The sequence below is a fragment of the Xenopus laevis genome, chromosome 6S (genome assembly GCF_017654675.1).
Source record: "Xenopus laevis strain J_2021 chromosome 6S, Xenopus_laevis_v10.1, whole genome shotgun sequence".
Classification (NCBI taxonomy): domain Eukaryota; kingdom Metazoa; phylum Chordata; class Amphibia; order Anura; family Pipidae; genus Xenopus; species Xenopus laevis.
In genome coordinates this window covers 45,025,172-45,147,067 of record NC_054382.1, presented here as the reverse complement: position 1 = coordinate 45,147,067, position 121,896 = coordinate 45,025,172, and the positions used below count along the sequence as shown (strand labels likewise).

At 39.4% G+C, this 121,896-nt stretch overlaps 1 protein-coding gene across 2 annotated transcripts; it reads left to right on the top strand.

Annotated features, from left to right (window-relative positions):
- Positions 1-11,195: 11,195 nt before the first annotated feature.
- On the top strand, positions 11,196-62,480 carry mrpl3.S (mitochondrial ribosomal protein L3 S homeolog). Of its 2 annotated transcripts, none has more exons than XM_018268753.2 (10): positions 11,196-11,433; positions 14,448-14,629; positions 16,016-16,107; positions 18,021-18,119; positions 27,417-27,516; positions 33,396-33,456; positions 48,737-48,845; positions 49,123-49,200; positions 50,760-50,837; positions 52,745-52,874. In XM_018268753.2, the coding sequence occupies exons 1-10, from the start codon at positions 11,351-11,353 to the stop codon at positions 52,757-52,759; spliced, it is 897 nt and encodes a 298-aa protein (XP_018124242.1). In that variant the 5' UTR covers positions 11,196-11,350; the 3' UTR covers positions 52,760-52,874.
- The last annotated feature ends 59,416 nt before the right edge of the window (positions 62,481-121,896 follow it).

Genomic DNA, 121,896 nt, shown 5'->3' with positions numbered 1-121,896 from the left:
ATATGTATATTTTTGAGTTCTTTCAGTGGCTTTACATCAGAGATCAGACTCAGTAGCATTATGTAGCATCATATCCACAATCCTATAGCATTCATTTGGTTAGGTTAGGTTTCAGCAAACGTTTTGCCCCAGTTGGTAGTGAAAATTAAGTAACAACTGTTTTTAGGGAATTGCCATTGTAGTTTTTTTAACACATGTAGGGTTAGACAGCAACAGTCTGTCGGTCTATCAACAGAGGGCTGCATGTTTGATCAAGGGGAAAAAAGATAAAAGATAAAAGAGGATTTTTTTTTTAAAATTTTATTAACCGACTGACACAGCTTTAAGCATCTTATAGTAGTGATAATGAAAAGATTGAAGGCTGCAGCCTGGACACTATTTGTAAAATGACTAACCATGTAAACAGGCTTTTTCCTATTTTCATATTATAGTAGTTCTTATAAAATATGTCCTTGGAGTGGTTGCAACCAGCTCTAAAGGGGTTGTTCACCTTCAAACACTTTCAGTTCAGTTGTTTTCAGATTGTTCACCAAAATAAAGATGTTTCCAATTAATTTCTATTTTTTATGGGTGGAAATAAGAATAGGAGGTGGCCTGGATTGAAATATTAAGTAATAAAATGTAGCAATAAATATTAATGTGTAGCCTTACAGAGCATATGATTTCTTGAATGGGATGACAGTGATCCCATTTGAAGCTGTAAAGAGGAAGAAGGCAAATAATTCCAAAACTATAAAAAATAAAGATCAGTTGAAAAGTTGCTTAGAATTAGCTATTCTATAAGATACTAAAAGTTAACTAAGCTGAATCGTTCCTTTAATGTGTGTCTGCAATATAATAAATACTAACCCAAGAAAGATAGAAGGGGAACTAAGATCATCAAGATATTTGAAACCAGACATTATCATTTTCTGAACTACAAAAAAAAGGATATAGAAGGATATACAAAGCAGGGAATGGTGTGATCTCTGTGCAGCACATCTGCAAATACAACAATAATTTTGTGCAATAGCTTCTATTTATTTCCCGATGGCTGCACCACTACCAACAATATATTATGCAATGAGTAATGCGCTGTAGTATTCTTTATTCATAAGTTCTGGTTTGCTTAAATGTGTATAAATGAAGGCATAGTTTATCCTGGCTTACAACTGTTTGGATATAGGTAGCTGATTTGTGTAGGGCCCATATATATTCTACTCAACCAGTATGGCATTAACAGGAACTGCAAACGCATTGCTGGGAACTTCAGCATTCTCCCTTACTGACAGTTGCAGGAAACTGAATGGTCTTGAGCTTTGAATCTCAGCATCAACAAATTTAATTGTAAGTCTGCTTGTGACCCAACCTAGAAAAAGAAGCACATAACTGTAATTTGTCTTTGTCTGGTTTATATAAAGCACCAAGAATAAGCACAATCAGCTTATTGACATGATTAAACACGATATTAACAGGGAGACATTTTGTGAACTGGAATGTATTTTTAACTAAAAATGACATACTTTTGCCAAACGGACTTCAAATACAATAAAAATAGTGTAATTGTAATATGCGGATATCGTGTGGTATAAACTCCTAATAACAAGGCTTATGGAACCAGTTCAAGTTTCACTTTATTGGCCAATTCCATGTTGCATCACTACAAGAAATGCATTACAGGCCCTGCATGCAAAACATTATATTTATATATATATAAATTAATACAGTTTGATCATTTTGCATGTTTAATAATTACAGAGATTAAACAGAGATATGTAAAAGTTCTTTAAACATACCTTATAGCTTCTCTATTGCACCTTACTAAAGCTGCCCCGAAACTGGACCAGCAAGTTTACAATTCTTCCCGGGTATAAACTGGTCCTCAAAGCCTCTGAATGAGTTCACCCTCGTTGTTGGATTTCTGAATGTACCTCCGTCTCTTGTCAAGTTCAGTGAGTGACACTTTGTATCCCTTTTTTGTGTTTTTTGATCCGATTCAATTTTGCATGAAACATATATTTCATGAACTTTAGCATGATTTATTTTTGTGAGTTTCTTAAACTGGCTATGCTTTTCTTGTAAATAAGAATAAACAAAAAGAAATGTAATAACACATACTTATTAGAGAGACCAATGTTTGGCTGAGCCTTTTTGTCTCAAGCAGATGTGGATTTTTGTCCTTTCTTTTTTTAATTTAGGGATTACTGTTATGAGTTCTGGTATCACTGGATGCTGCCACTTTCTCTGCACATGCACCAGAGGCAATAGAACAGATCTGGGAGATGATATAAACTGTGACAAAAAGATTTAAAATAATAATAATATGTTTACATTGTTGGATTTTATTAATAAACTAAGAGCCTGTTCATGTATTTGTGTGGTGTCTGCTTTTTTTATGTTAAGCGTAAAGTTGTTATCAGGAGCAGGCTGGAGATTCTGTAGATTCTGTTATCACTTAAAGGAGAAGGAAAGGTCTTTTAACTTGGGGTGCCAAAAGTTAGGCACCCCCAAGTGATCGCATTTATTTATCTGAACCCCCGGGTTCTTCCAGTGAGCACCACGGAGCGATCCTCTTCCGGCTTCTTCTATCTTCAAATTTCCTAACTTTTGTCACCCCCAAGTTAAAAGACCTTTCCTTCTCCTTTAATTATGGAACTATATGGTGGGTCTCGTTGCTCAAGCCACAGACTTTCAGCTAAGGGAGCCATACCAGGATACCACTAAAGGATACAGGCTGGTACTGTTCTTGACCACCAATATATGACCCTCAAAAACAGCTTAGTTTAAATAAACTAGGAATGCTTTAATTTAAACTAAACTGCTTTTGACGTCATATTTCATTGGTCTGGAAATTGTCAGCCTGTATCCTGTGTGTTTAATCTGTAGATTCTGGCCAATGAAAGTGCCCATAGCCAGTCACTATTTTATTGGGCCTGGATGGGGGGGGCTGTTTGGCCTCTTTACACTTGAAATGCCAGGACCTAGTTTGAATCTCAGGTTTGTAGGCTAGCATGCTGATACAGTATAATGTCGTTCCAGCTCTACTGCTGGTTTGCGATTAATCACAACCAATGACATCACGGGATCCAAGCTGCAGTTTTTCATGTGCTATTATGCGACATTACGCAACTTATATTGACTTGAATTGTTATGTCTGGGTACAGCTCATATGAGTACCTGCATGTGATAAATGTTGAACATTTCAGTACCAGCTGAACAAGCAGATATTTTTTTACAAGTTGCATTGTGTAGAAAAACATATGGGCATATTTATCAAAAAGTGAAGTCAGAGATCACCACAGTCCACTAGAGTGAAATTCTGCCACTCTCCATTCATTTCTATGGCATTTTAAAGGCATATTTATCAAAGATTGTACTCAGCCATTGATAAATATGCCTTTCGAAATTCTATAGAAATTAATGGAGAGTGGCGGAATTTCACTCTAGTGGACTGTGGCGATCTCTAATTTCACTTTTTTTGATAAATATGCCCCATAGATTCTACAGCTCTGGCAATCTCAGTGTAACAGCAGGAATAGATTCTTTTATCTATAAGCAGTTATAAGCAGTGCCCCAACCACTGGGCCGTGGACCGGTGCTAAGCTGTGCTGGACTGGTCCTCCTCTGGTCCTGGCTGCAGTCTATAAAAGCTGCAAAAACAATGTAAAAGGCCCCAGTTACCTTCAGTCTCAGCTCCCTGATGCGCCATGTCCATGACAACTAGGGATGTAGCGAACTGTTCGCGGCGAATTTGTTCGCGCAAACTTCGACCATTCGCGTCCGCCGAATGTTCGCGAACGTCGCGCGACGTTCGCATTTTGAGTTCGCGTTCGATTCGAATACAAATCGTTCGACCATTCGACCATTCGAATTCCTTCGACCGCTAAAAATCGAACGATTTCCATTCGTTCGAACGATTGTAAGCATTTGAATGAATGAAAAGCATTCGATCGAATGCTTCGATCGTTCGATTCGAATGAAAATCGTTCGATCGAACGATTAAAATCCTTCGATCGTTCGATTCGAACGATTTTAGCGGGTGTTCGAAGTTTGCGAACTGTTCGCGAACGTTCGCATTTTTTGCCGGTGTTCGCGAACACCAAATCGGCAGTTCACTACATCCCTAATGACAACAGCTATGCAATGCCCAGGAAAATTTCTACTGATCGTGACAAGGAAAAAAATACTGTTTTTGGTAAGCCTGAATTTTACCCATGCATCAGCCTATCCGGTTCTCTGAAAAATTGTCTTGCTTTAAACTGGTCTGTGGTGCAAAAAAGTTTGGGAACCTCTGGTATAGAGGACAATGGAGCTATGTTTGCACATTTTAAAACTCAAAATATACTTTGTAAGCTCAAAGCGTAAGCATTATATTGAACACAGTTACTTCTGTGGTCACAAAGCACAAGGCATTCTGCAAACATAAAGGTGACAAAATAAATTTTGTCCACAAAAATGAACACAAAATAAATTAGCTGGTTGCAAAAATAATTTTGCAAACATAAAACCTGAATTGTTATCAAGAATATTCACACAATGTATTTGCTACAATTATTTTCTATTCATTGAATATTTTGTTTTATATTTTATCACTTCCCGGTCTGAGCATTCTCTGTGGAATTTTCTACCTGTGCTGGAACATATTTATAGGCTTTTATCCATATGAAAACCTCAGGTTTTGTTGATGCCATGCAAGGTTAAGGCTAATAGCACATAGTCATTTCTCCCAGGGCCGATCCTGGCCCCTCCGCTGTCTGAGGCAGCTTGCAGTTGCTGCTTCCCCCCTGTGCGCTCACCTTTTTGCACCGGAGGGAGCCCGGGGAGGGGGGGTCCACAAAGGGTGGCAGAGAGGGCAGGACGCTAGTGCAGAGAGCATAATTGCGCTCTCTGTATTAGAAGAGCCGAATCTACAGCAATATAACTTTTGAAACAACATGCTGAGACCAGCAACTTGCCTTACCCAAAAATAACAACTGTTTTCACCATACCAGTACAGTAATGAAAAAGTCCCGATTATTAAGTTAGCAATGTATAGCAACTGTTAATCTCCTTGTGTGACATATACGGGGGAATGTGTATGTTCACAAAGACCATTGTGAATGTTAGTGACCATGTTTCGTCCTTAAAGATTGATTACAGAACTCAATGAATTCCTTGCAAAGTTTGTGAACCAAATGGCTTTTGCAAACATTCACAGTGTATGTAATAAAGTCGCAAAGTGTATTTTGTGACAAAATATTTAATGAAACTCCAGAGCAGGTCTTATTGCTGACTATTGCTTAGCTACTTAATATTTGCAAGCAAATGCAATATTTGCAAGCAGCGCTAAACATTCAAAAACATTGTTTGCAATTTTTAATTACATTCCCCCTATATTATTTTTAAATACTTGGAAAAAAATGGATTTTGTTAAATAAGATCCCCCATGTCAATGCCTTTTCCAAATGCTTAATTTTTAGTGCCATGATTTCCATGTATCTGTTATGTGAAATGTTGCTGTAAAAAAAATCAAATCATGTGAATAAAATGCCAATGATTTTCCTAGAAGTGTCGGTTTGAATTTGTACTAAATTGACTCAAAGACATCACCTTTAATGTCATACACACACACCTTTCATAATTTTGTCTTGATTTCTAAATCAGATTTTCTAGAAAGAAAGGGAATTCTTGAAAATTTGCCTAGCTAGCAGGAGGAAAGTCTGTGCAGCCCTCTAGCAAACAAGATATGTTTCATTCTATCCTCTGGGCCTTCTAAATGTAAGACTGGCTTCTTATCTATAGCAGCCACACTAATAAACATGGGATAAACATTGCTTTTAATATATTCATTTAACAAGACATAAATAATTACACAATCATTTCTTTGGCGGAAGAAGGCAAATCATTTAAAAAAAACTATAAAAAATAAAAAATGAAGGTCTATTGAAAAGTTGCTTAGAATTAGCAATTCTATAACATACTAAAAATCAACTTAATCCCCAGAGATGGTCTCAGGGTGAATTCTTCCCTGCCATTTGCTGCATTTCATTCAGAGCACTGTGGTCTGGAAAACACCAACGGGCCCACTTACTAACAATCGAATAGCCAATTGTTCCACAAAAAAATGTGGTTTTCCTGTATTTCTAAAAAGGTCTAAGAATGAGGAATTTGAAAGTGTAAGAACCACAAAAACGTCTAATGCCAAACCTCCCCAAGTAAAAGTTGTTGAGGTCCTGTAGAAGTCAACTGGAGCTGTGCTGAACTTATTGGAATGCTTTAAATCAATTCAGACTTTTAGGGGCTGATTCAATAACTTCGAGTGAAGGATTCGAAGGTAAAAAACTTCGAATTTCGAAGGTTTTTTTGGGCTACTTCGACCATCGAATGGGCTACTTCGACTACGACTTAGAATCGAACTATTCGAAGTAAAAATCGTTCGACTATTCGACCATTCGATAGTCGAAGTACTGTCTCTTTAAAAAAAACTTCGACCCCCTAGTTCGTCATCTAAAAGCTACCGAAGTCAATGTTAGCCTATGGGGAAGGTCCCCATAGGCTTGGCTATCTTTTTTTGATTGAAGGATATTCCTTCGATCGTTGGATTAAAATCCTTCGAATCGATTCCCCTAATCGATTCAAAGGATTTTATCATTCGATCGAAGGAATTATCCTTCGATCGTTCGATCGAACTATCTGCGCTAAATCCTTCGACTTCGATATTCGAAGGATTTTAATTTCTTGTCGAATATCGAGGGTTAATTAACCCTCGATATTCGACCCATAGTGAATCGGCCCCTTAGAGATTTTCAGTTTTTGTTTTCCACTAGATATTGTCTGAAAATCTCAAAATTTTAGAGATTTTTGAGGTATTTTTTAGCACATTGTTCAGCACTTTTTTTCATCCACACTTTTTATTTTTGGATCCTTTAATAAAATCATGGTTTTAAAGTTCGTGAGTTTAGTCACGGTTTGAAAAACCTCTAAAGTTCTAAAAATCACTAAAATCTGACCTTATATGCAATAGGTCTTAATGGCAGTTGGAAAACAAAACACTGTAGCTCTCTTTGCTGAAACCAAATTTTTTGCCTCAGTGCCATGGCCAGGTCTCACACTTCTACCTAGGAAATAGGGATGTTCTGCAGTTCTCCATTTTTGTATTTACATTGCTATGTTTTTGCTAGGAAGAAAGGGGAATAGGAAAAGGGCAGAATAGAAGAATCAGTAAGAAAGTTGTGTGAAAATCTGATTTCACAACCAAATCTTAAGATCATGTCTTTCTTACAACACTGAAGGAAACAGAAAAAAGAACATTGGTTGGAAATTGAATTACCCCTTAAGGGTGTTACAATTTTCTTCTGTGTTCTTTTGGACCTTAGAAATTTTCCAACCTCTAAAGTTTATTTCTGTAGAACTGAATGCAATCAACGCCTCTTTTTACTGCTCCTTTTGGAGAAAATGTAAAATCTAGTAATATATAGCAACCAAGACATATTAGAGCAAATGGAGAGGGGAACAGGGGGCCCGGCTGCAGGGTCTGCTTTCTCTGTACTCTTTCTCTGTACTTACTCTTTCACTGAGTTTTTGCACAGTGCACAAAGTACCCTAAATGTGGCCCTCACATGGGAGGGTAAACTCACTCAGACTGACATTCACTCATACATTTTTATCTGAAGTTAGCAATATGGCACCAGTGGTCACATGGCTTCGTAGAGTAAGTAATTTGAGAAATATGGGTTTATCTAATTAAAATTTGCATGAAAAAAATAGTTTTTAGAATATTATATTGATTCAAAACATACTAACACAATATGAAATAAAAATAAATGGAGGAAGAGTTGTATTAATATATTTACAACCTTCTACACCCCCACAACCATCTCTTGTAACTGCTGAGATATAATATAATATACAAAGTTTGCACCAGGCCTACTAATTGATAGTGTAGCGCTATATTAAACTGACTTGTGCTAGGACAGTTTAGCTACTTTCCTTGGTGGGCTGAGACCACCGATGAGCTCTCTTTCTCAGGGGTAAGCTCTCGCAGCGGGGTGGAGGCAAGGGTGTAGTGTAACTGTAACCTGATTGCGATAGCACAATGATGGGCGCCAGTAGTTCTTTAACAGTTGAACAAAGAACAGTATTTATTTAACAATAGCACAGAGATCATTTAGCACATTGATCCACAATGGAGTATAGAACATACACAGCAGCATAAAGGAAGCATATACTCACAGCACGTATAGGCTGAATCCCCACAGGCTAGGGAATATACAGCAGAGAGTAAGTTGACAGCATGCGATGGGTATTGCCCGGTTTTCAGGATATCTTCCAGTGGCAGACTAGGGGAACTCCTGACATCCCTATCTCAACACTTGGTTCCTTACTCTGGGTCAGTAATACCCTGGGATCTTAATCCCTCTAATCTCCTCGGCGGAGCCTTGAGCTGCTCAACTAATTAACCTCTCTATCACTCCTAGAGCGATCTATAAAACGAGTATAGCTGTCTAATTACTAGGGCCAAGGCGCCTAGGGTCAGCACTACCCATTCCCTTCCAGCCTGCTTGGTTGGGCTAAAGCAATGGACCCAGAGCACATGGTTCCTAAACCTTTTATACTCTGGCACAGTGCCTCTAGAGTACACTGTGTGAACTGCAGGGGTTACATAAGCACAAGGTCCCCATAAGGACCCACTGAGCTGTCCATATTACTAGGGATGTGCCTGACTGTAAAGTGTAAGGGTGTCTAAGATTTTCACATCCCTACAATAGCAACCAGCTAAAAATTGCTGGTCACCTGTTTAAGACCAAACATTTAACAACTGGTAGGTTGCTATTGCTTATACCCAAAAGCTTAGCCACTATTATTACATTACTCTAATGGGGTTGTCAGGCATACTTTTAGGTATTGTAATATATGTACAAATTGGAAATTCTGGGAAGAAATGCTGCACTGTGAGTAAAAAAACAAAGACAATTGCACTGTTGCACTTTACAAGCAGCACCTTTTAACCCATGCTCTATTTGCTTTCATAATTCCACCTTTACTAAACCAGGCAAGGAATACTTCAAGTTTCAATGGATCACTAGTATAGGACAAATGTTGTCCATTTCTACTTTTTACACAAAGTTCACACATCAATTAGAAAGTACCTTAACAAAGTTAGGACTAATTATGATCCCCCCTACCAAAAAAAAATGAAAAATCTTTTCATAATACAGTAATATTATTTTTTAAATACTGTACCAGAAAATATAAATGTGTAGTTAATGCCTCTACTGTTACACATTAGATTATCTAGATTATCAAGCAAGTGAAATGCATAAGATGCAAACATTTCATCCACACTGTTGTAATGTAACATTTTTGGTTCATGAATGTGCAACACACAATGTAAAATTTTAATTTCAGACCTTCCTTGTAAATGTCTGTACTGTACTTTGCACCTTATTTGGCAATACAGATAAAACCACCAATTTGGTGCATGAGGCCAATATAGAGGAGTGTGTATTGACTGCAAAAACCATTGTTGAATAGAATTTAGTTGAAATCACTTTTCTCCTTAGCACTTTATTACCTCTCTTTGATCACCTTCCGTTCAGGGCCTTCCCAAAAGTTAAATTACCCTGGCCCTGTCCAAAGCAATGGCTAATGTAATAGTATCCTCAGCACCTGATAAAAAGGGAGACAAATTCAAATAGCATTTCCAGCACACTGCAATGAGACAAATAGGTAATGCCATCACGATTTCATTACATGATGAAAGCACGGGTACCCCAAGCAAATGGTAAAAATATGTGGGCATTGAACCCTAAGCATTGGCGTAACTTCAGGGGTGCGGGAGGTGTGATCGGACCTGAGCCTGCAACCCTTTCGGGGCTATCGGAGCCGCAATAACAGTTATCGTGGACGACTGGGCAGGTGGAGATTTTACAGCGCGCATGTACGGTTGCCACCTGGCCAGTATTTGATGGTTGATTAATATGGAAAAAAGATAAATATATAGGAAGGCCGGTATTTTTTTTCCAGAAAAGGTGGCAACCCTATGTGCATGCCAGCAGCACTTTGACACACGATTCATAGATAGGCGGGTCCAGGTTAGGGTTGCCACCTGGCCAGTAAAAATTATGGTTGATACCAATGTTATTAATAGGAAAAAAAGATAAATATATAGGAAGGCCGGTATTTTTTTCTGGAAAAGGTGGCAACCCTAGTCCAGATGCCCATCCTTTACCCACCGGCGAGTACTTATAATGCTGGCACCTCGAGAACAAGGAAGCCCAAGCATATTATATAACATAAAAACATTATACCATCATAGCTCCCAACTGTCCCTTTTTCGGAGGGACAGTCCCTCTTTTGACAGCTCAACCCGCAGTCCCTCATTTGTACTGGAAAGTCCCTATTTTCTCTGCACTGAACAGCCAGAAAAAGAAACAGTTTTTCACTTAATTGGCTTTTAGCAGAAAGCCCAGAACAGCTAACAGGTGCAAATAAGATACTTTGTAACAATTTTGAGACACAAAAACACAGTTTAGATAAGGAGAAATATTTTCAAACTTTCATAACCTGACAAATTTTGTAAAACAAACATGGTAATTATTGGGTGTGGCCACAGAAAGAGGTGTGGTCAAAAAAATTGCTGCGCTATGTGCGGAAAAAAAATTTTTGTCCCTCTTTTTACTTCCAAAATGTTGGGAGGTATGATGATCCTACTACCACGTTGTAAGTTCTTTAGGACAAGGACCTCATTCCAACTTTGATTAAAAACACATAGCATTTATTACATACTTGTTTTTAATGTGTAAATATATCGGTTGTCTTTGTAAAGTAGTGCATACACCGCTATACTGACAACCCAGACAGTACAACATGGATTATAATATGGGCAATTATTCAAGTGATCGTCAGGGGAATACTGACACCGACACAGTATTAACTGGAAAGAAAGAGAAGTCGCTTTGTAGTAAATTGTTTGTCCGGTGTATTCCCTTCAAGAAATGCACAATATTAGTTATTTATAATAAAGCTGTAGCAGCTGTCACATTGCGCAGTGAACGACAACGGTGTCAAAAAAGTCAATACCTGCATTCCCCTATTCATTGGTTTTGTATATAGCGAGTATTAATGTCAAGCATATGTAACTATACTCATTAATGCGATCGAAGAACATATAAAGGAGAGTGATAGATATAATTATTTCCTGGAACTATTTCTGTCGACTTGCAAGGAGCCGGAACTGTTCCTCACTAGTCTACTGTTTCCGGAACTGCACGTTATGGAACGGACCAGGAAGCGGCTAGTGACATTCCCATGCTTGAGCAGAGGACGAGCAGAGTACTAAATAGTGGCACTACTCTGAGAGGAGGTTATCGGGGTTAACACCCTCCGGGTGATGATGGCGGTGGGCTTGAGTTGGAGGTTACTGTGCAGTGCGCGGAAGCAGCTGCTGAGCCGTATCACAGCAGGCACAGAGAGGTGAGTGAGAGGGGCACTATGATCTGCTGCTATGTCTTAAAATCGAAGGATGCTCGTTTTATTTTTGTATAACATTATTACAATTGAGTGATACTGCGTTGTCTAATAGCAGCAAACTTATGTGTAAATATTATCAAAAGATGTTTATAATGAACTGGAAATTGGATTGAAAGACAGGGCCAAACAATGACAACTATGGGAATGAAAAGGAAACATCAAAGTTTAGATTCCTGTGTCTACATATGATGTGCATTTTCTCTGGGTGTGCTTTCACTCTGCAGCTTTCAACCCTGTGTGTTTTTACAGTTTTCATTCTAATCAGTGACTTGTCAGATATGTCACATTTATGTATGTAGACCTATAAAACAAAAGAGTCTATTTTGAAAAGCACACAAATATTAACATTTAACATTTTCTGAAAAGAATATTACACTATTCAGGGCAAAAACAAATTGCACTGACCAAAGTGATGAATTTTTTAATGATTTTGTAATACATAAAGATCTTGAAATATGTATTTTTAAGATTGCTTTCCTTGTAAATGTGCCCTAAGTCACCATAGACTATATTACATATGCTTGTGTGTATAAATAGACCTATGTGTGTATGCATATATAAATATATGCAGTGGTGCTTGAAAGTTTGTGAACCCTTTAACATTTTCTACATTTTTATATGAATGTGACCAAAACATCATCTGATTTTCAAACAAGTTCTAAAAGTAGATGAAGAAAACCTAGTTAAACAAATGAAATAAAAATTCTTATATTTGGTCATGTGTTTATTGAAAAAAAAAAAGATCCAATAACATATCTACATGTGGTAAAAGTTAATACTTAAGATTATCATATAATTTGAAGGTAAATTATTGATGAGTTTTATTTAAACATCAGGGATTCGGCAAAACCAGATCACACATATATCACATTTGTGGATGTGTATCGTGTCGCAAACAAAGGAGGTGTCTGAGGACCTCCAAAAAAGAGTTGTTGATGCCCATAAAGTTGGAAAAGATTACAAGACTATCCCTAAAGAGTTTGGACTCCACAATCAACAGTCAGACAGATTGTGTACAAATGGAAGAAATTTAAGACCATTGTTACCCTACCCAGAAGTGGTCAACCATCAAAGATAACTCCAACTGCAAGGCGTCTAATAGTCCGAGAGGTTACAAATGAACCCGAGGCAACTTCTGAGCAGCTGAAGACCTGTCTCACATTGGCGAATATTGATGTTCATGAGTCCACCATCAGCAATGGTGTGTATGGCAGGGTAGCAAGGAGAAAGCTACTGCTCTCCCCCAAAATAATGCTGATCGTCTACAGTTTGCTATAGATCATGTGGACAAGCCAGAAAGGTACCGGTAGAATGTTTTGTGGACGGATGAAGCCATAATAGAACTTTTTGGATTAAACGAGGAGTGTTACATTTCGAGAAAGAAAAACACTGCATTCCAGCATAAAACCCTATCCCATCTGTGAAACATGGTGGTGGGAGTGTTCTGTATTGTGCCCATTATGCGGGGCCTGGACAACTTGCCATCATTGATGGAATAACGAATTCTGAACTTTACCGGAAAATTTTAAAGGAACATGTTAAGACATCTGTCTGTGAACTGACTCTCGAGACAGTGGCTCCTGTAGCAAGACAACACTCCTAAACACACAAGTCGTCCTAGAAGAAGAATAAAGTCATTGTTGTGGAATGGCCAAGTCAAAGTCATGGTTAATGTGAGGAAACCACCAGCATGACAAGAACTCAAATTGTTATGTATGGAGGAATGGGCTAAAATGTCTCAGTTGATGTGCAGGACTGTTCAACATTTACTGCAAAGTTCAGTTGCAGTTATTGCTGCTCAAGGGAGTCACACCAAATACTGATTGAAAATAAGTGAAAACTGATTCACTAACTTTTGCCACTCACAGAAATTTTATTGTCATTTTTTTCAATAAATACATGGCCAAATATAATAATCTGTTTCATTTGTATTCATAGGTTTTCTTAATCTACTCTTTAGACTTGTTTGACTTGTTCACATTCTTATAAAAATGTAGCAAATTTTAAAGGGTTCACAAATTTTCGAACACCACTGTATGTTCGGGGACAAAATTAGATCCAAAGAACAAGGAGGTCTAGGCAGACTGAAGTTTTATCTGTTAGGTCTTGCTTCTCCTGTGCCATTAAATAGGCATTATGATGTACAAATTATTGTAATTATAAGTATTGTGGGGCTCGTTAATAAACCCTGGCCAAATTTGCAGCTTGGCAGTAACCTATGGCAACCAATCAAATGTTTTCTTTCATTGTTCCACCTACAGCTGACTGAAAAAAAATAGTCACTTATTGGTCACAGGGTTACTGCCTTGGTACAAATGTTCCCAGTGTTTATAAATAAGCCCCTGTGACTTTATATAATTGTAAAATGGATATTTTATGTACAACTAAAGTATTAAGTATTAAAGTATAAGAAAATATAAATTCACTCAATGGTTCCAAGTTGTTAAGAACCCTTCAGATATCCTAGCTAGGCCATTACAAGGTACACCGGGCTGGTTCTTCTCTTCTTCAAACAACACACTAGGGCACTGTTTGCTGAGCACTGCACCACCAACTTTTCAGGCTTTTCAGTCTTGGACTGGAGTTAGTGTGTGTGCAGTGTGGAATATTTCTCTACTGTGCATGCTCCCTAGTACAACTGGCCCTTGGAAAATCTAGTATGACAAAAGATAATGTGCTATCGAACAGTACCCCTTCTGGCCCTTTGTTTTGATAGAAGAGTTTTCCTGGTGTAGTAGGAAAGCAAATAGTATCACAAGGGGTGCCTAAAAACGTGACACCCCCCCAAGAGTTTACCTTTCCTTCTATTTTAATAAGTTAGTATTCAGTCACACACAAACTCCAGATCAGAATTTACTGCACATGCACTGTACTGTAACATCTGATGCTTGCTTTTTTAGTGATAATGTTCTGTGCCTTAGTAATCTAATAACTTGCTTCTGTGCTTTTCATTACAGAAATATCCCCTGTGTGTTTATAGCTAGAGGTATCCAGAGCAGCACCTGGTGGGATGAACACCTCTCTGAAGAAAACAAACAATTTCTAAAGCACTTGACTGCAGAAGAGTATAACGCTCAAACAGCAAGCAAGCTATGCCCTCTAAAAGATGAACCTTGGCCCATAAAGTCATGGGAACCTGGTAGGTGGTAAAGATTTTCAGAAATATGCAACTGTTTAGAAGAGTCCGATAAAATATTAGTGCTTGTTTGATCCACACAGAACTCCTAAATCCGTGGACTGTATCTTTTTACACTGTAAAAACAGAACAAAAAGACACCAGAGAAAAAGTCTTCCAAAATCCTCTTAGTACATGTATGGGATCTATTATTCGGAAACCTGTTATCCAGAAAGCTCTGAATTATGGAAAGACTCCCATAGACTCCATTTTATGCATGTAATCCAAATTTTTAAAAATGTTTTCCCTTTTCTCTGTAATAATAAAACAGTGCCTTGTACTTGATCCAAACTAAGATATAATTAATCCTTATTAGAGGCAAACCCAGCCTATTGGTCTTATTTAACGTTTACATGATTTTCTAGTAGACTTAAGGTATAAAGATCCAAATTACGGAAAGATCCATTATCTGGAAAATCCCAGGTCCTGCGCATTGTGGATAACAGGTCCCATACCTGTATTCTATATGTTTATTTCAGTATATGATGTTATGTAATTTCTGTTGTGTGGAATCTGTTTACAGAGGGTTTATATATTCTTGTGAAACTGCTCCCAAAACCCTACATATTTTATGTTGTGTTCCATTGTAAAGACAAGCTTTTTAATAAAGTAGACACTGTATAAATGCTGTGTGTGTATTAGTGCTGTTACGTATAAAGAAAAGCATTTATCCATTATCCAGAAAGCTTCAAATTATGGGAAGGCCATCTCTCAAACACTGTTTTAATCAAATAATTTGAAATTATTTTTTTTTTCTCTGTAATAATAGAAAAGTACTTTGTACTTGACCCCAAGTCATGAATCTTTTTTGGAGACAAAACAAACCTATTGGTTTTGTTTAATTTTTATTATTTTTAGCAGACTTTGTCTTATGGAAAGACACCTTATCTAGAAAACCCCAGGTCCCAAGACTGTGAATGGCTTGTATAACCTCTGGGGGCATTCCTATTTCCAGTTTGGAATTTAAACAGCTATCTGGTTGCTTGGGGCAAATAACCCTAGTGGTTCGATTGAGAAACTGGAATAGAAAGATAATTAATGTAACAATATCAATATTATTGTAGCCTTGTAGAGCAGTTCTTTTTTAGCTGCCAGGGTTAGTGACCCCCCTATTTCAAATCTATAAAGAAGCAGATAATTCAAAACAAAATACATAATTCAGGAACTATGCAAAATAGAAAATGAAAACCAATTTAAAAATAGTATATTTTATAACTGATGATAGGTTAACTTAAAGGTGACTTAACCCTTTAAACTGTGGACCTCTGGACTGAAATGATAGGAAGCATGATAGAAGAGTATTTCAGGAGGCTTTTTGTTCTCATCTTGCTCTTTATATTCATCCACCAGGTTCCAACAGGGTTGGTTTGATTGCAGTGAAGTTAGGGATGATGCCGATATGGACTAAATCTGGTGAGAAACATGCAGTTACCATGCTACAGGTAAGGAATTATTTTGATCTTTGAGTTTGTCTAAATAATTTTGCTGAGCATGAACAGCCTGTATGGGCAGCCTGTATGGGCAGCCTGCGTAAAATAGATTTTCGATGATATTCAAGTCAGGGGACTGTGACAGCCATTCCAGAATATTTTACTTCCCCCTCTGCATAAATGCCTTTGTAGATTTGTGTGTTTAGGGTCATTGTCTTGTTGGAAAATATCCAACCCCTGCATAACTTCAAGTTTGTGACTGATGCTTGAACATTATCCTGAAGAATTTGTTGATATTGGGTTGAATTTATCCGATACTCAACTTTAACAAGACAAAATTCGACAGTAGGTAGCAGGTGTTTTTCTTGGAATACGGTGTTCCTCTTCCGCCATGCAAAGCACTTTTTGTTATGACCAAATAACTAAATTTTTGTCTCATTAGTCCAAAGCACTTTGTTCCAAAATGACTGTGGCTTGTCTAAATGAGCTTTTGCCAACAGGCAACTCTGTTTGTGGTGTGAGTGCAGAAAGGGCTTCTTTCTCATCACCCTGCCATACAGATGTACTTTGTGCAAATTGCACTGAATTGTGGAACGATGTACAGATACACCATCTGCAGCAAGATGTTCTTGCAGGTCTTTGGAGGTGATCTTTGGGTTGTCTGTAACCATTTTCACAATCCTCCGCATATGCCGCTCCTGTATTTTTCTTGTCTTACCAGACCTGGGTTTTACAGCAACTATGCCTGTGGCCTTCTATATCCTGATTACATTCCTTGAAACTGACAGTTTAAACCTTTGAGATATCTTTTTGTAGCCTTCCCCTAAACCATGATACCAGTAGAACAATTTTTGTTTTCAGATCTTTTCAGAGTTGCTTTGAGGGTCCCATGCTGTCATCTACAGAGGAGAGTCAAACAGAAGCACAACTTGCAATTGGCCACCTTAAATATCTTTTCTCATGATTGGACACGCCTGCCTAAATTCAATGCTCAACGAGCTAATCCAACCAATTTGGTTTTGCCATTAATCAGTATTGACATGCATTCAAATTAGCAAAATTACAAGGGTACCCACATTTTTGCACAGCCAGATTTTACATTTGATTTAATTTCATACAAATGAATACTACTTCACTAAAAATCTTTGTTTTCAAAACACCCCAGATGTTCCAGTGAAATGAAAGACATAAAGACATAGTTATCTTTTTTGTTGAAAGTGGAGTAAATTATTATGCAGGCTGCAAGGGGTACCCAAACTTTTTCTTATATATATATATATATATATATATAGTACAAGAAAGACCAGCAACACCGAGATAATTTGTGAAAAAATAATTCAAGTGTATTAAAAATGCATGGCTGTTCATGCATTTTTAATACATTTGAATTATTTTTTCACAAAGTATCTCGGTGTTGCTGTAAGTTTTTTACCTTGCACCCGAGTTTAAACAGATATAAATAAATAAATAAATAAATATATATATATATATATATATATTCAATGCAGGGATCAGCACACTCTAGTAAAGGTGAATTAAAGTGTTTTTATCTGTAACACAGCATTGTCCAACGTTTCGGTCCCACTTGGGGACCTTTATCAAGGATAATGGTGGGTCCGAAACACACATACACACTAGGAAGTGTCCGCACTCTTACTACTTGCTTCCTGGGTGCATGGTTAATATTTGTATATAATCAAAAAGAGGAACCAGCACTCCAGGTTTGTGTTTCAATGTGCTTTATCTGTATTTCACTTCATGCTGCATCCAACGTTTCAGTTCCGCTTGGGAACTTTATCAAGGATATACCTGTATGTGTTTTTGGTTGCTACAGTTCTTTAAAAGACCATAAATGTATACCTTTCTATGCTTTTCTATGCTTTTTCTATCTGTAAATTTAAAAAAGTTTTTTTTTCCCTTTTAAGGTTCGTGATTGTCATGTTATCAAATATACACCTAAGGAAGAATTTGATGGAAAAACGTCATCTCTTACTGTAGGAGGAAAAAATGTATCACCTTTTTATGTGAGTGCCAATTAAATTCTTCCTTTTACACTAGTATGCTTTTTGTATTCAAGCAGAGTGGTTGATTTTGCTATTTTGTGCTCATGTAGAAGAGGAATACTATACAGCAATTGCACCCTTTTTTGCATATCTTATTTCTCCATTATCTTTGATGTAAAATATGAGAACACAAGTTAAACATATTTGTTTTTTTCCCACATGTTACTTTTAATATATGTGTGCCATTTATTTTACCGTGTGGATGTAATTGTTGTGTAATATTTGCTTAGTGTTTTAGCCTAAAATGTTTGTGCAAAAATGTGTGCAGTTTATGATCAAAGATGAATGGGATTTCTAGTTTGCTCTCTCTGCTCCTTAGATGTTTTATTAGATGTTGAATTCTTAACATTTTTTTATTATAATGATGTAAAACTGTAAATAGTCTCTGAAGTTTTTCAATTATCACTCAAAAGTATTTTTCTCTTAGTCATCTTGGGGGACACAGGGACAATGGGGCATAGCTAGTACCACTAGGAGGCAGGACACAACAGAAGAAAGAGAAACTGGCTCCTCCCCTACTGGCTATACCCCCAGCAGGCAGAGCTTAGCTCAGTATTAATTTTGTCCTCAGGAGGATAGGACATAATGTCTACCTGTTTATTATTTTTATTCTCAGTCAGCTATTGACACCAGGGGATGACCAGGACCTCTACACTGAGTAGAGGAACCCCTTTGGCATCCTCCAGCGTGGGACTGTCTCCGGGGTCTCAAGTGCTATAGCACAGACCATCCAGCCTGACTACCTTCTCCTTTATTGCAGGTGAAGAGGAAGCTGGCCGGAAGACAGAGGAGGTATACCCCAGAGTACTCACTCCCCTTCCCTCTTTGGGGTATACCTCCCTTCCCCTACTCGGGGATGGGTCTGGGCTCTGTCACTATTCTCCAACCCTGCTCCCAGCAGAAGTGCAGAGAATACGCGTCCCCTAGGATAGAGGCGCCATTTTGGAAACACCAAAAATCTCTCCTTAGGGAAACTGCCTCACGGCAGCGTGGAGTCAGTGGGGCACTAGCGGGCAGTCTAGCCGCATGGAGGAAGGGAGCGACGTTGCGCAATCCATGGAGCATACGCCAAGCATACTTCCTCGTTCTCTGGTACCACACCGCGCGCTCAGAGTTCGCACTCTCTGACATACAGGTGCCATTTTGGAAGTGCTGAGAATGCCATGGCAGGTATCCCGACTGCTCCTCTCTCTCACGGAGGTAGTATCCGAGCAAAAGCGGGCAGGGTGATTCTGACGGGTGCTGCTGGTAGTGACAGCCACTCCGAAGCAGATTGCTTCTCCTCCCATGTCCTGTAAGTCTGAAGTCCAGTGTCAAGCTGAGACGGTACCTCATTAGAGACCTGTCTGATACTAGGTCTCCCCTCACTGCCAATACTATGTCTGAGGCACCTAGTGACAGCCCCTTTGTTCCAGCTAAAATTAAAACAAGGGGAAGAGTTTCCTAGACATGTGCTGCAAACATTTAGGGGCACAATGACCCCCTATGTCTCAAGTAAAAAAAAACAAAAAAACTTACATCTCATAGCTATGTATCCCCAGAGGCTATTGCCTCTCAGGTAAACCAGGCTTATCAAAGGGAAAACCTCAATCTCCGACAGGGATACTCCAGAGAGAAGTTTTCAAGCAATCCGTCGCTTCCAGAAGCTTTACCATTTTCCTCCGAGCTCACTGACAAATGGTCACCCCCACTCTCAGTGGACGCACCAGTCTCCCGGCTTTCCAAGAATACAGCCCTCCCAGTCCCTTATACCTCCTCCTTCAGAGACTCCATGGACAAGAAATTGGAGAGCCTTCTATGATCCGTGTTCTCAGCCTGGGGCTTTTCTCTACGTCCTGTCTTAGCCATAGCAGGGGTCAGCAGCTCTATGCAGTCCTGGTCTGATTCATCACTGCCATCGCCTCCGGGGAACCTTTCGCGAGCTCTCCCAATGGGCTTCCCAGATCAAGGAAGCAAAAGTTTTTTCTTGTGTAGAGTTTCGCTAGGAGATGCCCAGGTCACCAGGTCAACACTTGCATTCGCGGCCCGCAGATCCCCCTGGATGGAATTATAGTCAGCTGGGGTTTTTCTGCCATTCCCATCAAGGGCAAGTGTCTCTTTGGGTGTAACTCGGATAAGATCATTTGCCAAGTAATGGGGCAAGAGTATCTTGCTACCACAACCCAAAACACATTCCTCTTTTCGTAGGGGGAAGTTTTTTCGTGGCCAAGAGTACAAGATCCTCTCCTTTAAGGCTTTGCAGGCTGGGGACGCTTTGGAAGTAAGCAGGGATCACTCTGGCAGAACCATAAGCACCCTACTAAGACAAGTCCACCTCCGCATGACCGTGTCCTGTCTCTAGCAGACACTAAACTATTAGGGAGGAGATTAAGATCTTTTACCAAGCAGGGTTTTCTTTTGTTCAAGACACTTGGTCTACTCCCTCCCGTCACATCGCCTTTCATGTCCAGACTGCCACAACAGCCGGACAAATGATCAGCATTCCTAGACATCATTCCAGCCTCCTCCTCGCAGAGGTGATCATAACCGTACCCGCCGGAGAATGTTTCAACAGCAATTACTCCAACCTTTTGTAGTACCCAAAAAGGATGGGTCAATCCGCCCCATCTTGGATCTAAAAGAGTTAAAACAAATTAATTCTGCCGCGAAGTTTCTAGATGGAATCATTCAGATCGGTCATCGCAGTGATGTCCCCAGGACAATCTCTAATTTCTCCCGACATAAAGGAAGCATAACCATATACATAAGACGCGTACTTACATGTACCCATTTTCCCTCCGCATCAGAAATACATGAGATTGCTTTCCAAAATTGCCACTATCAATTCACAAGCCTTCCCTTCGGCCTTACATTGGCCCCTCGAGTTTCACAAACATCATAGCCGCAACTACTGTGGCGATCCGAAACTTTATCTGGACGATCTCCTGATCAAGGTACCCTCCTTCTCGGAGGCTCAGCAATCCCTCAACATAACCATGGACCTACTATAGAAATTCGGCTAGGTTTTAAACATAAAGAAGTCATCCTTGATGCCCAGCCAATTCATGTTATTCCTTGGGATGCAGTTCAACACTCGGATGAAGCAGATCTCCCTCAGGAGAAGATACTTCATCTCCAGTCGCTAGTGAAGTCGCTTCTTCAAAAGCCACTCCACACAGCAAAGTTCTGCATGAAGGTACTGGGGGACATTGTCTCCACCATAGAGGCAGTACCATTCGCTCAATACCACCTCAGGGGTCTCCAGGAATATTCTCACCAACTGGAGAAGGAAATCCCTACTCCAAGAGTAGTTACAGACCACCCATGTACACATGTACAATGTACACAGCTGAAAACCAGTTTCAGCCAAGACCTACCACAGGGTCTGGTCTACCTACCGTCAATATTTTGGACTTCCTTCAAGAGGGTCTCTCCATGGGATTGAGTTTTAGTTCCCTCAAGTCACAAGTATCGGTGCTATCAGTACTTTTCCAGCGACGCAGTGCTACTACCTGATATAAAGACATTCATGCAGGGGGTTACTCATATAGCTCCCCCAGTACGAGCACCTGTTCCCATCTGGGACTTCACTTTAGTGTTACGCACACTACAGCATCCTCATTTTGAGCCACTGGGATCCGTTTCTCTTCCATGGCTCACCTGGGAAACCGTTTTCTCCTTACGATTTGCCTCAACGAGGCGGGTCTCAGAGTTAAGTGCACCTTCATGCAAATCTCCCTACCTTGTCTTCCATCACTACAGGGCAGTCCTTCGCATGGTCCCATCCTTTTGCCGAAGGTCGTTTCTGATTGTCACCAGGAATTGACTTTCACACTTAAGACCCAGTCCGGGCTCTTAAGTCTAATTCTACTTACACAGAGTGTGTGACATCTGCAAGTCAGATTCACTATTGATTCTTCCATCTAGACCACACCAGAGAGCTCCAGCCACCAAGGCGACCATCTCCTGCTCAATAAAATTAGCTATTCAAAGAGCCTATACAGCACACCTCCAAACAAGCCAGGGGTGTGAGTACATCCTGGGCTTTCCGAAACCAAGCATCAGCGGAACAGCTTTGAAAAGCAGCTACATTGACCTTGGTTCACTCATTTTCTAATTGTACCATTTTGATACCTTTGCCGCTCCTGACACTCGCCTTGACAGAAATGTGATTCAAGCTGCTTTGGTTACTTCCACATAGGCCTCTTTTCCCACCCACCGCTTTGGTATGTCCCCATTGTCCCTGTGTCCTGTATGCTAGCCCAATTTATCTGTTTTGTTGGTGGTGTCTATAAGGCCATAAACATCTCCCCTATCGTAGTTTGACAGCTGGGAGGCTACTTCCAGCCACTGTTGACCCTAGCCATAAATACCTGAAGCAAAAAACAATCCTTCTCACTCCAAAACTTTCAACAAAAGATCCCCCTCTTTTGTAAATTTAAATAGTTTAGGGATCATTTACTTTGACCCCATGCCCCATGCCCAATTGTAAAAGCACTTGCATCCAGGGTCTGGCTGACTGGAAATTATGGCCTTCATGGTGCAGGGCCAATAATGGAAGCCAGTGTTGGCCACTCCGTTTTTAAACCACACCCACTTTAAACCACACCCATGCTACAACAAGACCATACCCACATTAATTGTGGTATCACACCAAAAAACTAAATGGTTGGTGCTCACTGCAGGTATATCACTCATCACTCACCCTCCAATGTGGATAACACAGCACCCCCCAGCACTTGATTACACAATGCACACAAATCCCCAGAACAAACCCAACCATGCTTATTTTCCACAGGCAGCCCAAGGCACACAGGCAGAGTATGGCGCGCGCACACACAGGGAGCATAGGGCAGACAGAGTATGGCACACACAGGGAGTATAGGGAAGGCAGAGTAGAGCAGCAGACAGGGAAGCCTATCAGGACCACTCTAATATGAGCTAAATACAGTGACACAGTGCTGGTGCCCCTTTAGCAGTTTGTATGAAGTGTGAACAGGTGAACAATGTGGGCAGTTTCAGTCTGGGTCTCATCTGTGAACAGTACAAGGCTTTGAGGTGTGAACAATAGAGGTGTTACAAGTGTGAACTATGCAGGAGGATTATATGTGTGAACAATGCAGGGGATTACAGATTGAATTTGAGGTTTAAACAGTTCAGGGGCCAATTAATCTCTGTAGTGACACCTTGTAAATTTTACACATGGTAAACAGACACAGCAGGCAGACTTTCATGTGGAGGGGGGGGGCCTCGGGCCGCCAGTTGGAAAGCCCTGTCCTAGGGCATCAAATATTTATCTGACCTCACCAGGATTCCAACATCATCTTTTATAGGACTTTTTTGGCAATGGTCAGCAGTCAGAACCAATAATTCTAATAAAGGTGCTGTATATCCATTGTTAATCACAAGTGTGAGCAAAGAGGGCTGGCGCAAAACATAATTTTGCCAGTTTTCAATGAAAACAATCTATGGTTTTTTTTATAAACAGACAACAGAGAAATTGGAGATATTTTCAAATCAGACAAATCTTCAAAACAAAGACTGTAATGTTCTCCCTTGGCTTTACTTTTAGTCATATGGAACATTTCAACAGAACCTACCCAAGCCAGAGCTACCCAAAAGACATTTCACAAAATATGGACCCATTTATCAAAGGTCGAATTTCGAATTCATGCGATTTTATTTATTTACTCGAACATACTCAAAATTCGACTGGGAGGTTATTTAAGAAAAAAATTAAATGTCTAATATTCAATCTAATAGTTCCAACCCGAAAATTCGAATCCCATTTAGTTTCATACAAATAACGTTTTTCTCAGAAAGAAAACTTAAATGTCAGGAAGGCATATTGGAATTAGGACTGTTTCCATGGCCAAGTGTAATAAATCTAACATTTGAATAGGGGGATTCAAATTCCAATGTTTGAATTTTGAAACTCAAAAATTTTAATTCAAATGTACTATTCGACCCTTGCTAAATCTGCGCCTTGAAGTATTTCAAGAATTTAATACGTTTTTTTTTCGATTGTTATATAGTTTTAGTTTTGAGTGAGCTTTGAAATCATGTTTAATGCTGAAGTGCACTATCACATTTTATGGGACAATTTGCAGTTGGTTTTAATTTTTTTGAGGTTTTTCCCATTTAGCTTTTTTGTATAGCCGCTCTCCAGTTTGGTATTGTAATTTTTGGTAATAAAACCAATTGGTCAATTGCTAGGAATATGGTATTTTTATAACATACAGTAGAACCCTGATTTTATGCCCCCTTATTTTAAGTTTTGATGCCAAAATGAACGTCATTGTATCACTGTCCCATACAGGCAAGTGGTGTTTTTTTTTTAATTTACCGGTATTTTATGGTTTCCTGGAATTTACATTGTTTGACACTGTCCCCTGAGAAGCATAAGAATGGGGTTTAATGTACTAAATGTTAACTAAAATGTATTTCTCTTTGAGCATTTCTTTGTTGCCAAAATGAATTTAAAATCTCCATGCAAGCAAACCATGCAATTTCTAACCATATATTCTTTATCTTAAGAAATAAAAAAGTAAAAACCTATTTAAATATTTAGTTACAGGTTTTGATCCTAACATAAGGCGTTTTATGCTATTTTTGCAAACGTGTGACGACATATTTTCCCTTTAGCATGTAGTAGAATTTTTTTTTATGAGACCTCTCCTAATAAATGGGATTATCCAAGTGTGACACCACAGGCAGTTTTCTAAATTGCTTCCTCAGAAATAGGAATTGGACTGTTAAAGTGGCTTGATAACCAGCTGCAGAACACTAAGATAAGATATCAGTAATGATTTGGTCCTTACCCTAGTTTTACAGAGGGATTTTTTAACAACTTTAGAACTTTTTTAAGTATAACATTATAAAAGTATTAAGGCAGATAAGATTTTATTAACATGTATTTATAGCGCCAACATATTGCATAGCACTGTGATTTGTACTGAAAGTTTGTGATAAGAGCAAATAAATACATTTGTTAAGCATAATTTAACAGGAATCTAATAAAAGCTATGAACTGAATTGGGAATAAGATAAATTAAGTTGGCCAGGCATACAAAGATATGCTTGTTTAACCTAGTGAAATATTTGACATGTTCAGTTGCAAGTATTGATAAAATCCAAGCAATTCTGCTCTTGGGCGACAACCAGATTTTAAATTGGAACAGACCACAACTACTCCATTGTTCTATTTAGCCTACTAGATATGCACCCAACTCAATTCAATTGTAACAGATATTAGTTTGGAAAAATATATGTATACATGGCCCCAAATAAAAAAAGATGTCTGTCTGTTTGGTCAAAATATCTGCTTATTTATAAGGCCGGTTATTAAACACATTATACATATGTGTATATGTATAAGTTGCCCAATAACTAGCCTTATAAATAAGCAGATATTTTGACCAAACTGACAGACATTAGACAATATTTTACATACATTACCACATTTCACCCATTACTTGGGACACATCCCATTTGTAAATACAGGTATGGAACCTGTTATCAAAAATGCTATGGACCTGGGGTTTTCAGAATAACTGATCTTTCTGTAATCTGGATCTTCATACTGAAAGTCATGTAAACATTAAATAAACCAAATAAACTGGTTTTGCTTCCAATAAGGATTAATTATTCCTATGTGTGGCTCAAGTACAACATACTGTTTTATCATTACAGAGAAAAAGGAAATAATATTTAAAAATTTGGATTATTTTATTATAATGGAGTCTATAGGAGATGTCCTTTCCAATTCCAATTCAGAGCTTTCTAGATAACCTGTTTTCGGATAACGGATCCCATTCCTGTAGCAGTTTAAATTGGCCCTGTATGCACACTTTCGCAGATATTAATCATACCAGCAATGCAGGATATGTTAGCGCTTTATAAATACATGATAAAAATGCCAACTAATCAACTGGACATGTATGCCAGTTTAGGGTTCAGTTTCAGCTGACCAATGTGCAAGCCTGTCTGATGGCAGAGGTACTTTCCAAGCTTAAAGTTTCATCTAGTAATACCCAGTGATAGCAAGTGCATGGGGGATCAACAAAAGGAAAAACTTATGTAGTTCTGGCTGTCTTTCCAAACAAACAGAGCAAAAAAATGTGGTTGTACATGTAGAGACTAGAACATGGTAAGATAAATAAAGGTCTGGGACTAAATGTGATTCATCTTAGGGTACTAGTTCTGTAATTGCCAAACCTCAATCTGTGATTTTTCAGTAGCTCTGGCACGGTGCAGAGAGACTGGTGAATTGCTAATATGGTGCTGCTATTCAAAAAGGGATCCTATTCTCAGCCTCAAAACTAGTTAATCTGACATCCGCGGTAGTAAAGCTTTTCGAAAGAGTATTAAGGGATAAGATACTTGACCGAAAATGAATACAGAAGATAGTTTCAACATAACATATGAGACACAAGAAGTAATGACAAAAACACACATACACAATAAGCTACACTTTGGTTTCCTTGTTCTGCCTTTTAGGAGATCATTCCTGTCGCTCCCTAATATTGTCTCTAGTTCATCACTAGAAAAATGTTAAATATCTGACATAAATCTGTAATCTTTCCTCAGTGGTATACTCTTTCCTATGCAGCAGATACTGTAGTTTTCAGCTGGACAGCAAACAATTCACAATACTTTGTACTTCATATTTACATTGACACAAATCTATCCATGAGACTTATACCCTTTATAAACCAGTGAACTCTATGCAGCTTTAAATATTTTTGTTTCCTATGGGCTGATGTAAATAGAATACAGGTATAGGATCTCTTATCCGGAAACCCAATATCCAGAATGCTCTGAATTACGGAATGGACTCCATTTTATCCAAATAATCCAAATTTTTAAAAATGATTTCCTTTTTCTCTGTTATAATAAAACAGTAACTTGTACTTGATCCCAACTAAGATATAATTAATCCTTATTGGAAGAAAAACCAGCCTATTGGGTTTATTTAATGTTTAAATGAATTTCTAGTAGATTTAAGGCATAAAGACCCAAATGACATAAAGATCCGTTATCTGGAAAACCCCGGGTCCCGAGCATTCCGGATAACAGGTCCCATACCTGTACAAGTAAAATTTTATCACAGTCCGGTTTAAGCGAATCACAGTCTTTAGCCAGAAATGCAAAATCAACAACCTGCTAATGTGTTGTATATTGGCTTATACATATACTGTTTGTTTGTTTTTTAAATAATACAGTAATTCAGTGTAAAAGTATTATTAATAGTATGTTACTTTTTTTTTTTTTTAACAGAAATCAGAATCTGTAATGGAAATGTATCGAGAAGCTGGAGTGCCTCCAAAGCAAAAAATCAGCATATTTAAAGTGTCCGATAATGCTATAATCAAGCCAGGTAATTAGACCATAGCTATCTATTATAAGGTGTTGAAGAAGGCATCCTCATTAACAGACTTTCAGTCGCAGAAATTCAGCTTTCAGATATTACTTGTATTGTTGATGCTTATGCATACTGCTGTGCACCCATGGGTTAGCATTCATTTTGTCACAGGTGCTACATCTTCTTTTCTGTGAATATTCACATTCCCCAGGGTGCTTGGGTTTGTATTTATGGTATACATTTCTGACACAGAGTTTTGCATGCTCAACAAAAATGATATTATATGCATCCCAACTAAGCATAATCCATCTATAGCTTGTATTTGTTAATGTGAGTGGGCAGCAATGCTGCCTGGAAGCAAGACTGGATGCCTTCCTGCTGCTTTTTATCCTAGTCCAGGTGCATCTTGCCAGATGGGATGTGGCAATTTTGGATAATGGACCATTATTTTGTACTAATGTCTCATTTATTTTATTTTTAAGTCCAACTCTCCATCATTCGAAGTTTGATTTTGATCACATGCTCTGCCTACTGATATTGTAGATACAGAGGTATAAGGCACAGGCAGTGAAAAATAGCAGGGAGATGTGCTGTGTCATGAAGTGCTTGGACGTCTGTTAGTCAGTTGTACTTCATATATTGCTGGGGCCACTGTGTATAATACAGTATATTGCTGGGCTGAGCTTCTTGTGACATATAATTCTGGGGCCACCCTTTTGTGTCTTTACTGTGCCAACAGAAGTTTTTGCACTGTTCTGGTTTGTTGGAGGGGGGCTCAGTGGTGTGGGTTATTAGGGGTCACTGTGACCTTTTTTATGGGAGCCGCTTATTGTAATTTACAGTCGGTAGAAACTAGTCAGTAGAAAGAAATGTAATTGTATGTAGCTGCATTTTTCCCTTGTATGGGGTCTGCCTGCTTTAAATATTTCTTAAGAAGAGTTGAATAAAATATGTTGGTGTTTAGACCAGGTACTATAGGTTTAATAGAGCAATGTCAGAGCAGTGATAATATACGTACAATGCTAGGACTTTGGGCATTTTAAGTGGCACATTTCTTTAGTAACATGGTAACAAAGCACCCAAAACAGCCCCCCATAGATTTTAATGGTAATCACCTGACAAGTGACATGGATTCTTTTATAGAGTACTGTAAAAAATGAATGCTAACAAAAACACAGTTTAACTAATGCACCCAAAGTAGTCTTGTGTTGTCCTTAAGGTAAAAGTGCGTGCATTTCTGCCATTTGTTATGTACTGTAATGAGGCTTTAAACTTATATTTATACAGTTTTGATATTTTTATAAAGCATTCTTGCTGCTCTACTTCATTTTTACTGGTCTTCTGTGACTGTACAAAAGCTAAATAATTCTAGACTTTTTGTAAGAGTAGAGCTCTTGGAACCTCAAAGGTTTTTCCCCCAGAGCTGACTGCATTGAAGTAGCTTGATTTGTTCTTTGCTGCTGATGAAACAGATACCTTTCTTTGAGTGAGAATAATTCACACTACCAAAGCTGGTAGAAAGACCGTTGTTACATTTCATAAAGATGTGTTGTAATGTGGTTTGATGTAATGTAATGTGGGGACTTTTTCACTAAAACATATAACCATGCTGTAAAGGAACGCTTGGATGATCCAAGCTATGTGCTATTTTATTGCCATATCTTCTTGAAATTTTAATTTTCATAAACCTTTACGCAGTTATGGGAGCTGTTATCCAGAATGCTCGGGACCTGGTGTTTTCCAGATGAGGGATCTTTCCATAATTTGGATGACCATACCTTAAGAAATCATTTAAAAACTTTAAATAAACCCAATAGGATTGTTTTGTATCCAATAAGGATTATTCTATCACAGTTTAGATAAAGAACAAGGACAAGGTAAAGAGAAATGGGAAATCATTTCTAAAAATATGGATTATTTATTCAAGATGGATTCTATTCGAAATGACCTTCCCGTAATTCGGATTTATCTGGATAACAAGTTTCCGGATAACGAATCCCATATTTGTACATGTACAGGACCTGTTATCCAGAATGCTCGGGAGTTAGGGTTTTCCGGGTAATGGATCTTCATATCTTAAGTCTACTAGAAATTCACTTAAATATAAAATAAACCCAATAGGTTGGTTTTGCTTCCATGAAGGGTTAATGATATCTTAGTTTGGATCAATGACAAGTTTCCGTTTTATTATTACAGAGAAAAAGGTATTTCATTTTTTTTTTAAATGTGGATTATTTGGATGAAATGGAGTATGGGAGACAGCCTTTCCGTAATTCAGAACCTTCTGATAACTGATCCAATACCTATACTTGATACTAGTCTCGAAAACATATACCTGAATGAGATATCTACACAAACCTTTTCTTCTATGCAGTTTAATAAAACCTAGAGATTCCAAGTTCATAGGCTAAAATTGTATTTCGATTAGGCTGGTTCCTCATTCTTTTCTGCTACGTTTGTAACAAATAATGCCAGATTAAAGCTAAATTGCAATTTCTGAGGACTGTTTGGTAAATTAGATTTGGAGTTTTCTCTAATGTATTCTCTCAAAGTCGTGCTTCCCATATACAGTCTAATTTTAATTCAGTATGTCTGGGATTAATTGATGAAGTATATGTACAGATCACAAAGCAAAGCAGATGAGCAAGCAAATAAACTGTTATACGTATGAGGCATTAGAAACAAAAATAGTTTTAGAATTGCTGGTCAGGAACAACTGTTATGAAAATAAAATTCAAGAATAGTGGTGGGAGAAATGTTGCTTTGTTCTGTTGTTGCAATTTGAATGGATGGTTTCATTGGGAAATGTAAATTTAGGAAAAAAACTTGACTAAAGTACACATAACACTACATTCACTGCATAAGATAATAACCTAACCCAATGCTGCCGGCTGCTTTGTATTTTTTTGTTGTGTGCTTTTTTTCATGTTTTTTAAAAAAAGAAAAACAGAATCAATAGGAACATTACAAAAAAGGCATACAAAAACAGTATACCAAGTTCCACATTGTTGAATTTTATTATAGCTGGCAACATAAAACATTTCAAGTCCAGACAGCTTTTGCTCATGTCAGGGAGCACATGTTTGAGGAGAACACCCTGCTAACGCCAATATCATTCTAAATTGGAGGGAGATTGGTGTGCTGTGGTTTTGTTATACAAGTTGGGATTGTAAGTGGCAGATGATTAGAGCACAAGTGTAGGCAGTAAGACTTTTGCATGGCCGTTTTGCTTACTATTAATGGATTTGGAGCTAATGTAATAGGCTCAAGGTCTGCTAACCCATTCAAACCTTTGTCAGGTCCTGATAAGATATGTGGTAATCTTCAGAAATACTGCAGCAGGGACCTTGGCAAAATAATTTCATCAGAGAAAGAAGTTTATTTTTATTTTATTTTGTTTTATCAAGCACTGAATACAGAATGCATTCAGCAGCTAGGAGATATCTTTCTAGCTTACAGTTACATAGAGTTTTTATAATGCAGAGTAAACATTATCATACTATCATTTCTGTAATTTGATTGGTTAAAAATTGCTTTACCGTTATTCATTATTTGCATTTTTAACAAATGTTATACAATTACGTATATCATTTTCATCGGTCTCCAGGTTAACTTAACCACAAACTTTTGAAGTTTTATCCAACTTCCCTTTTTATACTTTTTTCATTGCTTTATATTAAACTTGCTTTATCGTAACATTAAAAAAGATTTATATATAATTATTTATATATAATTATTGTAAGCAGTCATTTAATCACAGATACGCGATTATTGATTTACAGTAATTTAATCACAAATAAGCTATTTATTGATATAATGCTTATATTTTCATATGTCATCGAAAGATTTTAATGCCCAGCGCTAACACCTTGTACTTTCAGGATTACAAATAAATGTTATTTATATTAACTTTGCTCCTCTAATGCTCCTGTAATGCACTTGCAATGATGGACATATGTGGGGCAGTCCCACACAAGAGTTCCCATTGGCAGAAGAGGAAGAGAAAAGAAGCTTCATCTCTCTTCCTCTTCTCCTGATGCAATCAGTACTTGGTGACAAAGACAAATAAGTTTAAAACCTGCCCAGTTGATGAACCATCTCATATCCTTCGTATATAAAAATCAGTCAGAATTGCTTAGTGTTCAATACACAGTGTTCAATCATTTGAAGTTTTGTTCGATCTAATTGGCACTTGTGCGACCAGCTTTACTCCTTTAACCTATAAAATTCCTGTATGGCTGTTTTTCTCAGAAAAACAAGGCAGCAAGTAAAGCTAATTGTTCTCAGTTGTTTACTTATTTACAGTGGGCAGCCATGAGCCTAGTGCATCACCTAAACTTCTTCTGAACTTGATGCTAGTTTTTCTGATGCCCTTCTTCTCAAACCTTTCTGTGTGCACTAACATTTTGAACATAGTATTTATAATAATTTGGTGCTGATCGAGGACATAGTAACCTTCAAAAGACCTGGCTATAAAATTACAGTTTTGACTTCAGGTCAAGATCCAAAAGCTGGCCATAGACGCAAAGGTCCGATCATACGAATCAACGTACGATCGGACTTTCCCATCTCCCGACCCTCCACTAACCATTCAGATCAAAGTCTTACCATTCAGATCAAATAAAATAGTAAAAGAACAGATCGGCCGATGTTCTGCCTCTGACAGCAATCGTACGATATGAAGGGTTGACATGCCTACGTGCCAATCCTTGCAGACCTCTGTACTTGTTTTTCTGTACGACCCTGTACTGTCTCTTCTTAGACAACCTTGCAAAAGCAGCATCATGTACCATAAACAATGTTATCAGCTTGCCTTAGCCAAAATATCTTAGCTAATATGCACGCACATATTTGTCTGTTATTTCTCTCTTTCCAATCCTGAATGCTGAACCTATTACAAGACATATACTTTGCTAATACATCACTATATTAGGATGTCTTTGCTTATACCCTATATAAGCCTATGTTTGGACTACTTGTTATTCTGATCCACTTGTTGGTGTTTCTTGGTGCAAGTTCCCCGGATCCGGAATATGAGGCATTGTTGGCCAGACGAAATCCATAGGCTCCAGTAGCAGTCAGTTCTGTTTCCCCAACACGATAGTTGCCTGCTATGAAAATCATACAGAAGCATCTGTGCTCCAGTACACTTTTTTTGGTGATTGTCACTTGGAAATATGGCAGTCCATAAAGATCACCATTAGTTAACTAATCCTTCTTGTCATTTGAGCCTTACCAGATGAAAAATGGTTTACACAATCCTTTCTTTACTCGTAATATGCCAGTGTCTTTCCCTAACCTTTATGTAGACTCGGATCCCAATGATGCTATTCAACTGATGAAGCTATTAAAAAGATCTAGAATCTAGTCAATATTATAAAGGCAAGCACTGCCAATCTGTATCAATATTAAAATATATTTTGGTGGCAAACTTATACAGCAGTAATCTATTTTTCCACCCTTTAAAAGGCTTGTTCATAATTTAGAGAGTAGTATTCTGAGACAATTTTTAATTGGTTTTTATTATTGGCAGTTTTTTCAGTATTTAGTTTTTTGTTTAGCAGCTCTCCAGTTAGGGGTTTCAGCAGCTATCTTGTTGCTAGGGCCTTATTTAACCTAGCAACCAGGCAGAGGAAATGAAACTTGAATAGAGGAAGTTCTAAATAGAAAGATAAGTAATAAAAAGTAATAATGACAATAAATTGTTGCTTCACAGAGGAATAGTTTTTTGGCTGCTAGGGTAAGTGGCCCCCATTTTAAAGATGGATAAAAAAAAGCTGAGATTAGGCTATTTTCTAGCATACTAAAAGTTAACCTGAAGGTGAATCATCCCTTTAAACAAGAAAACACCTGAAACTGTGACTTTGTTGATCTATTTTTTTTTTTTGTCCTAGGGACCCCACTTTATGCTGCACACTTCCGTCCTGGACAGTTTGTGGACGTTACAGCGAAAACGTAAGTTGCTCCTTTAACTTGGTTACCAATTTTTATTTATGTATTCAGTGTCACTGTAAAAGGTTAGGTTTTCATGCGTTCTTTTTTCTCTTTTATTTACATCAACTTTTATCAATATATATATATATATATATATATATATATATATATATATATATATATATATATATATATATATATATATATATATATATTGCAATTCAACTCTCATATTAATATTTACAAATGCATGGTAATTGCGATGGTATATAATATAATTATATAAATATAATATATAATATATATTTGCTTTTAATTTTAAATAAAGATTACAATATACCTTAACGCTTATCACTTATCATAGTGTTGCTTTACATTATCTGTCTTTCTAATATGTTTTTTCCTTTAATTTTAAATGTAACCTGCTCTCTAGTTGCTAGTCAAGATACAATTAAAGATCAGCGCCACAGGCTATGGAAAAAAACAAATAACAGAACCTAGTGCAATATTGTGTGCTATAGTGATTTCTACAAGGTGCTATCTCCAAAATAAAATTATAATTAAGTCAAACAAAGTGCTTTCAGTGCTTGCTTCAAAAGGTAAAATGAATTAAAATACGGTGTTTTCTTCAATCAGTAAAAATCAGCTTCTCCACTCTCTGCTGGGATTGGCAATTTACAAGATTCCTGATTTCAAAACAGCATATTAATATCAACTCCAGGGTATTCTTTTTTTCTGTAAAGACATTAAAAATCAGGGACAGCGCCCATAGTGTAATTTGCCTATATTTTTTAAAAGGTTTTAAAATGTATTGCACTTACATAAGTCAAACTTCTGAGTGCATCAAACAAGCCAGTCTTATAGTGCAGATCATGGAGGTGAACTTTTGCAATACAAAGAGATGGGTTCTGCCGGCGTCTCCCTCTCCCGTATGTTCCACCTGTACATCCACTCACTGCTGAGACCAGAAGTGATGTCACACCTGACGCGTTTCGCTGAGGTCCTGGAGTTGATATTGATATGCTGTTTTGAAACAACTTGAAAAGGAGAAAGCCATCAATCAAGTTTTAAACCGCCACCAGAGAAGCCATACCATGCTTATACAGACTCCCCAAGATACACAAAGAAGGAGCCCCACTAAGGCTCATTGTCAGCAGCATAAATTCAGTGACATACAAATGCTGTGCTCATTGTCTGTTTTGCTTTAGGTGAAAATAACTTTGGTTTGTGACAATTTCTCCAGCATGCACTACATTCCAATTTAGCTGCTGTTTGGAGCTGGAATCGGTTTCCAGCACTGTGGAGAATAATGTGACCTCAATATGCTACCCTAAGCTACTCGGACATTGTTACGAACAGCAAAAATTTTTTTTTCCAGATTTCTACCAGTGGGCACAATAGGACTATATGAATTTAGTACCTATCATGTATTGGTGGTAAAGGGAGAGCAAGAACTTATGTGCTTGTATTCCTTTTGCCTCTTGGGTAGTGATGTATTCATCAGGGAAATGCAGGTCTGTTTGTGTTTATTCCATTATGGAGCACAGAAGCTTATGATAATTCTTCTATGTATGCTATATGTGGGGTACTAAGTATATAACACATGGCAAATCGCACCCATTTTTTTTTTTTTTTTGCACTTTGTACCCTATCTTGCATGTAGTTAATGACACCCTATGTTACTTCACATCCAATGCTCTTTCCACTGGAATAGTTATCGCATGAAAAAACTAGCTTCTAGCTGAGAGTCATGGGATGTGTAGTTTAGCAAAGGCTGAACCTTCTCATACCAATGTAACTAATTTTATATTACCAGTACATTTCATCTTCCCATCTTTAGTCAATTAAAATTACATGTTAGATCTCTTCAGTTGTATTTGTGAGTTATAGCTTTTACTGTAGACATGAATAAGAAAGAAATAAATAGACAGGTATTACTAACATAAGTGGAGACCAAAATGCTCTTTCTTTATTGTATTTGAAGCATTTTGCTTGCTCTCTCAGAATATTCTTAACCCCATGCTGTTTCCTTGATTATTATCACAGGAGAACAAGAGCAGCATTAACAGGGGTTGTTTGATTGATTAAATCTGGCAGATGATTTCTTTTTAATGAAGGTTTTTCTTACAGATCTGCATTCCCAGTCTTTTATAAAGGCATGCAGTTTGCACTGCAAAGATGTCACAGTGCACAGTGGACTCCTAGGAATTACATTGGCCTGGAAAATGAATATTCCTACACATCCAGTGTGAAATATTTAGGACATAAAAATACACATTCATTTATTAAATAGACAAAAAGGGAACATTCATTTTGCACTTAAACAGAATGTAAGTGGAATATAGCTATTGGTTTGATTATACAGAAACCCGCAATCATGCAGTCAGGGTTGGAACTAGGGGTAGGCAAAAGAGGTACTTGTCTAGGGAACTGCCTTCTTCTCCTAGTTCCTGCTGACTAAGGATGACCATGATGCAGTGTGCCCCGCTTTTGTATCACATTGCACACCTCCCATCATCTATGCTCCATCCCACTCCTTGCCTCACTCTGGGTAGGGGGTGGCAAATGAGGGAGGCCTGGTACTGAAGGCCCATGGCCCTCTAAAAAGTGGCTTTAAAGTTTGAAAGCCCTGCATTAAGTAGCTATTACATTTTCAAGTAATATTAAAGCCATTTAAAATATGTAACTAATATATATTTGAATGTCGCTTAGAATTACATTTTCTTTCATTATTCAACTCACAAACATGTTTGATTTACTATACAGGTCTTAATAAATCTATATTGTGCTCTAGTCTAATGGCTGGAGGGACTGTAATATGAAGTATTTAGGGCTTCAAATTGTGTAGGTCTTTAACGTGGTGCTGAGTTAAAGCCCCCAACATATCTACAATTGGCAAGGAAGGAATACATGTGACATATCGCAGCTTATAGACTGCACAGTTTGTGGGAATGATAATTTTTGTACTTCCCAATTTCAAATCTGCACTTTATTTTGAAAGGGTCAGTCACTTAAATACTTGTTTTATGTAGTATCTGTACACAAAGCTTCTTGTGCTTTACAGCTGTTCCTCGTCGGTATGTTAATATGTACAAATGCTTCCTGTAAAGCACCACAAGGCTTTCTGTAATAGCCAACACTGATTTGGTCTGAATTTTAAACAAAACAAGTAAATTACTGAATGGTCCACCATCTTTACGTTCTTGCTTCAGGCTGTAGTAATTTTCACTATATTAGTGGTGGTTTGAAAGCTGAAACACTTAGGGATACTGTCATGGGAAAAAATTTTTTTTTTCAAAATGAATCGGTTAATAGTGAGATTTCTGCACTGAAATCCATTTCTCAAAAGAGCAAACAGATTTTTTTTTTATATTCAATTTTGAAATCTGACATGGGGCTAGACATATTGTCAATTTCCCAGCTGCCCCAAGTCATGTGACTTGTGCTCTGTTAAACTTCAATCACTCTTTACTGCTGTACTGCAAGTTGGAGTGATATCACCCCCCTCCCTTCCCCCCCCCCAGCAGCCAAACAAAATAACAATGGGAAGGTAACCAGATTGCAGCTCCCTAACTCAAGATAACAACTGCCTAGTAGATCTAAGAACAACACTCAATAGTAAAAATCCATGTCCCACTGAGATACATTGTTACATTGAGAAGGAAAAACAGCAGCCTGCCAGAAAGCATTTCTCTCCTAAAGTGGAGGCACAAGTCACATGACCAGGGGCAGCTGGGAAATTGACAAAATGTCTAGCCCCATGTCAGATTTTAAAATTGAATATAAAAAAATCTGTTTGCTCTTTTGAGAAATGGATTTCAGTGCAGAATTCTGCTGGAGTAGCACTATTAACTGATGCGTTTTGAAAAAAAACTTGTTTTCCGATGACAGGATCCCTTTAATAACAAAACCGGGACCAAGGAGACCCTGACCGCTCAAGTTAATAACATGTTGTGGTTTTGAAACTTGCATTAATAAATAATTGTTTTGTGACATCTGCTATAGATAAGGTGTAAAAGGATATGTTATTTTTTTTTCTCATTAGTAATCTCTCCTTTTCTGTAATAGTATTCGCAGATACTGCTGAATGTTGATGCAGCTGGTAGCCCTGAAAAGCTGAGTGCTTCTAGCAAAGCAAATTTTACCTCCTTCTTCACAAACCGTTTAAGAATATCTTTATCTTTGTTTGATCACATATTAGGAAAGTATTTGATGATAATTTTCATAATAGGAAGATTGCAGCCTGTAACACAAATAGAATTAATATTTATGGTTTTGTATGTTGTAGGACATGGTACTGTGAATCCCCTTTTTTGTTTTTGCACTTTGTACACTGCATAAGTAGCCACACTCATGTCCCTTTAAGGTATCCTATGATGATTTTTATGATGTCGTTTTTATTTCTAAATTACACTGTTTACACTGCAAATAATTCATTCTACAATATAAAATTTCATTCCTGAATCAGCAAGTGTTGTAATATTGGTGTGTAGGCAGCCATCTCAGGTCATTTTGCCTGGTCATGTGCTTTCAGAAAGAGCCAGCACTTTAGGATGGAACTGCTCTGGCAAGCTGTTGTTTCTCCTACTCAATGCATCTGAATGTGTTGCAGTGGGACCTGGATTTTACTATTGAGTGCTGTTCTTAGGGTTGGATTATAAGATTTTCTAGATCTGAGTATTGGCGGTGGAGTCTCGGAATTGATTTGAACATAGATGTGTTATCTTTATGTATCTGAATTCAGACAGGTTGGGTCTAGAGAGGGCTTGTTGCAAAAGTGGGCGTGTATGTAGGTTACCATTTGTATATAGATGTTCTATACATTTTACTCCCAATTTAGCCCATGTTTCTGCCTCTGTAAAGTTTGCAAAGCGTGATAAATTGCTGATTCCCCTATACGGCGTGCAGGGCCAGAACTAGGGGTAGGCAGAGCAGGCACGTGCCTAGGGCGCAAAGCTGGAGGGTCGCCGGGCATGTACCTTCTTTCTCTTTCTTCTACCCCTAGTCCGGTCGCACCTCTCTGCTATGAAGCCGGCTGAGAGCTAGTGCGTGTACGTGTCTATATACACGCCCGTGCTTATCCCCCATATGCACGCTCGCAAATATCTGCTCCTACGCATGGACACGCGAGACGGCTTGGCCTGCCAGGTAGCCAAGGGCACATGGCTGGTTTGGGCCGGCGTGTCTGGGGTTATGTCTCCTGTCTTGTTAGTTAGTTGCATCATAGTGTCCCAGGCTGGCTTAGTAGCATCTAGCACCAGTGGTAGCGGGCTTACATCTTTTCTGCTCCTATATAAGGCGTTATGTTGACTTTCTATTGGGGTAAAGTAAAGTGTCTCCAGTTGATGCTGGATTCTCTGTGTCAAATGCTTTGGGGTGCTAAATAATACAGTTCATAGTTAGGTGATGCTAGTCCTAACTGCTCTGGTAATGCATTAAGGGTTGGTCTGGAAAGTGTAGGGATCTTGTTACCCCATATAAAAGAAGATTGGGTACGATCAATGTCTAAGAGGGTTTTCTTGGGGGATATGGCATGGCGTATTACTTAGAATGTACAAAAATGTTAAATCAATTTGCATATGTTAATTCTACCTATAAGTAGGAGAGGCAACTTTGTACAGTGGTCTAGGGTCATCTTAAATTTAGTTAGTAGTGGGTGAAGGTTGTGTAGGAGAAATTGTGCTGGGTCTTTATGAATATTTATACCTAAGTATTTAAAAGTATTCGCAAATTTGAGTGTGCACAGCGGGCCCATCATTACTGGAATCTTACCATCTAGGGGAAAAATTATGTATTTTTCCCAATTGATTTGGAGAACCCCCGAAATTGTTTAATTAAATGAAGGGCCGACTGGAATGAGGTACGGTGGTGCAAGATAGAGTATTAAAATTTTTTCTAGTAATGGGTTTTAAAGGAATGACAATATAGAATCTTGTTTATTAAAGGTCGGATTTTAGAGTTTGAGAGTTTAGTGGTGGTTTCAAAAACCTCTGAAACCAGTAAAATCTGACCTTTACTTAAAAAGTCTCCATATGTTTAATGGTTGGAAATGTACAGTAGTTCACCAAAAACCAGAACACATGTTGATCTTCTATAATCCTTTTATCCAGTTAATCCTTTGACAATTGTTTTGGATCTGTATGGCCATCCTATGTAGAAGCATCAGCATTGTGCAGTTGCTGGGTATATGCAGTGTATTACCTTCAGGGCACCCTTAAATATGTGTGTTTATAATGTTGTATTCAGGTGTCTTATTTTCTTCCTCTTTTTATGCTTTACAATTGAGAATACAATTTTCCTTTGAGCTGAAATATTAGTAAGATATGTCAGGTTCCTCTTACTCTGCAGTCCTTAGTTTCTGCTTTCAAAAAACATTATAGCTGTAGTTTAATTAAGCACACATTTATCATTATCTTTGTGTAATTGCAAAGGTGCAAAGAATAGATTTGGGATGTTTGTGAAAAAGAAATGGAAAGGTCACTTCCCTGTGGTGCTTCTGTCTTTCTGGAATACCATGATTGTGCTGGCATCATGCAGCGTTTTGGAAACATTTGGGTGACATTTACGTGGAAGGATCTTCCTTCCAATATAGCAGCAGGGTTGATCTCTTACCTTCTGTATGATTACTGGAGTTGTTTACTTGGTAATAACATGAAACGATTGTATATTATTTCATAACTGAAGGCTGAAAGCTTGTGTTGCATAATTTTGTAGTTTTTGTATGTGCAAACTTGTGTCTAGCTAAAGTGTTAGACTAGAGTGCAAAGGATAAACAGCTTTGTCCCAAAATGGTTTCCCAGACACTACCATGGGACCACATGGGTCTCTTTTGTTTCACTTAAGTGCACTGGGCACGGTCTTCCACACTCCAAAAATATATACAGGCAGGTTAATTTCCTCCTGATAAAATAAACCATAGTGTGCGTAAATGATAGGGGACATGCATTATCAGTTTCATTGAGGCAGGGACTGATGTTTTTTTTACTACATATCAAATCAGTGGTGCTGCCATGTTCCATACCTTGGTTGAAACTAACTTTTGCTGTTTCTTGTTATATATCTCCCCCCTCCCCCAAAACTTGTAGCATTGTATGATGTTATACAAAGAAGGACTGAGGTTTGCACACAAATTAATATTTTTATTTAGAGTACATAATGATTACCCCTCCAAAATAGAGCATTTTTCTAAGCTAAATAGTAACACTTGCTATAAATAAGACCTGAGACCGACCCCAAACCTGAATCTGTACCTGCAGCCAAAAGTCATACCTGCAACCCATAGGCTACCCACTTTTTTGTAGGTAACGCATGGATACCCAACCCACTGCAGGACTCTAGTCCCAGGGGCTCACCATCTTGGATTTTGTTAGGAAGCTAAGTTTAGGCATACCTCCCACCTGCCCCGTGTTTCTTTTTGATCTCCTGCACTGACGCCAGAAAAACTTTCATAATTTGCAAAATTTTGTAAACTGGACATGGTAATTAAGGGATGTGGCCATAAAATGGGAGTGGTCAAAAAATTTTGCCTCACTACACACACCAGATCTTTTTGACCCTCTTTCTTTTTCAAATGTTGGGAGGTATGGTTTAGGTGTCGTCACAAATCATCAAGCAAAAAATTGGTCTTAGAAGCTGATGCTAACAGGCTGGTTATGAAACTATGATGCTAATTGTACTGGTTTCTGAGCTGCCATGTAACGAGAATGTGAATTAATTACCAATCAACCTTTTATTTTGACATTTATAATATATATATATATATATATATATATATATATATATATATATATATATATATTGAAGATGTATACAGAAGAATTACATTTTTTTAAGTATTAACATGCCATTCATTGTAGCACCGGAATAAAAAAAATCTGTTTTTGTTTGCAGTAGGTATTAGAGTAAAATACTGTAGAGTCTTATAGTTTCCCAGTGTGGCTCTAGGCAGCTGATCGTGATAATGTGCAAATCTGTCTTCAAGGAATTGAAACTAAGGGTAAAGGTTACTAAGAAAATGATTAGGTTGGAGATAGAACGGACCGTTATTTCACAGCACTTTCTTGCAGAAATATCATAAGTTGTCTTTGTGAAATGCTTTACAATTTTAAAGGCATACTCCACAACAGTGATCTTTGCTTTATTACTACTAATCCAGAGAATATACGGCAATGTAATAACAAGCACAAAGTTTTCTGTTGTCTAGTTCCCAATAGCAGCTAATGATGTTTACCTGTCGACAAATCAGTATATGCTACCTGCTGATTGGTTGCTTTGGGTTATTATAACATCATTTCAAGTGTTTAATGCAATATAAGTTTACTCTGAGGCCAGTAACTCTTTGCGGATAGTAAGCAGGTAGCACTTACACCTGTCTCAAAGCAAACCTCTGATTCGCAGGCTATGCATTATAATAGCACATTTTGGGTTTTATTTCTTAACATTAGAGACAAACATCATCCGTGATGTTGCTTGCCCATTGCAACCAATCAGCAATTAGATTTGAATACCTTCAACTTTTAAAACAAAGATCTGATTGATTGCTGTGGGCAACATCACTGGCTGATTTGCGCATGGAGTCATGCTTATTGCCACATGCCCCATTATGAAACATGGGATATGGTATATGGGTTCTTAATATTAGTGCATTGGCACTAACAGTTCACTGTTGACTCTCAGCAAATCTTGTCATTTTTATTATGAAAACAGATAAACTGAAAGATGGTCATGCCTGTTGAAACCCACAAAGCCAAAAAGGCTGGGACTTTATTCAAAATTTGATATAAAATGGATTTAAATAGGCAGTTAGTTATCCAGATAATTTTAAATATTTGGTAAATTTACATACATTTTTTTTGCAGGATACATAGGCTTGTAGCTTGCATGATATTTGCATGCAATCTTCTAATCATCTCTGCAGCTTGCTCTTAGTGATGGCTGTCACTACTGTCATTGCTGTAACTCATCTTCAGCAGTGTTTCCAACCCTGTACCATTTACACTTGCTTTTTTTTTTCTTGTACCAAGTTAAAACTACATTCTTCAAGTAAAATGAAGGTTCTCCATGCCCATCAGAAAAGAGTATTCAGCAGTTTGTGACTTTCTGTTGCACAGTTACATAGGCATATTTATTCACACAAACCAAAGAATACATTAGCAATGTGAATTTTCAGTTGTAAGTAGTATGTTAATATAAGGGCAAATGCAGGTGTTATAAGTTATTACAATGTAGATTGCATAAAAAATACAGGTACTCCAGAGATACTACTAGAGAGTAGAAATTCCTAATGTACCCGCGGGAGCAAGTGCGTAAAATGCATACTAGAAGCTGCCTATACGCGTTCGGCAGAGAGGCGGGGCAAGCAATTACTTTCACTTTTCAGCACTCCTTAGATGTCACTGCTCTTCCCACAATCCCCCAGTTCTCTTAATCATTTAATTGTGTAGCCAATGCATGGGGATGGACATCAGGTCCCCCATTCTGGTGCACAAACAAGATTCTGAGATGATGGAAGGATTACCTTAATAACAGTGTTCACAAAATGGCTCCTGCCTGCTTGCTATAATTATGAATTTCCAGACTGATGGAAACAAGATTCAGATAATTTATATAGTATAATTAAAGTTAATTTTGATTGACTACCATGATAAAATAGGATTTGGAATCATTTTTTTGGGTGATGGGTCCCCTTTAAGTAGTCATTGCTGTCAAAGAATATTTGTAGACGCACATACACCATACACACTTATTTGAGAAGGGTATTTTAACAGCAGTAGTAATTGTTTAATCTCTCTGGTAGTTTATGTATTTGTATTTTTTATCTGACTAATTTTGAATATTATTTAAAGGGGAAATGTCAACCAGACATAAAAACCTGTTTAATAAAAGTTCTTTGAAATTAAACATAAAACCATCCATAAAGCATCCATACCTATTATGAACATGTTTACAAGTCTTAGCTGTCAATCATGTATTGCCTGCTCCACCCTGCCTTAGGGATTGGGACAGCTTCACGTTCGCTTTCACATTCCATTCTGTGCTTTCTAGATGTCACTGCACTCCTCACCACTTAATTGTGTAGCCAGTGCTGTGATTTTGAATTCCAAAACTTAAAGAAAGCAGGTCCCCTTTAATGTGTTTAGTGAGATTTTTAAGTCTGCATAGTTTTCCTAATTGTTACTAATTATATATTTACAGGTTGGGTAGAATGGAGAGTCATTTATTTAAAACAAATGCTGTTTTGCGTAGTGACCCATACAAGAGAGCTTTGAAGGCAGAGAAGTAAACTGCATAGATAGTGGTTGCTTAGCAGGCCCGGATTTGTGGAAAGGCCACCTAGGCCGGGCCTAGGGCGGCAGGTTTTTAGGGGGGCGGCATGCTGCCCAGCCACACCCACATTGGTTCAAAAACACTGGGGATGCGTTGGAGATGCAATCATTTTTTAAATTTCCCATGCGCCAATCCCCATTGCTCAGGTCCAGATGATAAAAATTTGCATGAATAAAGGGGAGGGGACGGCAGTGGGCCTATGGGCGCTCACTATGTAAATCCGGTCCTGTTGCTTAGACAAGATGTAACAATGACTTGAAATACCAGTGGCATTCCTAGGTCAGTCTTTCTTAATCTTCTTTTCCCTCGAATTAGGTCTGGGAATCTTCATGACCCAAATCACTGTTTACAATGCACAAATTATATCAAAAAGATATATGTCCCAAGGCTTTTTTTTTTTTTTTTTAGTAAAAATCAATTATTTATTAATAGTCACATTAAAAAAAGTTTTGGTACATACTGACCCCACATGGCCCACCTTACGCGTTTCTTACCCTCCGGCACTTAGTCATAACTGTTCACTGTTTATCAATTAATTCTATACTTTAATTACTATTACTTATTGTAGCATGCCATTTCACTTTGTTAATGGGGTATCATGATGACCCACCCTAAACAGCATGGATTTCTAATTTTGGGTAGTGCTATCCTAGATGATACAAACATCTATGCAATACATATATTGTTCTCTTTGAGCCCCCTTTAATTCTTGCCAAAAATTTGCCTAAAACAATAAAAATTAATGACTTTTTATTTCATTCACATGCCCATGTATTGAAGCAATAAGCAATGAATCCATACTTTCTTTTAGCAGTTACCACAAATCAGAATGGGTAATGAGCTGGTAATGGTATCATCATGTTCCTCAAACCTAGATGAAACCCACCTGGCTACAGCATGTAAGAAATGTGGCACATTTATTAGCATTGCTACCTTACATATGCTTGGATCAACTCCTTCGTTTTTGCTTGGGTTTTTCTGGATTCTCCAGTTTTACCTCAGAACAAAACAAAAAAAACATGCTGATATAACATTTGGGCCCTAATAAAATGTGTGTGTGTGCATGTGTACATATGTGTAAGTTCCTGGTAAGGAAAATAGATTGTAAATTCTGCTGGGAAATGGAAATTTCTGCTTAATGGGATAATAAATAATAAATATCTATCTGCAGTGTTTGTGCCGTTGAATGCACCTGGTCACATAGAATAAGAACATTGTGATGGGATTTCATTATACAAAGTGATTATTAAACCAAGCTGCTATGAAACAATCAGGATTATTGGCTTATCAAGGCATTTTCTAGACTTAAACAGCAATTAACCCAACAGCCTTGCTTCTTGTTGGCAATCACTGGGACTGTTGATGGTATTGCCAAACATGAAGGGAGGCAGGTACGTAGGTGGGGAAAGTTGACCCTTCACTTTCTGGCTGTAGGGGAGGGGTCGGTTGGCTGGCTGTTTAGGAGTTAAGTGGTTAAAATACCAAGGTGGTGGGGTTAGTGCCACTGTACACCTTGCTTGATGTTTGCAGAAGTATGACTCCCCTCAAGCTGACTTTTTTTCTTCGGGACAACCGCGAGCTTCGATCAACTGGTAGCCAGGTGAAAATCTATTAGTAGGCCATGATCTACATTCTGATTTTATAAGAATACATAAGGGGTCACATTTATTTATTGTGGGCTTTTGCTGCTTTATTTTGTTTTCTGTGCTCATGAAAATCTGGCTAAATCAGTGTCTTAAAATGGCCTTTTGTGCCAAATGAGATTTGCTATTATTAAACAGTCTCTTAGCCTGTATATGGTATATTATAGTGATGACAACATAACATTTTGGAATTTGTAACTAATGCAGCGCTGCCATGTCTATGGGCGATAGCTTTTGTTCAAAGTGCTATTATTTACATTTTCGTGTATAACAGGGAAATGGGGCATGTTTAAAAGGGTACGGGCAGCCATTTAGAGGTACTGGTAGCTTAGTTTTTTTTAAAAAAAAAAAAAGCAAAAGCATCTCAATGTATCCTTTACACAAGAAAGGGTATTGCATGCCTCACTAAAATATCCATGATGTTCATAATGCAGTGTGTGGTATTGTATGTTCCTTAATTTATGAAGGCTGCACATTTTTGATCAAAGTATTTACAATCCCTGTTGCTTTTTTTAAAGCATTATAATCCATTCACTTTGTTGTTTTCATCACTTGGGAAAAAGCTCAGTGACTGTTCTGCTTGACATCTCCATATGACGACAATCCATCCTTGAGAACCCACTATTTATGCTGACCCTTGTCCAACAATGAACCATTCTCTGCATATTAAAATCAAAATGGCTTGTTTCAAAACCCCACTGACTGAGTGGAGACTTGGCCCTACAGAATATGTTGTCAGGCAAGCAATCCCGTGGATAGTAAAACATTGCTCAGATACTTGTAGGAAAAAATATGGTTATATTTTCAGCTTAGTTTCTCACAATGCAGTATAAACCTGATTGTTCCCTGGAAAAAAGATACGTTTGGGCTGATACACACTGTGTCATTGTACCTTTGTTCTGCCTTCTGTTTTTATGCCTGTGTTATAGTTGGTTATTAAATATAATGTTGCTCTACCCGCCCGTAGAGAATAATATATCCTCAGGTTTACATCTTGTTATTCCACATTTCACTATTTTGGGATTTATAGCCGTCTGAAAACCCTAACCTAACTAACAAAGGATTTCATAGAGAGTCGGACTGCTGTGCGATTCCATGGAGAAAAGAAGGCAGCAGCTTGACTTATGGTAAAATATATATATATATATATATATATATATATATATATACACATTCAAAGTCCTAGCGCACACCATCCATGAGAGATTCCAATGATAAGTCACATACCTGGGTGCTACGCTGAAAATAGCTGCATTATCCAATTTCCACTGACAAAGGTGCACACCAGGATTTTTCAATTTAAAACTCCATGTTTATTAAATAGATTTAAAACAGGAACCGGCCAACGTTTCGGTCATTTTCTAAGACCTTTATCAAGACCTATATATATATGTGTGTGTGTGTGTGTGCAGGTCTGTCCTAACTAACAACACAGAGGGCCATACCCCATGTGAATATCTGCTACAACTTTTGGAACTCATACTCACATGTAACTACTTCTGTTTTCAGAACTCTTTCTATTTACAAATTTCTGGCACAGCTATGAGCAGTGCACTTGCACCCTCATATGCTAATCTGTATATGTTAGCATTTGAAACTACACATATAACACCACGGGTGCCACTAAGGGCCACGGACTGCCTACCTTTAAATGCATGGCCATTGACCATTGGGGTGGTGACAGCGACACTGCACTTCTACGGAGAGAATCCCGGTGGATTCACAGATTGAACACTTTGTCCCCTCATCAGGCATCAGTTGCAAACTCACTGAACAGTTATGTCCTATGTGGACCCCCATAAAGTTGCTGACTAACTCAGAGTTGAAAAGCAGGTAGTTGTGGAAGGAAGTCTGTTATGTTAGACATCCACTCACTCCAGCCTTTGTAGAATACATGTGTGGCTAACTAACTATATTAGAAACATTATTTTATTTTGCACAGTCTATCTATTTACCCAGTTTTTATTTTTACAATGAACGGTTCCTTTCAACAAATAATCAAAGCATGTTCTCTTTGCTACATATAGGAGAACACATCTTTATTTTTCTGACATCTGCTTCTATCCTGACAATCAGTGTTCCCTCCCAATTCTTTTTGGTTGTTTGCACACTTTAAAAAAAAAAATGTTTCTCTGCGGGGGAGAGGGGGATGCCCAAAATGCTAAACTATGTGTTTTCTCACAAGATTCTTTCTGTGCTAGCTTCAGAATTTTTGTGTGCGTGCACATGAGCACAAAGCTTAAAGTGAACATTGCTTGCACTCCAGTATTAGTCGGGTCACAATTTTTAAGACAAATCTCTTCACTACTAATGGAGAGTTGGAGGGCAGAAAAAGGGGGGAAAGATTACAAACAGCCACCCTTTCAACAAGCAACTTACTAAAAGATAAAAGATAGAATATAAAGATAGAAAGATGTTTTGTCTTCTATAATGTCAGTCTACTCTATGGGCTTCCTGACAGTTTAATCTCTAGAACCATTTATTTCCTGTTCTATTCATGGATTTCATCTGTTAGTTTTCTGCTCACAACAGTGTCTTGGTCAGGTTTTTTTTTTTTTTTTTTTTTGAGGTTTATTAGACCTTTGTAACTCTCTAAGATAATTAAGGGGGCATTTAGGAACAATAGCTTCAGAGAACTTTAAGGGCATTAAATGGCACACTGGATGTTTTGTCGCCCATGTTAAATCTGTGCTACTGCGAACGATATAACCTCCATAGTTTTCTTCCTACAAGCAGTAATGGGAAAACCCTGTGGGAAAAAATACACTTTGCTACTGCTTCCTAACATAGCCCAAAGTTTCCTTGTGAGATTTGTATGTTTTCCCACCGGCAGTAATGTGCTGATGGCAAATCATACATAAAGAAACTATTGACATTTTTCACCCTCAGTAGCGCATATTTACCGTGGGTGATAAAATTTCCCATGCGCCAATGTCCTAAAACCCAAATTTCACAAATCTATGTAACTTTCCATTCAACCTTTCCACTACTATTCTCTCCCTGCACCTGACTTTGTTCTTACCTTGATGCACATGGGGCTGATTCTCGGCCTTCATATAGGTGCAGTCTGAGAATTCACAAATCAGTGGGCATCAGCTCAGGTGTATGGCACCTGGAGCCACAGTGTCAGCCCACCTATACACGCTGGGCAAGAAACAGCCCCATGTGGCATTAGCCTTAGTTTCAGCAGTTTGTCAGTTGGATAAACTTATACACACTGTAAACAGTCCTCAGCATTGAGAAGAAAACTGTACTACTTTATTATTCAATAATAATACAATTATTATCATGTTTGAATATATTTACATTCTATATTTTCATTGTGCTTTCAGAATTGGCAAAGGATTTCAAGGTGTGATGAAAAGGTGGGGGTATAAAGGTCAGCCAGCCTCTCATGGGCAGACCAAAACACACCGGAGACCTGGAGCAATTTCTTCTGGAGTAAGTTAATTTAATCATATGTTTCACTTAAATCTTTAATAATTGGCTTAGTGGGTGTCCGTCATTATTCACTAGTCCCATTTATATTTACAACCTTTCTTTTAGACTGTTGCAAGTTTTCGCTACTTTTCTCTCTGTGCTTGTACAACTTCAACATTATATATCTTTCTGTCCTACTGCCCAGAGCTTTAAAATAGGCAACATTTAGTTAAAAGTACTGGGAGATGTTTTTTTCTGTAAATTGTATGATTAATTTAGTGGTATTTCTTTGTGAAAGGATCCAGCTCGTGTTTTCCCTGGAACAAAAATGCCTGGAAGAATGGGTAATATTTACAGGACATCATATGCCCTCAAGGTATGTTTTCCCTTGTTCACGGAAAATCTTTGTAAATGAAATTGTAGTTAATTCATAGAGTCCTCTTCTTTAACATCACAAAGGCCATCAAAATGGATCATTTTAGCATTCATGGCTGTGCCTGAGGGTCAGCATTCCTTCTAATTTTTTATTGCCTGCATACGCATTTGGTAGGACATTATCTTAGAACACAGACATAAAGAAATAGTGAAATGCTTACCACAAACAGATCAATATTGAAAGCTTTTCCTCACTTTAAAGGGCTCCTGTTCCAATAAAACCAAAGGTACATGCAAATACAGCCCGCACTCTAGTTGGGGGGGGTGACTTTTTTTTTTTTTTTAAATTTCCTTCTGCCAGCACAAGGACACCTGCAACGTGACGGAGCTCCTGGTTTGAGCGGCCATGTTGGGGCACATATATTCGCATTATGAATGCATGTTGCAGCTTGCATACACGTGATGTCAGAAGTTCATTATGCGCATGCACTCTTCACACCAGGATCTCCCTTGGTGCCAGCATCCGAGAGTGAACGGGCCAATTTAAACAAAAAAAAAACTACTATTACCCCTAAATGGAATGCGGGGTCTATTGGCGGTGGAAATAAAATATTTTCAGGCAAAAGATGCCCTTTAAAGGAGAGGGAAAAGAAACAATCACTGGTGAGTGCCAAAAGTTAGGCACCTCCTAGTGATTGTATACACGTACCTAATGCCCAGCACTCGGCTGAAAATAGCCCTGGCCCAGTGTTTCTTCAGTGAGCACCACAGAGCATCCTCTCCCTGCTTCGCCTTTCTTGGTGCAGGTGCACATGCGCAGTAGAGTGAAAACCCGAACTTTAACAAAATACCAGCTTTTTCACTCTACTGAGTGTTCATGAGCCTTGGGATTTTGGAAAGAGAAGAAGTAGAAGAGGATGGGTCATTGAGAAGAACCCTGGGTTGTAGGAATTTTCTGGAGCACCAATCCATGGTATCCGGTAAATGATTACAAACACTTGGGGGTGCCTAACTCTTGGCACCCCCCCCAAGTGATTGTGACTTTTGTTCTCTTTTAAGTATAATTTTTCGTACGCTTATGTTATTCATATTAATGTTGGGATTAGGGATGCACTGAATACAAGATTCAGCCAGGATTCGGCCTTTTTCAGCAGGATTCGGATTTGGCTGAATCCTTTTGCCCGACTGAACCCGAATCCTAATTTGCGTACGCAAATTAGGGGTGGGGATGGAAATCGTGTGACTTTTTGTCACAAAACAAGGAAGTGAAAAATGTTTCCCCTTCCCACCCCTAATTTGCATATACAAATTAGAATGCAGTCCAGATCTGAAGCTTCTATCTGAATCAAATCGAAACTCCAAATCCAATCCAAAGTTATTTGCCTTAAAGCTCTGAACAACATATATCGTCAAGGGATACTTTTTATTTTCATATTTGAATTTGCAGATTAAGCTTTAAGTATAGGTACTGTATTCAGCTTAATCTTTAAGGGCAATTAGGTTCATACCTAATTGAATGTTTCTGCCCATAATATGATTTTGTTTATTTTTGTTTCTTAGGTTTGGAGAGTAAATACAAAGCATAATATTATTTATGTCAATGGTTCTGTTCCAGGACATACCAACTGTTTAGTAAAGGTAAGAAACTTTGGCATTATGACAAAATGCTATCTCTGCAACACTTAGGGAGTTATTTACGAAAACTCAAATTTTCTCATTTTTTTATTAAAACTAATTCGACCATACACAATTTAACCTTATTTCTCAATAAAATAACAAAAAAATTTGCTGCTGGAAAAAGCCTCAATAAAATTGTGAAAAAATTCAAATCAGACTGATTTGACATCTGAAAACTCCAATTGTAAAAGGGACGTCTGCCATTGACTTCTACGTGACGTTGACAAGTTTGCGATGTTGAGAATTTTTAGATTTGGACTTTTAGCAGCCTCGGGGTATAATAAATCTAGAAAAAATTGAGTTTTCTTTTCCAATGAAAACATGTTTGTTGTTATATTTATAAATGTAATTTCTATTGACAAGGGTATCTGTTTAACTGTTTATATTATCTGTAATGCTCTGCAGTGGTTCTGAGCCCTGAGGCAGTGTAGCAAAAGCCAACTGATTCACAGATCTGGAGCAGAACAGACCTGCTACATTGTTTCAAGAGTCAGAACTTGACAAACCACATGTACGACTCCTACAATTTACAAATAACTTTAAAACCAAAGGGTTTCACTTTTAAATTAACTTTCAGAATGTTGTAGACAATTTGCAATTAGACTTCTTTTTTATTTTTTTGTAATTCTTAAATTATTTAGTTATTTGTTCAGTAGCTCTTCAGTCTGGAACATGAGCAGGATTCGGTTGTTAGGTTCCAATTTACCCTAGCAACTAGGCATTGGTTTGGATAGCAGACTGGAAGATTAATAGGAGAGAGTCTAAGTAACTTAAGTTAAAAATAAGTAATGGCTATTTTTTTGCCACTCTTCCATAAAGCCCAGCTCTATGGAGTGTACGGCTTATTGTGGTCCTATGGACAGATACTCCAGTCTCTGCTGTGGAACTCTGCAACTCATTCAGGGTTACCTTTGGTCCCTGTACTGCCACTCTGATTAATGCTTTCCTTGCCTGGTCTGTGGGTTTTGGTGGGCGGCCCTCTCTTGGCAGGTTTGTGGTGGTACCATGTCAGAAAAGCTGTGTTTATACTGACAGATCATGTGACACTTAGAATGCAAACAGGAGGACTTCATTTCACTAATTCTGTGACTTTTGAAGGTAATTGGTTGCACCAGAATTTTTTAGGGGCTTCATGGCAAAGGGGGTGAATACATATGCACATCGCAATTTTCAGTTTTTTAAATTCTATTTTATATATATTTTTCTCATTTCACTTCACCAACTTAGACTATTTTGTGCAAATCCATCACATATAATAAGATTAAGAATCATTTAAATTACAGGTTGGAATGTAACAAAAATAGGTAAAAAGCCAAGGCAGTGTAGAATGGGTCCCAAAGACCTTTACTTTAAGGGCAACTCGAGATACTGGGCTCCCAGATGTCCAGTATTATACAGTACATGAGTTTAGCCAATCCAGGGTCCTTTTGTATAGGTTGTCAACCTTCGAAAAGAACTTCTTGTATCCTGATATTTTAAGGTTGGGCGTGTAACTCGCACACAGTAGAACTTTGATGTTACGTCCCAGAGTTAACGCCATTTTGTAACCACTCCATTCAGTCAAGCTGTGGATTTTTTTCCTAAATTTAACCGTTTTCCAGAATTTAAGCTGATTTGATGCGGTCATAAGGGTTTCTATTGTAGTTCATATAGGTTGAAAAAGTGAACGGTCTATTAAGTTTACCCCTTCAGTGTTCTTTCCAACCATCAATCAGTTGTGTGCCTCTCTTCCTCTGTAAATATTTACATACAAATGCGCACAAATATACATAAGTTGGGTGAGGGTGGCACTTTTGTTTCTATAGTATACAGTGAGTTATGTGTATTATTAATAGTAACAGCGTATTGATCCTTATTTTGCATTTCAGGAAAACGTAGAGTAGCTGATACCATACCTGAGAAAAAGATAAGTCCAAAAGCTCATGTTCTACCAAACTACCCAAAATAGGTATCACTCTACGTCAGTGATATCATTAAGCACCAATTATATGTATTTAAATTAAAAAATTTTTGTGACACCTATATTAAGAAATGTGTTTTCCTTCTTTCTGTCCTTCTTTGCGAATAAAAATTTGCCTGTCGCAATGTAATTTTCTTTACTAGGCTTTTATTGCATTGTGACTCTTAGGGGGTTATTTACTAAACTCCGAATGCAAAAATCACGAAAAAGTTTTTGATTTTTTTGTTATAAAATCAGACTTTAAAAAAAAAAAAAAAATCACAAATTTTTCCAAATTTATTAAACCCTGAGGATGGAAAAGTCTGAATCTGAAAATCCGGCATTTCAGACCTGTCGAGGTTGCATATAAGTCAATGGGAGATGTCCCAATGATTTTTTGATGTGCGCTGGGTTTCATGCAATACCTTGTGAAATTCGTGAAAATCTGATGAAAGAATCGTGAAAATTTGTACCCGCAAAGCAAATTTTTGGGAAAATGTAATAATAAATAAGCGTTAAAAACCTGAGTGGATTTGATCGGAGTTTGTAGCAGAAAATATTGAGGTAAATTCGGACTTTGATAAATAACCCCCTTAATGTGCATTGCGAACCTTTGACACCTACTTTAAAGTTTAGTAAAATATTTTATTTAAATGGTTTGCAATTGAGAAATTTACATTTGCAAACTTTGCGAGGAAGTTGTTGGAGTCTTTAATCAGTTTGCGAACATTGTGCGCTAATGAAACATTACATTGCCCCATTTGCATCTTAACTTGTGGGCTGTAGAGTCTGCTGCAGTTATTTGTTTCTTTTCCAATGTTTTTTCCATCCATGGCAGATCTTGTCAACAGAAGCAGCAGGTACATTGCTCAGCGTGTCACGTTGGAGGCAGGTTTACTGTGGGCTGGGTTCAGATTTAGATGACAAAAAGGAATATATATCACATTTTCCTCTTTTTTTTTTTTATATAAACTTTATTTATGAGTAGAGTAAACATATTTTCTATGGAAAAAAAAGGAAAATGTACAGACTGCAAGATTAAAATATATTCCTTTTGTCAGCTCACACTGAGTCTTAAATGTTTTATGCTGTGCATGCCAGGGTTCTCTTTCATTTGCCCTGTTGCTGAAGTCCTTCCTCTGTGTTTTGGAGCTCATTCTGTTTATCTAGTATAAAAGTGGTGTGAACACATTTGGCATTCTGCAAGCTTTCTAAGCTCTCTTTTCAGAGACAGGCTATTTTGTATTGGCATTAGGGATCCTTTCTAGTAATCCATAAAATACATTCAACGGGCTGCTACACTACATTCAGCACTTTATAGCTGTCCTTTCTGTGATTCTGCACAGCTTTATCTTATTTCCTTTATACGGGACTGTGTATTGCAGCAAAGTCTCCAGTTTGAAATTGGTTGCTTTGTGTGAGTTTGCAATTTCTATTAAGATACGCCGCAAGAATTTAAAATTTCCAATCTTCTGTCAACGTTTCTCTTCTTTATTATAAGGCTTCTTGGCAGTATAAGATGCATGCTTTGAGAAACATCTTTCGTTTTGACATCTAGGTTAGACTTTTTCCTTTTACCACTTTTTTTTCAGTTCTTTCATACCTCTGCGTATTTTCAAAATGACAGCCCCACCCTGTACCTTTCCCTTTCATATAATGACCTGTTAACACCAGAGTGTCTGGCAGATCCTTTAAAGCTATTTTAGAGAAACTGCTACTTAAAGGAGAACTAAACCCTAAAAATGAAAATGGTTAAAAATGCCATATTTTATAAACTGAACTTATGGCACCAGCCTAAAGTTTCAGCTTCTCAATAGCAGCAATGATCCAGGACTTGTCACAGGGGGTCACCATCTTGGAAAGTGTCTGTGTTACTCACATGCTCAGTGGGCTCTAAACAGCTGGGCTCTAAAGAAGCTAAGTTTCGGGGTCATTGCAAATGATCAAGCAGAAAATGAGGTTGGCCTGTAATATACGCTGATGCTACAAGGCTGATTATTAAATTCTGATGCCAATTGCACTGACTTCTGAGCTGACATTATCTGTATTCATAATTAATCATAGTGTATATACAGAATGGAAATGTCCCAATATCAGGCCATTATGAGTTAGTCCCTAAGCTCAGTAAGTGTGCAGTGAATCAGTAGAAAAGTAGATGTGGAGCTACTGGGGCATAATTGGAGACACAGATCTTCCCTGCTTACAGGGCCAGATTTACATAGCGGGCACCCCTAGGCCCGCTGTCGTTCATCGTCCTTGTCCCCTCCCTTTTATTCACTCAAATTTTAATCAATGGGGAAATTTAGAAAAAACTATAGTATTTCTTCGCATCCCCAGTGTTTCTGAACCAATGTGCGTGTGGTTGGCAGCATGCCGCCCCCTAGAATCCTGCCACCTAGGCCCGGTTCTTAGTGGCCTCTCCACAAATCCGGACCTGCCTGCTTAAGGGCTATGGTTGGAAAATCGCAAAAAAGAGAGCACTCGCCCACTTTTTGAGGAAGTGGTGTGAGGCCATGAAACGCGTCAAGCGTGGGGTTTTGATGCACTGTTTGCTAAGCTTTGATTCTTTTTATGTAACCAATTCATTAATACACTTCAGCTTTTAAGACCCGATACTACCTGGTGCTCCGTGGAAAAGTTACTAATTAAGGACTATGGTTAGTTACCTTGGGCTGGTACAGAAGCCGAAAACATACAACATTTCTAGCTACTTCATTAATTAAGCTTTAGTTCTCCTTTAATCCTTTAGTGACCATGGCAAGGTTAAATATTAATTGGATATCAATATATTTCTTTGTTTTGAATGGCTTTATAATTTAGTAATGCCATAATCTGACATCCTTGTTTATAGGCTAATTCTATATTTATATATTAACTGAACAAATATTAAGCAATGAAAAATTCATGTGAACTTTACAAACTTTTAAAGGTCAGTGTAGTCATTTCATACACTATGTCTCTTTTGTAGGAATGTGTATGGGATGTATAAAGCAGTGTAACCAATTCTTAAATTCACAGCAAAAACTATGCATTATTTCTCAGATTTAGCTTTGGCATCTATAAGCAATTTATGCATACAATTTACAGCAATATTTGGAGGATTTTAGCTTGGTAAACCAAAACAGACCCTTTAATGTTGTGTGCAACAAATTTGGCTGGCCATCATGGAGACATTGCTGATAAGTGTCCTGATTTCTTTTTTCCCTTCAGTCTTTCTTTGTCCATACTGACTAACTTAAAGGACAAGGAAAGCATTTGAGCATGCTCCACAGTCTTGGTCTTGGGGAAGGAGAGGTGAATGTAGGTCAGCGCTTTTTCTGAAACTGTGTTGTTTGAACTGGAAAAGGGCTGGAAATAGAGGGGAATGAATATCACTGATTCTAGCACTGAAGGTATGCCTTTCAATTCAGGTTAACTCTTGAAATAGCCTTTCCTTGTTGTTTAAGGTCAGCACTTTGTAATAAAGCATTGTATTAATAATAGATTTACCATACTTTTCAATTATGCAAACCAATGACTCGGGTATGAAAATCCTTTAACAATAGTTTATGTAAACTGTAATATTGTTATTGAGGCTCAAAAGTGCAGTTAAACCCCATAAGCCTAGGCTATATGTATATTTCATGTAATTATTACTAGTTTTTTCCTTTAGCTGCTGCATATTGGATGCTGGATGCCTTAAAGAATTGCAATCATGTGAAATCTAACATTTCCTGATGCCTTGTTAGTGGTGTAGCCAGACTGAGCAAAATTACACAAGCTGTTAGCTGTCACAACAATATTTTGCTGCTTAGGGGTGCTCTGTGGGCTAATATTTATTTCATTATTTTCTTACACAGAAGACAGCTTGCAATTCCCTCCTGTCAAGCCAGTTTACTTGAGCTGCGGTGCAATGGAAATAAAAAGAAAGAACATGCTTGCTTTCACTTCCATGCGTGCTAACATTACTGATCCACAGAATCAAATCATTTAAAGTTTTTCAATCTGCTTTTTCCTCAGTAATGAGTTTTGTGGCAGCACAATACCTAGTAAACCTTTAACATAACCTGTGCTTGTTACAATTCATTTATAAGCCAAGATCCCGCTGGCCAGTTCACACACTATATCAATCCGATGTTAAATATAGCTATTAACTTGCAGATTACAAAACAAAGGCTGAGAGAGTTTGTGATTTAAAAACTGCCAGTGAGTTTGTAAAGTACGTAGCCATTATATATGATGTGAATGTTTAACAGGTTAGCACTATATAATAATGGCATTGAGAAGTGGTAGAGAGGGTACATTGAAATTTTGCAACATTTTTCAAATGCATATCCAGAAAGTTTAGAATTACAGAGAGGCCATCTCCCATACACTCCATTTTATCCAAATAATCCAAATTTTAAAAAATATTTTTTCTCTGTAATAATAAAACAGTAGCGTGTACTTGATCCAAACTAAGATATAATTAACCCTTACTGGAAGCAGAGCCAGCCCAGTGGCTTTATTCAATGTTGACATGATTTTCTAGTAGATTTATGGTAGAATGATCCAAATTATGTTATCCTGAAAGACCCATGTCCTGGGCATTCTGGATAACAGGTCCTATACCTGTATCAAAAAGTGATATTAGAACCTGCACTGTAATAACCTGCCTGGAGTTGAACCAGGGACTTGGTGTTTTTGTGTTGTCTGCATTGCCGCTGCTCTATGTGAGCAGAAAGCTATGGCCCTTGGTGACTCTTATTGCTTCCCATATAATTGCAAGTAGGCTTGGCTTGTTTTACCTGTTGTCAATCAGGCCACAGGTAATCTGTGTAAATCATTAAGCTATATATACAACCCCCTGCTCTGCACTGACTCATTGCCCAGTGTTAATTAATCCTGTTAATTGACTACTGACTGACCTTGACCCTTGCTGTTCTGCTGCCTGTAAGGACTTCTACTATTCTATTGGATCTCGTTACTGTAAAGCAAATCTGTTTTGTTTGGTCCTGGCCTGTGACCTCGAATCCGCTTCTGCTTCCTTATTGGAACTGTATTGTCTGTTTGGTATTGACCCAGCCTGTCCCTTGATCACGCTCCTTGTTCCCTGTCCTTTCTGTATACATTACGGTTCCCTTGCTTGCCCAGAACTCTCTCACTGGTTCAGCACAATCCTTTTTCAAGGATTCTTTAATGGACCGAAATGTCCTGGAGCCAGCCGGTGCCAATAAACCTTGATTTTATTCCAGTTAGCTAAAACAATGAGTCTTAACGTGTTTCGTATCTAGAGATACATAATCAGAGGTACCTATGATTATGTATCTCCAGATAAGAAACGCGCTAGTCCTTATTGTTTTAGCTAACTGGAATAAAATCAAGTTTTATCGGCACTGGCAGGCTCCAGGAGTGCGGGTTCATTTCAGGTAGTGCTGGTTCTGATATCACTTTTTGATATATACCACATCAACATGCAGGCACTGAATGAACTGATTTATCGATAAATAGGCTCAAATCAGAGAGCTTCGCCTATTTGGCCCCATGTCAATTGATAGGTCATAACAGACAGCATCAGTCTGATAGATAATTAGCAAACCAGCATATGCCAGTAGAGATTCCACCTTGTGTGACACTAGCCTAAACATGGATTAATGCATGAACTGTGTTAATTGATAAATGTTTTGAAGCTTTGCGTCCTTTTTTTTTTTTTAACAAGACTTCCAAGGTATTTGAAATTGTGATAGGGATCTTAACACAGATATTGGCAGTGGCTACACTGCAGAAAACCTCAGTACAAAAAGACTTCAGAATAATCCACAGTGTATAGATCCAGAGCACAAACAGCCTTTTGGAAACTTCAAAGAAAATGTGTGTCAGAATTAAAGTCCAGAGCAGGATTTATGTGTACAAGGACAGCAGTATTATTCCATAATCCTCTTCTATCTCAATGGCCTTGGAATATGTCTGAGACCTGCTTTTATAGTACCATCCAGTAGTATTCTATTTGTTTCAGTTTCATAGGGAAATGGACATGAATTATCAGCCCTCTATGAGCCAGTAAGCTTGATGTGCTTTATTACGTGCCATCAGAGGATTTATACATTGCACACACACAGGGGGATGAATGGAAGGGACTTTGTTTCTCTGTTCCCAATTACTGGGTTTGTTCATTTTAGTGCTCTACCAAACATTTAACTCTGTCTGTTATCCCTTTATTTACTATAAATGTGTGTAAATACAGCAGTGAAAATAAGTATTGAATATATTAACGTTTTCTTCAGTAAATATATTTCTAATGAGGCTATTGACATCCACACACACAAAGAACTCAAAACAAATAATACATTTTTCTTAGCAAATTAGACAAGAAAAAAATGAATTAAACAAATTAAACCTTGACCGTGTTACTGCCCTCTCACTGCCACTGGATGAGACGTGGCTAAATTAGGAGAAAGACTTTGCTACAATTAAAGATGCAATGAATGATCAGCTTGTGGCAAATTGAACCATTGGCAATGAGTCCTGAGTGGAACCTGTGACACAAGACCATTCCCAAAGCAGTCGATGTTCTAGGATTAGGATCTTATCAAACACTTCATCATGATAAAACAAAAAACTGTTTCTCCTGGTGAATGTCCACCTTTTGTTATGAGTTAAAGGAGAAATAGGCCCAGGAATTAAATATAGGTAGAAGTGCCAAGCCTAAAGGTTCACAATCTCTCTAACATCAATGACTTTAACATTGTGCACAGGAACTTTCCATCTTGGATTTTGTTAGGAATGTCAGTGACGTGCACATGCTCAGTGTGGTCTGAGACGCTGTTGAGAAACCAAGTTCATGGGCTGTTCTAAATCATAAATGCTGATGAATGCTGATTTTCAAATTTTGGTGTTTCTTAATTAATGACTAATTAGCCTTGTGACATTTATATTCTATATACAGTATATTGTAAGTCAGTCCCTAAGCTCACGTAAGTGACAGAAGCACAAAATATGGGTTTGAATCAGCAGAAACAAATTTGGAGAATTCTGGGGGGATATTCCAAGTCACAGATCTCCATTACGAAAGGGCTGGTAAAGAAGCCCAAAACACAAACTACAACATTTCTGTCCTACTTCTTTTTTCTCCTTTAAAGGAGTTTTTGACCTTCCAAACACTTTTTTGCAGTTCAGTTGTTGTCAGATTGTTCCCCAGAAATAAAGACTTTTTTCGATTACTTTCCATTTTTTATTTTTTACAGTTATTCCAAAGTCTAAGCTTGAAGTTGAATGTCCCTGTGTCTGGTGTTTGAGTCTGACAGCTCAGTAATTCAGGTGCAGACTCTAAAATGTTACAGTTTTGCAACATTTAGTTGATACATTTCTCAGCAGCATCTCTGGAATATTCGCAACTATTGTATCAATTTTAACAGTTGCCTTTAATGAAACCTAGAGATTCTGCTCAGCAGGGGCAAAGATAAGAAATGTATCAACTAAACGTATCAATTTAGAACAGTTTACAGGGTTGGCGACCCTCCCTCCCAGAGCTGCTTTAAAAGGTGAAAAATTATAAACACAACTAAAATGATGATACTTCCAAAAATTCTTTACTTAATGAGAACAATTCCAATGAGAGTGAATAAAGAGATTCTTAGAAAACTTCAAGAGACATTCCACAAATTTATATGGAATAGTAAAATTCCAAGAGTTAACAGAGATCTTATGTATAGATCAATGGATCAAGGGGGTATGAGCGTACCGAATATGCTCAAATATATGGAGGCATCTATAGCTGAAAATATAAAACTATGTTGGGCATCGAACGTTCAAAAATCATGGATAGAAACTGAAAGAACATATGTTTCTGGTAATAATTTTTATAATTTGTTGTGGGCAATTGCTTTGTATCAGGACCTTCAATTTTCTGCTTTAACAACCACAAATCATGTGTCAAGTGTGGAAAGACATCTCCCAAAAGAACAATTGGTGGAAAGTTCAAGTTTTAGAGATTCCCATAGCAGCTATACAACTTATAGCAGATATAACCACCCTAAATAATATCTGGTCATTTCAAGAAATTAAGGAGACATATGTCATTTCAAAACATGATTTCTTTCTTTATTTACAATTGAGACATATAATTCAGCCACACTTTCAAAAGAAAGAGAACTCATTTTCCCCCTTTCAAAAATTTCTAGATGTTCAAGCTCCTACTATAAAGGGACTTTCCTTCTGTTACAAATTATTTAATAACAATATGGAGAAATCTTCTTCCTTTCTTGAATGAGAAACAGATCTTAACGTCATATTTACTCAAGATCAATGGGAAGAGGCTATGAGATTGCCAAAAAAAGCATCACATTGTATAAATCATGTAGAATTAAGCAGGAAAATTCTTCTTAGGTGGCATTTAACTCCACAAAAATTGAGCAAAATGAATGTGACTACAACAAACATATGCTGGAGAGGCTGCGGTCTTCCGGCGGGTAGTTTTCATATGTGGTGGTCGTGTCCAGTAGTCGTAGAATTCTGGAAAGAGGTAGAAACTTTAATACAAAAGGTATTGAAATTACTATGCCCTATAACTTCTGCTCTAGCTCTCTTGAATATTGATATCTGTAGAATTTCTAAAGACTCTGTAGCAATACTTTTACATATACTAACAGCAGCTAGATTTACAATAGCAAGGAATTGGAAATCTCCAGTGCAACCACGTATTTATGAAGTAATAGAAAGGGTTAACAACCAGATTTATTTGGAACAATTGTACCACAGATTTATTTCTAAAAAGGGGAGTCCAGAAACACAATGGTTGGCCTGGTTGAACACGATGGAGAAAAGGACACATCATAATACAACGTAGTTATAGTAAAGAGCATAGATTCTCATCGTAGATAATAGGAAAGAGTAAAAAGGAAGGCTTTGCACAAACTTATTGCATTGCAATGTTATAATATCGTTTTTATGTATTGATACTGGTAATATTATTTCTGTGACATTATGGTAATTTATTGCTTCATTACCTGTTTAACAACTGCAATATGCTGTGTATTATGTTTAAAATAATAAAAAAAGATTTTGTTAAAAAAAAAAGGTGAAAAATTTACACTTTACACTTAAATATTAAAAAAACGCTGACACATAGAAATTAGAAAGTAATTGGAAAAAGTCATTATTTCTGGTGATCTATCTGAAAACAACTAGTTGTTTGAAGGTGAACCACCCCCTTAAGTTGCTGAAAGAGCACCAGATATAGATTGTTCTAAACTTTGCATTTTTATTTACAGGTGACGGACACAAAATTGCATGGGAAAACAGGCAGTGAAAACCTTCCCTTCCCTACATTTTTCGCTGATGGAGATGAGGAATTACCAGAAGATTTATATGCTGAAGACGTTTTCCAGTTCAGTGAACCCTCAGTTAAATATACTTGATGTTAGTTAATGATAATGGAAAGGTTATGTCATTATAAAAAAATGAATCAAGTCTAGAGATGGTTTTCAGCTTGTGAACAAACAAAAGGGCATCAACCAAAGGGGAACAAATGAAATACTCTGGCACTATTAGCAGTGTGTTTGTTCCTTAACAGCCATTTCCTTTGCATTGGTTCTGGATCTCGTAGATCCTTCTTTTTTTTTTTTAAATGTATTTGTATGCACTGTGTTCTGAACCCATTAAATGTTTCTGAAATATCTGATTTATTGAATAAATTCTCTGTTTCATAATGTGTTGTGTTTTGTATGTGTCCCTTGAAGTAGGCAGTTATACTTTTAACTGAATATTGTCATTGGTACCTCTTGTGAAATCCGCAGAAGCACTACAGCTTGTCATTGGTAATGATTTGCCTTAGAATGGCACCAGTTTCACAAAGAGCATGACATGGTAGAAAGGAAAACATAAAACCCATGTACTTAGTGAAAGAATTTAAGAACTTTCAGATATTACTTTAAGAATTTAAATTCTAGTTTGCCCAAATGGCCAAGCTGCTGTAATTTACTACTTATAATCCTGCATACCGTACTAATACAGATACTGGTTATAGCAGTTGCCAGTAAAGGCGGCCAATACTTTTGGCAGCTTTTATCAACCCGTGTATGGGGCCGTCTGACAGGCAGATGAATATCGGCCAGATGCCTGTGGGGCAAGAATCTCATCTGCTTGTAGATACAGTCCTCCCCCCAACAGCCTGTATCCCCAGCATTTGATCATGATTTGCCCTCACGGTGGGCATATCAAGGAACGATGCACTTGTTTGGCAACCTCACCAAAAAGCAGATCTTTCCATATATGGCCAATTTAATTTTATAACTATGGTTACGCTACTGAAGATATAATTTGCTTCCAAGGAAATTTCTCAATGCACACATTATTTTCATTATCAGATCTTTAAATGTCAGGAAGTGCCCTTCTCTGGAAAGTTCTTAAAGTAGAAGTAAAGTCAACAGTCACAGCGGGGGTACCAAAAGTTAGGCCCCCCCAGGGATTGTATTCACTTACCTCATATTCCAGGCCAGTGCTCCTATGATCAGAAAACATCCCCAGCCCAGGTTTCTTCTTAGTGATCGTCTTCCTCCTTCTTTCTTGCTCATGTCTTATATAAATACAAAGGATCATCAGTATTGACTTTAAGTTAAGTTTAATTTTTGCAAGTCTGATTTTTGAACCTTTTTTTCCCCTTCTCATAATTTCATCAATGTTGGTAGCTCCTGAGATTGCTTTAGGGGAGCAGCTAACAATTTTACATACTTTACACAGATTACATTTTTTTTAAAGCATTGCTTCTTATACAATTGTTTCACAGGAATTCTTGGCCAATTAATGAAGATAAGGCAGCAAAATATAAGGACATCACAAATTTTGATTGTTTATATATTTTCCATTTGTGCTGGTAAATGTCTTTCCATTCAGGGAGTGGTATAACTTGGCATCACTTAGCTTTAGCTTAGGTTACAAACTCCTGATGAGAAAAAACATTATGCATCCCACTAATTTATGCCATAAAAGCTGGCTGCTGTCTCTTGTACTACTCTGCTTTAAGTAACACTAATATGTAAATCACTAATAAGTAATCCAACCTGACCCAAAGTATTCCCGGTCAGAATAATATCATTATTTTCCATGTCAGTTATTTTGTTTTAGCGCTCTTACGTGAGAGCATGAAAAACCGTATATATATATATATCGCATTCATATGTTTTTTTTACGCAACTAACCACATTTTCGCCTGTTCCAAACGCAGCCCTCTATTCTATTGATAGCTGAACGTGCATCAAGCACAAGACAATGCAACATGCTGCGCCTAAACAAACGCAAATGGAGTAAAATGCAACTCAGAGCACATGAGTACAGCCAGGCAGAATATAATCGAGTCAATTAGCGATTGCGTTTATTTGAGCTCAAACCTGTGTTTAAAGAAATCACAGAAAAAAACCCAGTTGGTAAGAGGCCATTGCTAAGATTTGGTGTTGGTCTACTTGTATCAGTGTCTTGCATGTTCAGCATAGGCAGCCCCTTTAAGAAGTGGTTTACATTTAAAATGGGAGAGCTGAAGGTGCTGGTGCTGAAGGGGAAATGTGATTGGTATGGCCAAAACATGGCAGAATGAGTCGCATGACTGGGCAGTTAATATCAGTGGCTATACTATCTTTTGGAGGGACAGAGGCAATAGAAAAGGAGGATAGATTCACTGGTAAAGCCCCATCTAGAATGTGCCATACAGTTTTTGTCTCCAGCGCTCAAACAGGACATTATTGGATTAGAGAGGGTACAGAGAAGGGCAACTAAGCTGGTTAAAGGTATTGGAAATCTTAGCTATGAGGAAAGACTGGCCAAGTTGGGATTGTTCACGCTTGAGAAGAGGCGCTTAAGGGGTGATATGATAACTATGTATAAATATATATGGGGCTCATATAATAATCTCTCTGATGCTTTATTTACCAGTTGGTCCTTGCAGCAAACACGTGGGCAGAAGAAAGTAGGTTCCGTCTAAATATTCGGAAGGGGTTTATTATAGTGCGAGCTGTGAAGATGTGAAATTCTCTCCCTGAATCAGTTGTACAGGCTGATACATTAGATAGCTTTAAGAAGGGGTTGGAAGGCTTTTTAGGAAGTTAGGGAATACAGGGTTATAGAAGATAGCTCATAGTACAAGTTGATCCAGGGACTAGTCCGATTGCCATCTTGGAGTCAGGAAGGATTTTTTTCCCTTGAGGCAAGTTGGAGAGGCTTCAAATGGGGTTTTTTGCCTAGATAGACTTCCTCAAAGTTGTACTATATACTGTATGTTTAACGGGGATAAACTAGTGGAAACTGTTTTACAGTACTAAAATAACCTGCCTTGATATATCTAGTGGCTGCACATGGGAAGGGACATAATGTAATTTTATATTCTCCGTAAAGCTCATCACAGTGGGGCACTGATTTCATGTTCTCAAAGCACTTACTATAGTGATGTTTCAGAACTTCATTTTACATTCTTGATTGCATAGTTAATTAGAAACATCTGTGGCTGGTTCACCTGCTAATGTGCATGATTTTCTTTGCTTTTTCCCCATATATACTGTATAATATCTTCTATGAAATCTTTATATATAATATGTATATATTTTATATAGCTCATACCAGAACAGATTATTTAAGTAGGGTTTACATTCTTAGGGCTCTTACATACAGGCTTTCTTTCTGCATTTAATGCAGATTGGAACACTACTATTTGCAAATTGATTCCACTGTATTGTGCCTGACTGTACTCGAGTGCTCTGAGTTTTACTCCATTTGCATTTCAGTAAGTTTGTTTAGACACAGCATGTTCAGCCATCAATAGAATAGAGGGTTGCCTTTGGAATGAAGATCTAACTATGTAACACTTATTAGCACTGAGCAGCACGTGTTTTACAGGAAAATACTAGAACAGGCACATGTATAAAACTTCCCCCTATTGGCCCTAATAATCCTTACAAAATGGGCCTTTAATAAAACATTTGCATGTACCCGTTTTGACTTGAACAAAAGTATGTTTTCACCGAGTACATCTGAGCCATTGTAATCCATTTATCAGCGTTAACCTTGAATCAGTGCCACTTCTATAGAATAACAAGAATTTTAATAAAATAAAACGAACATTCACCACCAATTTAATCCTGATATTTTTTCAGACTTGAAAAAAAACAAAACTGGCCAGTCCCACAATTTAGGAACCTCATTTGTTTGTGACAATTAAAGCAAACCCGTCAGAATGGTGCCCAAAGATGATTTGTCTTTTAAACTATATGTACTATATGTACTCCCACTCCTCTCATGGAGAGCCTTCATTTAACTTCTCTTCAGGGTTCAGGCTAATTAGTAGAGTTGCAGTATACAAATCAATGGCAGAAGGTATCCAATGGCAGTCATAGAAGGTCACATTATATTGTGTTGTATTATTCATATCACTCAAATACTTATAAAGTTCTAACATACTCCATAGAGACTGATTATTTTAAAGGCATGTAATACAAGTATGTGACCTGTTATCCAGAATGCCTGGGACCTGGGGTTTTCTTGATAACAGATCTTTCAGTAATTTGGATCTTCATACCTTAAGTCTACTAGAAAATCATTGAAACATTAAATTAACCCAATGGACTGGCTTTGCTTCCAATAAAGATTAATTATATCTTCGTTTGGATCAAGTACAATCTACTGTTTTATTATTACAGAGAAAAAGGGAGACAGCTTTTTCGTAATTTGGAGCTTTCTGGATAACGGATCCTATACCTGTATTGGATAACTCCTCATGTTACATTTACCCCTACCCATTCTTTCAATAGAAAAGTTCAGTTTTATTCCAATGTCACTCAAAATTTAGTGGGGCAGGGGAGACATGGCTTAGATGATCTCAATTGGCTGAAGTCGTCCGAAGTTGCCTCACGAGCAATCAATCTGAGTGCCATCCCGCCGGCGATTTACATTCTAGCCATCGGGAAGGGGTTTAGAGGCGATAAGTTGCCCGAAGAAGAGGTGGTCACTGGGCAACTAATCTCCCCCAGTAGCCTGAAGCAAGACTTTCACTCCTGTTCATTTCTTCCTTCCCTGTACAATAATAAAACATCTTAAAATCACTAGCATAAATATGTTGCGAGAACTAATCCAAACATTGTTGTCTTGTCTCACCAGAAATGTCAGGCCCCTGACATTTTATTTTCATGAGCTTTCTGATCTTCTCATTCTCACGTCACTTGGCATTGGCATTTTCTTTCCCCAATACCGCCACAGCTTCTCATTTACTTTCAATTAAAGGAGCGGTTGAGTTTATCTATTCCCCTGGGCACCCATCCACTTGCTAAAAATGTTAACAGAGATTTTGGTAATTTAGGCAAATTAATATTTAACTACTGTGCTGCATATATTAAAAGGTTCTCACATTGTGACTGATGAGGCACACTACTTATTTGCCCATAGCATGCAGCTGGGATATTAATACTGTATTTATACAAAGACACTCCATCAATGTGCAGAGGGAAGAGAGGTGAAAACACATACAATTATAGGAGACCTAAAGCCTAATATACCAAATGGGTATAATGCTTTTAAGCAGCTCTATAATAGTACTGATAATAAGGCTGTCCATAGCAGCCCCCATCTTGGATCGAAAAAGGCAAATAACTCAAAAACTATAAAATATAAATAATGTAGACAAATTGCAAATGTCCTTGAATTGACATTCTATTATGTAATAAAAGTCACCTCAAAGTTTAATCTCCCCTTTAATGCAAGCCAGGGCAGATGAGAGCAAAGCTGCCTATCCCGCCTACCCCTAGTTCCGACCCTGGACAGGAGCAGTGTTGCTCTCTTTACCTCTGCATGATATCGCATTGCATTTTTATAGCATTTGTTGAGTATTTTGCTATCTTTGAGAAAGAAATGTGTATCGCAAAGATGTATCCTCATGCTTTAATATATACCAAAGTACCGCCAAAGGAAACAAGATTTAAAATACAGGAAGCCATTTTTCCATTATTCTTTTCAAACTACTGAGAACTTTCTTTTTCATTCATTGATCTAATGATGAAAACAATTCTGCTTGTGCCACAGCTTAAAGATTCCACCACAATCCTTCCTATTAATTCAAAAGAGGAGGAAGTTCCCGCTCCAGGGAGTTTTGTACAGTAAATGCGCTCATTATTTAATCAGCTGTACTGTGTCACAGCAGCCCATATTATGCATAGATTCCACATCTTTTATTCAGCATTATTACTTGTCAGCAGAATTGCACTACAAGACCCTTCACTTGATTCACTTCTCTCTCCCCTCCAGTCAATCTTAAACGCTGCTACCAGGATCCTCCTGCTCTCTCCTAAAAGGGAACCTGCTCAACCCCAACTAAAATCCCTAGAGTGGCTGCCTGTTAAGCAATGCAAAGCATTTAAAATCCTCCTACTAACATTTAAAGGTGTTCACTCCTCTGCTCCGCACAACATTTCTTCTCTTGTCTCACTGTACGTTCCTGGTCGTCTTCTCCACTCCTCTAAGGGCCACCTTCTCTTCACACCATCCACATCCACTGCCACCACTCGTCTCAAACCCTTCTATCTTGCTGCTCCTTCCCTCTGGAATTCCATCCCTGAATTCCTCCGTAAGGAAACCTCTCTCAATCTCCTAAAGAAAAAGCTAAGGGGGAAATGTAATTAAAGTCGCAAAGAGAAAAACAATTCGCACCAATAAGAATAAAAATCCACATCTCGCTGTGTAATATTGTTCCTTAAACTGTTATTGCATTGCAAATTGTAATTGAGCACTCTTAAGAAGTGCTTGAAGGTGTCGTAATCTTTTGAAATAAACATTACTTTTTCAGTAAGAAGTTATAGTACATTTACTGCGCATTTACTGCGCATTGGCACAAACTATAAAATTCGCAAATGGTCTTCCACTGTCGGAAGTGGTCGCTAAACAGTTTCCATGTTCACAAAAGCTATATTAAATTTGCACAAAGCAAAATTTGTTTGCGCAAACGCATTACTTTTCGCATTGCGAATAGTTTTTCCGTTACCGACTTTTATTACATTCTCCCGTAAGAGTCTACCTTTTGGAGCACTAGAACATTAGACTAATCCTGTCCCTACTGATTATGCCTTACCTTGTGCACTTCTTTATCTCCAATTTGTGCCTGTATGTTAGCCTCCCATCCACTTAGACTGTAAGCTCTACGGGCAGCTTCGCAGCACTTCGCCAGGCGTTGTTTTGCCAGCGATACGCAAATTCACTAGGATGCGAAGTTGTGTTCAGGGAGATGAACGGTAGCTACCGTTGCTTTGTCAGGCAAAGCAAAGTTACGTTAGCGATGCCTAATTTGCATATGGCGCGAAGTTAAAATATAATGGACGTATATGCTGCAGCAACTACATTACACTACACAAGCCCAGGAAACCTTTAAAAAATAAAATAATAAAATAAAGGTGTTCTATTGCCCTACACATGTGCCCACTGTATTGTTGAATTGCCGTATGTAGGGGGGAAGGAGGGTACCCCCAAAAATGTTTTCACTATTTTTCATACTATCACCATTAAAAAAGTAAAAGACGCCATTGTTTTTTGGGGCTTAGAAAAATTTTTAACTATTTTTGGACAAACTCCTATATTTTGTATTGAACTTCGCCTGGTCTGACCTGGCGAAGTAAAGTCTGGCGCAAGAGGTAACGTTCAGTATAAAGTGCAAGTTAGTGAATAAGTGTAGTTACGTCCCTTCGCCATATCGCAACTTCACCTGGCATAAGGGTGCGAAGTAGCACTAGAGTAGGTCCACTTCGCTAGCAAATTTACGCCAGCACCCGTTAGTAAATCGGCGAAGTAACGAAATTACGTCACGCTGGCGAATTTGCACTAGCGTTAGCCGCTTCGTGCTTTAGTAAGTTTGCCCCTATGTCTCTTACCACATAGCGCTCTTTGTTCTGATATGAATTATATGTATATTTATTGTGCGATTTGTCTTCCTCGTGTATACTTTTATATATATATTGTACTTTTATGTATTGTACTGCTCTGCAGCTCCCTCTTTACAAATGAATTTATAAATACATACATAGATACTTCTGCTGTCGCAAAAAATTGAAAAGAAAAGGAATATTCTTTGTCATGAAAATCTTCCTTTCATACTTTCTTTGGCGGCCTGGTGTGAGCAGGAGATCAGGGTAGTAAGTAACTTCATACAGCATAACCTTTTGTACTTGCATTTCTCACGCATGCTCATCTGGGGTTTGGACTGCTCAGGATCTGTCAACTGCAAATTTTTAATACTGGGTAGTACAGGTATGGGATCCATTATCTGGAAACCATTATTAAGAAAGGCCTGAATGACATTATAGCCATCTCTCATAGATTTTTCTCTGTAATAATAAATCAGTAAGTTGTCCTTGATTCCAATTTATATATATTTAATCCTAATTGTAGGTAAAACAATCCTATTGGGTTTAATTAATGTTTTATGGGGTGGTTCACCTTTAAGTTAACTTTTAATATATTATAGAATTGCCAATTCTAAGCAGCTTTTCAGCTGATCTTCATTATTTATTTATTTTTTTTTAGTCAAAAACTGACTCTTTCTAGTCACTGAATACATCTAAAAACAAATGCTCTGTAAGGCAAAAAATGATTGTTATTACTCATATTTCTATTCAGGCCTCTATTCATATTCCAGTATCATATTCAAATCAGTGCATGGTTGCTATGGTAATCTGGACTCTAACAACCAGATTGCTAACATTGCAAACTGGAGAGCTGCTGAATAAAAAAACGAAATAACTCAAAAACCACAAATAAAAAATGAAAATCAATTGCAAATTGACTCAGAATATTGCTCTATACATCATATACAAAGTTAATTTAAAGTTGAGCAAACCCTTTAAATAATTTTTTTAGTAAACTTAAGTTATGGTGTTACAAATTACGGATAGATCCTTTATATGGAAAGCCTCAGGTCCCGAGCATTCTGGATGACAAATCCCATACCTGTACTCCATACTTGTGTGGCATTTGCTTTTCAAAATGAATCAGTTAATAGTGCTGCTCCAGCAAAATTCTGCACTAAAAATACATTTTTCAAAAGAGCAAACAGGTTTTTTTATACTCAATTTTGAAATCTGACATGGGGCTAGACATTTTGTCAATTTCCCAGCTGCCCCCAGTCATGTGACTTTTGCCTACACTTTAGGAGAGAAATGCTTTCTGGCAGGCTGCTGTTTTTCCTTCTCAATGTAACTGAATGTGTCTCAGTGAGTGAGTTTTTACTATTGAGTGCTGTTCTTAGATCTACCAGGCAGCTGTTATCTTGTGTTAGGGAGCTGTTATCTGGTTACCTTCCCATTGTTCTTTTGTTTGGCTGCTGGGGGGGGGGAAGGGAGGGGGGTGATATCACTTCATCTTGCAGTACAGCAGTAAAGAGTGATTGAAGTTTATCAGAGCACAAGTCACATGACTTGGGGCAGCTGGGAAATTGACAATATGTGCAAAATCGAAGTAGGATGGAGCACACAAAATAGCAGCTTTTACTGCAAAAGATTTATTGAGCACAACATGTTTCGGATCTTCATGGATCCTTTTTCAAGTGTCTTGAAAAAAAAAAAGGATCCATGAAGATCCGAAACATGTTGTGCTCAATAAATCTTTTGCAGTAAAAGCTGCTATTTTGTGTGCTCCATCCTACTTCGATTTTGCATATTACATTGGTCAGACTGGTGTGGCCTAATCAGGAGAGAGAGCAGAAACAGATGGTGGAATTTCGTTAGAACAAACCTACCTTGTTCGAAATTGACAATATGTCTAGCCACATGTCAGATTTCAAAATTGAGTATAAAACAATCTGTTTGCTCTTTTGAGAAATGGATTTCAGTGCAGAATTCTGTTGGATCAGCACTATTAACTGATTCATTTTGAAAAAATTTTTTTTGCCCATGACAGTATCCCTTTAAAGGGGTAGTTCACCTTTAAGGTAACTTTTATTATGTTCGAGAACGGCTAATTCGAAGCAACTTTTCAATTGGTTTTCATTATTTATTTTTTTTATAGTTATTTGCCTTTTTTTCTGACTCTTTGCAGCTTTCAGATGGGCGTCGCGAACTTTCTTATAAAAAAAACAAATGCTCTGTAAGGCTACAAATGTATTGTTATTGTTACTTTTTATTACTGGCCTTTCTATTCAGGCCCTCTCCTATTCATATTCCAGTCTCTTATTCAAATCAATGCATGGTTGCTAGGGTAATTTGGAACCTAGTTACCAGATTTCTTAAGATGCAAATTGGAGAACTGCTGAATAAAAAGCTAAAATCACAAATAAGAAAAAATGAAAACCAATTGCAAATTGTCTCAGAATATCACTCTCTACATCATACTAAAAGTTATCTCTTACTAAGGTTCGAGTGAATTTTTGAAGTACAAAAAGTTTGAATTTGCTGAAAAAACTTCTAATTCGATATTCGAATTCGAAGTTTTTTAATTCGATGGTTGAATTTCGGAGTTTTTTGTACTTCGAAATTCGACCCCTTATAAATCTGCCCCTAAGTGTATAAAACAAAAAAATGTGAACTATAGTTGAGAAATGTACATTTGCCACGGGAGCCAGAGTTCATGATGTTCTTTTAGTTTAGCCATTTGTCTGGAAAGAACCTCGGCCTTGCAATACTCTGGTGCAGCAATTTTAAAAAAAAAAGTAAGGAGAAGTTGATGAGTATCAATATTATATACACTGTATAACTGGAGTAAAAATGTAACATTGCCTGTAGCCTACTATGAGATTTTATGATCCTATGGGAGTCATTGGAATTAATTCACAGGCATGGACAGTGTTAAATAGCACATGATGGGATCCATCAAAATCCTTACAATACTGCAGGATTCCCTATGTCATCTCTGATCAATCTGCCCCATCGGATGTGTCCCAGGAATATGAAAAGGTCCCTTTTTTTTGACCTATAGTGCGCCAGTGCCAGTTCTTGGTGCCTACTCTATGCAACTTACAATATATATATTAAAAAGCGGCGGTTAAAACTCATATCTAATAAAATCTTCTGTTTCTTAATACAATGCTTGTGCGGCACTGTGGCCTGGAGGATTTTAAAAGTTAGTAACTGTGCCATTGTGTTATTCAGAGAACTCTGCAGAGATGATTCTTGTAAAAAAAAAAAAACCTTTTGTCTCTGGTTCCCAGCACCTATTTTATTTTGCAGATCCATCATATTTATTCTGGAAGGCTGTGGTAAAAGGTCAGTGTTATCAAAAAAACAATATTCTCAGATGCCCTTATTTGATGAATGATTGGCTCTGGAAGGACAAACACCATCTATTCACTTTATGCAGAGACAGAAACAGATTTATCTTATTTACCTCTTATCCATTGTTTGCTAAAGGGGATACACGCGATGGGCATTTTCGATTTCTGCTTAAAGAACTAAAAATGTTTAGCAGTGGCATATTTAGAAATGACTTTTGCTTTGGGCTACATAATCCCCTAAACACCCTAAGCCCCCATACTTCTGTGCCTTCCAGCAGCCACTGGGTCTGCTGTCTCTACCACCACAACTCAGTTGAAATATTTTACAATATTGCCCAATGAGTTCATGTTGACTGTATCATACAGAGTAGGCATAGCACAATGCTCAAACAGATTATGATGATTGCATATATAATTTTGTCATATGTTGGAGTCTATTGCACTTTGCAAATGTGATTTCAGGCTGATGAAACATATTTACATGGTTTTTCTTTTTCAAACACAATTTCTATGTAACTATGAAGCAATGGCGACAAGCATATTCTCAGTAGGTAATAAAATCAATAAAAGGTTTAATTTACCTATAACAATTAAAACGTGGACAGTGACATGCTGAGACAAATTGCAACTGCTCTTCGTTTTTTATAGTATTTTAATTAGCTTTTTGTTCAGCTATCTGGTTGTTATGGTGCAATTTATCATAGCAACCAGTAATTGGCTTAAATGAGAGCCTAGAATATAATTAGCAGGGTGTAAAAGTGAAAGACAAATTCACTGTTACAAAAGAAACAAAAGCAATTAGACTGTAGCCTTAGAGCAATAGTTTTGTAGCTGCTAGGGTTAGTGACTCCTATTTGAGAGCTGGAAATTGGCAGAAAAGGATTGGAAATCATTCAGAAACTATTAAAAAAAACCCTATAGCATGAATAATGAACTGTTGAGAAGAATAGGTCATTCTATAACCCACTGAGGGGGTTATTTATTTAAGTTTGAATGATAAAAACTTGAGTTTTTTTTACTATAAAATCCAAATTTATTTTACCCCGAGGATATAAAAAGCCAGAATCTGAAAATACTCTTTAACCTTAACCTAAGTTGCTGCTTGCTTTTGGTATATAACATGTTAACAATTTAAAGACAGACAGTTACCCAATATACATTGTATTTGCTGATTTGGGGGCCCTCTGGCTATAATGTGTACTTAAACTATTCTCTCTTTTCTTGTGCAGTGGTTACGTTTTAAAAATACAAGATGTTTGCTCAGGTCATCTCTACCCATAGTAAAAAAAATAGCACTATGAAAAGATGGCCACCAGACAACATATATTTTCTTTGGGATGCCACCTTGCAATTATCGCAAGCTTATGATTTTTTCTTATATTTCTGGCCCTGGATTTTAATCATACATAAACCCCCAATTATGAAAGAGATCATTCAGTCAGCAAATTCAGGGCACTGAAAAGCAACAGATTTTGCTGTGAAAATATATTGCAAAGGATCAATTAGTAATGGTTTATTCTAGTATGGTTGTAAATGCTCCCGTGCAGAAAAATTAGCAACCGGACTGGAAAGCCTGTGTTCGCCCAACTGCAGTTCGGCAGAGAAATACTTGATTACCACCTAATCTGCACTATATGAAAAGAATTGCTCTTCTTATGCTTAAATCTTTCATTTACAGTCCACACAATACAGGGGTGAATGCTCCTAGCAGGCGAGCAAAATGTGTAGACATCTACAAACCAGTTCATTTATCTTACCCACTTGCAGAGAGCTTACTACTGTCAAATAAGCCTCTTCTCATCCATTATCCCAGCTCCCAGTAGAAAAGGAAAATAGGGAAAGAATTAGATCATTTTTATTTATAAACATTTAAACTCCTGGGATTTAACCTATTTGAGAAAAGCAATATTTGTTCTATTCCCTTCGTTCCTAACTCATTCAGTTGAATAAACAGAATATTCCTATAATAGGGGGCAAAGGATGTAATGGAGCATGAATTGCAGGAATAATGTGGAGTGCATTGTTACATTTCTTATTCAGCCACAGCCATGATAAGATGATTTGCCTGCAGGAATTTAAGGCAGACTTGTCAGTTTTTTTTATACAACCCTGGGGGTTGGGGGGGTGGAGCAAGTACTGTGGTTGGTGTATAATAAGTATTGGCCAAAAATCACCTGGATTTGGATCTAGGGAGATTGATGTTAATGCTCAAACAAAAGAATAGGACCTCTTTGCCCCTCAATTCTCCCCTAGCCCACCTGGTTGGACTTCTCCCATTTGTGTCCCTTAGCTCTCAGAAGTAGTTATTCTAGGCTTGATCGCACATACAGAAAGACTCTGCCTTGAGAATCATACCTATTAATTTTATATCAGTCACACTGCTGTTATCTAGTAAGATTTCAGACATCACATAGAAATTGTTTTTTTAGTCCAATTCTTGGTATTAAGATATCATTCGGTTCAGGTAATAATACAATATTACCTATATGCCAATTTAAATCACAAATAACAAGAATATCGTCTGAATCCCATAGTACAATTTGAAGAAATCTGATACGGTAGTATGTATAGTATATTTTTGTACTTGAACACGTATGGTTGAAGAAGAGGTGAAGTTCTACTGGCAAAAGGTCAATGATCTTATGCTCAATAATATAGGACATCCCAGGATTTTTTAATGTTTTTATGGATTTTGAGAGAATATAAATAACAGGATTTCTGAAATGTAAAGTTTTAATATCCAAACTCATTTTTATTAAAGGACACACGTTGGCAAAATATGTTATCCCCAACCAAAGATGTAGGCTCCTTCCTGGGACTAGTTTCATAGCGCTGGCAGGGGCATTAAAAAAAATAAAATAAATAAACTTAAGTCAAGTCAAGTGGATTTTATTGTCATTTCAGCCATATACAGTAAATACAGTACATAGTAGAAACAAAATGGTGTTCCTCCAGAACCCCCCGGTGCTATACAACACGGTCATGCTGGGCAAAGTGGACATTTCAGTTCCTTATGAATATATTCAGTTCAGTCCTTGGGAGTTGAGATACTTGATAGCTTGTGGAAATAGACTGTTTCGCATTCCGGAAGTCAGCGCTCGAATACTGAGGTATCATGTGCAGGGTGGGTGCTATCCCTGACAACGCTGTCCTCACCACCCGCTGGATCTTGGAGCTATTTCCATACCAGGTAGTGATGCAGCTGCATAAAATGCAATATAGACCCTCTGTAGAAGATAGTGAGAATGGGTGGTGGAAAGTGGGCTTTTTTAGCTTTCGCAGAAAGTAGAGACACTGCTGTGCTTTCTTCGCTATAGAGCTGGTGTTAAGGGACCAGGAGAGGTTCTCCACCAGATGTACCCCAAGGAATTTGGTGCTCTTGACAATTTCCACCGGAGATCCGTCAATGTACAGTGGAGAATGATCCCTGTGTTCTCCTGAAGTCAACAACTATTTCCTTTGTTTTGTTTGGATTCATAGACAGATTGTTGACTTTGCACCAGTCCGTTAGCCATTTCACCTCTAGTCTATATGCTGACTTGTTGTTCTTGCTGATGAGACCTACTACGGTTGTATCATCAGCGAACTTGATGATGTGATTGGATCCATGACTTGCCACCCAGTCATGAGTCAGCAGTGTGAACAGCAGTGAACTAAGCAACACAACATTACGGTGGATGTTAGTGCGATAGGACGATAGTCATTTAGGCAGGACACGTGGGACTTCTTTGGCACAGGAATGATGATGGACTCCTTGAAGCACCTCGGAACAACAGTGGTGCTCAGGGAGATGCTGAAGATGTTGGTGAGAACATCTGCCAGCTGGTCTGCACATTCTCTGAGCACTCTTCCAGGGATATTGTCTGGTCCAGAAGCGTTACGTGGGTTGACTCTGCGGAGAGTGTTCCACACATCAGACTTGGTTAGGAATATCACCTGGTCATTGTGTGGGGGTATGGTCTTCGACACCTTAGTGTTGTTCATTTCGATGAATCGGCGTAAAATTGATTATGCATATCTGGAAGGGAGGCATCATCATTACAGACTGGTGTTGTCACCCTGTTATCCCCAATAGGCATGCAGGCTCTATTAGCCTACACCTTAGGTTGGGAATTATATATTTTTCCAACAGGTGCTGTTTAACATTGCCTCTTTCCTTGGCTTTATCGCTTTCTCAATTCCAGCTAGAATTAAAGGGTCTTTCTGAAGTTTTAAATATTTTATGTTTTACATATGAAACTATTATCTTCCCTTATCCATAAAACTAAAGGAGAAGAAACGTCAAACTCACTGGGTCAATATATGAGGCATCTCTCTAGTGAACTCAATCAATCTCTGGGTTAAAAATAAAATTCACAGGCCTGGGAAACCTGTAACATTTTGCCTGCCTTTCTCAGTCTTTTCTAGGTGGTCTTAGACTTGTGCCTCTGCAGTAGAGTAGAATATTACTTTAGCTTTTTTCTCATTACCCTTTATCTAACAGAGTGCCCCTTCCAATACCTAATCGCTAAGATAATGTTTAAAAAAATGTGCTCTTGTAATGCAACATTTTCATTTCTGTGATGTAATAAACATGGCGCCAGCAAACTAAACACACATGTCTCGCTGCAAGAGCATTGCATGATGGGAATTTCAGTTATGGAAGTCAGTGGGTTTTTTTTTAATACAACACTGCAGATCTAACAATGGCTTAACATAGAGCAGTCTTTAAAAAAAGGATGAGAACACGGGAGTTATTACTCTCAAATAAGACTTCTTTATTATTTCACTTTCTTTGTCCTTTAAAAATGAGGTGACTGGACCTAAAAATAGTCTTACATGGACTGCTGATTTGGCCCCTCCAGATATCTGGAAAAAATCAGCCAAATATCAATTGGGTAGGTTTGAAAATCCAGAAGGACTACAAGCACATTGGCACATAGGATCTCATCCAGTTGGTCTCTACAGGCTTTAATAGATTATGGCTTCATATTTGGCCCAGAATGTGGGTGCCAAATCAGTCCCATTTGGTGCCCATGTATGACCGCTTTTAGTTAAGGGATAAAAATTTCCAAGAATATAGTAGGATACAGTGTCACTGATGCCTGGTAATAAAAATATTATCTGGTTTCCAGTTTATGCTTCAGTTCCCTACTAGCTTTTCAGAAACATACCTTTGAGGTTTAATTCGCCTCCATTAGCTTTTAAATGGAGGGTCATTTTAAATATATCTAGTAAATCCTCTCACATACATTTGCACAAAAGTTTGCTGAAAAAATCTAAATGAGGTATAGATAATGAAGGTTATAAAAAGTAATACCTATTGACCAGTGTAGGTCCCTCTGTGTAGAAGGCAAACATGGCGGTGCTAAGTTTCCAACAGTATCACTGTGCATTACGGCAGATGCTGCAGATCTACTTGTGTACTTCAATAGCGATGGCAACTCTTGAGTGTAAAAACAATTCATGCTCACTGATCTGTTTCAAGAAGTAGTAAATCATTTTACTTAAAAAATTTACTTTTTTGGCCATGAATAATAAAAGAAACTTGTCATGTTGATATCAATATTAAACAAGCTGGAGTTTTAAAGTGGTTCTGTTTTTGCATAATGAAGGAAAATGGAATTCTAAGCAACTTTCCCATTTAAACTCATTAGACATTTTCACTGGCTTTAAAGTTATTTGCTATTAAAAGCTTTATCTGTTTGGCTTTTTAGATTTTATAAGCTCTTTTATGCAGGACCCTCTTTACCTTTTGCTTTGGTTATTGGCTGGTTCTTAATCGAATCTGTATGTTCAGTGCATATACCCATTTGTTGTACAGCACCGCAGAATATGCTGGTGCATTATAAATACTGTATGTGTTAATGACAATAGCAATAATAACTTTTGTCTGCATTAGGGGTTCTGATTTCTGTCTTACAGTATAAGAGGAGCCAGCTTACAGTCCTGGATGATAACTAACTTCTGCACATTACATCAAGTGTCAGAACCAAGGAAAATAAAAGTATAAACATTCATTGCATTCAGTACCAATTAATGTATAACCTGAAAGTTAAAACAGTGGTGTTGTTTTTTGTTTGTTTGTTTTTTTTTTTAAAAAAAAATGCTTTTTAAAAGCTATAATGCAAATACATTATATCATATAAAGAGATTTTTGCAAGTAAAGGTGGCCATACACGGGCAGATAAAGCTGCCGATATCGGTCGTTTGGAACGATTTGACAGCTTATCTGCCCGTGTATGGGGGCTTCCGACGGGTCTTCCCGATTGATATCTGGCCACGATATTGATCGGGAAGGTGGGATTTTTACCCGACCGACCCGTCGGAAGCCGCTTGGCACATCGTAATTCGAATGTTCGGCCATACGGATGCTCGAATTACCCCCGATATAGCCACGCAGTTTAGTGGCATATCGGGGAAAGATCCGCTCGTTTGGCGATGTCGCCAAACGAGCGGATCTTTGAGTCTATGGCGACCTTAAATTGAGCCTGTATATTGTGTTATAAATGTAGTAGCTGAAAATAAATATTAATATTAAACCTTGTACAAGCTCTTACACATGGGCGTTCTGGGCTGCGCTCCCCTGTATACCTTTTTTAATCTGTTCAACCACAGGGGACTGCAGGCCCAGATGTGGCCAGTTTTTCTTTAAGGTCCGGTCCTTATGATGGTGCAAGTAAAGGTGGCCATAGACACACAGATTATATCGTACAAAACCAATTTTCGTATGATATTCGGTGCTTGTATGGTGGGAAAAGGGCAGACCGATATCGGCAGAAGACTTGGATATCGGTCAGCTCATCGATTGGGCTGGATGGAAACTTTTCATCAGGTGCCTTTAAAGGCACCCAAACATCGGTCATTGTTAGTGCTGAATCATCAGATACAGGTAGAAATGTATTGTTTCTTTCTGTATATCTGACAATTCAACTCTACACGCGTGTATTGAAATGAACGATCTTTCTTGGAAAGATATTTTTCCAAGAAAGATCGTATTGTTTCATTTATGGCCACCTTAAGCTGAATACATGTGGAAGGCAGCATGCTACATTCTACCTGCTTTTGGCACTTACTTACACCATTATAAGCACAGGACCTTAAAGAAGAACTGGACACATCTGGGCCTGCACTCCCCTGCGGTTGAACAGATGGGAAATCGAACACAAGGGATCGCAGCCCACAATGTCCATTTGTAAGAGCCGAAAGACTTCAGACGAAAGTCTATAAAATTGACTGCAGCTACTGGGAGAAAGGCACAGACTATGTTCCCAGCAATATATAAAGAATAGGCGAAAAACATATTGCTACTGCTGTGGCTAAAGGTAGTCTATAGGGGGATCTTATTCTGTAGTATCCTATACATCTTGTGCTGTTCTGTGGTGTTACATAGCAAGATCTGGTAAAATCTGACCCACAAAATCAGATCAATATCTTCCATGTAACTTTACCCTTAAGGTGGCCATAGATGTTAAGATTTTTAAAAGATCTTTTTGTTATTGTAAGACCAAACTTATCTTGAAACTATCATTTAAATGTACGATTTGTCCATCAACTAAAACCTATTTCAAGCAATATAGTCTAGTTGAATCCAGGAAAACTGTGATTAGCCACCTGCTTGGTCCTGCAAACAATTGGACAATGGATAGATTTCAGATAGAAATGGATAGAACGATGAAAATCTTCCAACCAGCCTGATCGATTTTTTGACTGATGTTGGAAGAAAAATCATTAGATGCACGATCGTTCGGTGCCCACTAACCTCAAGATAATTTGACGGATTTGTTGCATCGCACTAAAATCGGTCGTTAAGGAGAAAAATCTTAATGTCTATGGTGAGCTTTAGAGTATCAGTTCATCAGAGTGCCCAATTAATGCAATGGCTTCTGGTATAGGAAAAAAGATGCTTGCGAGGGGACATGATTACACTTTACAAGTACATTAGAGGACATTATAGACAAATAGCAGGGGACCTTTTTACCCATAATCATCGTAACAGAGACCACCCCTTTAGACTAGAAGAAAAGAACTTTCATTTGAAGCAACTTAGGGGGTTCTTCACAGTCAGGACATTGAGGTTGTAGAATGCACTGCCGGGTGATGTTGTAATGGCTGATTCAGTAAATGCCTTTAAGAATGGCTTGGATGATTTCTTGGACAGACATAATATCAAAGGCTATTGTGTTACTAAACTCTATAGTTAGTATAGATATGTGTATATATAATTTATTTGAAACTATGGAGCGGTGTGTGTATGGATGCTGGGTTTCATTTGATGGACTTTGTCTTTTTTCAACCCAAATTAACTATGTAATTTACTATGTATAGCAGATTAGATAGGAATGGCTGTGCCTGTTTGAAGTGCAAGGATGCAGCACATGAGCAGGCTGGAGACTACTGCAGGTAGGGTTGCAGAAAATGTCTTAAAACTTTGTATCATTTAGTAGTTATATCCACTGTAGAGATCGCTATAGCTACATAACATGGATCTTGTCTATAGCAGATAATATTTACAGTATTCCAGATATCTTGAAAATTCAGGGGCACGTCTAGAAAACCCAGCTAAAATGGTTGCACTGATTGCAATTTAATTTACATGCAATGACTGCAGCCCTGCAACATGTAGTTATTAAAGGTGTCCCTGAATTTTCAAGTGATCTGTGATCCTTAATTTTCTGGGCTTTCTATGCAGTCAGAAGTAAATGTTAAGCAGCCTGTGCTTAGTGGGTATGTCAGTCAGCCTGGAGAGCACTAATTGTTGCTGGTAGAATTGTATATTTTAATAATCTGTGGGAAATGTAGGTTTTATAATGGTAGAAAAACACGTCTTATGTTCAGCTTCACTGATGGCACCTTTCCTAACTTTCTCCTGGCACAGTCTTCTTAACTCAAGCTTCACAGACACAACCTCAGAAGTTCTCTTGATTTGTCTCAGGCTCCACAGTAAAGCTGGCCATAGACGTGCACATTTTTGCCTTGTATCCAACAAAGGATTGTACGTCGATCTTCCAACCTGTCACTAACCATTCAGATTAAATAAATTAGTAAAATAATAAATCAACTCCCATTGATAACGTCAGGCAATAAATGCAGAGATTTTATCGTTAGCCGACAGAAATCTTCTAACCTGTCCTATCGACTAAACAACTGATCACCATGGTACAAAAACGACGATCCACACACAGTCTGAAATTTGTGCGAACATTTGATTTGTGTGAATTTGCGTCAATGGCCAGCTTAAAGGACTAGAAACGCCAATTTTTTTTTTTTTTTTTTTTTTAAATTTGTTAGTATAGACCGAAAAAAAAAACACCAAGCCATATGTAACTTTAAAATCACAAAGTCTTTATTAAAAATTAACTTACCGAAACTCCGCTTGCGATCCTCTTCAGAAAAGCCAACAGGGTGATGATCCATCATGCGGCGCTCTATTTCTCCTCCCTGGCTATCTCCTATAGAAGGCAGGGAGGAGAAATCGAGCACCGCACGATGGATTGTTGCCCTGTCGCCTTTTCATAGAGGTAAGTTCAGTAATTTTTTAATGGATTTATCTTTTTGACTTTTTTTGGCAGCGAATAATAATTTTCAATGAACTACATTTCTAATTTTCAATGGACTACATTGTTATTTACTAGCATCTTGGTGGTATATTGTATGTTAATTACTGCTGTTTATGTTAATTGATTTGGCTTTAAATCTTTCACTTTCACATCAGAGCGTAAGTCTGACGAAGGGGTGTGCCCCCGAAACATTACCCCCTATCATTTCCTGTGTGCCAGTATTTTGCCTTGCAAGTGAGGTTACTACATCACTTGGAAATTCAAGGACACCTCTAATAAAGTAAATGCATGTTGCAGGGCTGCAGTGATTGCATGTAAATTAAATTGAAATCAATGCAACCCTTCTTGCTGGATTTGTTTTAGATGTGTCCCTGAATTTTCAAGAGATCTGATAACCCTGTTCTATAGGCCACTTGTATCACTCTTGGGCTTCCGCTAACACTCTTGGGCTTCCTCTAACATGCTGGGAACAGCCAGAACCCCAGGGTATTGGCTCCCCTTTTACCTCTGCTGACAGCCCCAATCTTAGCTGCTGCCTAATTACCTGGCTTAGAAGGAATATTAACCCTATGTCTTATCTCTACGTGGCATCCCCCAGCAGCTTATAGTAATGCATTTACAAGTGAAGACAGACTAGGAGATCAGTAGGCCTGTGATAATTCTCCGCTAGCCAGGGCAACTGATTTCCCCTGAATGCTTCCCCAGTGGCTAACATGCAGATCAATGCTGGGGAAACATATGCGGCACTGCTGATTTCCAAAATATTTCAAGGAAACGTAAGGGAACTTCACACTGCGTGTGTATCCCAAGCAGTGATCTGCATGTTAGCCACTGGGGAAGCATTAAATGGAGATCAATCAGCTAAAGGAGATTATTCGCAGGCCAACTTTTAGTCTGTCTTCACCAGTGGCATAACTATAGAGGAATCAGACCCTGTGGTTGCAGGGTGGTCTGTGGGGCCAGGACCATTGGGTCTACTTCCTCTATAGTTTTAAATAAATCCCCCTTATCTTCACCCTAAATGCACAAATCCCTGTACATTTTTATGCCAGACAGGTGTTTTCCAAACATAACTATTGTCCCCACAAGCCACAAATGCATAGCTGTCACACAGTAGGCTCCATGCTGCAAAGTGAGAAATAATTGAGATCATTTAAGGGTACCTACACCTAGGGGCAAATTCACTAAACGACGAAGCGCCTAACACTAGCATGAATACGCCAGCGTATCACATTTTCGTTAATTTGCTGATTCACTAACGGACGCTGCCGTAAATTCGCTAGTGTTACTTCGCACCCTTACGCCTGGCGAATTTGTGCAGCGGACGTAACTACGCAAATTCACTAATGCGCAAATTATTCTGAACGCTACCTTTTACTCCAGACTTCCTTCGCCACCTCAGACCAGGCGAAGTGCAATAGAGTAGATAGGGATTGCTTCAAAAAAAGTTAAACATTTTTCTAAGTCCCAAAAAACGCTGGCGTTTTTTAATTTTTTATGGGTGATAGGCTGAAAAAGAGCGGAATTTTTTTTGGGGCTACCCTCCTTCCCCCTTTACATTTCCTAACTCATGGCACCTTAACTATACAGTGGGCACATGTGTAGGGCAAAATAAAAATTTTATTTGCTGTTTTGAAGGTTTCCCAGGCTTGTGTAGTGCTGCTACATATACCTCCATTGTAACTTCAATTTGGCGCCGTATGCAAATTAAGCATCGCTAGCGTAACTTTGATTTGCTTGGCGAATTAACGCTAGCGCAACTTCACAACCTTACGCTTCCCCTGAGCGCAACTTCAGATTTTAGTGAATTTGCCTAGCACTGGCGAAAATACGCCTGGCGAAGTGCGGCAAAGCGCGGCAAAGCGCAGCGAAGCAGACACTGGCGCAATAACGAATCTTAGTGAATGTCCCACTTAGCCTTTACCCAAGCCCGGACTTCTGGTACAAATGCGTTCTGGGATACTTACACTTCATAACTGATACTTGAATAATTAGGCAGCATCTCACAGGAGGGATATAACCCACATTCCCCTGTCACATATAAATTGTCTTTGTGCATGTTTTTCCATTGGCTTTCTGCAATGTTGCAAACTTCCTTCAAGGGCAACGAGAGATTATCAGCATGTAGAATGGGCCTGCCCCAGTACACAAGAGATTATACTGTTTATATTTCCATCGTAAAATAAAAGATTCAGCTGGGTTTTTTTTTTAAGCTTGTTTGGATGGCCCAGTTTAAGGAAATTAACATATTAAAGAAACTCCTAAAAGCGTTATTAAAGAGTATCAAAGCACTAATTTATGTGCACTTTTATGTTCCTGATTATAATTTTTTTTAAAAACTTCTCTGTTATTGTTGAAGGGGAATGCCATGAAATACTCATGTAACTAATAGCCCTCTGGGGCTAGAATAGCTCTTTGCTATGTGTGCAAAGAGTTTAATTGCCATACAGTTGGACAAGACTAAGATTAAGTGTTGTGAGAACAAGAAACACGTAAGGCTGTTATACATACTTGTACTTCATTAAAGACCTGTTTTTTAGGCATGCACCGAATCCAGGATTCGGTTCGGGATTCGGCCTTTTTCAGCAGGATTCGGATTCGGCCGAATCCTTCTGCCCAGCCGAACCAAATCCGAATCCTAACTTGCATATGCAAATTAGGGGCAGGGATGGAAATCGCATGACTTTTTGTCACAAAACAAGGAAGTAAAAAATGTTTTTCCATTCTCACCCCTAATTAGCATATGCAAATTAGGATTCGGTTCGATATTCGGCTGAATCTTTCGCAAAGGATTCGGGGGTTCGGCCGAATCCAAAATAATGGATTCGGTGCATCCCTACTGTTTTTACTACTGCTGCCTGGAGGATTGCTCTTTGAATGCCTACTCTTCAAACAATACAGTAGTAGGGGACAGTTGTCGTAAATGTCCTGCCAATACCATGATACTGTACCTTTATCCTCAGACATTGTTCAGGTGCCTGGTAATTATCAAAAAAATTAACAAGATTAATCAGGCCAAGGGTCAAATTCCACAATTTAATGAAAAAAATGCCCCCATATTTGCATAAACACTATTTTCACTCATGTATATGTGTGTATGTGTGTGTGTGTGTATATTGTACAGGACTCCAGGGGTGGGTCCTGGACAGCAGGTATATTTCCCCTTTATTCAGGTACCTGGAGGGTGCACAGCAGGGCTAATTACTGCAGCAGTGCAGGAGTTAAGAGAGCCCTGAGAGTTCAGGAAGGGGGTTGGTAGACACACATGAGGTCTGCAAGAGAGAAGTGTGTTTGGAAACTGCACTCCTGACTTTGAATCAAAAGCTTTGCAAGGCTAGGTGAGCCTGATCCGTGAATGGGAATATGAACTGTTTTCTTTCAATTCTGATGTGCATGAAAGTAATTGTTACTTTATGCTGAAGACTATGTTTAAGTTGACCACTTTACCTGCTGAGGATACAGCTTGTTTATGTTGTTATTGTTACCTGCTGAAGATACAGTTTGTTTGAATAAGGAATAAAAAGACATTTATTCTACTACTGTGTTGTGGCCGTAGTGCATGGGCGATCCCACTCCCCCTGAACTTTACAATATATATATATATATATATATATAAAATTAAAACACAATGAAATGCCCCCTTTTTATTGGGTGCACATGGGTCAGGCTTAACATACAAATTACAAAAGTTAACCCCAGAACTCCAACATATAGCTCCCTGGCAAAACCCATATTGCACAACTGAACTTTAACTCTAGTAAAAAGAGACACTTTAAGTTACAAAGTTTGTACAAAATATGCATAAGCTGATGCGCCCCGTCAAGGCAGTGTCCAAGCATCAGTCCTATCTAAGTGAAAAAAGTATTATTCTCACACACATATGGTTGCCCTTTTTTTTGGACACCACAGGGATCATTTGAGGTTAGAATGATGATTTCCTTGTTTGATCAAATGCTGTGGCCTTCTGGTCACCAAAACCATGAAACACTAAAAGTTTGTAAAAGGAGAACTAAACCCCCCTCTGAAAGAGAAAGTCCCATCCAACAGCCCCATTGGACCCCCTCCTCTCTTCCTCCCCGCATAGCCCACTACTCAAAAATGTGTTGCTGAATGTCGCACAGACCTCTGCATCCAGAGTAGCATAGCAGTGCTCATGGGCACCACCTTGAGTATCTTCAGATCCTCTTATCCCCTTCAGCTATCTACTAGCACAGCTATCTGCAGCGCATGTGCAGTAGGCACAAACGCCAAACTGCAAAACCTTAGTATCAGCTGTCCCTTACCAAACGTATCCAAAGATACCAAAGATGGCTCCACTGCGCCTCTCTGCATGCAGAGATCTGCATGGTAAAAGGTAAACAATACCGGCGGATCACGGCAGCATCTGTTCGTTGATGTGGTCCGTTATCCGACCACCCGTATTGCCTCCATTCTGATCCGATTGTTGGGCCCTAGGGCCAATGATAGAATCAGCCCGAAATCACCCACCTCAATGTGGGCATATAGGGGAGAGATCCGCCAAATGAGCTGATCTCCCTGTGTATGGCCACCTTTAGATAGTAAGCTCTACGGGGCAGGTACCACCTTCCTACTGTGTCTCTTACCACATAGTACTTATGCTATATGTCCTTGTATAAGCTCTGTGTACTCCGTGTACTCCGTGAGAACTTGTGTTCTCCGTGTGTGTACTTTCATATAATCTATTTTTTTTACATTGTACGATGCTGCGGCTCCTTAACATACATACAATTGTACATATTTTTACAAATGGAAAAATAATATGGGGCAGTTTTAGTTGAATTGTACCAAAGAAAGCTACATTTTGCATCACACCACAGTATCCCCACATTCAGCGTTTGGAAAGTGTAGCTGATCGCACAAACAAACTTCGAAGAAGGACAAATATAAATGACTTTCCTTCAATGACTTATCTGAACTAGCAAACTTTTATAAACAAAGATAGAGAGTCTTTATCAGATGTTCATTTTAATGAAATATTTAATGTAGAACATAGAGCTCAAAGTTATTTAAAAATAATGATATAATTATAAAATATGCTGAATTAACCTGTACATGTGCTTGACTCCATAGTCTCCATAATCTTCTTAGCTAAATTAGGACGACAATTAGGCTTATCATAAAAAAGATGTCCAGTCAGAGCAATTTTCTTTGTTTTATGTTATTCAAACAACTACAATACGGATGTGAGTGCCATGTAATAATGATCATGGAAGTTACAAAGAAGTTTGCTGCTATTAGCTGCTAAATCAAAAAGAAGTATCCCATGCTCTGCTTTCATTATTCCACTCCCAGGAGTAAGGAATTCAAATCTCCAAGAATGATTAGAGTAATTAAAAGTAAAGAGCAATTTAAAAAAAATTGAACATCAATATTCTAAGACAACCTGCAATTAGCTTTGTCATCTTTTTTTTTTCTTTTTTAATATCATTATATATTTGCAGAGTTCTGCAATGCTCAGCAACCGCTATCTAGTTGCTAGGGCTAAAATACCCTACCCTAACTGTCACCAGCTTGCCGATCATAATGGAATATCAATGGAGAGAGTGTGAAATGAAAATGAAAGTAAACAATTGCAAATAATAATGACAATAAAACTGAACCTTCGTGGTTGACATCGTTTTTTGAGTCAGTGACCCTGCCAACCGAAAACCATTTTCAATTGCAGACTGGAAAAAGCAGAATAGGAATTTTAATAATTTAAAATGAAAATCTATCTTTACGACAGGCCATTCTATACATACTTAAAATGTATAAAACATTGCTTTCCTTATAATCTGGTTACTATAACTAATTGCACACTTTCCAAAAAGATCTGAAGCTGCTTGGGTCTGTTTAGGAACTCTTTTGTGCGCCATTTCAGACTTATCTGGTGAACTGTACATATTGACTGCCTGCGTTTGTTTGCATCATCCGCTGGGTTGGAAATACTAGTCTCCGCTATATACGGTAATAGTTTCCAAAGTGTCAGTGTATCCAGTCACTAATCAGATGTCATCATGTAGGAGAAAAGGTGCACTCTGTTTCTGGCTTTTACCACCAAGGACCTTATACTCAGACAAAGATAAGAGGCCCTGTGCACCCATAATCAATATGCTAAGGACTATATTACTCCTAAGCCCTGGAATCAGGACCAGCTATTGCTCGTGTAGAATTTCGGACACAGTGCAACATAATGATGTGTTTTCTCCTACTATCCTAACATCATTTTACTTGTGTGCAGATTTGTGCATGGTGCACTAATTCAGTCTTCTGCACCTATTGATCCTGCAGTGTAAACTTTGGAATTACCACCAACTTTAGGATTGTGGTATTGTAATGGAATCTACCTCAGGTCTTCAAGATGGCGTCCAAGTTGGCGACCACCTGCCTCACCACATGGCTCCTGCTGGGCACAGGTCTATGACCTCACCTTCTTCCCACTCCAGGATTGGTCGTCGGCGCCGGAACGGACGCCGGCGTCAGAATCGGGCGCCGGCGTCGAGACGTCAGCGTGAGGACGCTGGCGTCTGCGTCTGACGCAAGCGCATCAAAATTTGGCGCCAACCCAGAGACTATTTAAACGTACTTTCCCTTCCAGTCCTTGCCCAACTATAGGTTCCTGCTACAGAGTTCCTGGGTGTTATTGTCTATTTTGATTCTTGTGTACCGACTTCTGCCTGTTCTTCGATTCTGCTTGTCTTCTACCTGGTCTGACCTATTTGCCTGTATTTTGACGATTCTTTGGATAAACCCTCTTGTACCTCGAACCTGGTCTGGTCTCCTCTTTGGTCTACACTATTACTGTGCCTTCGGGCCCGTTACAGTATAGTTGGGCCATGGACCCTTCGGAGGAGACTCCAGCTCCACCTGATGTCGGTGGCGCTATCCGCGGTCTGGCTTCCCGCATGCAGTCATACGAAGCCCAGCAGTCACACTTCGGTCAGGCTCTTGAAGCTATTCTGGACAAGTTGTCGGCATTGTCACCTGTGGCCCCGGTCCCTGTGGCCGTTGCTGCAAGCCCACTTCAGCCTTCGGAACCTCGCATTCCTGCGCCTCCCCTCTACAGCGGCGATCCTGATGCATGCAGAGGTTTCATCAACCAGTGCGAGATCCAGTTCGCCCTGCTGCCAGGTCAGTTTGTATCCGAACGAGCTAAAGTGGGGTACATGATTACTCGCCTGCAGGGGAAGGCTTTGGAGTGGGCATCACCTCTGTGGGAGAAGGGGGACCCTTTGATTGACAACGCCAGTGCCTTCATCCGTGAACTTCGGGTCGTCTTTGATGCCCCTGGTCGAGCTATGGCATCCTCTGCTCGCCTGTTCCAGATCCAGCAAGGCACTCGCTCTGTTCCAGAGTACGCTATTGAGTTCCGCACCCTAGTTGCGGAGACCACCTGGAACAATGATGGGTACCATGCCGCCTTCTACAACGGCCTAGCCATGCGGATCAAAAACGACTTGGTCTCCCGGGAAATTCCTTCTCGGTGGGAGGATCTGGTGGCGCTGGCTATAAAGGTTGACACCCGGCAGAGGGAATTTCAACTCGAGCTCGACAGAGAGCGTTCGAAGAAGTATCCCCGGTTCCAATCCACCCTGGCTCCTCGCTTCCAGAGACCCCTACTTTTCAATCCGGCTTCTGCTTTCCCCTCTCCTACTCCTGCGGCTTCTGCTTCCTCTGCTCCATCTACTGAGGAACCCATGCAGATCGGACGGGCTCGTCTTTCCGAACAGGAGAAGCTACGGAGAAGGGCTGCCGGCCTATGCCTGTATTGTGGGGGCAAATCGCACTTCGCCCATGAGTGTCCTGTGAAGCCGGGAAACGCCAGCACCTAGGTAGGTTTGGGGAGACCTATCTGGGTGGTGTTTGTCATTCTCCCCAACCCTCTACTCAACGCTTCCTTCTTCCAGCACAGATCCAATTTGGTTCCCAGAAGATCCCAGTGCAAGCTTTCCTGGACTCTGGTGCTGCCGGAAATTTCATGGACAGAGTTTTTGCTGATCGTCATGCGGTTCCCCTACAACCCTTGGCCTCTCCTCTGCGGGTGTTGGCTATTGATGACCGCCCTCTGTCTTCGGCCATTATTTCTCAAACCACCGCTGAACTTTCTCTTAGAGTGGGCACCATGCATCTGGAGAGATTGGCCTTTCTACTCATCGATTGCCCTTCAACTCCACTCGTTTTGGGGCTTCCCTGGTTGTGCACCCATAATCCAGTCATTGACTGGTCCTCCTCTCAAGTCTCCCGCTGGAGCCCCTATTGCCAACGGAACTGTTTGCCTGCTGTACCCCTTATCAAGGTTTCTTCTGTTTCTTCCAAGTTGTCCCTTCCATCCGTCTATCAAGATTTTGCTGATGTCTTCAATAAGGGCTCTGCAGAGACCCTTCCTCCTCATCGACCCTATGACTGTCCGGTCGAACTTCTTCCTGGTTCCATGCCTCCCCGGGGTCGCACCTATCCTCTTTCCCCTTCTGAGACGGCTGCCATGAAGACCTACATTCAGGAGAATCTCCAAAGAGGCTTCATCCGCCCTTCTTCCTCCCCTGCTGGTGCTGGATTTTTCTTTGTTGAAAAGAAGGACGGAGGTCTGCGACCATGCATCGACTATAGGGGGTTAAACAAAATCACCATTAAAAACCGTTACCCTCTCCCCCTAATCTCCGAACTCTTCGATCAGTTAAGAGGGGCCAAGATCTTCACTAAGCTGGATCTTCGGGGTGCCTATAACCTCATTAGAGTTCGTGAAGGGGACGAATGGAAGACCGCCTTCAATACCCGAGACGGGCATTATGAATATCTAGTCATGCCGTTTGGACTATGTAATGCCCCCGCGGTCTTCCAAGAGTTCGTAAATGATATATTCAGAGATCTGTTGGGGCAAAGTGTTGTCGTCTATCTGGATGACATTCTTGTCTTTTCCAAAAATCTCCACGAGCATCGCTCCCAAGTGAAGGAAGTTCTTCTTCGCCTAAGAAAGAATAATCTCTTTGCTAAATTGGAAAAGTGTTCGTTTGAAGTGTCCTCCATCCCTTTTCTTGGGTACATCATCTCCCAGCAGGGTTTCAAGATGGATCCAGCCAAGGTTTCAGCAATTCTTGATTGGCCCCTCCCCACAAGTGTCAAGGCTATCCAGAGATTTATTGGCTTTGCCAACTATTACAGACAATTTATTAAAGGTTTCTCTTCCAAGATCTCTCCTATCCTGGCCCTTATCCGCAAAGGGGGTAAACCACAGCACTGGCCTCCTCTAGCCGTGGAAGCCTTTGAATCCTTGAAAACTGCCTTTTCTTCTGCACCTATTCTCAGACACCCCGAACTTCTTCTTCCCTTCTTCCTCGAAGTCGACGCCTCAGATGTGGGAGTTGGAGCTGTCTTGTCACAGAGATCATCCTTGGATGGGAAATTACATCCCTGTGCATTCTTCTCTAAGAAATTTTCCTCCTCCGAGCAGAACTACGATGTGGGGAATCGTGAGTTATTGGCAGTGAAACTCGCCCTGGAGGAGTGGAGACATTTACTGGAGGGATCCTCCATTCCCGTGACCATCTTTACAGACCATAAGAACCTTGAATTTATCCAGTCCCTCAAACGTTTGAATCCTCGACAAGCCAGATGGTCACTGTTCTTCTCCCGTTTTAACTTCGTCATCACCTTTCGTCCTGGCTCTAGAAATAGAAAGGCTGATGCTTTGTCAAGAAGTTTTGTTCCTGAAGTTCCCTGCTCCGAAGATCCTGAACCCATTGTGCCTTCCTCCAAGATCGTCGCTGCCCTATTTCCCTCCTTGGCTTCGCAAATCCTTTCCACTCAAGCTTCTGCTCCTGACAATATTCCTCTAGGGGTTGCCTTTGTTCCACCTGATTGTCGCCAGTCTATCCTATCCCAGGCACACAGTTCCAAACAGGCCGGCCATCCCGGAGTGGAGAAGACTACCGAACTCCTTTCTCGCCTGGTGTGGTGGCCATCCATGAGAAAGGATGTCAAAGACTTTGTTTCTTCTTGTACCATCTGTGCCATTTCCAAGTCTGGACATTCTCCTCCCAAAGGACTCCTTCTTCCATTACCCATTCCATCTCGTCCTTGGACTCATCTTGCCATGGATTTTATTGTGGATCTGCCTGTCTCCTCCGGTCACACTGTTATCTGGGTTGTCGTTGACAGGTTTAGCAAAATGGCTCATTTCATTCCCCTCCGCAAACTTCCCTCTGCTCCTGAACTTTCCAAGCTTTTCATCCAACATATTTTTCGTCTCCATGGGTTTCCTGCCGAGATCGTCTCTGACCGTGGCTCACAATTCGTGTCTAGATTCTGGAGATCCTTGTGCAAAGCTCTCAACATTTCTTTGCAATTTTCTTCTGCCTATCACCCACAGTCCAATGGAGCCGCTGAGAGAGTGAACCAGGCTTTGGAACAGTTTCTTCGCTGCCATGTTTCCCTGTGCCAAGACGACTGGTCGGATCTCCTTCCCTGGGCTGAGTTCGCCCATAACAACGCTTTGCATTCTTCCTCGCATCAGTCCCCTTTCTTCTGTGTCTACGGTCAGAATCCATTGGCGTTCCCTCAGGATCTTCTCCTCACCAATGTTCCTGCCGCCAACGATCAGGCTGCCCACATGATGGCTATTTGGGCTGCTGTTGCCTCTAATCTGCAGAAGAGCTCCCTGGTCCAGAAGAGGTTTGCCGACAAGAAGAGGATTTCCGCTCCACCCTATGCTCCTGGTGACAAAGTTTGGCTTTCCACTCGTAACATCCGCCTGAAGATTCCTACCCCAAAGCTTGGTCCCAGATTCATCGGTCCCTTTCCTGTCATTGAAATCATCAATCCGGTGGCGGTTCGTCTTCAACTCCCTCCAGAGATGCGGATCCCGAATGCCTTCCATGTCTCTCTCCTTAAGCCTGCTGTGTCTTTTTCTTCTTCTTCTTCTTCCCCAGCTCCAGTCCTGGTTGACGATCACCAGGAATTCGAGGTGAAGAGGATCTTGGACTCTCGTCTTTCCAGGGGCACTCTTCAATATCTCATCGAGTGGAAGGGGTTCGGTCCCGAGGAGTGCTCCTGGGTCAGGAGCTCAGATGTCCATCTTGGTTCGTAGATTCCATAAACTATTCCCTCTCTCCCCTAGACTCGGTGGTCCTGAGGCCCCCCCTAAGGAGGGGGGTACTGTAATGGAATCTACCTCAGGTCTTCAAGATGGCGTCCAAGTTGGCGACCACCTGCCTCACCACATGGCTCCTGCTGGGCACAGGTCTATGACCTCACCTTCTTCCCACTCCAGGATTGGTCGTCGGCGACGAAACGGACGCCGGCGTCAGAATCGGGCGCCGGCGTCGAGACGTCAGCGTGAGGATGCTGGCGTCTGCGTCTGACGCAAGCGCGTCAAAATTTGGCGCCAACCCAGAGACTATTTAAACGTACTTTCCCTTCCAGTCCTTGCCCAACTATAGGTTCCTGCTACAGAGTTCCTGGGTGTTATTGTCTATTTTGATTCTTGTGTACCGACTTCTGCCTGTTCTTCGATTCTGCTTGTCTTCTACCTGGTCTGACCTATTTGCCTGTATTTTGACGATTCTTTGGATAAACCCTCTTGTACCTCGAACCTGGTCTGGTCTCCTCTTTGGTCTACACTATTACTGTGCCTTCGGGCCCGTTACAGGTATCTCCATATAATATAAGTTCCACTGCATCAGTAGCACTTGCAGTTGATTCATCACAACAGAAAGGGTGGCCAAAGTGCTTGGCGCGAGAAGAATGTTAAAGTGCAAGTACTGTATCTTAAATGATTGGCATCAAAAGCACAACAGCTGTCATTTAAGCTGTATCCGGAAATGTTTTTGGATGCATGAGTTTCCCATATAATGCAAACGTCCATGATCATAGAAACAAATGTATTCATAATTACCTGCCATCAGACTTATTTTACACTACTAGCTCGTCTAGTGAGGTACAGAAAACATGTCATTTGATCCTAAATATAGAAGAAATACTAACGGCTCATTTATTTTAATTAGGGAAAATCTGAGTAATTATGATTCCATTATGTTTCTCCAGATACCATTGCTATGTGTAAACTTATCGACTATGATTAGAAATACAGCAGCAGCAGCAGGTGCCGCAGTAACAAGTGGAAGGAAGAGAAATTAAATGAAAGATTCAATATCTTGTAAACACTGGGGACAAATAACAATAGGCACTTGCCATTCCACCAACCAAAGTAGATAAAGTCATTGCTTAGACTATAACAGGTACACGCTTTAATATGCAGAACATACTGATACGAGCTAAACCTGATTGCATTAGATCCTGTAGATTGTTCTATGTCAGTCACATTTATCTCAGAAGTGGAGGTGGGTGAGTGAAACCCAGAATTAGACTCAAGCCGCACATCTCTAATTACTTGCTGCAATAAACGATTTGACCCTCATGTGCATTGTGTGAAATCTGAGCTATTTATATATATATATATATATATATATATATATATATATATATATATATATATATATATATATATATATATATATATATATATCCACATGCACTGGTGTTTGTTTAAAAAACTGTATTTTGCTTAAGGTATAACGAATAAAAAATGTATGATATATCTTCAAAAGGAAAAAAGGTAGATTCCCTGAACATAGCCCTGTACTATCTGGGGGACATAAGCAAGAGACCATTTTAACTATGAAATATATAAACAGGAGCAACATTATAACAAGCGTGGGGTTAGAAGCATTGCCTAAGGCAAGCATATGAATAGAACCATCTGAATCAGTAGTGAAAGAAGTGTTTGTATAGCTTGATGTAGTAGTAGTAGTAGTAGTAGGTGTCATGGAATATCAGGAATCGGAGGCCTCCTGAGGTAAAAGACATAGTTATTTGGCACAAGCTCTGTGGATTTGTTGCTCACAAAGAGTCAGAACAAAGGATTCACAGAGTTTTATAGACTTGGGAATGTATGACAGGAGAATGTACAAGTCTGGGAGCAAAAGGGAGTTCCCAGTGGGAGAGCATACTGATATCACTCCACAGCATAGAAGAACAAAGAACTGATCCTTAGGCCAAACAGGTGGCTCTGCTAAAGGCCAGGGTACTAGTGACTAAGACTGGGTTGAGAACAGAATCAGTCAGGGGGCTCTTTGGGGAATCTACATACACAGAATTTTATTCTCTCTCATAGGTTACAGTTAGGGAGACTGACATAGTTAGAAAAGACTAAGCAGGCAGCTATGATGCAAGTCAGAAACCAGACATGAGTCAAAACTGTCAACCAGGTAGAAATAGTGCACCAAAGAATACATTATGGGGCTGATTCACTAAGCTCGAGTGAAGGATTCGAATGAAAAATACTTCGAATTTCGAAGTATTTTTTGGGTACTTCGACCATCGAATTGGTTAAATTCGTTCGAATTCGAACGAAATCGAACGAATCGAACGAAAAATCGTTCGACTATTCGACCATTCGATAGTCGAAGTACTTCCCCTTTAAAAAAAACTTCGACCCCCTACTTCGGCAGCTAAAAGCTACCGAAGTCAATGTTAGCCTATGGGGAAGGTCCCCATAGGCTTGCCTGTGATTTTTTGATCGAAGGATTTTCCTTCGATCGTTGGATTAAAATCCTTCGAATCGTTCGATTCGAAGGATTTAATCGTTCGATCGAACGGAAAATCCTTCGATCGATCGATCGCAGGATTAGCGCTAAATCCTTCGACTTCGATATTCGAAGTCGAAGGATTTCAATCCGAGGGTCGAATTTCGAAGTATTTTTAACTTCGAAATTCGACCCTTAGTGAATCGGCTCCAAACAGTTCAGAAAGCATCTAAAGAGTTATGTAGCCAAAAAGTGCTTGCATTATCAGAAATGTGCTTTTGTTGCTATGGGTGCGGTATCCAACATAGTATCATAGCAATGCCAGCAAGTATAAGTATAAGATCTATTATCCTTGGCACCTGGGATTTTTTGGATAAAGGGTGTTACCATAATTTAGATCATCATACTTTAAGTTTGCTAAAAATCATTTAAACAAACTCAATGGGATTGTTTTACCACCAATATGGATTAATGAAGCTTCATTAAAATATCTCCCTAAAAAGACACATGCCATCATCAATTTAATTCCACTCCAAATACTCTCATAGTATACATTGAAATATAAAGGATTAAGTGCACTAGACTTTTGGCCAGAAGAAACCGGTCAGCACTTGTATGAATTAAAAACGTGCACTGACTCCCTAACCTACACCATCAAAACAATATTGTTTTGCTGTATTTTTAAAATTCATTAAACACCTCAGTACAGCTATGAAACTTTTCAGGTCACCTTGGAATCTGATGTGTATATAAATAAATAATAATACTGAAAACCTGCATAGCCAGGGACACTGCAGTTTTAATATCTGTATTACAAAAACTAAAGTTACCCAGGTACTACCTAATAACAAGGTGCACCAAAGTGCACAAACTCTGAGGATATGGTTAGTGCTGCAAGTTGAATGCGATTTTCCATCAGTTTGCATCTGCATTAATGTATGCAACACAAGTTGTAGTGGTAGTAACAGCATGCACCAGCAATTACGTTGAAATTCTGAATGCAGCCGATCTGCATCTAAAATAAATAGTACTTTGCTAATTTTAATGCATATGTAAACGAGGTAAACTGTCATTTCTATCCAGTCAGACATGGTAAAGGCATATGGATGGATTCTTTTTGGGGAGGAGGTTAGAGATAGATTTGGCTAATTTGGATATAATAAAGCACAATTCCTCTATTCTTTTGGGAAAACAATGAAATATTATGGCTCTATTTCCCGTTAAGTTTCTATTTCTAAATTTAACCAATTATGTCTGTGGGAAAATAGTAAGTTTTTCAATAAACCCTTTGCAGCAGTTTCATATAGTGGGTATCTCTTGGAAAGACATCTGCTTGTTAATGAGTACTGAGTGCATGGGTGGATTTTCATTAAGGCTAGGGGAGTCTAAGCCTTCCCAAACCTGCTTGATAATAAAGAATCAAGAGAAGGGAAATCTTGCCCTTTTACATATGAGCTGTTTTATGCAATCTCTTTTTATAGAGACCTACATTATACAGGGGTATAGTTTTCCTTTAAGTTTAGTCCCTGTCTGCTGCTTTGATTAACTCTTCCTGATCCTGGGTCATGTGTGTCAGGCAGGGCCTGTTTTACATAGCAAGTACCCCCAGGTCTGCCGTCGTTCATTCCCCCCGGTTCCTTCCCCTACCTTTGTGCACATGCGCAAATTTTCAGCATGGAGTCCAGAGTACTGGGGATTGAGGCACAGGAAATTTGGAAAACTATCTCCTGCAATTGTCCAGTGCTTCTGAATCAATGTGGGTGTGGTTGGATGGCATGCTGCCCCCCTAAAATTCTGCCGCCCTAGGCCCAAGCCTTTGTGGCCTTTCCACAAATCCCACCTGGTGTCAGGGCAGCACCCATGTAGCTTTGTAGTATTTTTTACTCTTGGGCTTTATTTTTATTCCCTTCTGCCCCTTTACCCACCAGTCTGGAAACAGTAAAAAAATCTAGAGCATGCATATCAAGTTAGGGAAACATGAAGCCAGAGCAACACGGGGACAATCCAACGTTACTACTAAAAAATGCAAAGGGACTTGTAAAGTGTAGATCAAAAGAGGAATAGAGTACTGGCATCTGCAGATGAGTCGCTGGTAAGAGAGAAAAAGGATAAATAGGAGGGCACATGGGACTACAAAATAGGGGGAACCCTGAAAAAGTGGAGCGTCAAATGCACCTCCCCTATTCATTAAACACTCTTATTGTGTGTAATGTTACTGGAGTGTCAGTCACAGCCTTTCACTTCTATCACTATATGATGTGCTTGGGGTGTCGGCTCCCACCCTGTTTGCCTATATCCAGTTCTTTTTGTTGAACAGTGTGCCATATAAGCTAACTGATGTCACATTATTGACTGGTGAGTATGATGTGCCTTTACCCATTAATCTCAGTGAGTGTTAGATCCTACCCAAACCCTGAACTTCAGCTACTTCCAGGGTTCATCCTGCAGCCCCACTAGGGTTGCCACCTTTGTGCGGTTCATGATCCAGGCAGGAAGCAGGGCCATGACATCACCAGTACGGGTCATTGATGTTGTGGGCGGGGCAAAGCTATGATGTGGTGATCAGCGTTTGGCTGATCGCCATGTCAATCAAGTTTTTGGAAAAGTGGGCAAACTGTCTTGACTTGGGCAGCCCTTCTGAAAACAAGGCTGTCCATGTCAAATCTGGACAGATGGCAACCTTAAGCCTCAAGCTGGTGCTAAACTACACCTATGTGGGTGTTTTCTGAGAATAATAGAAGTTTAAAGGAAAAACTGAAGCTACTCCATGTCTGGTCCTTGCACAGTAGCTACTTAGATTCCCAGTTTTTCATTTGTTTTCACTGTTCTTAAAGCAGCTATATATTATATTGTAGGAATAAGCACTACACATAACCATTTAAGCGAGAGGCAAAGAAATGTCTTGGCATATTGTTCATTACTGGTTTACTAACAGAGGGTCATTATAAAAACAGCATTTAGTACTCATCTAACTACCAACAATATTATAGTCTAGAAAGTTACCTATCATAGACAATACAGTACAGCACACTAATTTCTCTTTCTTCCATGACATACCATGTGTTTACAAGACATATACAGAGAGGTAAAATGAATGAATATGTTAAGTAGTAGTCCCCAAGCACAAAAATCACCATCCGCCTATGACAGAGTGACAGGAGTGTCACCACCATAACATAATTTAGAAGACTACACATTACAGTCCAGTCCACAATTTCAGACAATATCATGTTGATGTTATTGCTCAGTTTACCGGTAATTATTGATTACAATTGAACAGAAATGTGATGCTTTAGCATTATACAGGGCATACTGTTCTGCTGGTGAATACAAGATATTCTGCAACTAGCTCCTAAAGTCACATCCTATTACTTTCTAGAGGAAGCACAGCGTGCTAAGAATGTAAATAGATAGATCCATATTATTGCTGATAGGGATTCTCAACTTCACAATTTCAGGGATTAACCACTACTAGTAGATATCTATACTGCCAGACCAAAAGGTAGCTATCATATTTAGTTTCTGTCAAAGGCTTAGCTTTTATTAAACCATAACATAGAGCTAATGTCAATTAATGTACCTTTAAACCTTAGGATTCAGTCAGAAGGTTATACTGATCCAAAGATTATATGTGGATTTCAGTTGTCTAAGCATGGCTGTTGTCTGCTGGGCTGCCATCGTGTACATGTAGTATAGGCTCACATACTATTACAATTGTTCAGTTAGTATTCTGAACACCATTACCATTATCTTTACATTTTCATTTTATGGTTGTTACATTTATTTAAATTTCTGCTCCCTAAACCCTTAAAGCATCAGCAGAATTATTTCATTTGTACTCAGTGGCAGATGTTTTTTGAACATGTTGTGCTTTATCTCGGAAAACTATTCATGTGTTTTTTCAGGACAACCAAAGTTTCAAGCAGCAGTGAGTGGCAGATTACAAGGAAATTCGGCTCTGCTAGTGCAGAGCGTGCTATTGCGCTCAATGCACTAGCGATGCTTCCCCCCTTTGACCCGCTCCGATGCTGGTTTTTAAGTCAATACCTGTAAATACATGTAAAGAAATACATGTAAAGAAATACCTCGGATGTTATTCATTCTAGGGTACTTAACGAGCTTAGTTCTGTGATTGCCAAACCTCATTACTTAATTTTTCAGAGTTCTTTGAGATCTGGCATGGTGCCGAGATACTTATGAACTGTAATGTGGTGCCGCTATTCAAAAAGGGATCCCATTCTCAGCCTCAAAACTATAGTCCAGTTAGTCTGACATCATTGATAGAAAAGCTTTTTGAAGGGGTGTTAAAGGACAAAGAAAGTCTAAAATAGAATAAGGCTAGAAATGCTGTATTTTGTATACTAAACATAAGCATTAACTCACTGCACCACAAGCCTAGTCAAACAAATGATTTATGCATTCAAAGTTGGCTGCAGGGGGTCACTATCTTGTAACTTTGTTAAACATCTTTGCAAGACTAAGACTGTGCACATGCTCAGTGTGGTCTGGGCTGCTTAGGGATCGTCATAAACAAAGCTGCTTGAATTCTGCATGGCTGGTAAGTAAGGCGGGGGCTCCCCCTGCTGTTCATAAGTATGATTGTTTCCCTGATCAGCAGTTAGGGACCATCTGACAATTTCTATCCACAGCAGTAAATGAAGGGAGAATTTCACTGCATACAGTCAGGTTTCTTATAAAAACGGTACACATTTTTTAATTAAAGTATATTGGAGATAGGTTTCTTTTTCATTAAAGAAAGTATAAATGGAATTTTATTTTTTTGCCTTTCCTTGTCCTTTAAGAGATAAGATGCTTGACTTCATTGCAAATAATAATACTCATCAGTTTGTGCCAGCATAGTTTTATGCGTAACCATACTCCATTTTAAACCTGGCGAGGTCATGAAGAAGTCAATGGCAGATCGTAAGATATCATTATCTGTGCTGGGTTTTGTACAATAATTGGATACATTTGTGGTTTTTAGCGATAACCTGAAAAAATCTATATTTTCAGGCGTCAAATCCAAAAAATACTACGATTTTGGATTTTTTCATGATTTAATAGTCTTTTCCCACACCAGATTTGTTTGAGTACATTTATTGATAAATACTGAAAAATATGCACAGGAGTTTGGTTGAAGTGGTTTTAAGTAATAATGAGACATTTTCCGATTTTAGTAAATAACCCCCTGTGTGCATCACCCCTAAAAGTGTGTGTGTTTATTTAATTGTGTGTTTATAGAGGCCACTGTATGTGAAGGAAGGTTACTATGTGAATTAGAATCTCTGGGGGCACAAGAAATAGAAGCAACAACAGACATTAGAGGATATTTATGAAGCAGAGTGCCACTCTAGTGGTCTCTGCTCTCCGAAGCCCTGTGCCCGTGTTTAGCAGTATTGATGTTGTAAGACATGTGGCATCTACCTTCATGCTTTCTATCCTGTCAGTCAGACCTAATGCTGGCAGTAAAGATGGGGCTGTCCTGTGCCAGCCAATTCTACAACTTACACCAGATTCTTTATGTGGCATAAGGTGCAAAGGGGAAAAAGACCCCAGTTAGATGTGCTCTCTCTGCACTAAGGTTCATCTATTTAGTAACTGCAAATAAACACAATATATGTGGTTTATACACTAGGCATGCATTTTTAGGTGCACAAACACCCATGGGTAAAATCCCTTATAAATGGTGCTCAGTGATATCCACAGTTTAAAACATTGCTTTCTGTTATCTTTTATATCACAAGATCGATAGAAACATTTATTATAAGAAACAATGTATATCATCATTTGTCTCCATAGTGATATCTAATTTCTTTATATTTTACTGTATGATTTATAAAAAAAAGTCTGTGGGATCTATAGTAATTTCATCATCTGGGTTATTTATATTTGTTTTTTAATTACTTCCATTTCTGCATATGTTTCCCTATTTAATGTATATGTAAATAAAGGTTATATGTTAAAGTGTGTGCACGCATCTCTGGGGTTATCTGGTTGAATTCTCCTCTGCCTTTACCTAACTCTTGATTATTCATTGTCTCAGCTACCAAAGAATACATTCAATTAACTGACAGTGGCACCCTGTATAGATTCTGTATAGTTGCTGTAAATTTGGCGCATAAGCAAGACATGAAGCTGTTAATTGTTTCTTCCTTTTGTTGGCAGTTGGGATCACCTATAGAAAGACATAACTGTTTGGCTGTGGCCTAAAACACGACCTTCATCTTATTTTAGCTTTTGTTTAAAGGGTTTAATGGATATGTATCACTTAATGCTCTTTAAGGCTAATGTCAGTCAAGGAGATCTGCCCTGAGTTTGTTGCTGCATGAATAAATTACTGCTTTCCCCTGGAAAAATAACTGCAAAAAAAAAAAGATAAAACACCTTAGGGCTTATTTAAAAACAAAGTGGCTAAATTACACAAGTGCAGATGCACTTAGCAACCAATTAGCAATTCGTTCTGACTGGTTGCTTAGAGCAACTGCACTGAAGCAATTTAGTAAATCAGACCCCCTTATGTGACCTTAGCCTCAGAGTTTAACAATAGATTACATAGGAGGAAGTAAAGTTTTACTAGCAAAAAAAGACTAATTGTGTTTCCTGTTTTTATAGAAAATGGTTCCTTAATTGATCCTTTGTGCTGATATCCGTTGTGGGATTTTGTTTAACTTTGTCCTTGTTTAAATGCACTTAAATCTATTTATAATAGAGAAAACTATAATAATATATAAAGCATGCACAAATAAATACACACAGGCACAGGGAGGCCTATTTATTAGAGGTCGAATTTTAGTAGTTTTTGGGGATTTTAAAATTAAGATTAAACTCTATTTCTCTAAAAACACGACTGTCATGATGGTTATTAAAACATCCGAATATAAAAAGTACAAACGGACAAAAAAGCTGTACGATGCAAAAAGAAATATGAATATCTCCAAAACCTCTAAACATTTTCAGATAATTTCTAATAACAAAATAATCCGAAAACTGTCAAGTGCTCTGACACACAGGCTTTTTTCTGTCCTTTTTCTGTATTTAAGGTGTTTTTAAACACAGGTTTGAGCACAAATAAATGCATTCTTGAATTCATTCCATTACATTCTACCTGGCTGTACTGAGATGTGCTTTATTCCATTTGCGTTGCAGCGCATTTGTTTAGACACAGCATGCTGCATTTTCTTGTGCTTGATGAGCGTCCAATCAATAGAATAAAGGGTTGCATTTAGAATGGAAAAAAACATGGAAAAACAAATTTTTTTAGATTCAGACGTTTTCACTCAAAAATCGTGAAATCTGAAGGTTTTCACAAAAAAATCTTGAAATTTGAAGGATTTCACAAAAAAATCGTGAAATTTGAAGGTTTTCACAAAAAAATTGTGAAAATCAGAAATTGACGCCAAAACAAGGTAATTTGCCGCAAATTCGTGCCAGGCAAATTTATTCGCCCATCACTAAATGCTACCTATTGGTTATTGTAGAAAACTAGCTCTGTAGCGAATGTTCCACCTTTTATTACATAACTCCACTGATCTGTTACATAGTAGAATATTTTAGAGTTGAACATTAAACATATTACTATTTACTGTATGTCCAAAAGATAATGGGATGCATTAGGGAGCACTGCCAAATACCAGCTTTGCTCTGATTGATACATAGGAATATATCTGCTTTGCTGGATAATGTTCTCTGCACTGCTTGTCCTGACCAAACGTACTACTGAAACAATTTAGCAGTAGTCAGCTTCTCCAGCAAAGACTTCAGCTCTTACAATGCCTTTAACGCTTCTGTGATTCACTTTCTTTGTGGGTCTGTTAATCACAGAACTTGCAAAGCATTGCGAGATACAGTGTATAGCGTTTTAGCTGAAGTACTGCTGACTAATGCTAAATTGTTTCAGTGATGTATTTAGTCCGTACTAGCAGTGTCAGGATTAGAAAGGAACAGAAAGGTACCAATTCCATAGCAATTACATTGACAACTTCTTCAAAAATAACTGAAAATGTTTAATGAATTACATTATATTTATTATGCTAAACTGAACTCAGGTCCTTCTTTTACATTAAACAAAGAGGAGGGTTTGTGGTGTCACATGGAAGTAAATTATTAATGTTAGTGCTAAAAGTACTGCAAGTTAGAAAACGAAAGGTAATACTAAATGTTAATTTAATTTCTTTCACGGTTGAGCCAAGTGGGAATTAAAGGTTTTGAATATTCCATATATTTTCCAATTACCAAAAGATAGATGTGAGTGCTCTCAACTGGGTTATGAAGTGTTTCTCTGTGTAGGAATAGTAAAATGGATGTGTGAGTTTCAGTTGTTGGATCAGTACTTGTAATGTATTCAGTGTAAGATTTACATTGAAAGGTGTGAAAAGGAATATTAGAATGTGACTTTGTCAAGGCACTATGCTGATAATGTAGAAAAATGCAACATTTTTCAGATTCATTTATAACATAAGCAGGTTCAGCAATTTTGGGATGCCATGTGGAGAATATCGACAGGGCTTTGGGTTTTGTATCAAAAATCATAAGATCATAAAAGGCACCTATTTACAGTATATAACCCTGCAAGGCAAATGTGGTTTTTCTGTTTCTGCTGTGTAGCACTATCCAGGGATCAAAATTATAATAACGCATTGCTCAGCATGTCAGGAGAAACATTAGATAATTTAATATATGCCTTGGAATTTAGCATAGGCTGATTCTGGTATTTCTCAAATATCCTCAAGTTAAATATGCTACTTGTATGTAAATGAACAAACTATTTCAAACTATTTCAAAAGCTGAAGTGGCTTCAGATGAGCTAGTAAGAAGCTGCAAGATGTCAGAATGAGCTGAGACAGACGGTCGCTACAAAATGTCACAATCATATGAGCTAGAAGGTAGCTACAAGATGGAATAATCACATGATAAAAGAGGAACCTACAAGATTTCAGAAACTAGAAGGAAGCTACAAGATGTCAGAATCAGCTGAGCTAGAAGGTGGCTACAGGATCCCAGAATGAGATGAGCAAGAAGGTAGCTACAAGATGCCAAAATGGGATGAACTAGAAGGTAACTACAAGATGTTACAATCAGATCAGCAAGAGGACGCTAAAGGATTCAAAAATCAAATGAACGAGAAGGTAGCCACTGGATGCCACAATCATACGAGCTAGAGGGTAGCTACAGATTGCCACAATCAGATGAACAAGAAGGTAGCGGCAGAATCCAATGAGCAAAAAGGTAGCTACAGGATGTCAGAATGAGATGAGCAAGAAGGCAGCTGCAAGATACCAGAATGAGCAGCACTAGAAGTTGGCTACAAGATGCCAGAATCAGATGAGCAAGAAGGCAGCTACAGAATCGGATGAGCAAGAAGGTAGCTTAGGATGCCGAAATGAGCTGAGCATTAAGGTGGCTACAGGATGTCAGACTCTAATGAGCAAGAAGGCACTACAGAATCAGATGAGCAAGAAGGTAGATTAGGATGCCGAAATGAGCTGAATAAGAAGGTGGCTACAGGATGTCAGAATCTGATGAGCAAGAAGGAAGCTTGACACTGAACAATTCAATTTTTTATCTTTACATCACAATGTAATATAATAAAGTCAAAAGTCCATAATAATTACCATATGTAACATAATAACAAGATGCTGCCAATCTGTTTGGGTTGAGTTATTTTGCATCCATAAATAATTTTTTCCATGTGTAAATTATTTTTTTTATGTCAACTTCTATAGAGAACAAGGGGTGGAGTGGGACAACTTTAAGTTTGTGGTGATGTCACTTTAATTGACTAGACTAGAATAAATATGGACAATATTTGTGCTGATTTTCCCACACATCCAGCAAAATGCAAGCACCATTGGGCTTTACTTGTTAACACCTGTTTCCATCTATTTCAATTTATTGCAGATGACATATATTTTCTGCCTCAGTGCTATCAGATTTGAGTATGGTTTTAGCAGATCCAGTTTTGCGCTACAGATTTGTAATGCCTATGGCATACATAACATTTTGCCGGCTGGAGGAGAAACACCTAATGACTCTACATGCAGCCTGCCATTCACACAAATGGAAACCACCTGGTAAATGTTAACAGTGACATTTTCTGGTCATATCTTCTAAACTTTTCAGAATTCGTTTTCCTTGACTTCTAAATAAATTAACACGGAAAACATGATATCTGATATTTTATTTAACAGTAAACATTGAATACTCATGACAGAGCAAAACATACTTTCCTTATTGGTTTTACATTTACAATTTTTTGTCCACCAAAGATTACTCCAACAGTGACAGTGAATTTGGTTGCCGGTCCTAATACTGTATACTCTTCTAGGTCCTGACAGAAAATATCATGTTTTTTTTTACACCAGAAGTGTAAAATAAGGGCCTAAACCTTTTAGAAGAGAGCAATGCAGGAGAAGGGCATCAAAGAACCACTTAGGGTGAATTATACAATAGTTTCCTTTCCTGGATATAACTGGAATGACAGCAGTTTTTGTGCGGGAAAAGTCTTGACAAAATCTTAAAAATTGGAATCTGCGACTTTTGCTGATTTGACGGCCGCATGCCGTGACTTTTTTTTAGATTTTTTTCAGAAAACCAGCGCAAATCATGATATCTTCGGGACATCTATCATTGACTTGTACATGAACTTGGCAGGTCTGAGTTGGAGTACTTTTTAATTCAGACTTTTAACACCATTGGGGTTTAATAAAGCATGAAAACAAAAAGTCTATGAAAAAATGGTGGTTCCCCTTTAAAAGACCAACCAGAATGCCCGGGACCTGGGGTTTTCTGGATAATGGATCTTTCTGTAGTTTAGATATTCATACCTTAAGTCTACTAGAAAATCATTTAAACATTAAATAAACCCAATAGGCTGGTTTTACTTCCAATAAAGATTCATTTTATCTAGTTTGAATAGAGTATATTTTATTACTACAGATATCATTTTTAAAAATTTGGATTATTTGATTACAATGAAGTCTATGGGAGATTGCCTTTCTGTAATTTGGAGGTTTCTGCATAAAGGATCTCATATCTATAAAAATAAATATCTGTTAAACAGTCACTTTTTTGGAAACTAGTGAAAGATGAACGTTTTCATCAGTAACAACGGGGCTAGTTAAGTTCTATAAGAACCCAGTATAATTCTGCCAGAAGCAAACCTTAGGCCAGGGATCCCCAACCTTTTGACCCCATGAGCAACATTCAGAAGTAAAAGCAGTTGGGGAGCAACACTAGCATGAAAAATGTTCCTGGGGTGCCAAATAAGGGCTGTGATTGGCCATTTACTAGCCCCTATGAGGATTGTAAGCCTACATTGAGACTCTGTTTGGCAGTGCACCTGGTTTTTATACAACCAAAACTTGCCTCCAAGCCTGGAATTCAAAAATAAACAACTGCTTTGAGGACACTGAGAGCAACATCCAAGGGGTTGGAGAGCAACATGTTGCTCATGAGCTACTGGTTGGGGATCACTGCCTTAGGCAAATAGCGGTATTATACAGTTAGGGTATAAACGCCGTTGATCTTGCATAAAAGCCTTAAAGCCTGTCACAGCTAGTTAGCAAAGCTCAAATAAGGAAAGCTACGCTTGCTACTGTTACTTGGCAGCACCCCCTGGCAGTTCCTGTACAATGGTCTCCTGCTTGATGAATAGCTTTTATAGCTCAGGGAAACTGCTGAAATGGGTGAATTGGATATATCTGTATAAGCAGAGGTGGTTATGTTCTACCTTAAGCAAACTTGAGGCAAACGCCATACATATCGGCAATGGTTCAGTAACTGGTGCATGAGAAATGTATGGTATGATGACTGTCTGGGATATTAAATATATATATTTCAAGTTTTATAGACAATTCCAGCACCAAGAGTTTCTGTTGCTGTTGTACTCATTAGCATTTCAAGGCTTTTTATATAAATCCCTTAATGCCAAAACTTAGAAAGAAACCCTGAATGCATACATTTTCTAAAATGCAGCACAAAATATAAAACTGACTAACCTCTTTATATATAATAAGACTGTAAGGGGAATTTCTTGACACAGACCCCAAACATAAATAGGTCGGAACACCAATTCTTAAAAAATTAAACTTCTTTATTTTTCGAATACGTTACTGGCAGTCATATACAAATTCCAACAGACTTTTCAATTGCCGTTTCCACTTTAACCTTTCAATTGCTTTTCGACCTGGTAGTCTGTGCGTTACTACCCAGCGTTTACAATAGGGTTACTCTTTACTCACAATCTGCTGGTCCTCCTTGGTCTGGCTCGGTGATCCGGTGCACCACTACACCCCTTCACCATTCCACCAGTCCCCCGCTTCGATCATCCGGCACTCGACCAGTGCCCCTTGACCACTCCGGCGGGTACCAGCCACCTGGACTTGAAGTCTTCTACTTCCACCCTCTCTTGCCTAACAGCCTTACCACTATTACCCTATCTTGGGAATTATTCCCCGGATCCTAATCCGACTACACTCCTTGTCGGGGCAAAAGACTACCCATACTAACTTCCCTATCTCAGACACCTAGTGCCTGCTAAACTATGAACTACTATGCTAAGTTCTATCTTACTTTCCTTTCTGTTATAGCTCTTCTTCAGGACTGCTCCTTTCAGACAGCATCCTCCCATTCAGACTCTAACTCTAGGGTGTGGCCTTCTTTTATAGCTGCCCAGCTTCCCAGCCACTGCTGTATCACTTCCTCTGCATGTGCTGGTCCTCATTCTGTTCATGTGTCTCTCATCTGCTAATGGGGAATAAATTACATTTTTCTTATCCTTGAGCTCCACCTACTGGCCACTCACCCAAATAACACTCTACTGCCACCTAGTGAATTGAGATAACCATTTACACAGTGTTACATACAAAACTCTCATTAACATCACATAATTCACAAACAAAATTTTTAACCATTTCACCCTCTCACAACACAATTCACTCTCTTACAAGATTATCAAAAGCAGGATTCCTGACAAAATACACTGCTTTGTAGCAAATAGAGTATATGATAAAAGTCACATTTTACAACAGAATACATCACAATGCCTTGGCCACGCATGATTTGTCTGGGAAGTGCCATAGGTAGGTTGTCAGCTTTACCCAAAAAGATCCCTAACTTATTTTGTTCTAGTTGCTGTTTGTGGTCTACTCTCCCCTAACCCATTGTGGCACAGGGGTACCAACCCATAGGCACAGAGGTGCTTATGGTTTTCATATTGCATTGACCTCTATGGATTGCTTCAGTCAGGCAAAATAAAGCACAGAAACAATCTGAAGCCTTAAGGGAAAACTATACCCTCAAAATGAACACTTAAGCAACAGATAGTTCATATCATATTAAGTGGCATGTTAAAGAATCTCACCAAACTGGAATATATATTTAAGTAAATATTGCCCTTTTACATCTCTTGCCTTGAGCCACCATTTCATGATGGTCTCTGTGCTGCCTCAGAGATCACCTGACCAGAAATACTACAACTCTAACTATAACAGGAAGAAGTGTGGAAGCAAAAGACACAACTCTGTCTGTTAATTGGCTCATGTGACCTAACATGTATGGTTTGTTGGTATGTTTGTGAGTACAGTGAATCCTACGATCCCAGGGGGCGGCCCTTATTTTTTAAAATGGCAATTTTTTTATTTATGATGACCCAATGGCACATACTACTAGAAAAGTATATTATTATGAAAATGGTTTATTTACATGAAGCAGAGTTTTACATATGAGCTGTTTTATGCAATATCTTTTTATAGAGACCTACATTGTTTGGGGGGTATAGTTTTCCTTAAAGAAGACAGGCAACATGGCAGCACTATATTCATTGACAGAGTAAGAAGATTATATGGCACATTTATATAAAGCCCGGGCAGAAGAGCAAGAGTAGGGCTTCCTGGACAAGCCAAAGTGGAGGGAGGGAAGCTTTGACCGGGCTAGGCAGGCTATAGGCAAATAAGGGGGGTTAGGATTGGTGGTGAGGAATGAAGGAGGGCTTACCAGCAGGGTGTATCCAGGGGAACTGGTTGGCAGCCATCCTTCTGGAACAGTCTGTTGAAGCAGCAGCATGGCTTCTGGTGATATAACAGCCATGCTGGAAGCCTTGCGACAGCAGGCTGAGAAAAATGGCTCTGCTTGGCTGAGGGACCAGTTGGGGAGCATTGGTAACCCCCAAGACAGCGAGGTGGGTCCCCTCCACAGGCCGCACCGTAGGTGCAGGCCTCCAGCGCGCCTCAGCCCTGAGGTGTCCAGGAAGCAGAGACGCACGGCCAGTCCGAGTGCGGGAGCAGTGAGGGCCCTGAGGGGTAATGGGGTGCCTATTCCCCCCTCGACGACGGCGGTCTCCAGGGCCAGGAGCGGGGCTACAGGCCGCTCGGGAGAGCGGGCTCCGTCTGCAGCCGCATCACGAGCAAGGGGGCGGAGCGTACGCGCCAGCCGCAGCTCAGTGCGGCGCCATAAGGGGAATGGCGCCTCTTCTCCCCTGCGCGTTCAGTCAACGCGTGCAGTCAGTGAAAACACCACACAGGGAACCGGGGGGCAGTCACAGGGGGCCTCCTATGAACCCCCTATTATGCCGGGCACCGCCAGTAGGGCCCCTTCATCACCCTGCAGGCCAGCTAGGGATGCTATATCGCCTTGCCCCAGCCCCAGTGGGAGGGGTCACAGCAGCCAGGCAGCAGCAGCAGCATGGGGGCATGATGTTGTAACAGCCCATAGCAGGGCTCCTGATGGGGCAGCCGGACAGAGCAGAGAGAGGGGGGCCATTCCAGCAGCAGCACGGATCCCAGCAGGGCCCCCAGACACGTACTGAGTCAGGAGAGTTTGGGGAGAGAGCCATCTGTGAGGCCAGGGGGCCAGGACCGGCTGGACAGTCTGCACGGTTCAGACTCTGACAGCTCCCAGGACAGGACCACGCGCCGCAGCTGGCTGCCTTCACGCTCCAGCAATAATAACACAGCAATAACCGGTGCCAGAGCAGATAATGCAGGTGTGGTACGGGCGGCTGACCGTATAGCAGATGCAGGATGCCCAGACCAGCGGCCGGAGGCTTCTCAGGCTGTCTCGGGTGGTGAGTACTTTGCGTTGCCATTACTACAGTCGCAGCGTGTAGGGTCCGCGCAAGCTGGACTTGGTGGGGCACAAGGATCGTTGTTGGGCCTGTTTGAGGGGATTAGGAATATGGTTGCATCCTGGGAGTCCGCGAAAGGGGGGACCCCCACTGCGGCCACGGTACAGGGGGCAAGCTCGGTCGGGGCGGAAGGGCAAAGTACGGCGGTACCTGCCACCCCCCCGCTGGGGGGGGGGACGGAGCTTCCCGGGGTGGTGGCAAAGGTGGCGACCCCTGCGGTGCAACAAATTCCTGCGGTAGCCATAGGTGGGGCTACAAGCGCGGGTGTCCAAGTAGCGGACACGGCTTTGGGCGGCTCATATTATTGTTGTGCGGGTCCCCTGGGGGTGCATCTTAAGCCCGAAGTGAAGGAAAAGATTTGGAAAGGGGAGTTTATAGAGTTGTACTCGTTACTCCCCAGGGAGGATTTTATAGATGTGGATGAGGAGAAAGATAAAGAGAAAGCAAAAAAGCGGGAGGAGGAGGAAAAGAAACGGTATAGGAAAATACCCAAAACATTTGGGACTTGGCTGAGGGCTTTCTGTATATATGCAGGGGTGCTGGGGGAAAAGCAACCCCAATTGTGCTCCTCCCTCTTCTGCTATGTGGATGAAATTTGGTCGGCAAGCAGAGACTTTGGGGGATATGCATGGTGGAGGTACGATGAACACTTTCGGCAACGGAAGGCTGCGCACCCCACCATGCGTTGGGATTACAAGGACATAAATTTGTGGTTAAAATTGATGGGCCCACAGAAGGGCTCGCCCTTTCAAGGGGGCGCCAGCGGGCTTACCCAGCCCGGCTCGCTGGCAAGCACGAAAGAGGGGAAGCCAGTATGTTTCCAATTCAATGAGGGGCAGTGCCGCTGGAGGAACACGTGCAGATTTAGGCACGAATGCTCCGGGTGTGGTGGGGGGCATCCCTTCGCCAGATGTTTCAAGAAAGGCAAACCAGGCAATAAACCTGCAGAGGGAAAAGGGGAGCACTCCCGTGAATCTAAAGGGGATGGAGCGCTGGCTAAGTAGTTACAGCAGTCAGGGTGATGCCGTCTTGTTAAGGGAAGGTTTCTCGCAGGGTTTTTGGATCCCTTTTCAGGACACACCTGGGTTGGATTGTGGGAAAAATTTACGGTCGGCATCCGATCTTCCGGAGGTGGTTAGGGAAAAACTTTATAAGGAGGTGTCGTTGGGTCGGATGGCAGGCCCCTTTGGGGCGTTACCCATTCATAACTTGCGGGTATCACCACTTGGGGTGGTCCCAAAAAAGGAACCCGGCAAGTTCCGCCTAATTCACCATTTGTCTCAGCCAAAGGGTGGGTCGGTCAATGACGGTATTTGCCGGGATCTGGCAACGGTGCAATACACATCCTTTGATGAAGCCTTGGCCTTGGTCAGGAGCGCCGGGAAGGGGGCGCTGCTGGCTAAGGCCGATGTGGAGTCCGCGTTCCGGTTGCTGCCGGTGCATCCAAATTGTCAACACTTGTTGGGCTGTAGGTTTGGGGGTCAATTTTACGTTGACCTTTGTTTGCCTATGGGGTGTGCTATCTCCTGCTCCTACTTTGAGGCTTTTGCTCGGTTCATTGAGTGGGTGGTGAGGTATGAAGCGAATTCCAGAGGAATCGTGCATTATTTGGACGATTTCTTGTGCGTTGGCCCGGCGGGGGCAGAGCATTGTTTTCATCTGCTGAGTACTCTCCAGTGGGTGGCCAAGGCGATGGGGGTTCCGCTAGCCCGGGAGAAAACCGAGGGCCCTACTACTTGCCTCAAATTTTTGGGTATCACTATTGATACTGTAAAGCTTGAGTGCAGGTTGCCCGAGGACAAGTTGAGGGATTTGAAGGACAGGGTGACCGAGGCGGCTAGTCGGGAAAAATTGACCCTGAAGGAGATGCAGTCGCTCGTAGGCAAGCTAAATTTCGCATGCAGGATTCTCCCGATGGGAAGGGCCTTCAGCAGGCGCCTTTCTCTGAGCACGTCAGGGGTGGCGAAGCCGCATCATCACATTAGGGTTTCTAGTGGGATGCGTGAGGATTTGGGAGTGTGGAGACGATTTCTAGAATCCTTCAATGGACGGCACTTCATTCAGGAGAAAGAGGTGGGGGCGGATTCTTTGCAGCTGTACACAGATGCGGCTGGCAGCACCGGTTTTGGGGCGTACTGGGCCGGTAAGTGGTGCGCTGAACCTTGGCCCGCAAGCTGGGCAACAGGTGGCCTAGTACGGAACGTATCGTTTTTGGAGCTGTTCCCGATCCTGGTGGCGGTGGAGTTGTGGGGCACGGATTTTGCCAATCGAAAAGTGCTGTTTAATTCTGACAACATGGCTGTGGTGTCTGCAATTAATAGCTTGTCGGCATCTTCGCTGCCGGTCTTGGCGTTGTTGCGGCGGCTGGTGCTACGCTGTTTAGAGCTTAACATCTGCTTTAAAGCGGCGCATGTGGAGGGTTGCAGGAATGTGATAGCGGACTCTTTGTCTCGTTTCCAGTGGGACCGATTTCGAACTGTGGCCCCTGCAGCGGAGAACGTCGGCTGTCGTTGCCCGGCTGGGCTCTGGACCGTGGGACAGAAATATTGGGGTCGGTGATTTCCAAGGCCTTGGCTCCAACAACATGGTTGGCATATCGGAAGGTTTGGAGACTATGGGAGGAGCTGGGCGTCGGCTCTGTGGCCCAGGAAGATGTGCGTTTGGAGACTCTTCTGTGGTTTCTCTGCAGGAGAATTCACCAGGGCTGTTCTGGGTCTACGGTGGGTAGGGACCTATCTGCCTTGTCATTTTTGTTTAAGCTGCAAGGTGCCAAAGATCTGACGAAGCATTTTTTAGTTCAGTTGGTACGCAGGGGTATTCGGCGGAACACCCGGGTTAAGGACGGGCGACGACCTCTGTCCTACGAATTGTTGGGTTGCATTTTTAAGACATTGAAAACAGTCTGTGCGACCGAAGGGGAGGTGCTACTATTTAAAGTTGCATTTGCATTGGCGTTTTTCGGTGCTTTTCGGGTTGGGGAGCTGGCGAGTGCGAGCAAAGCACGCCCAGGTGGAATTATGGTGGGTGATGTTAAGTTATTTGAGAGTCGGGTGGAGATTTGGCTGAGGAAATCGAAGACAGATCAGCGAGGAAAAGGGGTGCTAGTTCCCCTGGAGGCGGTCGGGGGGGAACTCTGCCCAGTTCACCTAACACGCCAATTCTCCTTGAGTCGGGGGGATTCCCCAGGCCCCTTTCTTCAGCATGCGAATGGCACCCCGCTAACCCGTTACCAATTCTTTTTTATTTTACGTAAGTCCTTGGGGGAGCTGGGTCTTAATCCGATGGAGTTTGGGACTCATTCTTTTCGTATAGGGGCGGCCACGGAGGCGGCTCGACTGGGTTTGTCAAACAGCTCCATCAGGCGTATTGGTAGGTGGGAGTCTGCGAGTTTTAAGTCTTATGTGCGTTTGAATAAGCTGTGATGCTGTTTATCCTCCTCCCCTATCCCCATTTCTTTCTGGTGTGGTTTTCGTTTCAGGTTCATCCAGAGTGTTAATTTGGATCATGGGTGATTCTTACATCGCCAGGGCGTACCAGAGGCTGAAGAATCGCCGGCCAGGACCACTATTGGGTCTCCTTTCGGAGCAAGTGGTGATACAATGGATGGGGATTGGCGGCATGCGCTGGGAACAGGTATTGCTCAAATTTTCAGGACAAGTTCGGATCGCTACACCACCGGATATATTGGTGGTACATTGTGGGGGAAACGATCTGGGCCGTGTGTCCCAGAGGGAGCTGATACGAGTCATGCGACGTGATTTGGAACGGATCCTTCAACTGGCGCCCAAGGTGAAAATTGTTTTCTCTGAGATGGTAGGCAGGGTTCAGTGGAAGTTCGCCCATAGTTGGGCAGCTATTGAGCATAGTCGCAGAGTAGTTAACAAACAGACAGCTAGTGCCATTCGTAAAATGGGGGGTTTTGTAGTTCGACATAGATGGATACCTGCGGGAGAACCGGTGTATTATTTAAAGGACGGGGTTCACTTGAGTGAGGTGGCTTTGGACATCTTTATAGTGGGGCTTCAGGATGGAATTGAGAGGGCGTTCAGCGAGTGTGTGGTGGAGCCCGGCCAGCTCAAGGGGTCAAGCGGCCCGGGCCGTGGCGGGGGAATGCTTGCCAGTGTGGGGTAATGGGGCTGTAGTACCCTATCTGTGGTGGGTTAATGCCTCTCCGGGTAAGGGCCCCGGGTGGTAAGTTAAGTGAGGCCATCTGCCACTACTTGCCCATCCAAGGGCAGCGCCCTGGTGGCCGGCATGGCAGTGGGCTCGGTCACTCAGTGGAGTAACCTGTGAGGCAAGCATTCCCATGATTTACTGTTTTATATTACAGTTATGTATGGTTATTTACATTTATTAATGTTTTAATAAAGCTGCGGCCTTTAAATTCCATCCTGGGCTTCAAGTGTCTTTATTGTTCTTGAGGAATTGTATAGGTGGGGGAGATCAGTGGAACAAGGTAAGACGGTGGCCTGAACACTGCCCGGGTCATAGGGCTTCCTGGACAAGCCAAAGTGGAGGGAGGGAAGCTTTGACCGGGCTAGGCAGGCTATAGGCAAATAAGGGGGGTTAGGATTGGTGGTGAGGAATGAAGGAGGGCTTACCAGCAGGGTGTATCCAGGGGAACTGGTTGGCAGCCATCCTTCTGGAACAGTCTGTTGAAGCAGCATCCCGCCCTCCCGCCCCCTTTTTTGACTAGTGAAGGGTATTAGCAGGTCATTTGCCAGCTATTTGATGAGAAGAATGGTGGGCGGGGGAATGCTTGCCAGTGTGGGGTAATGGGGCTGTAGTACCCTATCTGTGGTGGGTTAATGCCTCTCCGGGTAAGGGCCCCGGGTGGTAAGTTAAGTGAGGCCATCTGCCACTACTTGCCCATCCAAGGGCAGCGCCCTGGTGGCCGGCATGGCAGTGGGCTCGGTCACTCAGTGGAGTAACCTGTGAGGCAAGCATTCCCATGATTTACTGTTTTATATTACAGTTATGTATGGTTATTTACATTTATTAATGTTTTAATAAAGCTGCGGCCTTTAAATTCCATCCTGGGCTTCAAGTGTCTTTATTGTTCTTGAGGAATTGTATAGGTGGGGGAGATCAGTGGAACAAGGTAAGACGGTGGCCTGAACACTGCCCGGGTCATATTAAGGGGCAGACATTCTGATTAGGGTCTGGTTTTGCTCTGCATCTTGTCAGTATATTAGAAGAATGAAATGAGAGGAGCAGATTGTATGGCTAGAGTGCATCTCAATGGTGGGGAGGTTAGAACAGGCAGAGGGTGCCTCCCACCCCTCATGAATACAGTGCACCAAACACAGCACTGTATTCATGGCGTCAGTCAGTGACCTCTATATTTCAAAGTAATTCAAACAGAAATTATGAAACTGTTCAGTGAGAAAATGGCAAATGACTCTCTTTTGTTTCAGATAAAAGTTTTACTTAAGATTTTAAAGGCAAGTGACTTAAAACTGGATTTTTTTTTTCTTTTATGCAACATTTAAGAGTCACAATAATACCTTGTATTAAAATCGCAGAGAAGCCTTACCTTGCTGAAATAATAAAACAAAATTACAAAATATTATAAATTCAAACGTGTACAAGCATCATGATCGAGATAAAAACATGATGCTGAGGTTTTATAAAGGGATAGAAACCATCTATAACATTGAGAGGCACATTTATCAAGGGTCGAATTTCAAATTCATGTGAGTTTTTATAAACTCCCATAAATTCGACTAGTCAAAATTTATTAATAAAATTGAAATATCACAACTCAGACGAATTGGAACCACCTGAAAACTCGAATCGAATTCAATTCGCCTTCGATCAAACTCGATGCAAGTTTTTTCTCCTAAGGAAAGTCGAAATGACAGGAAGGCTGCAAACATCTCCTAATTGATTCCTGGACCTCTCCCATTGATTTAAACAGCTATTCAGCAGGTTTTAGGTGGCGATTAATCAAATTCAAATTCTTATAAGGCCAGAGTATGATAAATCTCGAAAATCTAATTAGAATTTTTAAAACAAACTCGAATTGAGTTTGGATAACTCCCTTGTTGAATCTGACAGTTTTGACCATAAAAAAAATTGAAAATTCAAATTTGAATTTTCAATTAGACCCTTAATAAATCTGCCCCTAATTGTTGCCTTGGGAAACTGTATTTGTGGTCTTTCCTATTGTATCCGGGTATTTTATTTACTATGTTGAATATAGAAGGAGCTTGCAAAGAAGGCTCACTATAGTTGTTTTTATATATATTTATAAGTAAAAACAATAGCGAAAAATGTGAAACAACCCAATAATCATGGTACAAGTAAAAGCGCAAGTGCGGTGAGCAAAGTGCACTTCTGAGTGTAATCGGCATGTTTTTTCCCACAATGCAGCATTTTCCCCCAGAATTTTAGCTTTATAGTGGCGTAGTTGCTCCAGATATTTTCAAAGTTTGTCTGGTGTGATTTACAGTGTTCAACATATGAGTGAAGTTCTTTTTTTTTTTTTTTATAATCCTTATTTTTATTGAAGTTTAACAGTGGTATTCCATCCAGCAACATCGGAAAGTAAAATAGTCAAGAAGGATACATTTTCCTCTTTAGACTCATAGGCAGACCAAGGGGCAAATTTACTTACCTCCGAAGTTGCGCCAGCGTTGACATTGCCACACTTCGCCAGGCGTAGATTCGACAGGGCTGCGGGAATTCACAAGTTACCGATCGTTTGCGAAGTTGCGCTAGCAATGTTACGATCAGCGGTTCGAAGTTAGGATAGCGATCGCAAATTTGCATACAGCGTAAAAGTACAATGGCCGTATATGCAGCAGCAAACACATTACACTACACAAGGCCAGGGAACCTAAATAAATGTTTTCTGATGCCCTACACATGTGCCCACAGTATAGTTTAGGTGCCACATGTTAGCAATTGTAGGGGGGAAGGAGGGTACCCTAAAAAATGTTTTTCAGCCCATCACCCTATAAAAAGTAAAAGACGCCAGCGTTTTTTTTGGGACTTAGAAAAAAATTTAACTTTTTTTGGACCATCCAAATCTACTCTATTGCATTTCGCCTGTTCTGAGGTGGCAAAGTAAAGTCTGGCGCAAGAGGTAACGTTCACAAAAATGCGCAACTTTTTCTCCTAAGGAAAGTCGAAATGACAGGAAGGCTGCAAACATCTCCTAATTGATTCCTGGACCTGTCCCATTGATTTAAACAGCTATTCAGCAGGTTTTAGGTGGCGATTAATCAAATCCAAATTCTTATAAGGCCAGAGAATGATAAATCTCGAAAATCTAATTAGAATTTTTAAAACAAACTCGAATTGAGTTTGGATAACTCCCTTGTTGAATCTGACAGTTTTGACCATAAAAAAAATTGAAAATTCAAATTTGAATTTTCAATTAGACCCTTAATAAATCTGCCCCTAATTGTTGCCTTGGGAAACTGTATTTGTGGTCTTTCCTATTGTATCCGGGTATTTTATTTACTATGTTGAATATAGAAGGAGCTTGCAAAGAAGGCTCACTATAGTTGTTTTTATATATATTTATAAGTAAAAACAATAGCGAAAAATGTGAAACAACCCAATAATCATGGTACAAGTAAAAGCGCAAGTGCGGTGAGCAAAGTGCACTTCTGAGTGTAATCGGCATGTTTTTTCCCACAATGCAGCATTTTCCCCCAGAATTTTAGCTTTATAGTGGCGTAGTTGCTCCAGATATTTTCAAAGTTTGTCTGGTGTGATTTACAGTGTTCAACATATGAGTGAAGTTCTTTTTTTTTTTTTTTTATAATCCTTATTTTTATTGAAGTTTAACAGTGGTATTCCATCCAGCAACATCGGAAAGTAAAATAGTCAAGAAGGATACATTTTCCTCTTTAGACTCATAGGCAGACCAAGGGGCAAATTTACTTACCTCCGAAGTTGCGCCAGCGTTGACATTGCCACACTTCGCCAGGCGTAGATTCGACAGGGCTGCGGGAATTCACAAGTTACCGATCGTTTGCGAAGTTGCGCTAGCAATGTTACGATCAGCGGTTCGAAGTTAGGATAGCGATCGCAAATTTGCATACAGCGTAAAAGTACAATGGCCGTATATGCAGCAGCAAACACATTACACTACACAAGGCCAGGGAACCTAAATAAATGTTTTCTGATGCCCTACACATGTGCCCACAGTATAGTTTAGGTGCCACATGTTAGCAATTGTAGGGGGGAAGGAGGGTACCCTAAAAAATGTTTTTCAGCCCATCACCCTATAAAAAGTAAAAGACGCCAGCGTTTTTTTGGGACTTAGAAAAAAATTTAACTTTTTTTGGACCATCCAAATCTACTCTATTGCATTTCGCCTGTTCTGAGGTGGCAAAGTAAAGTCTGGCGCAAGAGGTAACGTTCACAAAAATGCGCAACTTAGTGAATTAGCATAATTACATCCTTTCACCAGAGCGCAACTTCCTCTGGCGTAAAGGTGCGAAGTAGCGCTAGAGTAGGTCCATGGTGAATTTTTGCTAGCGTTAGCCACTTCGCCCTTTAGTAAATTTGCCCCCACGTGTTAATACAATTGCACATAGGTATTTTTAACATTCCTAATTTGTTATACAAGTTAATTTCAAACAATATCCATATTCCTATTAAATTTCTATCATAAAAATAGATTGTAGTCTGATATATAACGAGTGTGCATCTGCTGGATTGGAACTAGTTTAGGGTGGAAAAGGGGAAAAAGAAAGGGGGGGGGATTTGGGTGACTAATCTCCCCTGAATTGCGTTCCTGCCGGCTAGAATGTAAATCGCCTGCAGGATGGCACTCATTTCGCCCGAAGTTTCCAAATGAGGCAACTTCGGGTGACTTTGGAAAATGAAGCATTCCGAATGCCACCCCGCCGCCCATTTACATTCTAGCCCGCAGGAAGGCAGTTCAGGGAGATTAGTCGCCTGAGCAAGAATTGATTTGTCGCCGGGCGACTAATCTCTTGAGCTAGCAGCGTGTGTCTCATTAACACTGTGGTTTGTGCATGATTTTGTCTGTTGTAGTACAAACACGGAAGAAATAAATGTATGAGATATTACAAGTCAATAGTATTTGCTCTTTTATTATTTAATTCAGTAAATTCAAAGTAAGCAATTGGTTGCCTCGGATACTGAACCTCCATATCTTTAAAACATTGTGAAATCCAGAATGATCATACCGCATTAAATTAAAACCTCATTTTTGTGAAGATTCTGTGCTGTCCCTAGAAAGTGACATTCAAAGTTAGTTAAGTTGTAGCCTCATAGATAAATGAAATACCTGCCATCTAATTGGTGCCTAGAGACACCCAAGCTCAAACATCTAAAAGAGCAGTGAGTGCTCTGAATGACAATGTGTGTCCTTTGAGGCTGATGACATAAAGACAGCAGACCTTGCGCCAGAGAGAAATATCATACCAACTGTGCAATGGAAAGAAACAATATAAATCATGGTTATACAAATATTACATAATTGGGCAGTCTGTTTGTACAGTACAGGTATGGGAACGATTATCCAGAATGCTCGGGACCTGGGGCTTTCTGGATAATGGGTCTTTCCGTAATTTGGATCTTCACACCTTAAGACTACTAGAAAATCATGTAAACATTAAATAAACCCAATTGGCTCATTCTACTTCCAATAAGGATTAAATATATCTTAGTTTGGATCAAGAACAAGCTACTGGTTTATTATTATAAATAAAAAGAAAATCATTTAAAAAAGATTTGGATTATTTGATTATTACTCTAATAAAAAAACAAAACAAATCATTTTATTTCCAAGTGGATTCAAACATATATAACACACAATAAAGGTAGGTTGCCTATTTTATGGACCAAAAAAATGAGTGCTTTTTTGTATTGTAAGAAATAATTTCAACAGAGTTCGACACTGGAAATGAGTTCAAAATAAAGTAATAAATCTACTTTAAAGAAAGACACATTTGTGTCATTTATATTTAGCAATGCACTAAATCTATCATATGCAGATTTGCCAAGTACAAAATCCTCTACTGAATGTTAGGTCTGGGAATGTGTCATTAGGACCTACATGAGTGATTCTCAAACTGTGGGGAACCTAGTGTGTCTCAAAACACTGAAAGTGGGGGGCAAATCTGAAGACCAATTAAGGTGGATTTTGAGGGCAAGTCTTATTTGTATTAATTGGCTATGCCCATAGGGTAAATGGCAGTGACTATTATCACCATGTTTTCATACATTTTAATTCTCTTATAAATTAAGGACCCCAGTTAAAGTAGAAATGACATTACTTTATTTATTAACTAAATACTAATATTTTCATTTCTGCAAGAGATAACTATTTGTTTTTCTATGGCTTATAGTGGGAACATAGGGGCAAATTCACTAAGGCGCGAAGCGCCGAACGATAGCGTTAATTCGCTAGTGTTACTTCGCAACCTTACGCCAGGCGAATCTTCGCTAGCGACAAAATTATGCAAATTCACTAACTTGCGCAGTGTACTGAACGCTACCTTTTACGCTAGACTTCCTTCGCCACCTCAGACCTGGCGAAGCGCAATAGAGTAGATAGGGATTGTTTAAAAAAAAGTCAATTTTTTTTCTAAGTCCCAAAAAAACGCTGGCGTGTTTTCTACATGATGGCTGATAGGCTGAAAAAGATCGAAAATTTTTTGGGGCTCCCCTTCC

Coding starts and splice junctions, on each gene's coding strand:
- mrpl3.S (XM_018268753.2), top strand. CDS start 11,351: ATGATGGCGGTGGGCTTGAGTTGGAGGTTACTGTGCAGTGCGCGGAAG. Junction 27,517..33,395: donor TAATGCTATAATCAAGCCAG/GTAATTAGACCA, acceptor TTTTTGTCCTAG/GGACCCCACTTTATGCTGCA. Junction 48,846..49,122: donor CTGGAGCAATTTCTTCTGGA/GTAAGTTAATTT, acceptor TCTTTGTGAAAG/GATCCAGCTCGTGTTTTCCC.